This window comes from Aedes albopictus, chromosome 2 (genome assembly GCF_035046485.1).
Source record: "Aedes albopictus strain Foshan chromosome 2, AalbF5, whole genome shotgun sequence".
Classification (NCBI taxonomy): Eukaryota; Metazoa; Arthropoda; class Insecta; order Diptera; family Culicidae; genus Aedes; species Aedes albopictus.
Genome location: NC_085137.1, coordinates 93144473 through 93288651, shown reverse-complemented (window position 1 = coordinate 93288651; position 144179 = coordinate 93144473). Strand labels below are relative to the sequence as shown.

At 40.6% G+C, this 144179-nt stretch overlaps 3 protein-coding genes across 3 annotated transcripts; all 3 read left to right on the top strand.

Annotated features, from left to right (window-relative positions):
• The first annotated feature begins 35902 nt into the window (after positions 1–35902).
• Positions 35903–47799, top strand: LOC115254960 (uncharacterized). Its single transcript, XM_029852651.2, has 4 exons — positions 35903–41224; positions 41281–41494; positions 46173–46676; positions 46746–47799. The coding sequence occupies exons 1-4, from the start codon at positions 41114–41116 to the stop codon at positions 47711–47713; spliced, it is 1797 nt and encodes a 598-aa protein (XP_029708511.1). The 5' UTR covers positions 35903–41113; the 3' UTR covers positions 47714–47799.
• Positions 47800–61982: 14183 nt separating this feature from the next.
• Positions 61983–89728, top strand: LOC109431816 (cytochrome P450 4C1). Its single transcript, XM_062850069.1, has 8 exons — positions 61983–62503; positions 73063–73260; positions 73689–73877; positions 74119–74188; positions 74246–74372; positions 79502–79699; positions 88971–89275; positions 89376–89728. Exons 1-8 carry the CDS (start codon positions 62329–62331, stop codon positions 89647–89649), a joined length of 1536 nt encoding a protein of 511 aa, XP_062706053.1. The 5' UTR covers positions 61983–62328; the 3' UTR covers positions 89650–89728.
• An 8541-nt stretch (positions 89729–98269) lies between these two features.
• On the top strand, positions 98270–99048 carry LOC134289002 (cytochrome P450 4C1-like). Its single transcript, XM_062854984.1, has 2 exons — positions 98270–98595; positions 98696–99048. Exons 1-2 carry the CDS (start codon positions 98315–98317, stop codon positions 98967–98969), a joined length of 555 nt encoding a protein of 184 aa, XP_062710968.1. The 5' UTR covers positions 98270–98314; the 3' UTR covers positions 98970–99048.
• Positions 99049–144179: the final 45131 nt, after the last annotated feature.

Sequence of the window (144179 nt, the reverse complement as noted above, 5' to 3'; positions counted from 1 at the left end):
CAAAACCCGATATTTTGATAAATATTTTTTTATCTGCCTCCTCAAAATGCCAAATCCTGTCAAAAAAATTTGAAGGGGGGGGGAGGCAAAAAGTCAAAATTAAATTTGTATCCGCCTTATTCAAAACTGAACAATTAAAAAACAAGTGTTTTTTTTTTTCTCTACAATATTCTAATAGTTATATGTACTTGATCTATAAAGGAAATCCAAATAAATCAACGATGAAACAGTGTATTACACTTGTAGACAAGAAAGCATCCTACCTGCCTACCATACCATATACGAATGTGAAATAACCAAAGCGTTACTACAGATGATCATCAAAACAATTGGTGAGCTCATTTCATGCTATTTTAATAAGCAAATGAATTGTAATTGAAATATTCTGAAATATTTCGTATTTCGATCCACGCTCTCTCTCTCACTTCATCACACTGCTAGTTCCCCTTTTCAACCCGGAAGCTCATAATAATGGCAGTATGATTTTGTTTTCTTTCCATTTCCAAATGAAGCGACACACAAAAGCAAACATCACCCATAGCCTCCCACCGTGCCGCAGTATTGCACTGGGTACACGCAAAACAAGAAAAGCTACCAAAAATTGAGATATGCCTTTTCTACCAATTTATGTATTAAAAACGTACAGAAAATGAGATAAATCATAATCCATTCGTTGTATTAAGATGCGCTACACGGTTCCATAGCTTCCATACCACTACACACAAACACCTCCATTCAAACCCGAGAAGTTGAACCGGGTTGCGTCTAAAAATAACTTTCGCTTCGCTGCTGAGCTTCGCGTCCTATGGTCCACATGGAATTTTCCACTTGCAAACAGCAACTTGCTGGATGCGGGCTTTTCAGTGCACAATGGGTCTAGAGTCGTATTTACGAAGACAAAAATGTTTCTGCCAAGTTCTGTCATTTCTTTTTTTTTTCATTATTGTGAAATGATTACGGTCAATCAAGTGTGGCTTATCCAAAAATCTGCTGATTAATTATTCTCTATACAATATCAGAATGTTTTACAAAGTTATAGCAAATTTACAAAATTAAAACATTCGATTGATTTGATTGATTTGTGTTTATTCAAGAGACTTTCAGCCCTTGGATAAAACATTCGAATCATTAAAACTTTTCGAAAAGTATTCAATATATTGCAACTTTTTTGCCTTTGGTCATATTTTAGTCGAGTCCAACGATACATGAAGACCAATACATTAGTCACAAACTTTCAAAATTTAATTTAATTCGGTTCGCTTTGTCCTAAGGTACAGTAATGTGATAAACGGAAGTCAAAAACTAGATATAGATAGAAGGGCTCTAATTTCGTGTATAGTTGAATAATCAATCAAGCCCAAATTTGCACCAATTAAATCAAACTCGTTGAGGAGCAAGTAATCAAATTTTTTCCTGCCAGTTGCACAACTAGTAAGCTATAAACGGTACAAATTTGGGCTCGATTGGATAACTTTACATAAAATTGGAGCAACTCTAATAAAGTAGTTCATATTTGAGTGTTCTTCGTTTAATTGCTATATCTCTGGATCAAGTGAACCGAATGAAATGCGACATTGCACAATTATGACTAATACATAGCTCTTTGAAAAACCTTTGACTTGACTTAGACACGTTCAAAGAAAACAAACTTACAGCTTGTTGATTACTTCACGAAAAAATATCAATCATTTGAATGATTTTGCAAATGTGTAACTAGCACCGCCTAGTGGACCATTAACTGTAAGCCCTTGACTCACTTAACAACGTTGTCGAAGACACCAACTTTCTAAGTGGTGAGAGTCCTGAGATATATGAAATTTAGAATTTGCCGTTTATTGGTGGAATTTCTAATTAAACGATCCATCACCATCCATCATGGTATCGCAAATAAAATTATTAGAAAGCAGATTTTTGAATCAGTTTAACCAGACGAACCACCCTAACATAACAATAATAGGGAATAGGGTCAACAATTGAAAATAAACTTTCTCAAACACAATATGTGTCTAAAAACTTAAGGCTGAAGCATAAACAGTTTTGTCTTCGCAAATACGGCTCTGGACCCATTGTGCAGTGTGGCGGCTGTATCACTTCCATCACCAAGCCTCGTTTGTGTTGATCATGTTGGCTTTCAGCCTCTTGTCTATTCATGTGCAGCTATAGCCGTGCTGGTTGGAGCGCAGGATACTGTGTATCACCGTGATAGTGTCTCGGTTCGATTCCCGCCGTCGCCCGTATTTCTTTTTAAACACGTATTGGTATTTGATGCCGCCGCTGCTGCCATGATCAGTCTAAAAATAGAACAAATAATGAGAAACCAGTGCGACAGAGCACACGCACACATGCGAAATTTTCCTTTTCCAGATTCTAGGAAGCCAATACAATTTTTGGTATACTGCCACCTACCAATTTTTGTATTTGTAAGGCCCTAATACAATATTTGTATATGTTTCATACCCAATTGTATTAGAATCTGCCAATCTCAGGTTGCGTGTATCATCACAGTCATCGCCGCCATCATTGCCATACATCAGTGGTCCTCAGGCTTACTGTCTACGCGAGCCACAATTGAATTTTACAAGAAGGCTGCTGGCCGCATGGCATTTAAGGATTTATTTTGATCAAGTTTCAGGATTTAACTTCTACATACAAGTCATTCTTTATATTCTACAGAATAATGTTTCAGAACCAAAAAGAAAAAGTCAAAATTTTTTAGACATAATTATTTTGCAGATGAAAATGATTTTAAAAATAACTATACTGATTGCTTTTTGTTCATTTGTATATTTTGCTTGGGAATTAGTTCTTCACTTCTTAAAAGGGCTTTGATGAGAAATGTTTGCTTTAAGTTTTTGCAACATTTCCAATATATTTCAAAATCAGATCGCGGGCCGCAGTTTGGTGACCACTGCCATACATCGAGCCAGCCTGGCTCGTCCTAGGTTCCTCTGAGTCTGGGCCAGAGCAACAAAGGCAAAACTTTCGCTCCCGCAGCCAGCCAGCTTAACTAAATGGAATAAGTTTATCATACTTTGTACAAGCATGCTGCTGCTGCTTCTGGCGAGACGCAGCACAAACTCAGCGTGGGTCCCAAACAAGTAGCAGCAACGGTAGCACCCCATGCATGCACCCAATATCCTTGTTATATGGATGAAGTACGCTGAGCATTGAAATTGTGACACGACCTTTCGAAAACAGTGCAATTGGAATATAAACTTATTACTTGTATGTTCTTTTCTCTAATAACTTCAAAATTTAAACATTCATCTTCGCCTAAATGAGTACACATTTCAATAGTTTAACTACAAGAAAAATGCTTTTTTATACAATCTGAACTGCAGTTTTAAGAAAAGAGTCTATTCCGAAGTTACAAATGGAAAGCTTCCCTGCACAAATAGACCCACACTCTGTGTCGTATCCATTTAGCCACTACATAAGAGTAGGAGAACAAAGGGCTTTATGGACATGTGTCAAAGGAAGTTCAAAGAAGATATTGGCAAGACAATTTTCCTAAAATCTTTTTGCCTTTCTCGTACACTAAGTGTACTGGAAAGGCTATATGTTCACTCCAAAAATGACTTTTTGATAGAAGGCTCGGAGGGTCGAGTCACATATATCAATCAACTCAGCTCGACGAATTGAGGTGATATCTGTGTGTGTGTGTATGTATGTGTGTGTGTGTGTGTATGTGTGTGTGTGTGTGAGTATGTGTGTGTACAAAATAAACTCACATCACTTTTTGGCAGTAAACCTCAACCGATTTTAATGACCGACGGTTCATTCGACGCGGAATCTGGACCCATTGTTTCCTATTGAAAATGGTTCGGATCGGTTCAGCCGTTCCGGAGTTATGACCATTTAGGTGTTCCGGACCGGTACCCCAGGAAGGGGGCAGATATGAAAATGCTACAAAACCATGCATGCGACATATCAGACCGCGGCTTTTTCGATAACCTGACGAACGGTAAGCAGGTCCATATCTGAACCAGTAGTATTCCGGAATCGGTTCCGGATGTCCGCCGGAAGTGGCAAAATATAAAAGTGAGCCAAATCCATGCATGCGACACATCAAATAGCGGCTTTTTCGATAACCTGATGAACAGTGAGCAGGAAAATAGCCTTTGACCCAGCAGAGACTACCGGTAGTGTTCCGGAACCGGTTCCGGGTGCCCCGTCGGAAGTGGCCAAATATAAAATTGAACCAAACCCATGCATGCGATACATCAAATTGCGGCTCTTTAGACAACCTAATGAACGGTTAGCAATAAAATGGAATCAGACTGTATTTTGGAAAACCAGTAGTATTCTGGAACCGGTTCTGTGTGTCCCGCCGGAAGTGGTCATATGTAGATATGTAGGAAACAAACCCATGCATACGACACATTAAATAGCAACTTTTTCAATAACCTAAAGAACGGTAAGCAGGAAAATAGCCTTCAATCACAGCAGAGACTACCGGTAGTGTTTCGGAACCGGCTCCGGATGTCCCGCCGGAAGTGGTCAAATATAAAAGTGAACCAAATCCATGCATGCAACACATCAAATCGCGGCTCTTTAGATAACCTGAGGAACGGTTAACAAGAAAATGGTTTAAGACCATATTTGACACAACCAGTAGTATTCCGGAACCGGTTCCGAATGTCTTGCTGGAAGTGGTCAAATGCATATGGGAGCCAAACCCATGCATGCGACACATCAAACCACGGCTTTTTCGATAACTTGATGAACGGTTTACAAGAAAATAGTCTCAGATCACATTAGAGACTTCCGGTAGAACCCGTGTTGTATGTCCCGCCAGAATGACCAAAATGTAAAATGAATCAAATGCATGCACATCAATTTTCGGCTTTTCAGAAAACCTGTTGAACAGTTAGCAAGAAACTACTCTCAGACCATATTTGAGACAATAGGTACAGTTTTGGAACCGGTTCCGGGTATCTCACAGGAAGTGGTAAAAACAGTGAAAATAATCAATGCAAGCGATAAATATGTGTAAGAGAACAAAATCTTGACAAAACTGAAGCTCATCAAATCACACCTTCTCATATTCCTGAGGTGTAAATATACAGTAGAATGGGGGTTGCATGAGAATATTGAAATTTAATCACATCAACCTCGAGCAAAGTTTTTCAATCGCCTTTTGCGTCTACAATTGCTGCGAAAAATTTTGATCCGACTGATTGCTTCTCGCGCTCTGTGATATGGTTCTAATTTGAATTGGATTCAGTACGAAAAATTTCACTTGTTTCCATTTTTTGGTCAATTTTTTTTTTGAATCTAGTAATCAATGATAATAATTACTTAAAGCCTGAAATGTGCAAAAAACTAAAACATACTTTGTGGCTCAAAACTCGGTTATTGAGTTTATACGTTTTTCTATGTAGGTCGATATATTTTCGATTCGACTTCTCTCTACGTAACGTCCATGTAACACAAAGACTGCTACTTAGCTAAAATTTTAACGACATTTCGAATCAATGTTTGCATACATACATGTATAGAAAATATTGCAACTTTAGGTTAAGTTTATAAATAAATATTTTTTGTGAAAAATTTCCCCCTAAATCATTTTTAAAGTTTTTTTGACATATCTTTTGAAAGAGATCTAGGGTTTCGAAATCAGACGCAAATTGATAGAGATATGGGTCTAAAAAATTAAATGTTTATGATGGGGTGATCCCATACTTTTGATCGGGAGTATACTATAATAGTGCGGTGAGAGATGAACCAGCCCGTTATCCTCCATTTGGGACATTTGTGCCATCGCCATACACATGAGCCTATTTCATTATTTACCTGAGGGAGAATGAGACAAGGGATGGAATGGGATTAGGAAAGGGAAAGGTGATGAAATAGGAGGGAGTACCCTAGAAGAGGGAATGAACGCATAAGCGCAACGAGAGCTCATAGCCCATACCACAACGGGTCAGTGCCCTGAAAAGGACACTGTTAAACGCATAAGCGTAAAGAGAGCCTACCCAAGTAACATTTTAAATTTTGTTCGGCTCTACAAGAGATCTTCATGACCAATTTTATAAAACTTGCAATAAAACTGAATCATACATCAAAACCTCTTGATAACCTCTTTAAGAGCATCATCCGGCTAAGTGGACCACTCTCGGAGAGGGTTTGCAAACCGCATTAGGAGTAGCAATAAACTCGTTTTAAAACCTAGTTGAAAAATGTTCCATTCTCGTTTGTTGTTGTTTTTTTTTTCAACAAAAACTGCAAGATGCAGAGAAGCTTCTGCGATGGTACGTAAAGTTCAGGAGGATACATCATTTGTAAGTAGAAAGCGATAATTTCAAAGTAATATTTTAGTAGTTATTGTGCTGGTAGGCTTATGCGCATTCGAATTCACCGTGAATATTGGGGTTGCAGAATCATAAAATTAATGCGCTTCGAAAATAGTGAATATTATCATCTTGGAATGAAATAAATCAATTTGTGAATTTAGTAAAACTATCCCGAATCACAAGAAAACTCAGCAGAGAGAGTTTATTTATGTGAGCATGTTATGAAAATGGTTGCAAACTACCAATTCATTGCTAATTTAAGCAAAATTAATTATTTTTCATTCACGTAAGCTAATTTTTCAATATGGCGACGACCATAATCAGCGAAGATAAAACGAAAGCAAGTTCACTTTTATGATGACCGCAATAAACCTAGCAGTGTCGTAGCTTCTGCTTTTCCACCAACAGATGTCGTTACTAATCGAACGGATCGCCATCTGTTGAGAGTTTTAACAGTTTTATTGTGGTAATAATGATTACCAGAAGGTTTACATATCGGAAAGTTTTGTTTACTCTTAAAATCTGTCTTTATGAATATCTTCAAGTATACTATAAAACATTTTATCATTGGTTTTCATAAAAGCAGTCATAAAACTGTGAGTTTTAATTATTGCTGTAATAAAACCTTGATAAAAATCAAAAAAACCAATCAGCAATGGAATTGTTACTTGGGTATAGCTCATTGGAGGTAGCTTGTGACGCCATGCGACTTTCAATATGACATTGAAAAGCACGGCATCGAAAGCATCCTCAATATTCAAGAAATCACCCAAGCAAAACCTACGTTTGAGCGAGTACTTTCTTGAAAACATATACAACTTTGTGTAAAAGAGTTACTGTGGACATCCCAAATTGGGAGGCATGTGAGTTCACATGAATAGGCATGTCAGCCAGACGAACATCACAGATATGATAATCGACAATGCGTTTCAAGCATTTCAGAAAGAACGAGGTAACCAGATAAATCTGAAACTCATTCTATCTTTATACAACGCACGCACCCTTTCGGGATAAAACTGTGGAGTAATTTCACGCCTTGGAAATACCCAATAGAAAACTACAAGAGTTCAAAACATGTTTGTAATACTCAAATCCCTCTGGAGAAAAATAGGACAAAACCCCATTTCCTCCTGGAGATTTGAAGTAAGCAGAACCTTTTAGGGCCCACTAAGTCGATTATATAGCTATAATTCTCAAGCGAAAGCTAGAGATTCGTAACTATACAAAAGAATGGTTTATCCGAAGATATGAACAGATCAGAGTTTCATTCAGGAATACCTCTTGCAATCCGCACAGACCGCAGAGGACAAGCTTCTTTTAAAGCAATAGTTATGGTATACCACAATAGAGAGCGTTGTAGGTACAAAACCACAATGAAACTCTCTTGGAGTAGCAACAGAAGCGAGTTATCCACAAAATGTGGTCGCAACCAATTAGTACACGTTCCCCAGTTCGTTGAGCAGGGACCCCAAGTAACAATTTCATTGCTGATTGGTTTTCTTTGATTTTTATTAGGGTTACAGCAATAATTAAAACTCACAGTTTTATGACTGCTTTTATGAAAACCATTGATAAAATGTTTTATAGTATACTTGAAGATATCCATAAAGACAGATTTTAAGAGTGAACAAAACTTTCCGATATGTAAACCTTTTGGTAATCATTATTACCACAATAAAACTGTTAAAACTCTCAACAGATGGCGATCCGTTCGATTAGTAACGACATCTGTTGATGGAAAAGCAGAACTACGACACTGCTAGGTTTATTGCGGTCATCATAAAAGTAAACTTGCTTTCGTTTTATTTTCGCTGATTATGGTTGTCGCCATATTGAAGAATTAGCTAACGTGAATGGAAAATAGTTAATTTTGCTCAAATTAGCAATGAATTGATAGTTAGCCACCATTTCCATAACATGCTCACATAAATAAACTCTCTCTGCTGAGTTTTCTTGTGATTCGACATAGTTTTACTAAATTCACAAATTGATTTATTTCATTCCAAGATGATAATATTCACTATTTTCGAAGCGCATTAATTTTATGATTCTGCAACCCCAATATTCACGGTAAATTTGAATGCGCATAAGCCTACCAGCACAATAACTACTAAAATATTGCTTTGAAATTATCGCTTTCTACTTACGAATGATGTATCCTCCTGAACTTTACGTGCCATCGAAGAAGCTTCTCTGCATCTTGAGCTGTCATAGTTTTTGTTGAAAAAAAAAACAACAGCAATCGAGAATTTTTAACTAGGTTTTAAAACGGGTTTATTGCTACTCTTAATGCGGTTTGCAAAACCTCTCCGAGAGTGGTCCACTTAGCCGGAAGATGCTCTTAAAGAGGTTACAAGAGGTTTTGATGTATGATTCAGTTTTATTGCAAGTTTTATAAAATTGGTCATGAAGATCTCTTGTAGAGCCGAACAAAACTTAAAATGTTACTTCCCAAGTAACAATTCCATTGCTGATTGGTTTTCTTTGATTTTTATCAAGGTTTTATTACAGCAATAATTAAAACTCACAGTTTTATGACTGCTTTTATGAAAACCAATGATAAAATGTTTTATAGTATACTTGAAGATATTCATAAAGACAGATTTGAAGAGTAAACAAAACTTTCCGATATGTAAACCTTCTGGTAATCATTATTACCACAATAAAACTGTTAAAACTCTCAACAGATGGCGATCCGTTCGATTAGTAACGACATCTGTTGGTGGAAAAGCAGAAGCTACGACACTGCTAGGTTTATTGCGGTCATCATAAAAGTAAACTTGCTTTCGTTTTATTTTCGCTGATTATGGTCGTCGCCATATTGAAAAATTAGCCTACGTGAATGAAAAATAGTTAATTTTGCTTAAATTAGCAATGAATTGGTAGTTTGCAACCATTTTCATAACATGCTCACATAAATAAACTCTCTCTGCTGAGTTTTCTTGTGATTCGGGATAGTTTTACTAAATTCACAAATTGATTTATTTCATTCCAAGATGATAATATTCACTATTTTCGAAGCGCATTAATTTTATGATTCTGCAACCCCAATATTCACGGTGAATTCGAATGCGCATAAGCCTACCAGCACAATAACTACTAAAATATTGCTTTGAAATTATCGCTTTCTACTTAGAAATGATGTATCCTCCTGAACTTTACGTGCCATCGCAGAAGCTTCTCTGCATTTTGCAGTTTTTGTTGAAAAAAAAACAACAACAAACGAGAATGGAACATTTCTCAACTAGGTTTTAAAACGAGTTTATTGCTACTCCTAATCTGCCGGTGGACGCATAAATGTCCCATGTGCAAAAACAAACAATCGAGAAAATCGCGTCCAAAGTTCGAAAAAAGTAAATTGTCTCAACTATGAAGTATAAGTGCTGAATCGTGTTCTAACATCAACCAATTTATAATTTGAGCACTTTTTTTTTATTTTAGAGCGATTTTATAGTTCCATAGGGTTTCCAATGAAACGTGACGCTTATGCGTCCACTTTTAAGAATGTTACAAATCGGCCATGCATTTTTTCAACAATTTTCGGAACAAACTACCTATTTTTATTTCCCCATATGATAGTACCCCACGATACATAGTCATAGGCTGCAAAATCTCAATATTGCCAAAAATGCACATGGGACAATTATGCTTCCACCGGCAGTAATGCGGTTTGCAAACCCTCTCCGAGAGTGGTCCACTTAGCCGGATGATGCTCTTAAAGAGGTTATCAAGAGGTTTTGATGTATGATTCAGTTTTATTGCAAGTTTTATAAAATTGGTCATGAAGATCTCTTGTAGAGCCGAACAAAATTTAAAATGTTACTTGGGTTGGGACGCCTGAATACGCAAATTTTGCGAAGGAACACTCAAAGTGCAAAGAAGGTCAAATGGAGACTCCTCATCTGACACATTCCAATCAGTCAACTCATAACAAATTCTACTCATACAGAGATTGGTTAGGTGCAATTCTATGTTAAGTTATCCATAAACTGTATTATGTACCTAAGTAATCCATCAAACTGAAGCATCTCAAATTATTGTTTGAGCTACTACAGATGATGAGCAATACTGCCAAATATCAGCGAAAATATGCTGAATACAAGAGCTTGCTTGAAGGCATACATAAGAAAAGGTTGAAACATACTGTTAACGTTATTCTAAGAAATAGCATGCTCGAGGCACGACACTTCATTTATAATGAAAGAAGCAAAACTGGGTTCACAAGGTAACCTATACAGAAGTTACCCTACGAAAATGAGTTTTTTGAAGTAGAGCCACTTGGGCCACACACGCTTTTTACGCTGAAAATTGATCAGAGGTTTCCTAGCCATAGCCACTACCCAAATTAGACAGGATTACACTCTTCACAATCACAGCACAAAAAGGAAACATCAACGACAAACCAAATCGGTGTCAATTGAAAAACGCCCATGGCGAAAACGCATTAAGCGAAGCCATACAGGTAGTAATGTAAGCTAATTAACAACATTTGAATAACCCCGCCCTTATTTAGCCTCAAATTTGAGACTTAAGAAGGGCAACTGATTATCTCGGAGAAACGCAAGGTCCACTGCGCCATTGCTCCGGTTAGCGCAGTAAGGGCGTAATACTGTGGAGGACGCCCTAATTCTCCACAGGCTCCGTTTGTGGTTAGGTTTTTATTAGACCCTTCTAACCATTCATTCCTTGGCACGGTAAGCATAAAGCCGCATAACACCATGAATTAGGGGTCACCTGTTTAGTGGACTCTTACCACTGGATCAGGCGGTCCGTAGTGTTATTCTTATCCAATTTAAACAACCGCTACCGACACTACACAGCTATTTAGGCTGATTGGGAAAAGAAGTTAACATGAGTAGTGTGCGGTAGTTCGGCAGCAGCAAAGTTTCGCGCGCTCGCTTTGCTAGATTTTTGCGATTTTTTTTTTCCTCTTCCCTCTGCGGGGCTCCGACGACGGGACGCCAAGCAGTCAGTAGTGTGCGGTAGTTCGGCAGCAGCAAAGCTTCGCGCGCTCGCTTTGCTAGATTTTTGCGATTTTCTTTCCCCTTCTCTCTGCGGAGCTCCGACGACGGGACGCCAAGCAGTCAGTAGTGTGCGGTAGTTAGGCAGCAGCAAAGTTTCGCGCGCTCGCTTTGCTAGATTTTTGCGATTTTTTTTTTCCTCTTCCCTCTGCGGGGCTCCGACGACGGGACGCCAAGCAGTCAGTAGTGTGCGGTAGTTCGGCAGCAGCAAAGTTTCGCGCGCTCGCTTTGCTAGATTTTTGCGATTTTTTTTTCCTCTTCCCTCTGCGGGGCTCCGACGACGGGACGCCAAGCAGTCAGTAGTGTGCGGTAGTTCGGCAGCAGCAAAGCTTCGCGCGCTCGCTTTGCTAGATTTTTGCGATTTTCTTTCCCCTTCTCTCTGCGGGGCTCCGACGACGGGACGCCAAGCAGTCAGTAGTGTGCGGTAGTTCGGCAGCAGCAAAGTTTCGCGCGCTCGCTTTGCTAGATTTTTGCGATTTTCTTTCCCCTTCTCTCTGCGGGGCTCCGACGACGGGACGCCAAGCAGTCAGTAGTGTGCGGTAGTTCGGCAGCAGCAAAGTTTCGCGCGCTCGCTTTGCTAGATTTTTGCGATTTTTTTTTCCTCTTCCCTCTGCGGGGCTCCGACGACGGGACGCCAAGCAGTCAGTAGTGTGCGGTAGTTCGGCAGCAGCAAAGCTTCGCGCGCTCGCTTTGCTAGATTTTTGCGATTTTCTTTCCCCTTCTCTCTGCGGGGCTCCGACGACGGGACGCCAAGCAGTCAGTAGTGTGCGGTAGTTCGGCAGCAGCAAAGTTTCGCGCGCTCGCTTTGCTAGATTTTTGCGATTTTTTTTTCCTCTTCCCTCTGCGGGGCTCCGACGACGGGACGCCAAGCAGTCAGTAGTGTGCGGTAGTTTGGCAGCAGCAAAGTTTCGCGCGCTCGCTTTGCTAGATTTTTGCGATTTTTTTTTCCTCTTCCCTCTGCGGGGCTCCGACGACGGGACGCCAAGCAGTCAGTAGTATGCGGTAGTTCGGCAGCAGCAAAGTTTCGCGCGCTCGCTTTGCTAGATTTTTGCGAGAGTGAGTTTTTGGAGGCAAAGTGTACAGGCCGCGTTTTCATTCGGTCGTCGTCGTCGTCTATTTGACTGCTCATCTTCGTACGGGGTGATTTAGTGAGTTTTTGGAGGAAAAGTTTACAGGCCGCGTTTTCATTCGGTCGTCGTCGTCGTCTATTTGACTGCTCATCTTCGTACGGGGCGATTTATGATACGATAAATGCAACAAACAACATTTTTTGCGATTTTAGTCAACAGACATTGAAATGTTCGTCACGTCAAGTGTCGGCCCAAGTTCCAAAGCCACGTTGGTTCAAATCACTTTATTTTCTCTTTCGTTAATTTTCGCACTTCGAAAACTATCTGAATGGTTCGTCATCTTCGATGTCGGCATGTGTTTTGTTTTAGTCCAAATGAAAATAAGTGGTTTGATATTAATAGGGTTGCATGAATCACTCCACTTACCAAAGTGAACTCATATCATGCGCCCTTTCCCCTCCCCACTAACAAAAAGTCCTTCCCATGACAGACGTGGAGACGCAGAGGTGATCTCGGTCTTTAGTAAGCAACGCACGTCATAATAACATTCCTTTCCTTCCTCGATGACCGTAAGGACGTGGCCGGCGCCGTTATTGACCTAATAAAGTTTGGAATTCTCGAAGATGCACATTGAGGACGGTAAGCTACTCCCAAGCTCCGTCTGTTGGTTCCTTGTGCAACTTCGATTGTTCTGGTCAATCACGGAGTAGCAACTACGAATAGTACGGTCATCTATGCTCATGCTCATGCTCATGCTCATGATTGGGAAAAGAAGTTAACATTGATGGTAAACTTCCAAACGAGCCCAAACAGCCCACCAAATTGACCAAATTCGAAATCAGACGCAATTTGACGGAGATATGGGTCTAAAAAATTTAATGTTTATGAGGGGGTGACCCCATACTTTTGTTCGGGAGTATACTATAATAGTGCGGAGGAAATGACTATGTTGGTGCAGCAGAGGATGGGAACGAACCAACTCCCACGCTGAGGGAAGCTAATGATGCCATCTACCAGCTCAAAAACAACAAAGCGGCTGGTAAGGACGGTATCGCATCAGAACTCATCAAGATGGGCCCGGAAAAGTTGGCCACCTGTCTGCACCAGTTAGTAGTCAAGATCTGGGAAACCGAACAGCTATCGGAGGAGTGGAAGGAAGGGATAATCTGTCCCATCCACAAGAAAGGCGGCAAGTTAATGTGTGAGAACTTTCGAGCGATCACCATTTTGAATGCCGCCTACAAAGTGCTATCCCAGATCATCTTCCGTCGTCTTTCACCTAAAGTTAATGAGTTCGTGGGAAGTTACCAAGCCGGTTTCATCGACGGCCGGTCGACAACGAACCAGATCTTCACCGTACGGAAAATCCTCCAGAAATGCCGTGAATACCAGGTCCCAACGCACCACCTGTTCATCGACTCCAAAGCGGCATATGATAGTATCGACCGCACAGAGCTATGGAAAATTATGGACGAGAACAGCTATCCCGGGAAGCTGACTAAACTGATAAGAGCAACGATGGACGATGTGCAGAACAGCGTAAGGATTTCTGGTGAACTATCCAGTTCAACCGAATCTCGACGGGGACTACGACATGGACTTTCCTGCATGCTATTTAACATCGCCCTGGAAGGTGTTATGCGACGAGCCGAGCTCAACAGCCGGGGTACGAACTTCACGAAATCCGGCCAATTCGTCTGTTTTGCGGATGACATGGATATTATCGCTAGAACATTTGGAACGGTGGCAAAACGATACACCCGCCTGAAACTTGAAGCAGCAAATTGTTGATTCAGTATTATCATGAATTTGATGTTAATTAAATAAATGAAATGAATATAATAGTGCTAATTAAACCTTTCCATGAAATAAATCATAATTACCACTAAAATACCTAATCGACACCAGCTGCCCATAATTCCCCATACCATCCCGCCACTTTATGATTGTTATTTCAAGCGCACTAACATGTGGAAAGTTTATACTCTCACGCTGTGAAATGCGAGTGAACTGTGTAATTTTTTGAGTTTCCCACCATTCAAACCGTGCGGCGACCTTGTACTTTTTTTGTTGAGCAGCTCAGCCAGCATCCAAAGTTTAATTAGTACTTGTTTACTGGCGGCACGAATGGAATCGATATTTCCCTGTGAGAGAAATTTGCCTATTTTGTACCATAAACGAATTTTTGATGAGAAGGGAGTTTGGTGTAGGGAAGTGGAGCCATCTCGGCAGGGCTCCTATTTTGGGCACTTTCCTGCTATAACTCAGCCAATTTTGAATCAATTGACATAATTTTTAGAACGCGGTGAAATACGCATAAAGCTATGTTCATTTAGAATCCGGAATGACAAAATCACGTATATCTTAGGGATGGAATAACAAACATAAAAGGTGAAGCACAAAGGTTATTTATTGTACTTTCATGGAAAAATATCATTGAAATTATTAATTTTTATTTTTCACACATTTTCTCACTTTTTCAGTGTTGACCTCTCTAAAAATCTGCAAAACGGTGGTAAATTTTAGCAACAACCCCTTCCGCACGTTTGTTCAACAATCAGGTCATCTATGCAGTGTCCTGAGTGCCTTGACTAGTCTGACTAGGATTCCGAAGAAAAATGGCCAAACTGTTTTTTTATTGCGAAATGAGGGGCAATTCAGTGAATTGAGAAAACGCGAAATTTGAGTGTTTTTTTCGTTGATAAACACTACCCATCTGTGACGATACCACTGAACGTCTCCGGCTGTCATGGCAGCTCATCAAAATAGGTAAAACCTCTACATATCACTTGTGTACGTTTTTGAAAAGCAGCACGCGATTCTTGAGGCTGTCATCCTTGTATGAATTGGTTCTCATCATCTTGTTGCGAAAAAAACATGCCCAGAGTTCGAACTTCTTGCCAAATCTTCAAATTCAAAGCTGATTTATCAATGAACCCAAGCTTTTTTCTTCCGAGGACACTTCCTTATGCCATGCTCGACACATAATCAATGTACGCATTTATGCAATGGCAGAAAAATTAAACCTCAAACACTAGTTTACAATAAAAAACGAAAGTTATGAACTTTCGTTGACGATCAAAATTTTAATGCATAATTATGTTGATATCAAGATCGATCTTCAAAAAATTTTTGAGTAAAACAGTTTTTGAAGTTTTCCCGCAAATCAAGCTCTACAGCTCTACTAAAACTCAAATATTTTGGGTTCAACGAATTTTCATTTTTTTTTTGCATAAATAGAAAGCTCAATATACTATGTTTCGATCATCTGAACATAATTTTTGCATCAAATTAGTGGGATTCGAGATATTGATGATTATATAGGCCAATCTTCTTAAATTTGAGCAAAATTTCCAAAATATAATAAAGATTTGTATTTTATTCAGTAAGAAAAAATAATTTAAAAATTCTTTCTATACGTACATTTGAAACATTGGATGTTAACCAGTTACAGTAAAAATTTCAGCTCAATCGGAGCATTGGTTACGTAAAAAGAGATATATGAAGGAAGCAACTTTGCTTAAAAATAGAACAAAAATCGCTTTCGAATCGACAGCCTTGTATGGAAGGTCGAAAAAAATTCCGCTCTACTGTATTTTTTTTTCCTTCACGTTTTCTTACTCAGGGCATGATTCTACACTAACAATGATCAGCAGCTTACCGAGTTCAAAAATGCGTGTGCAATAAATAACTGCAGAAGTGCCAGAGTGTCTCCAGTCAGCCTATTGGTAAGGTTTTGAATCGTAAATCCGGATTGGATTCGATTTCCATTCCGATTCCGGTAAGAGCATAATTGTGCTTGCTCACAATATACAAATTCATGCAATGGCGGGCAAAGAAAGCCCTAAGGAGAAACTCAATGAACACCAAGTTGAACTGAGGCAGGTCATGTTCCAGTATGAACGTCAAGTCAAAAAGAATTGTTAGAAGGGCACTACGTTGAATAGTAAGGTTTCGAACTACTTGGGCATCTGCGTCAATTCCCAGCACCTCACAACAAAACAAATCAAAATATCACTTACCGCATATTTTCCAAAAGCACTTCCGTAGGTAATCATCTCCTGCAACATTTCCGCAACGAGATCCACAGTCAATAAACTACACGTTCACTCTGAAGCCGCACAAGTGCTCAAACAACTTATACATGCACACGGGTGCACTTCGTCAGCACAACGATGGGTGCCGAAGTGATTCCCCATCTGATTTTGCTGGAAGTTCGGCACTGGTGCCGAGAATTGGCGCTGGACTAGGTGCAGTAAACTCGTTCAAAACCAACTGTCCGGCAGAAAATCTTCACATCAATCACTGTTAACAACAAGTTCACGCAATAAGGTATCTCATTTAAATGGGCGAAGAAGTGGGCGAAAGCAATCGTTTCATTGTGAATTTAGGTATGGAACAATTTTGTTTACATGTAGTGCTGGGAATGGGGCCAAAAACTCTAATAGGCCAAGTTCTAGCGGGAAGATCGATCAAGAAAAAATGAAGAATTTATTTTGGATGACACGCGGTTTAACGCATGGCGGATTGCCGTGCCACTTTTTGGTTTGTATGAGAATAGCAGTAAAGAATCACAAAAGCGACTCTTTGTATGCAACCCTATGTCATACTGAACAACTTCGCCAAAGATACCATCTTTTTGAATTATCGGGATTCCGAGCCGCCTAGTGGCAGTACTTCGAAACAAGTGTACCATTTTATGTCATAATGATCAACTTTGCCTAATACACCATCTTTCTAAGTTAAATACCTGCAGTCGATAACCCATCCTACAGCTCAATGCGTTCAGCAATGGAAGCAAGGGGCTTGGATAAATGCATTATTGAATGGATAATATCGATGCTTAGATATCGACAGATCTCTTCCGTTCTTGGAGGTGCGCAACCATCAGTAAGATCTGTGAAGGTCTGTCCTCAAGGAGAAGTACTATCGCCCTTATTGTGGTCTTTGGAACTCCTTAAAAAACTCATCAATCAAGGCTTTGAGGTTATTGGTACGCAGATGATGTAGCTATTCTGATACGTGGAAAGTATGACGACACGATATCTAGCCGGCTACAATCTGCATTGAATGTTACCATCAAATGGTGCCGAGAGGAGGGATTAAACGTAACCCTTCAAAAACTGTTATTGTACCTTTTACTAGAAAGTTAAAAATAAATCCTACTGGACCTTCTTTAGATGGAGTTCAAATTCAGTTCTCAGAAGAAGTTAAACATCTTGGCGTAACTTTGGATAAAAGACTGAATTGGAATTCTCATTTAAACAATGTTTTAACCAAGGGTATCAATGCTGTCAGCAACAGGGGACACTTCAGGGTTCGGTCGGAATCTCGGGACGTACCTGCCGGAGAGAGGGACCAAATGTCAGCAACAGGGGACACTTCAGGGTTCGGTCGGAATCTTGGGACGTACCTGACGGAGAGAGGGACCAAATGTCAGCAACAGGGGACACTTCAGGGTTCGGTCGGAATCTCGGGACGTACCTGCCGGAGAGAGGGACCAAATGTCAGCAACAGGGGACACTTCAGGGTTCGGTCGGAATCTCGGGACGTACCTGCCGGAGAGAGGGACCAAATGTCAGCAACAGGGGACACTTCAGGGTTCGGTCGGAATCTCGGGACGTACCTGCCGGAGAGAGGGACCAAATGTCAGCAACAGGGGACACTTCAGGGTTCGGTCGGAATCTCGGGACGTACCTGCCGGAGAGAGGGACCAAATGTCAGCAACAGGGGACACTTCAGGGTTCGGTCGATTCTCGGGACGTACCTTCCGGGAGACCGTACCCGGTATCAGCAACTAGGGACTTCCTTCAGGGAGGCGGATCGTACCAGATGCCAGCGATCGGGGACTTCCTTCCGGGAGACGGACCGTACCGGATGCCAACAACCAGATTATGTCGCTGCGGTATTTCTCTTGCGGATTTCAGGGGTCAGGTTCAGTTCGGAATGCTTGACTTGGGAGGACTAATTTCGGGACTGTAGGTTTGAGTTTTTTCAGGTTTGGAGGTTTGAGTTTTTGGTTTAATTGCTTCTGCTTCGCTTGAAAGTTTTTGAAGTAATGACAGATTTGTTTTTTTTTTTTTCTTTAATGCATAGCCACCTATGACCGTTTCATGGTCGTCATCATGACCTCGTTGCTATCGGTAACATTCTCCGGGGCCGGAACAGAAGTGGCCTTGAGTAAAATAATTTTGCTAACAGGTCGAGTAAACGTTGCTCTTGTAGTTCGTACTACGACAGTTCGAATTCTTCCATCCGGTCCATGAATCACCTTCTCGATCAGGCCTTTAGGCCAACATCCACGATGCAACGACTCGTCAACAATCATCACAAAATCTCCGAGTCTATATTCATGATAATGACGGTTGTCCTGCCACCTTTGTCGCTTCAGTAACTCTGGACGGTAGGCCGAAACCCATTTTCGCCAGAAACGATCAGCAAATACTTGCGCGTGCTTGTAAGCTGCTCTACAATCTAAATTGCTCTCGTCAAAATCGTGGTCGTACTGCATATAGTTGTTTCTGCCAAGTAACAGCATGTTCGGAGTTATTGGTTCTGGTTCTTGAGGGTCATCGGAAACTTCGGTCAGCGGTCTGTTGTTCACAATATTCATGACTTCACATAACGTTGTTCGGAGAACCAGGTCGGTAGGATGTCTTTCCTTCAGCATAGCACGAAGACCGGTCTTGACTGAACGAACTAATCTTTCCCAGCAGCCACCGAAGTGAGGCGCGCCTGGTGGGATAAAATCCCACTCGATTCCTCTGACGCTGAGTGTCTCCTCTATTTGCTGCTGATCGAGTGTCCTGACAAGATTCTTGAGCTCCTGATTGGCTCCCGCAAAATTTGTTCCATTGTCGGTCAAAATTTTCTGTGGAACACCGCGTACCGCCATAAAGCACCGAATCGCCATTATACAACTGCTGGTATCCAGGGATGGAACCACTTCCAAATGTATTGCTCGACTGGTCATGCAGGTGAATAGTACGGCCCAACGTTTCTCGATTCGTCGGCCAACCTTCACCACCAAAGGGCCGAAATAATCAATTCCAGTGTGTGTAAAGGGGAATACAAAAGGGGTAGTCCGGACTGGTGGCAAGTTTCCCATCTGAGCTATATTTGGCTTTCCACGTAGTTCTCGGCATCTCAAACAAGAATCTCCAAACTTCTTGACTTGAGAACGAATTTTCAGGATGCGATGTCGTTGTTTCAAATTGTTGATGATTGTTTCTAATCCTTGATGAGCATTGGCATTGTGAAACGTCTTAATTAGCAAATTTGTGAAGCTGTGATTATCGGGCAGTATAACAGGATTATTTACGGCAAACGGCTTACTATTGTCTTGAATTCGACCTTTCATCCTGATGATTCCATCAATCAAAACTGGAGAGTAGGTGTATAATCGGCTTGATTTCTTCACAAATCCAGATGATCTCAAACTGCCGATTTCGTCACGGAAAGCGTCCATTTGAACTCTTGTGTACCACAGATTTCGTGCTTCTTCCATATCATGCACGTTGATCATAAATTTCTTTGGTTTTTCTTGTTTAGGCAGTGACAGAATTTTCCTTATCTTTAAGTAGTAAGCAGTCGATCTAATCAAACGATTGTAATCCGAAAATCGTCTAATGTCAGGCAGATCTATGATATTTTCGTGTTCGTCCCTTTGATGAAAAACTGTTTCTTCGATTGCTTCACATTCCATATGGTAGTTCACGGACTCATTTGATGACATCGTTAAACATTCTTGATTTGGCCATTCACTCTGATGGTATCTCAAGAATTCTGGACCACGCAGCCAATCAGACATGTTCATAAATTTTGATGGTTTAGTCGCAAGATCTGCAACATTTAAACTTGAAGGAATCCATCTCCACATCGCAGTGTTATGACCGTTGTCTTTGATCTTGGAAACTCGTGATCCTACGTAGGCAGCTAGTTTCTCCTTCGTGCAGAGCCAAGTCAAACATATTTTCGAATCAGTCCAGAAGTAAGTTGCGGATACTTCAACTTCCAGTTCTGTCTCTATTACCTTCATCATTTGGCTGGATAGTACGCATCCTTGCAGTTCCAGTCTTGGCACAGTTTGAGACTTTAGAGGAGCTACACGTGATTTGGCCAAGGATGGCAAAAAATCACTTCAAGCGATAAATGATACAGGATACGAATAATCCAAGATAGCCTTGTTCTTGCAGTAGCATGATGCCGACGCCTCACACCGTGCTCGTATCACAGAACAATTAAAGCATCTGATGCACGCTTTATCACGTGATGACCCGTTATCGGATCATGTTACAAGTCATGATAAATTTTATTCATCACATTGTTTGCCACTTATGCACCCGTAAGCTGCATTCATGATTCGAAATGATACGTTCATAAGCATATCTGGAAGTTAAATCACCAAGAATGTTCAAAAAGTGAATGAAATCACTCATTTATCATTTCGACTTCATGATAACGATCGCATCGCGCCCGCACATGCCGAGCGAATCATTCTTCTCGGACCGAAGTTTGTTATGATGCTTGACGACAAAATGTTATCGTTGTTGCTATGATCGCGCGATGCCGTTCGACCACGACACATTCGAAATCTGATCATGATCACTAGATTTCCATCCTTGGATTTGGCCATAACCAAAGCAACGTGTGTTTTGTCCGGACACCGATGAACCATGTAGATTACGCTTGCAAAGGCTTTGTCACTTGCATCTGAAAATGCGTGCAGTTCTACACTACGGAACGACGGAATTTCGGGGAAATAGTATCTGGGAACTCGAATCTCCTTCAACTGTGCAGTTTGTTGAAGCCATTCCAACCATTTTGGAGTCAAACCATCAGGAATTTGATCATCCCATGCAATTTGAAGACGCCATAGATCTTGAAACAGTATTTTCAAATGTATTGTAACTGGAGACAGTACGTTCAGTGGATCAAAAATACTCATCATAAACTGCAACAACTGCCGCTTAGTGGGAATATTAATTCCGGAACGCAGAGCTTCGTCAAGTTTCGGGAAATTCAAGGGAAACACAAATTCATCGGTACTGAGGTTCCATTGTAGACCAAGAATGTGGACATCCGCACTCGGTTCAGCTCTCAACGCGGGATCGAGGGAATGCAAAACAGCATCGGAGTTTGAGACGAATTTAACCAGTTTGAATCCACCGTGTTCATGTGCCGCGATAACGTTCTTGACTAAATCGATCGCTTCTTCCTCCGTATCCGTGGAATCAAAATAGTCATCGACGTAATGCTGTTTGACTATTGGGCGTACGACCCCAGGTAGACGATCTTCGAGTTCCTTAGCGTTGAAGTTCTTAATAAATTGGGCAATCGATGGAGACGATACTGCGCCGAAAATCATTGCCATCATCACGTAGACTTCGGGGGGATCTGTGCGGTTCATTCCGCGCCAAAGGAATCGCTGGGAATGCTGATCTTGCTCTCTGATACGCACCTGGTGAAACATTTCCTTGATATCGGCCATGAAAGCCACCTTCTTTTGTCTTCCTCTCATTAGAACTGCTATCAATGCACATTGGGCAAAATCAAGCCCAAAGGTGGAAAAAATTAATAACTTTCTTAATAAAAGACACTATGTGACCATCAATGGCTTATTCGAAAGCAAATTTTCTCAAGAATTGGTTGGTGGATGATTCATGTACGGGCAACTTCTCTAAAGCGAGTTATAGAGCCCGTTTTACCCCAGTTCCCCCTAAAATTTGTGAATTTCTGTTATTTTACGGCACTTGTTATGATTTTAACGATTTTTTCGCTGGGATACCATCGTCCCACTCCCATTGAGTAACATTACATACAAAAAGTTATTAAAATGTTGGAATTTTAGGGTGTTGTGGGGTCAATTAGGCAATGGTATATTTTCAAGGTAGAAATTCATTTTTTATTTTTATTTATGATTTTTTACGTGACAATAACTAAATAAATGATCGAATACACATGGTTTATTCCTAAAGAAACCATTTTTGGCGAGTTTGATTTTAAATTATTGATTATATTTAAGTTTTCCCGCATACAAATATGAGTAGTTCCCATCCTTATTCCACCGATTCCAAACATTTCCAAACGATGAGCCATTGCTTATATACTCCAAAAATATCCTAAATGTTGTTTGCGTATAGCCCCATAGACGGGAGGTGACGGCAGCATATAGTTTTAGAGCTTAGTTTACCCAAACTCCCCAATAAACTTATTTTTTATTGTTTTTAAATTAAAACAACTTTAACTTGAAACTTCTATGCATGATATGAGTTAATATTGATGAAGAGCTAACCAGTACTATCTCTGCATCCTATGAAATTTGGAAATTTAGGGTACAATGGGGTTAAATGAAAAAAAAAAAAAAAACAATCAAAAAGCTTGAATGACCATATAAGTTGACAAATAACTTGTTTGAAAGATAATATCCATACGAGTTGATTAATGACTGATTGATGCACAGGTAGAACACATATAGCCGAAGCACTAAACGCGCGAGTATTCAGCAAAACCATGCTTAGAGTGTTGGGTTCGAATTTTTGTTGGTCCGGGGTTTGGCATTATTGAAATTCCCTTGACATAATGTCAAATTAACGACAGCATTTTCTCAGAATTGATGTGTGTATCAACATATTGACTTGATTTTTCGTATGCGAATAGTACTGATCGCCAATTTTAATGTGGATTGATTCAAATTGATTGAGTTATGTCAAAAAACAACCCGTGCAAAGAAAGAATTGAGTGTATGTAATGTAGGGTGCAAGACTTTTTGGACAGGGTATCAGATTTTTCACAGTACGTACAGCCAAGTATCTAGCCGAATACAAAAAAATCAAGTCAATAACAACATCTTGAGGAATTAGATATAACCTGAAGAATTTTGTTTTTTTTTGTGCAATTGAACTTGATTATTTACTAAACTTTTCTTTTGCATTGACCATATCCACCACTGATCTTCGTTGGTGAACAAGCAGGCGAAAGACTGCATATACGACATAAGTTTGTTCGAAAACATCTGGCAAGGATATCATCCCCAGAGCAAAATTCGTCAAATATAATGGCAGTATGTCTTTATAAAAACGATGAAATTATATTACCGCCACAAACGGGAAGATTCTGCTTCAATGAACGCAACGCCAGATGAAGGTGACTTCGATTATGATCAGATGTGCAAATAGATGTGCTTAGGAAATCTAGTATCTATTACTAAAAGACATACACTATCCGTCATAAGTAGAGACTCACAAAAGGTATTGCAATAATATTGAATCACCCTAACTCACCTCGATATTTCTAAAACCAGAACACCTACAAAAATGCCGCTTTCAGAAAAGTTGTTGCTTTTGGGCTTCTGAATAACATTGATGAAGATAGCATCTTTGTAAGGTATTGGAGATATCAAGGTGATTAAATGCGATACAAAATTGTTGCAATACATTTTTTTTTTTTGAGTATATACTTATGACGGGTAGAGTGTACTCGGCTAAGTGGAATAAGACTGTCATATTATTAGCGTATAGCAAAACAAAATTAATACCTATTTGGTGTTTAAGTTGCTCTTTCGTTAACAAAAATATAACGAATGCATTTTGGAGACTTTTTTACTACAATGTGTTACTACAACCCCATAAAGGTCTATCGGCAAGCAGCAGTTTGGATATTCTCAAATTCACGCTACAGCTCTTCATCATGAAATGCTTGGAATGGTGAATAATGGAAGTGTGCGACATGGATTTTTAATATCATTTCACGTATTGATTATAAATTTCTTCATCTTCAATACCAAAATTCCTAGAAATAAGCAGCAGCATATTTTGCCCCATTATCCCCCAAACGTCATATTTATAACATCTTTCATGTATACTCATTGGAATCAGAATGTTATCATATGAATGATATATTATATTAACTGCAATGGAGCAATTTGATTATACTTTTAGGGAAATTGGAGTGAAACAGGCTTTACACCCCGCTGAAGCAATGTCGTAAGTACAAGAATCATTCGTATAGAAATGATCTGCCAAACAAGCTATTTGTCAACTTATATGGTCATTCAAGTTTATTGAATGATTTTTTTTTCATTTAACCCCACTGTACCCTAAATTTCCAAATTTTATAGGATGCAGAGATACTACTGGTTAGCTCTTCATCGATATTAACTCATATCATGCATAGAAGTTTCAAGTTAAAGTTGCTTTAATTTAGAAACAATAAAAAATAAGTTTATAGGGGAGTTTGGGTAAACTAAGCTCTAAAACTATATGCTGCCGTCACCTCCCGTCTATGGGGCTATACGCAAACAACATTTAGGATATTTTTGGAGTATATAAGCAATGGCTCATCGTTTGGAAATGTTTGGAATCGGTGGAATAAGGATGGGAACCACTCATATTCGTATGCGGGAAAACTTAAATATAATCAATAATTTAACATCAAACTCGCCAAAAATGGTTTCTTTAGGAATAAACCATGTGTATTCGATCATTTATTTAGTTGTTGTCACGTAAAAAATCATAAATAAAAATAAAAAATGAATTTCTACCTTGAAAATATACCATTGCCTAATTGACCCCACAACACCCTAAAATTCTAACATTTTAATAACTTTTTGTATGTAACGTTACTCAATGGGAGTGGGACGATGGTATCCCAGCGAAAAAATCGTTAAAATCATAACAAGTGCCGTAAAATAACAGAAATTCACAAATTTTAGGGGGAACTGGGGTAAAACGGGCTCTATAACTCGCTTTAGAGAAGTTGCCCGTACATGAATCATCCACCAACCAATTCTTGAGAAAATTTGCTTTCGAATAAGCCATTGATGGTCACATAGTGTCTTTTATTGAGAAAGTTATTAATTTTTTCCACCTTTGGGCTTGATTTTGCCCAATGTGCAATGGCGGAACGAAATCGGGTCCTTTCAGTAAAAGATCATTCAAGGAGAAACCATGAGATTTTGCTTTTGCGTCCATCACCAAACGAAATTTGTTAGCACTCACTACACTGAAATGTGGCAGATACCATGTGTTCGACGGTTCATCCAGTTCATTGGGTCTGAGCTTCCTGGCGTACCCTTTCTCCATATAAGCATTGATTTTCTCACAATATACTGCTCAGCAAAATTCGGGTCTGCATCCATCTTCTTCTCCATAATGTTTAGTCGCCGGAGTGCTTGTGGCTTACTGTCTGGGAACACAAAATTGTTATAGTGGTAAATCTGTCCAACTTCGAAACGATCATTACATCGATTCAGTGTGCGGTTCATAATGTCCAATGCTCGTTCATCTTCTTCGGACATTTTCGGACCTTGATCTCGGATACCAAAATCTTCAACTTTGTATAGCTCTTTTATCATTTCGTTCAGCTCTAGATCTTGATCGTTTGAACAGAGAAAAACATGGAATTGATCAGCAATATCCGTTGTGCCAGGTTCAATCGCACCGTGTATTGTCCATCCAAGATGACAATGCGTTAGTTGTAGGCCTCTTTCTGAATACTGGACTGTTTTCAGAGAAACAATAAGGCTAGCGTTGTTGGATCCAATCAAAATTTCGGGAGTGGCATTCTGGATCATCAACAACTTTTCCTCATCAAGAAGCGGATACAGGCGCTTGATCCTGTCGATGTCGAGGTTTACACGAGGAAGATTCATGTTCTTGATGGTTCGCATGTTGTCCAGTTCATACCACTTAGCCTGCTCGCTAGGCCCAGAAATTTGAAAAGACAGGATCTTTGACTCGGAATCGTTGTGCAAAATTCCGTTTGTCCAGCGGTAGGTCACAGGAGAAACTGGACCGCTCAGCTCCATCTGATCAGCAAGCTCCGAATCGATCATCGAGAGTGAAGATCCTTCATCGAATAGAGCGAAAACATCCTGCACTTTACCATGGCTACGAATTCGAACTTTACCAACACGCAGCAGAGTGGTCACATTTCTACCATTGACGTGGCAGACATCCTCAGCATCCTTGCTTCCGAACTTGCGAAATGGTTTTTTACTTTCTCTATCCGAGTACACTAATTCATGATGGTTGTTGTTGCATACTGCACACGTTCTATGAGATCGACAGTTGCGGCGCGAATGGTCCTGCTTCAAACAAATGTAACACACGTTACACGATCTTGCTGCAGAACGGCGTTGCTCAACGGAAAGTTTGGCAAACTTCTCACACTTGACGAGACTCAGATGATCATTGGAATTGCACAGTGGACACGTCTTTTGTGGGTCTGCAGGACGAGCGTTGACATTCAAAACAGGTGGCTTGGATCTGGTAAACGGTACATCTCTACGGTCATCTCTACGTTCTTTTTTGTTGAGGAAGATGGGATTCAAGCTTGCCAGTTGGTTTTCCATCTCATCCTCCAACCACCGCGAAAAAACTTGAAAATCAACGATCGTGTCCTGCTTCAGCAAAAACGCTTTGTGGCGTACCCACATTTGCTTACTGAATAATGGCAGTTTCTCGACCAGGTGGGAAATCAGCTCAGGGTTCATCAGGTACATCTCAGCGTTCACATTTTTCAGCGCCACCGCGGTACCGATGACAGCGTTGTAGAACGTACGGAAAGATTCGATGTTTCCTTCCTTTACGTAATCCAGATTTCGTAGTAACTCCAGTCTGTTAGCTACTACCCACTCAGTGCGGCCGAAATTCAATTTCAGCATTCGCATTATCAGGCTAACGTTCTCAGGAGCAGACAATAAACATTCCACAGCCGTTTTCGAAGATTGGCCAGTCATTGATGTTTCCAGAAAACTGCGGTAAATCCTTCACGTGTCGATTTTGAAGATCCTTGAAAGCGTGACACAGTACGTCATTCACACCCTTCTCAGGGATATCACGCTGAACAGCTTCGGTGCCCGCATGATCGACGTTGACTGCATTCTCCATTCCATCGTTTCGGTCAATCCAGTTTTGTACACGTTGCATGGAACTACAGGTCGAATCTCCAGAACCGGAACGCAGCTCACTTATCTGGATAGCACGTTCGCGTTTTCGTTTGATGAACTCTGCCTTTTTCTGCTCTCTCTTGAGTTCCAAATCTTTCTGGATCTTGAGCTCTTCCAGCCGTTGCTCAGCCAAAATCCTATCTTGCTCCAACGACGCACGTAACTTCTGTTCTTCTAACTCGTCGACAAGCTCCAGAGCTCTGATTTGGCTTTGCGTTTTGCTCACTGCTGATTGCCTACTTCTACGCGAACGATTACTAACACTACCAACGGACGCGGAATCTCTCACCGATTTTGACAGCGACTTATGACTACCAGATTCTACTTATTCATTATCAACAGCCTCATTAACAGCAGGACCTATTCGCCTTGACGGAGGCTCTCTGAGAGAATTGCGCTGTGCGTGAAAACAATTTTTTTTAACATGGGAAAGGATAGGAGCTGCATTTTCAAATGCTTCTAATTCTTTATAGAAATTTTTTTAAGCAAAACGTTCTTAATGTTATCGAATGAGATTTTGATAAGCTATATTATAGACATAACATTGTGATTTAAAAACATTTTGTCTAAAACCAGTTATAGTGTAGCTAATTGAAAGTATATTGCAAAACATTAACTCTTTTTTCAATCTGAAGTCCCTAAAATATTTTAGAAGCATTTGAAAATGCAGCTCCTATCCTTTCCCATGTTAAAAAAAAATGTTTTCACGCACAGAGCAATTCTCTCAAAGAGTTCCGTCAAGGCGAATAGGTACATTTTTCGCTACGGGGGTTCTTTGCATGGTTGCTCGTTCTAGTTTCGGGATTTCACAATAGTAATCGATAAGGTTTTTTGGGACTGTACCTGTGTTACACCGTCTGGGACGTCGCAGGTGATCTTCCATATAAACTGGAAGCTTGGCTTCGAAGGACCAAATGTCAGCAACAGGGGACACTTCAGGGTTCGGTCGGAATCTCGGGACGTACCTGCCGGAGAGAGGGACCAAATGTCAGCAACAGGGTGTGGTAACCGAAATCCTAACTATATTTTTTTCCGTAGCCTCAAATATCTTTGGCATCCATTTGCCGCAAAAGTAGTTACTCGACTGAAGCACAAACTGCTATCCAATCATTTCCTCACCGTTCCACATTTTCCATCCCACTCTAACACTCATGAATCCAAGCGCAGTTTCGCGCCCATTCATTCATCTCTTTCTATTCTTCCATCCATCGTTCATCGATTTCATTCTCGTTCTCATCAATACAATCAAACGCTTCCACTGAATGGCGTCGAGCGTGAGCTTTTATCGCACGCGCAAACGTCAAATGAAAAGCTCGCCACGAATAGACTTGGGCGGGCTCGTTGGTTACACGGAGAGAAGCGTTGAGCCCATTTTTATTACCATTTTTATTGCATTCATTATATCCACCACACAGGGGACACTTCAGGGTTCGGTCGGAATCTCGGGACGTACCTGCCGGAGAGAGGGACCAAATGTCAGCAACAGGGGACACTTCAGGGTTCGGTCGGAATCTCGGGACGTACCTGCCGGAGAGAGGGACCAAATGTCAGCAACAGGGGACACTTCAGGGTTCGGTCGGAATCTCGGGACGTACCTGCCGGAGAGGGACCAAATGTCAGCAACAGGGGACACTTCAGGGTTCGGTCGGAATCTCGGGACGTACCTGCCGGAGAGAGGGACCAAATGTCAGCAACAGGGGACACTTCAGGGTTCGGTCGGAATCTCGGGACGTACCTGCCGGAGAGAGGGACCAAATGTCAGCAACAGGGGACACTTCAGGGTTCGGTCGGAATCTCGGGACGTACCTGCCGGAGAGAGGGACCAAATGTCAGCAACAGGGGACACTTCAGGGTTCGGTCGATTCTCGGGACGTACCTGCCGGAGAGAGAGACCAAATGTCAGCAACAGGGGACACTTCAGGGTTCGGTCGATTCTCGGGACGTACCTGCCGGAGAGAGGGACCAAATGTCAGCAACAGGGGACACTTCAGGGTTCGGTCGATTCTCGGGACGTACCTGCCGGAGAGAGGGACCAAATGTCAGCAACAGGGGACACTTCAGGGTTCGGTCGATTCTCGGGACGTACCTGCCGGAGAGAGGGACCAAATGTCAGCAACAGGGGACACTTCAGGGTTCGGTCGATTCTCGGGACGTACCTGCCGGAGAGAGGGACCAAATGTCAGCAACAGGGGACACTTCAGGGTTCGGTCGATTCTCGGGACGTACCTTCCGGGAGACCGTATCCGGTATCAGCAACTAGGGACTTCCTTCAGGGAGGCGGATCGTACCAGATGCCAGCGATCGGGGACTTCCTTCCGGGAGACGGACCGTACCGGATGCCAACAACCAGATTATGTCGCTGCGGTATTTCTCTTGCGGATTTCAGGGGTCAGGTTCAGTTCGGAATTCTTGACTTGGGAGGACTAATTTCGGGACTGTAGGTTTGAGTTTTTTCAGGTTTGGAGGTTTGAGTTTTTGGTTTAATTGCTTCTGCTTCGCTTGAAAGTTTTTGAAGTAATGACAGATTTGTTTTTTTTTCTTTAATGCATAGCCACCTATGACCGTTTCATGGTCGTCATCATGACCTCGTTGCTATCGGTAACAAATGCCCTTTGGGTCTGCAGCAAAGCCTTAGGAAAAACCTGGGGTCTTAGACCTAACATGATTCACTGGATCTATGCTGCAATAGTCCGGCATAAGATTACTTATGCTTCACTTGTTTGGTGGCCCAAAACAAATGAGGTAACCTGTCAAAAGAAGCTAAGTAAGCTACAAAGACTTGCTTGTATATCTATGACAGGAGCAATGAAAAGCACTCCATCAATTGCTTTGGATGCCCTTCTAAATATACTGTCATTGCATCAATTTGTTAAACTACAAGCGGCAAAAAGTGCCCTACATGCAGTTTATACAATACAATAAAGTCCTAGACGGGGATCTTGTTGGACATTTGACAGTAGAAGATTGAATGATAACGAAGACCAACTATGATGTTCACTTCAAAGTGGTGAAACCATGTCGATATGTTTGGGATGCTGGTGGGCCAAGTCTACGTCCAGGTTTTATTGTATTTTATACTGATGGGTCCAAGATGGGAGAAAATACTGGAGCTGGTGTTTTTGGCCCCGGTATCAGAAAGGCTATACCAATGGGATGCAGTCCCACTGTATTTCAAGCGGAAGTTCAAGCCATTCTAGAGTGTGCCAACATTTGTCTGAAAAGAAAATATAGGTTTGCCAAGATCTGTATTTTTGGGATGCTAACATAAGGTTGAATTTCAAAAGGCTGAATACACAAAAGGCTGAACACAAAAGGCTGGAAGTAACATAAGGCTGAATTTCAAAAGGCTGAATGCACAAAAGGCTGAAATTGCAAAAATGGCGTAACGTCCCAACTGAGACAAAACCTGCTTTCAACTTCTATACGCATTTCAACAGTTATTAATTGAGAGCCTTCTCTGCCAATGACCACTTTCCATTTGTATATCGAGTGACAGGCAGGAAGATACTTTATGCCCGCGGTTGTCAAGGAATTTTCCATAACAAAAAGTTTCTGGTCTGAGGGAGAATCGAACCCGTCACCCTCAGCATGACTACTTGTTCGCTAACTAGATCGGCTACATATATGAGTCCTAGTCATAGAATGTGCTTAGTGAAGAGGCTAATGATGCATACCAACTAACACAAAAAATGACTGATGGTATTTCAATTTGAGATTTTTCCTTCTTTGAGCATGAGCTATTCTTTCGAGTCATGCTGTTAAGGAGATTGGAGATTGGGCCATTACAGCTGCCAATAATGTGATCAGAAATTTTTCCTTCTTTTAAATATATGCTATTCTTTGGAGAAATACTGTCATAGTTATGTAGGCGATCAATGATGCATACTTTAGCGCGGAAAAACAGTCCTAACGCTTTCCGATTTCGAACATAGTAACGGAAGCATGTTCGTCCAATGAACCATCAACCAATGAGCGGTAGTGTGCGTCAAATGTCAAACTCAAGCAAAACCAATGCAAGTGTCAGGGCTGAGTGAACGGCCAACTAGCAAATTTTCATAAAGATCATTATATCAGTGTACGATGTGAATAATTAGAGTGTAATGCCTGTTTGTCTGTGATGTTAGTGTTGCCTTTAGGCTCGCCGTTTGAAAACTAGTCGAATCATTATTTCAGCCTTATGTTATTTCAGCCTTTTGACATTTTCAGCCTTTTGTGATTCAGCCTTTCATAATTCAGCCTTTTGTTATTTCAGCCTTTCGTGTTTCAGCCTTTTGTACGTAACCCGTATTTATTCGGGCAGTCAGGCGGCTCTAAATGCACTAAAAGCTTTCACTGTCAATCAAAGCTAGTGTGGGAATGCATTACACCGTTCAACAGTGGTTCACGCTATGGGATGAAATTAAAAGTAACAGGGGTTTGGGACCCCAGAAGTGTCATAGTGAAGGAATTTTTGAAAAATAATGGACCGCGGCCCCACAGTTCAAAACCGAAATTTGTATGGGGAACTAGGGGTGTTCATTTCTGTAGGACAATCCTTAACCAGCCGGGACTTTGTGGCTTCAAATGGCTCGTTCTCCGAAACTAGGCCACCAAATTACAATCGGTTTGAAGCATCATCAAGGGGAAGAGTATATCTAAAGAATGATATGGTGGGGATCCCCCCTGACCCTCCCCCTTTTTGCTGCGGGCGGATCTAAGTGTGACATGATACATAATTTTCGCACATCATAATAATTTCGACTGGAAACAGTGTTTTTGAATCGCTGTTAGTGACAAATCATTATATAAATGTTGTTCCGGACCTGATGAGGCCATTTGGTTGGCACGGGTTATCCGGTGGCCACGGAACAGGTTCTGGGGACCACAGGGTCTCAGGCGGAAATGGCCAATTTTTTATTTCAAAAGAACACCATCATGCGACAACTCAAAATTTGCAAAATTCCGTGTGTAATCCAATAGAACCAAAAATTATAGATTTACCCAATGCTGGACACCCGGTGGCCATGGAACAGGTTCAGGGGACCCCAGGGTATCTGGCAGAAATGGTCAATTTTCGATGATAAAAGAACCCCATCATGCGACACCTCAAAATTTGCATAATTCCGTGTGTAATCCAGTAGAACCAAAAATTATAGTTTTACCCAATGCTGGGCCCCCGGTGGACACGGAACAAGTTCTGGGGACCACAGGGTCTCCGACAGAAATGGCCAATTTTTGATTCCAAAATAACCCCATCATGCGACACCTCAAAATTTGCACAATTCCGTGTGTAGTCTAGAAGAACCAAAAATTTTAGTTTTACCCAACGCTGGGCACCCGGAGGCCACGGAACAGGTTCAGGGGACCCCAGGGTATCTGGCAGAAATGGTCAATTTTCGATGATGAAAGAACCCCATCATGCGACACCTCAAAATTTGCATAATTCCGTGTGTAATCCAATAGAACCAAAAATTATAGATTTACCCAATGCTGGACACCCGGTGGCCATGGAACAGGTTCAGGGGACCCCAGGGTATCTGGCAGAAATGGTCAATTTTCGATGATAAAAGAACCCCATCATGCGACACCTCAAAATTTGCATAATTCCGTGTGTAATCCAATAGAACCAAAAATTATAGATTTACCCAATGCTGGACACCCGGTGGCCATGGAACAGGTTCAGGGGACCCCAGGGTATCTGGCAGAAATGGTAAATTTTCGATGATAAAAGAACCCCATCATGCGACACCTCAAAATTTGCATAATTCCGTGTGTAATCCAATAGAACCAAAAATTATAGTTTTACCCAATGCTGGGCACCCGGTGGACACGGAACAAGTTCTGAGGACCACAGGGTCTCCGACAGAAATGGCCAATTTTTGATTCCAAAATAACCCCATCATGCGACACCTCAAAATTTGCACAATTCCGTGTGTAGTCTAGAAGAACCAAAAATTTTAGTTTTACCCAACGCTGGGCACCCGGAGGCCACGGAACAGGTTCAGGGGACCCCAGGGTATCTGGCAGAAATGGTCAATTTTCGATGATGAAAGAACCCCATCATGCGACACCTCAAAATTTGCATAATTCCGTGTGTAATCCAATAGAACCAAAAATTATAGATTTACCCAATGCTGGACACCCGGTGGCCATGAAACAGGTTCAGGGGACCCCAGGGTATCTGGCAGAAATGGTCAATTTTTGATGATAAAAGAACCCCATCATGCGACACCTCAAAATTTGCATAATTCCGTGTGTAATCCAGTAGAACCAAAAATTATAGTTTTACCCAATGCTGGGCACCCGGTGGACACGGAACAAGTTCTGGGGACCACAGGGTCTCCGACAGAAATGGCCAATTTTTGATTCCAAAATAACCCCATCATGCGACACCTCAAAATTTGCACAATTCCGTGTGTAGTCTAGAAGAACCAAAAATTTTAGTTTTACCCAACGCTGGGCACCCGGAGGCCACGGAACAGGTTCAGGGGACCCCAGGGTATCTGGCAGAAATGGTCAATTTTCGATGATGAAAGAACCCCATCATGCGACACCTCAAAATTTGCATAATTCCGTGTGTAATCCAATAGAACCAAAAATTATAGATTTACCCAATGCTGGACACCCGGTGGCCATGAAACAGGTTCAGGGGACCCCAGGGTATCTGGCAGAAATGGTCAATTTTCGATGATAAAAGAACCCCATCATGCGACACCTCAAAATTTGCATAATTCCGTGTGTAATCCAGTAGAACCAAAAATTATAGTTTTACCCAATGCTGGGCACCCGGTGGACACGGAACAAGTTCTGGGGACCACAGGGTCTCCGACAGAAATGGCCAATTTTTGATTCCAAAATAACCCCATCATGCGACACCTCAAAATTTGCACAATTCCGTGTGTAGTCTAGTAGAACCAAAAATTTTAGTTTTACCCAACGCTGGGCACCCGGAGGCCACGGAACAGGTTCAGGGGACCCCAGGGTATCTGGCAGAAATGGTCAATTTTCGATGATGAAAGAACCCCATCATGCGACACCTCAAAATTTGCATAATTCCGTGTGTAATCCAATAGAACCAAAAATTATAGATTTACCCAATGCTGGACACCCGGTGGCCATGAAACAGGTTCAGGGGACCCCAGGGTATCTGGCAGAAATGGTCAATTTTCGATGATAAAAGAACCCCATCATGCGACACCTCAAAATTTGCATAATTCCGTGTGTAATCCAGTAGAACCAAAAATTATAGTTTTACCCAATGCTGGGTAAATGCCCCCCCCCCCCGGTGGACACGGAACAAGTTCTGGGGACCACAGGGTCTCCGACAGAAATGGCCAATTTTTGATTCCAAAATAACCCCATCATGCGACACCTCAAAATTTGCACAATTCCGTGTGTAGTCTAGTAGAACCAGAAATTATAGTTTTACCCAACGCTGGGCACCCGGAGGCCACGGAACAGGTTCAGGGGACCCCAGGGTAACTGGCAGAAATGGTCAATTTTCGATGATGAAAGAACCCCATCATGCGACACCTCAAAATTTGCACAATTCCGTGTGTAATCCAATAGAACCAAAAATTATAGATTTACCCAATGCTGGACACCCGGTGGCCACGGAACAGGTTCAGGGGACCCCAGGGTATCTGGCAGAAATGGTCAATTTTCGATGATAAAAGAACCCCGTCATGCGACACCTCAAAATTTGCATAATTCCGTGTGTAATCCAGTAGAACCAAAAATTATTGTTCTACCCAATGCTGGGCACCCGGTGGCCACGGAACAGGTTCAGGGGACCACAGGGTATCTGACAGAAATGGTCAATTTTCGATGGTGAAAGAGCCCCATCATGCGACACCTCAAAATTTGCACAATTCCGTGTGTAATCCAATAGAACCAAAAACTATAGTTTTACCCAATGCTGGGCACCCGGTGGACACGGAACAAGTTCTGGGGACCACAGGGTCTCCGACAGAAATGGCCAATTTTTGATTCCAAAAGAATCCCATCATGCGACACCTCAAAATTTGCACAATTCCGTGTGTAGTCTAGTAAAACCAGAAATTATAGTTTTACCCAACGCTGGGCACCCGGAGGCCACGGAACTCCACAGGATCTCTGGCAGAAATGTCTTGTCCCTTGTGATTAAGGGTTAAAACAAGCTTATCAACTTTCCACTTTAATTTAGTTGTCTCTCAACCGATTCTTCTTTTTTCAAGTATGCAATTTAAATAGTATCTGGGATTGTAAGTATAATGAAATTGAATTCTACCTTATATTTTTAAGATCTATTTTCAGAAAATACTGTATCTTCCTATAAATATTTTAAAATCAGTATGCCTTCAAGAAAAGCATCTCCCGGATACATCATAGTATATGAACAGTCTTCTTGAATTTATCCTCAAGGTGTATTCGCTTCTTTTAAGTTTTTAAAAAACATAAAATAAATTCACAAAATACCGTATCTTCATATATATATATATATATATATATATATATATATATATATATATATATATATATATATATATATATATATATATATATATATATATATATATATATATATATATATATATATATATATATATATATATATCTTCAAAAGTTGGAATTTATATACGAGAAGTTCATTGGAACGTCACCACAAACACCAAACACGCCAAACGGAATCCTCTCTAAAATGTATTCAAGATCTAAATATTCATTCTAAGCTTTAAAGTTTCATGTAACAAAACTCTGATTTTCTGTGAGAAAATCTACGGAAGATCAAGTGTGTAAGTGTTTGCATTGTCCACTTAGAATCCGTACGCGCTGCATATTTTCTAGTGACACGCTTAGTTTACTCATAAACTATTCCTCTTTTAATGGTGAAAATTTCACCGGTTTTCGTACAACGAATCAAAAGATATACCAGAATGAAAATAAGACGAACAAAAAAATCTAGCACAAACGCCTTGAAAATTCAACATTTTCAAGCGCGACTATAGCAAAAAGCTTAAATATCGCCAAAACTATCATTTGTTACGCGCTCAAATGTTATTGATCATGACATGAGAAGATGTCCCCTGCCGATTGGAGTTCGTGTTCATGGAGAAATTTACTACGAATATCATGGCATGGCGGGTAGTCCTCCTTTGGACACCGTTTTAGTAACAACATGATGATCAACTCAAAATTGTACAAGATCTAAAGCCTCAGAAATCACTAGCAATTTTTAAAACACCGCAAAGGACCAAAGAAGATTTGGCTTGGATTCGAAAGTTGTCACTACAGTCGAAAGATTTTCAGAGGCAACGCAAAAATTGAGTAGTGTTTTTCAAAATAACTCTTTCATAGTCTCCAATATACTACATCCATTCAAACGCCCCCATTTCCATAACTGAAAAAAATACTGGTCAAAACGATTAGGAATCTAAGAAAGACAGGAAAACCGACTCCGGACACTGCACTATAAAATATGTTTCCAAAAAAGCTTGATACTACAAATTTTACAGTTAGACAACTTTTGAAGGAAGTTTACATTAGTAAAATTAAAAAATAAAAGTAATAATTTTAATGATATTTTTTCATGAAGGCGCTCTAAAATATGCATGTTTTGAAAGGTTGACATTTTCACAAGCCAGTTTATTCCAGAGATATTCGTGATTCCGTGTGTACGGATTCTAAATGGACATGATTTATGTTAAGGAGCATCCATTTAGTACGTCATGCACAATTTAGGACTTTTAGCCACTCTCCCCCATTCGTGCGAGGTTTTCGTATATTTGATATATTTTCCGAGCCCACCCTCCCCCTTATAAGCGTGACGTACTTTATGGATCCCCCCTTTCTTCTTCTATTTCCTTCCATTACTAATATCATCACTAAATGTGCTGCGATTGTTTCCTACGACGGATGTCACACAATTATGCAGCAATAATTACCGTAAAACTGGGTAACATTGATTAGCGGTGTAACTCACCTTGATTTTTGTCGTGGAATGTTCAAGATTTGATTTTTCCTGAAGAATAGTCAAGGTGATCAAAGGTTCCCCGCTGATCAATGTTACCCCGTTTTACGGTACTTCTCCCTATCAAGAATTCGATATAGATGGTAGAGAATAATGCGATAGGGTAGGTGTTCCAATATTCGCTGCCCCCAAGCAATTCTTATGGAGGGTGGTGAATACTGGAGCAGGAGTGGCAATACTGATTTATGGAGCTAAAATTTTATGAAAACTTTTTTATTCTTAATTTTTTTGAGTAAACTTAAAGCATCCAAAGCATCCAGCGTTTTCATATCATTTGGATGTGTTTTACTTTACAAAAAAATCATTCATATCGATCTATACAGCGAAAGGCTGAATAATACAGGGTGGCGAATACTGCTACATGGCGAATTCTCGAACACCAACCCTATATGGAATCATGCGATAGTGTGTGATAATGGCTTACGAGTAGATCAACAATGCAACACCGCACTGCCTAGTGCTATTCGAATCTTTGTCTCAGTCGGACTCGTGGTCGTGATTCTTCGCGCCGATAACAAAGTTACGGTTGTTTTTATTTCACAGTGCAAAAAATACGCGAATATTTTAAAGTTTTGATCATTTTCTTTAACATTAAATTAATTCAAGCGTGTCGATATCATAAAAAGTTTATTTTTTACAGAAAAAGATACAATTATTTTTAAAAGCTTAATCTCGGTTTATTTCTACCGAGATTTAGACAGCCGAACAGTACTCCGAAAGAATGAAAATGTTACTGGACATGGCCAACTTTCATCTAAAGAAAATAATTTTTGTCTAAAACAAAATTCCGTTGTAAACTTTTAAAACTCAAATATGGTTTTGTTGCATTTGATACTTTGGGCTGTTTGGTTGATGCTCAGGAACCAATGATAAAATTTTGTTTACTTTCGATAGCCTAAAAAATGTTGCGCAGTGTTTGTTATGAATTATTTTGGCTGATTACTTCTAATATTCCATGTCGTTTTAGCTGTTCTAAGTGCGTCGCTAATATAAAAAGTATTCGAAAAGAACGCTGAAATCAAACGTTGAACACAAAACGTTACTGCGTCCGAATAAAAAAACAGATATTTTTTTAATTGATTTCTAGTTCAAAAAAATTGTGTTTTAATAGTGAATTGTACAAAACAACATAAAAACACAATGCATGCCTGGTTTGGAATCTAGGAACAGATAGAAAATACTAAAATTTCTTACAAAACAACATTTTTGCACATTTTTCCAAACCTGCTTTTCAGAAACAACTCGAGAATTAAAATTCGAATTGTTATGACTTACAGAATACCATTTAAATCCAATCAGCAACTGAAGTTCTACATTTTAAGACTGAATTATTAAACACAAAAAAGTAGATTTATCACCCCACTTACGATTTGATTTGTTTTTATTGTTAAGTAAAGTTAAGTAAACCAGTTTATATAAGAAAAAAGCTTTTATATGGATTGTATCGTAAAATAATTAGCAATGTTTATGACGTTATATCTCAACACTGAATTAAATAAGTCTTTTTATTTCGGTTCTACTAGCAAATCTTTACGATTTAGTTAAATATGAGTCCAACATTTCTTTATTTTAGAATCTTAAGTATTATTGAAGTATGGATAGATTAATGCATGTCACAAAATAAAAATCTGATCAAAATTCGGTTTCTTAAAATATTTCCTCGCAATTAAATAGTTTGTAGCGAGTAAAATTTGTAATGAAAAAAATGTGGAAAAAACATCTTGTTGGGGATTACGCACACTTTATATATTACATAACACCGGTTTTCGAAATAGATATTTTCCATACAAAAAACATCATCAACTTATTATCGGACTGTAAAAAAAGCGTAAATTTAGTTCTTTGCTATAACTACTCCTCTATTATGTACATCGAATAATAAAAAAAGGTTTTTTCGCTTTGTATAATTTTAATTGACATCAACGTGATTAGATGGAACACCATCAAACTGAATACCTGAAAAATGCGTTATTTTCAGTGATTCGAAATACTTTAAAATTCAGAGGAAATTGTCCTTGGTGATCGTGAGAATTGTACCTATGTATGTATTTGCTTAATGAGCCGGATTTTTGTTTTTTCTTATACTTGCTTCCACATTTTTTTTGCAAATTAATTTTTTTGTGCCGAATTTTTAAAACATGTGTTTAGTTTTCGAGCAAAGCTCAAGTAAAATGACTATTTCTAGAAAGTTGCAGTTCGATTTCTTTTTCAATGATTTATACTATATTTCTAAACATCAAATTACTATTTTTGGGTATTTGGCATCTCAGTCTGATTTGGTCAATCAAAAACAACTATATGTTTTCTTAGTCCGACGTTTCGGTTCTTAAGGTCCAATAAATCAGACTGAGATGCCAAAAACCCAAAAATATTATCCAACGTACAGTCGATCATCCAGTTAACCGTTCAGCTATCGCGCGATCAGCCGTCCTCTGCAGCACCGCGCTGTTGCTGTGTACAACGAACGAGCTTTTTTAAGCGAGTTTTACACAATACAACAGCGCGATCAGCGAAAGGTTAAACATCAAATTACTTGTATGTTGAACCTAATCTTTTGAAGCCGTTTTCATCATTGCTAATAACTTTTCGATACAGTCCTTATACGAATGCTTTGCTCGGCAAAATTACAGTTTCTGTTTCTGAATCAGTAGTTGTACTTGAGTTCAAGTGTGCTTAGTAATAAGAATCCAAAGTGCCTAGAACTGAAATACAAAAAAAAATGTCATCGACCGAATGTCTCCACTCACCTGACTCATTTTGCTACGTCTGTGGAGAGTTTATAAGCTCCCGTGTGAAAAAGTGTTCAATTTCTGATGGAGCTAAATTAAGACAAGCATACCAAGAATATTTTGGCCTGGAAATCAAAAACCAAGACAAATATTGGGTTCCACATTTCGTTTGTCAGAGTTGTGCTGTTGGATTGCTTAGTAGGTTTTAGATAAATTGACAATTTTATTAGTAACAATATTTCAAACGCGCGTAATTTGTTGGAGTTCTGATAAACCGAACTATTTGCCATTTTGAATAATTTCCACTGTTTTTATCCGTAAATTGCCGGAAAACAATTTCCGTATGTGTTGTGGGTACGAATTTCTTCTACAGAATGTTAGTAATATAGTTCACAATTAATTGGGATGAACAACTTTCTTATCAGTTAGGTCTAGTATGTTTGCCACCATCGATGGTTTTCATATGGTAAATAGTTCGGTTTAGCAGAACCCTGACCAATTGCTTTTGAAAACAACTCTATTTTAAAGCCGTAGGTCGTACTTTAGCCCTACTATACAATTCACTATTTGAAAAGTAGAGATGCTTTCAGCCATCTAAATAATGAATTTATTTAAAAATTCTTTCTACTAGAATTAGTATAAACCTCTTTTATATAGTGGCTATGGATTTTAGGTAGGACTGAAATACGACTTGACAGAAAAGGCCGTCTTCAAAAGCAATTATGCCCTGTTGAAATTTTGATACCGCATTTGAGCTTTCTAGCTTATTTTTCAATAGAAACAAAAAAAAATATAATATGTTTTCTCTTCAAAGAACCAGCAAAAGATAGATCAGCAAGGTTGAAATTTGACAGGCCAAGAATTTGGAGTCAGCCAACTAGCCATCAAAATGACTGTTATTTTTGTTTGGCAAAAATCTTTCGCGGGAGGAACTTAAATATTTATCCAAATATTCCTTCATCACAAGCTCCAACCCTGTATGCTGGACCAAGCGGATCTGGTCTAAGTCGCACAAATGTCTCTGCAACTGGTGATGCTCGAAGGGTTTCAACTTCAGATATGGAAGAACAACAAGTGGCAGCAGCTGAACAGATCGTCGATCATACTTCAGAAAACGTTGCATCAAGTGTTAATCAGAAATTACGGCCTGTTGACAATGGCAAACCAGAGGTAAATTACTAAATGTGCTTGAAAAGCTTTAGCTAAATTTCTGTTCACTTTTTCAGATGCTTTGGCGATCTGATGACTGCAATCATCATCCAGATGATTTTTGTTACATTTGTGGTTACTTTATTACCAGGACAACAACCAAACATACATTGCGAAAAGATACCAAGTTATATGAAGCATACAAGCAATATTTCAACATCGAAGTCGAACATCAAGATAAACAGTGGGTGCCACATTATGCCTGTCATAATTGCACAAGACGGTTGCATGGTACAGTATTTAATTTAGAATGATTTTTTTATCTATACAATACTGCCATTCTAAGCGTATCTGTACCATGTTGTTTTTCAACGAGGTTGACCCATTCGCTCTAACAAAAACAATATTTTAAAATCAATGTCAGAAAGATACATAACGTTATTGTGCTATATTAAGCTATGAAACCTGATGAAAACAAAAATCCAATTAATTTTAAATGGCTTTGTAACTGAGAAAAATGCTACTTGCATTGAATTCAACATAGTTCAGATATGCTTAAAAGGGCAGAATAGACGTTCTATAACTTATTCATATGTTTACGTTTTACTGCTTTTTCTAACAAATGGTTGTGTCAGAAATCTGTTTTTATTTCACTCGAAAAATTTCTGGTATTTGAACCAAAAACAAAACAGTAGTTGGGTCTATGATGATGAATGGACCAATTTCGTTGATTCCAACACTTAGTCATAATAGAAGCCTCTTTTATATATAAAGTAGCCAATTTTATACAGCCAAGTTGTGATTCGCTGAAAGCTTTACTCATCTAATTTTCAAAAAACGACATAGAAGCATGAAATAACTAGCACATTTATTTTATAAATTAACTTTTATGAGCAAAAGATTCTGATCTTGGTGGACCATTGCTGCTTATGGTTGGACCAAATAAATGATCATGGATGAACCAACGAAACATGAAGACATTTTTTCGACTAACCTTTTCTTATTCCTTGTGAATCGCAGCGAAAATTGGACTTCAGGTCAGCATTGTCGTTCCGAAACGAATCGGTGTTGCAAGAAGTGATAACCAATTAATGTACGAGGCTTTCGGTTGGCCAAACGATCGGTAGCGGGCCGCAGATACCGCGCACGGAATCCGGATATGATATTAAAATGATGAAACTTCGGGAGCCTCGGTGTACTGGGCGAATTTCAGGACGAGCAGCTATCCATACGGTCGGGGCGCGATGGCAAAGGCTCTGTTATTTGATATAATGTACGTAGAGATCAAATATTTGCAATTTCAAAACTCTTCCACTTCATTTTGAGACCGACGAACGTTTTGAAATTGACATCGCGCGCAAAGAAAACTGTAAACAAACTAAGCCGGACCTAGTAACCAACGGTGTAATGGTTTGGTCCAACCAAGATTACACCGTTTCGGTATTTTCATAAATAAACTGCATTCAAAAATATTTCGGGGAAACGGTCCATTCGGGGAAACGGTTCATTCGGGGAATCGTTTTTCGAGGGAAAAACTTTCGGAGAAACTTCTTTCGGGGTACTGGTTTTCGGACAAATGTCGGTCAACCGCCAAAGAAGGTTAGATATTTTTGCAATAGAATAACGAAAAAAGATCAGGAAATGAAAAAGAATTTCTATGTTCTCGATGCTACAAACTGAGCATTTTTGGTGCTCCACTAGGGCTTCTAGAAAGCCTTTCTAAAACCATTAATAATTTAAATATTTGGCGGTAATTTAATTAAAACCGATGTGATTTCAATGAAGAAAGAGTCATATTTTGTCATTAGTGAGAGTGTAGTTTGAGTTTTTAAGAAAACAATACATTATTTTGGGTTTTCAAAATTGGTCCAACCATGATCAGTTTTTGGACTGGCCCATTCATCATCATCTACCCTACTTCTAATGTATTTTCCAACAATACCACAAAGAAGTCAAGATGCATGCTCTCGGTTTTTACAAGGCAGCCATTTTTTTAATTCTCTCATATATGTCTTTATTTTTTTTTTAAGATAATTTTTAATCTTTCACAGAAATGTCTTCTTGAGTGCTACTAGAGAATTGTTGAGGAATTCTTCCTGAGATTTCTTAGAAAATTTTACATACTTAGTTTCGACTGTATACACTTTGAAGATGAATGCAATTGAATTCCTAAAGTAACTTTGATGTTCTGCACACCGCAAATTTTTAGCTGCCTTGTATTTGATTGGGCCGATTTTTTGGTTGTGATAAGTTTCAGGTAAAGCTAACTTCCATCCTAAACTCAGCAAAATTAATTGAAAGGCAACCCAGAGATTTCGGTGGGTGTAAAGTGATTGCCACTGGAGTTCCGAAGAAAACCACCAGGGTGATGTTTCAATGAAAGAGAATTATTGTATGAAAGAGGAATAAAATGAAATGTAACATGGGTCATTCCATACCAAATCGACAAATCGATTGGCACATGATATTCCAAGTAATGTTCAAAGTAATTTCAGCAGGTCGGAAATGGCTTATAATGGCCTCAGCTCGATTTGTAACACTCGGAGATTATCCGTTCAACCTACACACTATTTTTAAATTTTGATTATTTTTGAAAAAAATCCGTAAATCGCATTACGTATTTACTGATTTCTGATCAGCCAGGAATCATACCGCTTATCTTTTTATGTCTCTAAAAAGGTTTTTCTGTGTAGAATCTGATAAAAATAATCTCAATATGGTTTTCCTGACATTTCTCTCAAATTTATACGTTTTAATCCGATTTTGATAGATATCTCAAGAACACCCCTTTTATTTCTCGATTTTTCAATTTTAAAAGATTTTTCTGAGAGTTTCCCACTTTTTTCGCTTATTTGTACAGAGTAAAATAAGTATAACCTTCGTGGGATATTGTAAAAGTTGGGTTTCGAGTTATCAGAAAAATTAGCTCCTATTGAATAATATTCAGTTGTTTACTTATAATAGTCATTTATTGCGTTTAACTGTTTCAAAATCAGAATCCCTTACATATATAGATGACAGTAGTCTAAAAAACAGACCAATAAATAAAAAACAATATAAATATAAATATTTTCATCATGAAGAAATCTTCGTTATTAGAGAAAAGTTATAGGATCAGCGTACCATTAAAAATCTTACGCGCCTAAATTTATCCTAACCGTAAACAGACTGTTACGGCACCGATTAATTCAGTTCATTTTAACATCATGGGTGCTCACTCCTGAAAAAAAGTACAAAAAAGACAAAACAACAGTTGAAACTTTGCCTTCAGTAGGACTAAACTGGGAGCACCATGTTGAAAGGTAGGAACTGTACCGTGTAGGCACCAAACTCTGCGCAAAACCCACTAAGCTCAAAAGTTTTTCTTCCAATACAAATTGTTTAAGAGTTCCAAAATTAACTAAATTTTCTCCCAATTACTGTTTTTTCTAGTTGACGTTACATCTAAAAATAGTGCTGAAAAGCATGAAGTCTGATGAATATTTGTCTATAATCAACTAAAAATTGACCAAAATGTCACTTAAGCCACTATGTATCTGGGGGCCCCTCAATTGAAACAGATAGTTCACAATACTGACTTTTATTTCTACTTTATCTACGGTAGAACTATAAGCACAACATCTTATTATTGTTTATCATTGTTCTATCTATGCCAGTTCATTATAGGAGTCCGTTGGGACTGTTCAGCGATTACAGGCAGTGTAGCTCAGAGGAGAATCAATGTACAATTACGACTAGAGCGTTTGTTCGAATGGTTGGGTGGAGGATGGAAAACATTTCTTTATGGTGATTTCAAAGACTAAACATTTGTCATGTATTAGAGTGAATTTTTGATAAGATCTAGAGTCTAGACCAACAGGTGCTCCTCTCACATGTTGGTCTAGTAAGTTGAAAATTCAATCCCACAACAATATCAAACTTGTTTAGGGTAGTATATTAATTATATTGATTAAATGTTTATGTAATTTAGTTTTTTTACTATTACGAATGATATGCTCGATAGGTGATATAATATATGTAATACATGACGATAATAATATTAACCAATGAATGTCATACTGTAGGTTCACATTTCCCTAAATACTCGAAGCACTACTTTAAAATTGTCTATCGTTGTTAATACAAATATTACTCTGTACAAAGAAGCGGAAAAGATGGGAAACTGTCAAAAAAATCTTTTAAAATTAAAAAATCGACAAAAAAGAGGGGTGTTTTTGAGAAATCTTTCAAAATAGGATTAAAACACATAAATGATAGATAAATTTCAAGAAATCCGTGTTGTGATTATTTCTATCAGATTCTACGCAGAAAAAGCTTTTTAGGGACATAAAAAGATAAACAGAGTGACTTCTGGCTGACCAGATATGAGTGAATGCATATTGCGTTTTACGAGATTTTTTCAAAAATAATTAAAAATTCAAATTTTGTTGTGGATTGAACGAATGATCTCCGAGTGTTAGAAATCGAGCTGAGAGTTTTTTAAGGCAGGCTCTATTCAACTAGAATATATAAATTAGTATTTGAAAGATTAGTGGCAAAAACATATGAAAAATTTGTCGATTTGACATGGAATGACCCACATTTTATTTGGATGAATACAAAATGTATCAAGTATCGTAAAACTTTAGTATGGTAAAACATGTATTTTCAACGCAATATGGTATATCAAGATAAGCACTTCAGGTTTGAAATATTTTTGGGAGAAAAGGTATTATTTATTAGTCATTTTAGAAATTTGTAAAACTTAAATCTTCTCTGAGCAGCATTACCATTTTTAAATATTTCTATGTGTTGTATTATAGATTTACTCAGGAAAGAATGAAAACTATTTCATACTTGTCATAACAAAATCTTGTACAATTTTTATACCATCAAAAACTGTTAGCAGAATGTTTATGTTATATTTACTATTTATTGATTCCTTTTAAATTCTCAATTATTCAAATACAAATATTCAAACAAATTTCAGGTTGGTACCAAGGAGAAAACAGATTAATGGAATTTGCTGTGCCTCGGATTTGGCATTCACCTTCAAATCATCAAACCGACTGTTATTTTTGTGTTGTGAATTTGGCTAGTGGTCAAAAAAAGTCAACTTACCCTGATATCCCTTCATCACGTGCGCCAATTCCACATTCCGCTGAACGCCCCATACCTCAACGTACCTGTGAAACGGCTGTTAGTACCACTACAATATCGACAGTTAGTGGAAGTTCTGTCCCAAGTAGTGAGTCTTTACAACTTCAAGGAGGAGTGCTCAATATTCCACATTATCCGAATCAAACGGAAATAAATGATTTGATTCGTGACCTTGCACTCCCTAAAAACAAAAGCGAATTATTGTTATCTAGGCTGAAGCAATGGAGTTTGCTGGATGAATCCGTCAGAATAACATCCCAGAGAACTCGCGATGAAGAGTTTTCCTCCTATTACACCAGCGAAGATGGAATTTGCTTTTGTAGAGATATCGAGGGTGGGTATTTCTATCTATTCGGATGACAACAGCATCAAAACGAAGAAAACTGTATCTCTTTTTTTGCAGGTCTATTTTCTGAAATCGGCATTCCATTGATTGTAAGAGACTGGCGGCTCTTTATTGATGGCTCTTCAAAAAGTTTGAAGGTTGTGCTACTGCACAACCGCGTAAAAAGCGAGCAGTACCCATCTCTACCCATTGCACACTCCATTCTCCTGAAAGAAAGTTATGCCACAACAAAATTGTTATTCAACAAAATTCAGTATGAAAAATTTGGTTGGGAGGTAATAGGCGACTTTAAAATGATTGGTTTCCTAATTGGATTACAAGGAGGGTATACTAAATTCCCTTGTTTCCTGTGCCTGTGGGACAGCAGAGACACAGAGAACCACTATAAAATTAAAAATTGGGAAATCAGAGCCCAATACAAAATCGGCGAAAAAAATGTTAAAAACGATCCAGTAGTGAACATGGAAAAAATTTTAATGCCACCTCTTCATATAAAACTTGGTTTGATTAAGCAATTCGTGAAAGCATTGAATAAGGATTCGGAATCATTTAAGTTTATAACAAAACTGTTTCCGAAACTTTCCGAGGCAAAAATAACTGCCGGTGTTTTTACAGGACCACAAGTAAAAAAACTTATAAAATCGGAATCGTTTCCGAAATTATTGAATGAGAAAGAAAAGGCAGCCTGGAAAAGCTTTCGAGATATAGTTCAAGGATTTTTAGGGAATAATCGTGATCCAAGATATGAGGCCATAGTACATGAACTGATGAAAAATTTTGAAACCATGGGGTGTCGAATGTCACTAAAGGTGCACATTCTTCATTCTCATTTGGATAAATTTAAAGAAAATATGGGTGTATACTCAGAGGAACAAGGCGAACGTTTTCATCAAGATATAAAACATATGGAGCAACGATATCAGTGCCAAGCAACATCGAAAATGATGGGTGATTATGTGTGGAGTCTCATGCGAGACACAACAACGGAGTATACGCGTCAACCTATTTCGAAATTGCATTTTTAAGTATATTATAGTATGTTATTTTTCAAATAAAAATGTGTGCAAAATGTGTATATTCGAAATATATTTCCTAAAATGTCTCATTCGCATCCAAATAGCTACATTACTGGGAAGAAATCACTTAAGATATATATATATATATATATATATATATATATATATATATATATATATATATATATATATATATATATATATATATTATATATAGCCAAGGGCTGAAAATCTCGATAATAAAGAAAAAAAAATATATATATATATATATATATATATATATATATTATACAGGGGGTAGACAAAATGTTTGAGATAGGCAAATTTTATTCGTCTCAAAAAATTTTCAATGAGCTATAACTTTTTGGTTATTATGGTTCATCAAAAATTCTCAAATTTTCACTGCGATTTGTCCCAGCTAAACTATAATTTGTACAAAATTGGGCTTTGCCGGCTAACCCTACATTAAGTTAGAGCAATTTCAGCAAAATGCTTCTTTTCTGAGAGCTATTTTTAAAAGTGTTATATCTCAGGGTATAGTTAACGTAATTTAACGAAACTTTGAACATTCATTATTAATATCTTGATCTTTGAAAAACATTTGACTCAACTGAATTTTTTACACAAGAAGGAAAGTTAAAGCGATTGAAATATTTTTTTCAATATATACAACCAAAGCAAAATTTTTGACATCGTATGAAAATTTATGAAAGTGATTTTTGTTTACTTGAAAAGCCTCCAATACATCTTAATATAAATATATTTGAAACGTAAGTAACAAAACGGCCATCCATAATATAGAAAAGGTAATGCAAATATGTCAAAATCGTATAATGTTTAGAAATTCTCACTTGAAAATTAAATCCGCTTTAACTTTCTTTCTTATAAAAAAAATTCAGATAAGTCAAATGTTTTTCAAAGACCAATAAATTAGTAATGAATGTTCAAAATTTCGTTAAATTACGTTAACTGTACCTTGAGATATAACACTTTTAAAAACAGCTCTCAGAAAAGAAGCATTTTGCTGAAATTGCTCTTACTCAATGTAGGGTTAACCAACAAAACCCAAACCTGTACAAATTATAGTTTACTAGCTGGACAAATTGCAGTGAAAATTTGAGAATTTTTGATAAACTACGCAAAAAGTTACAGTTCATTGAACATTATTTGAGACAAAAAAATTTTGCCTATCCCAAACATTTTGTCTACCCCCTGTATATACACATATATATATATATATATATATATATATATATATATATATATATATATATATATATATATATATATATATATATATATATATATATATATATATATATATTTATTTGGACACCGTCTAAGATATTCCTATCAAACAGTGAATATTGCTTCTTATTCTATTCTTAAATATAGTTTTGCTAATACTAAAATCATACATATAATAATCACAATTAAATAAGGCCGGAACAAATATCATTTTCTTCTTTTGTCACTTTGCTGTTTGACTCGTCAAGGGGGGGACAATAATAAATAAATGGATTTTGTGAGAAAATACCCGAACAATTAGGCAAAATCACAAAACTCATCGGATTTGTTAAGGAATTTTGTGAGTAGCCCAGATTTCGTAAAAAAAAATTTCATTTTCGTTAAAATTTTATTTTTGCCCCCCCCTCAAAAATGTGAAATCTGGTCAAAATTTTGCGAGGGGGGGGGGGGGGTGACATTAGAAGAAATGGAAATTTGTTCCAGCCTAATCGACAACATTCTACAAACGGGTTAAAAAAGCTCCTATGGCCGTCATTTGGTAATCTTAAAAAATCATGCTCTCTCAATGTCCTGGATGGAGCATGAATGTTCAGCATTGCCAATAGAGGACTACATTCTATATTTCCTTGCAGCAAATCAAAAATAAATAATATACGTAACATTTCACTTCTTTCGCTCAAAGTTTCTAGATTGATCAGCCTACATCTGTTTGCATAAGGCGGTAAGCCAATGGAATCATTCCAGGTAGAGATCGCATCGCATATCTAATGAATCTTCTTTGGACACTTTCGAGTATAATTTGTCTAGGAGCCCAAATTTGAATGGCATATTCCAATATACTTCTAACTAGGGATATATATATATATTTATATATATATATATATATATATATATATATATATATATTTATTTATTTATTTATTTATCTAGATCTCTATAGGAATAAGGAAGTTAAAGGAGAATTGTTAAAAAAATTTTTACGAACAATCTTGGATCTTTAAAGAAACTATGATGAAATTCCTGTAAACATCAATGAAAAAACATAGAATAGAGGTATCATGAAATACTTTTTTGGTATAACCGGTAGAAGCAATGCGTGAATGGTTCTCTGGAATAATATCGAATGTTTCATCTCGGAAGAACTTTAGAATAAAATAGAGAAGTTCCATGCAAAAAATCGACAACTGTTACAGGATTCCATGAACTAAAGAAACCCTAAAGGGGGATATCTGGATGAATTTATGAAAGATATTCTGGAGTTTCTAATCAAGTAGTTTTTGAAGGGCCTTTCAATGTAATGAAGAGAAACTCTGGCGTTTAGTGTAATGTGATTGGTTTCAATTACTGTTTTCAGAAAAATGATACTGTCGCTAATCGCCTGGCGACCCAAGCCCCCGGTTTGTTTCCCGGACTTTGTGCACTTCTCGGTGATTGCAAAGGCAGCGAAGAAAGACCTTCGAATCCAGGCAGAGTTCATGGTCGAACAACCAACGAAAATATAATATTTGTGAGGTTCATTGTAAAAATACGGTATTGTGTGATAAACCTTTTTTCAGGAAACAAAAAATTTAAAACCATCTGCACACATTTCCCACATTTTCAGAATATCAGACTAATATTCATATGAACTTCCGAGCTTTATGAAGAATTAATTAAAATGCGGTAGTTTATTGGATTTGTTTACCTTAGATCAAAAATAAAGATTTTTATGATACGGTAAAGAGTGCATATGAGTTAGTTTTGAGAAACACATTTTTTACGATTGATTTGAACTTACGGAATTACGTGAATTTGTTTCATGAAAATTCGAAGTTTTGATCATAAATATAGATTATAAAAATATTTTGAATAAGCTTGTGTAGTTTGTTAATTATCATACGAATATTGCGAATTTGTTTCATAAAACAGATAGATTTTGATAATATTTTGTTTTGAGGTTGGTCTTCTTAGGAATTCCTCATAGAAAACCAGATTTTGTAAATTTGTTTGGAATTTCTGAATAGCAATTCATGAAGCTTAAGGTAACATGCTGTGCCATTGAACTTTAATACAAATCAATGATTTTTATGCTTGTTTCTAATAGTTTGCCTCGCATTTTTGAAATAGTAAAAAAAACGGTTAATTCGGCATTCACGTTGCTGAAAAAGTATCATCATACCAAGTTAGCATATAGAATGGTACTCCAACCCAATATTTGCAACAGGTTTGTAAGAACAATATGTTTTGCTTTCTTGTACTCGTAGATGAGGTTCATACGTTAGCATACCACAAAATTTAACGGGATTTTTAGCAGAGACTGAAATGTATCAGAAAGACGAGAAAACATTTTCCATGGTAATTTTTGTTCAAATTGCAAGCCAGTAACGTCTCCTACTGAATTACCTAAACCTCTTTTTACGTCCATCATTGGCTGATTGATAAAAAATCTGTCGCTAATAGAATAGGCAAACTCAAAACTTATACATTTCTTTGACACATCTACATATTCAAGAGAAGTGTTAAAACATATAAAAGTTTTGTTAAAACAAGCCATTGTTTTAATGGCAGAATTTTGTATCGTTCAGCCAATGATGAACGTATAAAAAGGTGAAAGTATACTTATTGAACTTCCCGTAAAAATAGAAAGAGAAAATCGATGAAAAGAAATCGATCATTGCAGACACGTCGTTATGAAACTTAACGCGAGATATATATTTGGAGCTTAGATTGATATTCCTAAGAATTTCTCACAGAAAACCAAATATTTAAAAATTTCTTCGAGAGATATGGAATTTTTTCTTTTCTGCTTGAGACCCTGTGGTCCCCAGAACTTGTTCCGTGTCCACCGGGTGCCCAGCATTGGGTGAAACTATAATTTTTGGTTCTATTGGATTACACACGGAATTGTGCAAATTTTGAGGTGTCGCAGGTTCTTTTATCATAGAAAATTGAGCTGTTGGAAATTGTAGACTAATTTCCTTCCGTGCCTAATGAGTTCCGAGTTCCCTTTAACCATCTAAATGTACGGAGTCAGTTGAAATTACGAGAACATGTAGTGTAAGAGTTTAATGTAACGAACTACAGTATTAGAAGGGTTAGGAGAGCCGCGTCTCGGAGAATTCAGGCATGAGAGTATAATGTAAGTAATAAGCTAAGTAAAATGTGAATTATTGAAATAAAATACCAATTCTTTGCAGTCTCGAAACCGTTAGCTGCTGTCGAGAGGTTTGATTACATTCCGAGAAAGTTGCGTCCCTAACATGACCATTTCTGCCAGATACCCTGTGGTCCCCTGAACCTGTTCCGTGGCCACCGGGTGCCCAGCATTGGGTAAAACTATAATTTTTGGTTCTATTGGATTACACACGGAATTATGCAAATTTTGAGGTGTCGCATGATGGGGTTCTTTCATCATCGAAAATTGACCATTTCTGCCAGATACCCTGGGGTCCCCTGAACCTGTTCCGTGGCCTCCGGGTGCCCAGCGTTGGGTAAAACTAAAATTTTTGGTTCTACTAGACTACACACGGAATTGTGCAAATTTTGAGGTGTCGCATGATGGGGTTATTTTGGAATCAAAAATTGGCCATTTCTGTCGGAGACCCTGTGGTCCTCAGAACTTGTTCCGTGTCCACCGGGTGCCCAGCATTGGGTAAAACTATAATTTTTGGTTCTATTGGATTACACACGGAATTATGCAAATTTTGAGGTGTCGCATGATGGGGTTCTTTTATCATCGAAAATTTACCATTTCTGCCAGATACCCTGGGGTCCCCTGAACCTGTTCCATGGCCACCGGGTGTCCAGCATTGGGTAAATCTATAATTTTTGGTTCTATTGGATTACACACGGAATTATGCAAATTTTGAGGTGTCGCATGATGGGGTTCTTTTATCATCGAAAATTGACCATTTCTGCCAGATACCCTGGGGTCCCCTGAACCTGTTCCATGGCCACCGGGTGTCCAGCATTGGGTAAATCTATAATTTTTGGTTCTATTGGATTACACACGGAATTATGCAAATTTTGAGGTGTCGCATGATGGGGTTCTTTCATCATCGAAAATTGACCATTTCTGCCAGATACCCTGGGGTCCCCTGAACCTGTTCCGTGGCCTCCGGGTGCCCAGCGTTGGGTAAAACTAAAATTTTTGGTTCTTCTAGACTACACACGGAATTGTGCAAATTTTGAGGTGTCGCATGATGGGGTTATTTTGGAATCAAAAATTGGCCATTTCTGTCGGAGACCCTGTGGTCCCCAGAACTTGTTCCGTGTCCACCGGGTGCCCAGCATTGGGTAAAACTATAATTTTTGGTTCTACTGGATTACACACGGAATTATGCAAATTTTGAGGTGTCGCATGATGGGGTTCTTTTATCATCGAAAATTGACCATTTCTGCCAGATACCCTGGGGTCCCCTGAACCTGTTCCATGGCCACCGGGTGTCCAGCATTGGGTAAATCTATAATTTTTGGTTCTATTGGATTACACACGGAATTTTGCAGATTTTGAGTTGTCGCATGATGGTGTTCTTTTGAAATAAAAAATTGGCCATTTCCGCCTGAGACCCTGTGGTCCCCAGAACCTGTTCCGTGGCCACCGGATAACCCGTGCCAACCAAATGGCCTCATCAGGTCCGGAACAACATTTATATAATGATTTGTCACTAACAGCGATTCAAAAACACTGTTTCCAGTCGAAATTATTATGATGTGCGAAAATTATGTATCATGTCACACTTAGATCCGCCCGCAGCAAAAAGGGGGAGGGTCAGCGGGGATCCCCACCATATCATTCTTTAGATATACTCTTCCCCTTGATGATGCTTCAAACCGATTGTAATTTGGTGGCCTAGTTTCGGAGAACGAGCCATTTGAAGCCACAAAGTCCCGGCTGGTTAAGGATTGTCCTACAGAAATGAACACCCCTAGTTCCCCATACAAATTTCGGTTTTGAACTGTGGGGCCGCGGTCCATTATTTTTCAAAAATTCCTTCACTATGACACTTCTGGGGTCCCAAACCCCTGTTACTTTTAATTTCATTCCATAGCGTGAACTTTTCTCATTTTTTGTCGAGCAGTGTTATTTCTCTGAAGCAATTGGCCAGTAGGAACGAGGTAACTTTATACTGGGTGCCCGGTCATTGTGGAATTCTGGGAAATGAAAACGCCGACAATTTAGCTAGACAGGGTGCGGCATCAAGCTTTGTAGGCCCTGAACCTTTCTGTGGAGTTCCTGAGTGTGCTCTTCGGATGAAACTAAAAACTTGTCCACGGTAGAATCTAATTGGAATGCCACGGATACATCCAAGCAAGCAAAAAGGTTCATAAATCCAGTGCAGAAAAAGCCAGGTCCATACTGAACCTAAACAAAAGAGATCTCAGGGTAATTACTGGTCTGATGACTGGCCACTGCCCGAGTAAATATCATCTAAGTAAGATTGGAAAAATCCTATCCTCCGAGTGTCGTTTCTGTCAAACGGAAAACGAAACCGCCGAGCATTTACTCTGCAACTGCGGAGAGCTGTACCATCACAGATTGGCGATATTTGGTAAAGGGTTTCTAGAGCCCTTGGAAATTTGGAGAAGTAATCCCAACAGGGTAATAAACTTTATAAAACGAGTTGTGCCTAGTTGCGATCAGGTGTTACATCAACCATTGGCCATCACAGCTCAATTGTGACAGGATATTTGACTAGCATCAAATTAAATATGTATGGGTAATACCACAATATTCCTAAATAATGGACGCAGTGGTTAAAAGGCTCTACAGGTGAGGAAAAAAAAAGTTAAATACCTGGATTTTAAACTTTGGGATTTTTAAAATGTGCATGCTCACTAGCGCCTGCTAGTGGCAGAATTTCAAAACATATATCTATATATATAAAAATGAGTTTGAAGTCCCTTTGAGGCAACAAAACTCACGAACGGCTGAACCGATCAGGATGACTCTTGCATGGTTCGATTCGTATTCATATTGGCTGTGTTTAAATGTACAAAAAGTATGAAAAATTGTGAAATAACTGATTTGTTTAAGATGAGAAGAAATTCAACACAATCGAAATTAAACCAATCTAGAGTACGGTGCTGCAATGACCTCAACAGTTGTCAAACCACCACAACTGGCCAAACGAGTATTCAACAATGCAGCGTCCAATATTCATCAGTACGCGGTCTGTTTTCATACCTGTGAGCCCACGGGAGAAAATTCACGCAAAAAATATTCGCGCAGGAATCTAAACAGGTGCCTCAGTTTCCGTTAAAAGTTGTAGCTGAAGCTGAGTAGGATAACAAAAGTTTCAGGAGTACTAGCGTAGGCAGTAGGCCTGTCCACCTTTTCAAAAATATTCTCTGATTCTCAAGTCCACCCCTGTATTTTGATTGGCATCCTAAAAGAAGTAACTGGTCAAAATTTCAGCCAAATCCATTGAAATTAAGAGGTGCATCAAATCATTTTTGTGTTTTTCGACAATTTCTGAATAGACCTACTAGGCAGCTATATTTCATTTTTATTTATACTTGCTCTCCTAAACCAACACGAGAAAGCGAAGGATGGTAGACGGTACACTTGCCCCCTATGTATTTCTGGGTATTTTGGAGAAGCTGTCAATTGTAATCACTCACGTATTGCTTTTTTGGAAAATAGAGTTGTAAATCAAGTTAAGTTTAGTTAAGTGAATTTAAGCGATTAATTAAAAAAAATATTTTAATATTTTTTTATAAAAATAAATATACTAATAAAATTTAAAAAAAATCCCTCATGTTTATCATTGAAAAGGGTCCATGTCCTCGGTATGGATGTAACATGCTTTAACCATCGTACCAGGATTACCCCCTAGGGTAAAAGCCCCCTTCTTCGGCCTAGTACCTATATTCATCTCATTTTGTCTCAAGGACTAGAGATGTGCGCCGTCGAGATTTATTACTTCACGCCGCCAGATGTTTTGATTTTCTAGCACGCCGCCAGCTTAAAACTCATCACGCCGCCGAACTTAGAATTTCCCCAATAATCTTCAGAAAATAATCGATTTAAGTTTAAACGCTCCCAAAATGAATGCATGTCATTCATTGCCGAATAAACAAAATATTTCGTTCAATGATCCTGTTGAGATTTTAGTTACTTTTTAGTCACTTATATATCATCATATAAAAATCCTAGCAAATATCATATTCTTCACACAAGGTGTATAAAGCATGCAATGACAGCATGCATGCTTTTCCCCGCGTGACGTCATAACGACGTTCGTTTATAATTGAGGGGGTGAGAAGCAAAGGGGTGTAAGTGACAAAAACCCACTTTCGAGTAAATGAGGTTTAAAATTTTTCGTCAATTTTTCATTACATACATACAAAATGTGAGGAATTTCAAAATCAACCCAATTTTCTCCGATGTATTATAAGTTTTTTTCAATCATCGTAAAAATAATCTTAAAAATGTTCCTGAAAGCTTGAAATCTGAAGAATTCAGGTCCTAATAATTCAATTCATGCCATAACTAAAGAATTATTTAGGCAGCATCCATTTATTACGTAACGCTAAAATCGATATTTTTTCGACCCCCCCCTCTCCCTCCGTAACGCTTTTTTGTATGGAAATCCAAAAATTTTTGTATGGGCCGTAACGCTTGGCCATACTACCCCCCTCCCCCAAGAGCGTTACGTAATTTGTGGACTGCGCCTTATGGATTTTTTTATTTATTATGGAACGTTTAATTGTCTGCCGCACTATATACGAGTGCGCAATTACAAGTTACTACACTAAAACCTCAATTTATGCACATGGCTGGGGGTGCATAAATTAAAAAAGGCATAAAATGAGGGAAATTTGTGCATAAAAAAAACTCCTCCATAACGCTTCCGTAACGCCTCTGAATCCCGCCGAAAATGCTCTGAAACTTTCTGAAATGGCACCAAAATTCCCCTTAAACCGCCTCGTACCCCATGTAACCATAGGCGCCAACTTGTGACGTAGTTGGAGGAGCGAAGCTCTCAAAAATTGGAAAAAAAATCACCTTTTTTAGCTCAATGCACTAGTTTTCACGTAAATATGCCTAAACTAGATGAACTGCGTCGAAATTTTACGAATTTGGTTGATTTTGAGAGGCCTCGCCCCCCCAACTACATCACAAGTTGGCGCGTATGCATGTAACGCACCTGCGACGCTCCGAAACCCCCGAAAACGCCTCCGTAAGGCCTCTGAATCCCGCCAAAAATGCTCTGAAACTTCCTGAAATGCCTCCAAAATCCCTCTAAAATCCCCTCGGACCCAATGTAACGCATCTGAACCCCCAAAAACGCCTGCCTAACGCCTCCGAATCCATCTAAGACCCACTTGCACCCGTTTAACGCACGTGAGATCCTCGGAAACCCCCGAAAACGTACCAGTAACGCCTCCAAACCCCGTCGAAAATCCTCTGAAACTCTCTGCAATGCTTTCGAAAACCCCCTCAGACCCCGAAAACCCCCCGGAGATCTCCTGGTACCTCGTGGAAACCCCTGGGAACCCCCTGAAACTCCCCTGTGACTTCCATTTGCTCATCCTTATAAACACCCTTTAGCCGCCGTTGCAATAGTTACCGTCATTATTAAATATTCTTATGCACAATATTGGTTCTGAGTAGCTTTCCCTTAATTTATGCAGGTCATAAAAAAGGTGCATAAATTAAAAAGTGCATAAAAATAACATGCATAAATTGAGGTTTTAGTGTATTTACATTCTCATATGCAAAGTATAGTTTGTTAAAATGTTTCGCTATATGAGATGTAAAAGAGCGAAATATTGAATTCTCATTTTTAACGCCGCCGCCGCCGACGACCAAAAATGATGTTTTAACCGCGGCGCACATCTCTGCCGAAGCACCAAAGCAAGCATCACAGCGGTGCCAGACATCAAGAAACAAGTAGTTAATTGAATGAGATTTGGTCACTACAAATACGATGTTTTTTCAATCAGAATATGGTCGTTTCTTGGTTTAACATCTTGGTAATCGAACTTCTACGCAAATCGATCAATAATTTCATTTTCCAACGCCATTTCTTTCAAAATATTTGGTTTGGTTTTCATCTAAATATGCTGCTACCGCTCAAGCTTTACGAACTATCATCCAGTTCGGCAGCACTGATTTGCCAATCAGCTGTGAATGTATGCGAGTGAAAAACATGGGGAGCGAGCATAGACGATTCGTCGCGCCGCACATTGTTGTGACTTCTCCTTTGCGAGAGAGGAAAACAATCACAATGAAACTGTCACCTGCTAGGGAAAGGGAGTGCGTTAGTGGGTGAGTGCAGAATGCTCTACGATGAGAAAATGTGAGAGTGGTTGTGGATTTGCTGTAAATACTGTTGAGATGAAAAAGGGGCCACCCGGTGGACCGCGATGAGATGAAAATTTTACGGTGTGCTGAAGATAGGTGCGAGTGGCTCGCGATTTGTGATCGCAATTAAATCAAATATTGAAGATAAATCCCACTCTAGTGCATCGTAAGATCAACAGTGGAAGTGAGCACGTGTGTTAAAGGTTTGTATCATTAAGTTTGAAGCGTATACATTGCGCTGTGAGTGATTTTTCATGTTGCACATCCTTAATGAGACCAAGATAGGCACAAATACCCTATATGCAATTGATGATTTCATATGCATCTGTACTGGTCTATTCAACACCTCCTACTGTGGCCTCCATGTTTTTGATAAGGCAATGAAACCTGTTTATTCTGTGAGTGCGGACAACCGGCATTATCTCGTCATTCACTAGCATTCCCCTACTTGTACGTATGGACTTTGGACCGGTGCCGATCTCAACGCCGCCGTCCGCCGTCCACTGGCAGATCTGCACCTTTTCGCGCATCATAGCAGCGAATGAGCCAGCAAAACAAACCCGGAGTCAAGCCTCCACGCTATACATGCCCATACCTACGCCACACCACGTTTGTGTGTCTCACGTGCATTAACCCTCTGTTAATGCTCGGTCATGCTAGATCGCGAAATGGATCGAGCTTGAATGAAGGAAGGTGTAAATACGATCGTTTTCGCATATGAGATGCTTGATTGTGCGTACAGGTATGTTCCGTTTTTATCAACACGGTCCGTGATTTTCAGTTGACAAAAACGGAATAGTGATAAAAACGGAATAATTTTCTTTGACAAAATATTTTACAACATTTTAATATGGATTGGAAGTTTTACTGTAGAACACACTCCAAAAGTAAAAATATGGTGTTTACTATGAAATTTAATTGTTAAAGACATTAATTTTAGCACATCTGCAACCAGTTCAAACAGTTCAAATTACAGTTTTCTGACTGTGACGCCGACAAGAGGTTATCACCATATTTGTGACCACATTTTTGGAAATTTATTTTCGTTGCACGCAAGAATGACACATACTACAGTTCCAGTACCCGGATCGACGTTCAAAATATGACATACTTCCAGGAATTATTATTCTCCAGGAACATAATTTCGATATCCTAACAAAAAAGGATATGTTTATTTCCTTTCGGAAGGCATTTCTCCACGAGCCGAGCAGGGATGCCATGTATACAGATTTCTGAGCATCCGTACAGTTTTCTTTTTATATGAAAAACAGATTTTTGAGCTAGAGGTGCTATTTTATTTTTGTATGAGATACAGATTTTTCATTAAAATTTTATATGGGATACAGATTTTTGGGAAAAATGATACAGATTTTTCAAAAAATCATCATCCCTGTCCACGAGTATCATCTTCACAGATTCCTATAAAAGTTTCGTCTAGGATTCTTTTAGGAAATCTCCAGGAATTTTTCCAAGCAAGCACTTGTAACTTCTCCAGAATATTTGATTCCTTAAGAAGTTCCTCCAGAATTCTTCTAGGTTACCTTGTAACATGCCGCTTGTTTATCTTTTGGATTCGATAAGAATTATTAAAGAAAGTTTTGCCCCTTATGATTTCTTCAGAAATTCCTTCTCGGATCAACCTAGATGTCTTTTTTTTTTATTTCTCCTGGAGTTTCTTTGGAGGTCCCTTCAAATATTCAACCAGGAAATGGAATTTATTAACCTTCCTTATGCATTATAATGGGAACAGCTCGCTAACGTAGTGTACAGTTTGGGTCTAGAATGGCCCTAATGCACAGATTTTACTTTTGAAATATAGGAGTATCTCCGTTTCTTCAGAATTTCCTGCGGGAATTCTTCCAAGATTACTTTTTGAAATCCCTCCAGAACATGTTTCTGATATTTCTCCAGGGGTTCATTCTGAGGTTCCTCCAAAATTTATTTCTGGGATTCCTTCAACTTTTTTTTCTAGAATTTCATCAGAAGTTCTTTTTTGGATTCTTTAAAGTGTTTCTTATGATATTTTCCCTGGAATGTCCTCCATCCAAAAATTTCTTATAAGGATTCCTACAGGACTTTGTTTTGGTATTTATGCGCAGTAGAAACACCTACACCTACTGGAACTTTTATTATGAATACTTCCAAGACAATTCTATCTTCCATCTTTGTTATTTCCTCATGATTAGTAGATGAACCAGCCTTGGGCTGACAATCTCGTTAAAAAAGATAATATAATAACACTAGTTTACAAAATAAAACGAAAGTCGTGAACTTCTGTCAACGACCATAATTTTTGAAGCACAATTTAGCGCTGATTTCAAAACCGTGCTTCAAAAAAATTGAAGTAGAACAGTTTTTGAGTTTCAGCCTTATAATCGAGTTTTACATTTTTTTTTAAATATAGAATTTACTAAAATTCAAATTTCATGCGTTTTGATCAACCAATTTTAAATCTTTTTCCATAAATTAAAAGTTGAATATAATGCTACTCGATTATCTGTATGCAAGTTTTGCTTCAGATTGATGAAATCCAAGATATTGGCGAGTCTGTGTAGAAATCTCCGGGGAGTTATTCCTGAGAATCATCCAGAATTTCTTAGTGGGAAACCTTGAGAAATTCCTTCTAGGAATCATGTATAAGTTCAGAATTGATGGGATTTCTTTAGGATTTTTTTTGGGAATCCTTAGATTCTTCTGGGAACCCTTCAGTAGTTGCTGGAGAAATCCCCAGATCGATTGTCAAGTTCCTAGACTCCTCTTTCCTAGAGAAACTTATGTCTGGAAGACTTAACTCCTAATTCACCTTAAGAAACTTCTGAATTATTTCCTAACGATATCTCAGAAGAAATCCGTTAAATAATCTGGAGGAACACAAGGTAGAATCGCTAATTAAAATTACTGAAGTAAACCAAGATTGCATTTTTAGAGCAATCGAAAGATGAAATCCCGGATAAAATTCTATAGGAATCTCCAGTTTACCTGGTAAATATAACAGTTTCGGACGGGAGAACTTAGACAGGGTATCAAGGATGACAAGAGAGACTCTGAAATTTGAGACCCGTCGAAAAGAAATAACGACCAGAAGAGAAGAATACAGCACATCGCGTAATTTCAAGAAAATCGTGTAAAAAACCGCGTGGAATTTATTGCACTTAAAAAAAGTCTTGTAAAAAAGATTATAGTGTAAAAAATCAGGCAATGACGGGCAAAACCCAGAACTGTTTATGATCTCAGGCAGGCCATGTTCCAGTTGGTACGTAGAGCTAGAGTAATTTTTCTATCGAACTGGTTTAATTTTTCTCATGTTCAAATAAGAAGTAAAATTATGCGTGAGAGAAAGGATGAATTAACATTATCTACAGCTGAATTTGAAATGTGTTCAAAGTTATTGAGGCGTATACGTCTTCTTTGTCATCATAGGTGGTTGCTTCAAATTCACTTATGAATGCATTGTATCAAGATTAATGTTACACTATAAATAACTCGTATTCGAGGGAACAAATTTGACAAAAACTTTAGTGTTGACAAAAACGGAATGAAATGTTGACGAAATCGGATAGTGACAAAAACGGGTAGTGATAATAACGGATAGTGACAAAAACGGAACATACCTGTACTTAGAATTCAAAGTACAGTTTGTTTAAATCTTACAAGGCAGTTTGCAAATTCTCAAATAAGGTTGTTGGTGACTTATTGCTGTCTAGCGGTTATTTATTTAGTGATATCGTTATCCGGCAACGACCCACCGTCGTCAACTCGTTTTCAGCCAGATTGGCAGAGATACTCTCCTAAGGTGATAAAGCTACCGGCTCGAACGCCGATTTACACAGCGCCAAGTAGGTTAAAATCCAACATCCAAAGAGCAACCGCTTCTCAGTCATTCGGCGGCTGCATTGGTGCGTGGTTACTATCTTGGCGTAGACAGTAAAACAATCCGAAACAAAAAACCAAGTCATTGTACTTATCTGGGTGAATCCGTTTCGATTAGATTGTTAGTGTGCTCATAGCAATCTGGCAGAGCAGTTCGGCCGCGTTCAATCAGTGTCCAAAGTGACTTAAAAGTGTCAAATGTAACAGTCGTAAAATGTCGGAACTAACGACGTTCATCTACGGCATTCTGATCTTCCTGGTGTTTGCTCCGTTCCTGCAATGGTGGGTCAAGCGGGCTCGGCTGGTGCAGATTATCGACAAAATACCCGGTCCCAAGGCGTACCCCTTCATCGGAACGACGTATACGTTTTTCGGAAAGAAACATTACGGTAGGTTGAGATCCAAGCGTGTAATTAGCAAATGGGCGATGTTGCGTAAACTCGGCACGAACCGGTTCGACTCGGTAGTCGTGTAAGCAGAGTGCCCACAACAAGTTTGAAGCAAAAATAACCCGTGAAGCTATTTAAGATCCGGTGAATGATTTAAAGCTAATAGCAAGTGATGCTGATGCAAAGTATTGCTCGTCGATAACAGATATGGGCAAAAGAATGCATTAATGGTTACTATTGGTCACTCAACCTTATTGACAGTATTTCAATTCGCTTTTATCAGAAACGAACTTTATTTAAATGGTCAATCAAATCAGTAACAACAAGACTGCTGATAAGTTAAATGTACATGAACCATTTTTTTTATAGAATGATTGATTGATGGTGACAGATTTCGATTACCTATAATTGAATGTCGCACCCTCGTTTTGTGGTTTGATTACTAGTAAGGTGTGCTATACGAATTGTTTGTTTTGAATAGGATGAAATAGGGGGGCACTCTGTCAAACAGTACGAATAATATTCGTACTTATTCTTTCATTGAGCTACCTTCAGACAGGGAAAGAGGTTGGCCCTTAAGGTACTACTGATTTTATACAACTCCTTTCAAGAGTACAATGCACTGATGGCTCTTTTTATAAACTGAGTGCTTTTGTTGATATTGTGCATAAATTGAAATAGTGCGGAGTGAATCAATTAATAGGGGCCATAAGGTCTGTCTACCAACCATATAAATTTCGAAACGAGGGGGGGATGAGTTTTGCCAAAATTAAGTCTACTTATTTATTGCATGTTCGAGGGTTCGACTGTTTAGGGGATAACGATTGGTAGGTATTCGGCTTTGCAGTCTACAGTTCTCTAGAACGACCGTTTAGAATTCGTCCCTACGTTTCGGCAATAATTGGTGCCTTTTTCCCCTGAAGAAGGCACCAACAAATACCGAAACGTGTTGGCGAATCCTAAACGGTCGTTCTTGAGAACTGTAAACTGCAAAGCCAAAAACCCACCAATCGTTGAGTCTACTTAGCACGGTGCTTCATTTACCGTTATTATCAAAAAAAATATACCATCAAAACCTGAAACGCCATTCTCTTTCTTCATCATTCCTACACCTCTGGACAAATTTTTAAAAAAATCGTTAGACGAAATTTTGAGTTACGCCCTTTTAAAGGGCCTAACCCCTAAAAAATCAGGGTTTCTATAGAAAAACATCATATTTCATAACAGAAGCATGTTTCTGCCATCAAAATTTGAAGCGCCATTCTCTTTCTTTATCATTTCTACACCTCTGGACAAATTTTGAAAATAATCGTTAGACGAATTTTTGAGTTACGCCCTTTTAAAGGACCTAACCCCTAAAAATGAGGGTTTCTATAGAAAAACATCATATTTCATAACAGAAGCATGCTTCTGCCAACAAAATTTGAAACGCCATTCTCTTTCTCTATCATTCCTACACCTCTAGATAAATTTTTAAAATAATCGTTGGACGAAATTTTGAGTTACGCCCTTTTAAAGGGCCTTACCCCTAAAAAAAATAGGGGTTTCTATAGAATACCATCATATTTCATAACAGAAGTATGCTTCAAAATCCAAAATAATGAACAGTATCATTAATAATGCTGTAATACTATGCACTAATATTGAATGCATTGTGTATAAAAATTAGCCATAACGCCAGTATAAGGGAAGTATTCTTTAACCTGTAGGATACGGACGTTGTTGGCTTCATTTACTATTATAGCCAGAACAATATACAATGAAAAACGACAGTTCATTTACTTTTTCATTTATATAGTTAATGCACACCCATAAACTGAATTTTAAAAATAAAGTTGGTCAAATTCTCCAGTTACGCCCATTTGAAGGTCACAAGTACTTATAGTAGAATTATTATAAAACTTAGTTTCATTTAAGGAGAAACTTCAGAGAATACTAACATGGCTGCCACAATGGCCGACTTGGTCCCCTACTCACGTTTTCAAAAGCACCAATCTTGAAAATTCATAAACAAATGCTCTCTATTTGGAAAAGATGCCTCTTTTTGCAAGTGAGCAAAGCCAGGATAAACAAGTGTGGCTTTGTTCGATGCTTCGTTCGTCAGATTTGTGCCTCTAAAGTTTGTAAGCAAAATTGCAATGGGATTTCTTGATGTTTCACCTTAATCACGTTTATTCTTCGGTAGCGTAGTTTAGCAGTTAAATATAGAACTATCATTACAATTGATCATCTCAATCCTTAGTTTTGTATGTTTATTAATTGAAAACAGCAATCACCATTAAATCTAACGAATGAGATAGGCACATGCCATCACTTGTTTTGTCTTTAAAAAAGCAATACAAAAAACTTACGTCCCACGCTATGAATGGCAATTGATACAAACATGATTGCTTCCTACATGTTTGAAAATACTTCCCTTATATTAGCGTAATGGCCAATTTGTATACAAACATCAATACAAAAAGCCAATATTAGCGCATAGTATCAAATTGTAGCATTATTAATAATACGTTTTATTATTTGGGACTTCAAGGCATGCTTTTGTTACGAAATATGATGATTTTCTATAGAAACCCTGATTTTTTAGGGGTTTGGCCCTTTAAAAGGGCGTAACTCAGAATTTCGTCTAACGATTATTTTAAAATTTGTTCAGAAGTGTAGGAAAGATAAAGAAGGAGCATGGAGTTTCAGGTTTTGATGGCAGAAGCATGCTTCTGTTATGAAATATGATGGTATTCTATAAAAACCCCTATTTTTTAGGGGTAAGGCCCTTTAAAAGGGCGTAACTCAAAATTTCGTCTAACGATTATTTTAAAAATTTATCCAGAGGTGTAGGAATGATAAAGAGAGAGAATGACATTTCAAATTTTGTTGGCAGAAGCATGCTTCTGTTATGAAATATGATGTTTTTCTATAGAAACCCTCATTTTTTAGGGGTTAGGCCCTTTAAAAGGGCGTAACACAAAAATTCGTCAAACGATTATTTTCAAAATTTGTCCAGAGGTGTAGAAATGATAAAGAAAGAGAATAGCGCTTCAAATTTTGATGGCAGAAACATGCTTCTGTTATGAAATATGATGTTTTTCTATAGAAACCCTGATTTTTTAGGGGTTAGGCCCTTTAAAAGGGCGTAACTCAAAATTTCGTCTAACGATTTTTTTAAAAATTTGTCCAGAGGTGTAGGAATGATGAAGGAAGAGAATGGCGTTTCAGGTTTTGATGGTATATTTTTTTTGATAATAACGGTAAATGAAGTACCGTGCTTAGTTTATCGGCAGCGTCTGGTCAAATTTAGAAATCTTTGGCACTTTCAAAGTATTATAATACAATTATATCACATTCTGATATACATTAGCGTGGGTCATCGGAACCGATTTCTCAGATCAAAGCTTTTTTGGTTTCATTTATGGTCCTGAGTATCTGTTCAGCACGATCGGTTGCGTCTACACTTTGCATATTGCAATTGAAATTTGTATGGGATTTTGTACGGGAAAACATATGTAGTTTTTGCAGTTTTGTCATTAATTGTAAAAGTTTGTCTGAAACTTTTTGCCCGACGATGTAGAATGATATTCTAGCATGTTCTGAAAAACATTATCGAAGATCACAAAGCGATTAAATGCATGTGAATAAAGTTATAGTCAACAAACCGCATGCATGTGTTAAAGTTTTAACAAGTAAAGGAATATCAATAGCAACAAAAACATGCTGTTTCGGCAAGCAATACCAACGCTAACTTTTTTAATAGGCATCAGATCACTTCGTAGTCTTCGACAAAGTTTTTCAGGACACCCTAGGCTAGGTTTTTACATTGTCGGATTCATGGTTTTAGAAAAAAAAGAACGAGCTTCTTATGTGAGAATAGCAAAAATAGTATGTTTTCCCATGTAAAATCACATGCAAAATTTTGCCCCGAAAAAAACTTTGATCTGATGGGATGCCATCAGATTTTCCATTTTTTCATATAACGGATGACCAACTCTAATATACATCTTGAACAATCAATCATTGTAATATAGGGGATGCCAGGCGGCATTTATTCTCGACAGTTTAGTTTTCTTCGTCATGGCCTGTTGACTAAAACCTGTTGAACCCAAAATTGTCCTCAAATAGCCCCACAGAGAAATATACGACCAAGTTTCATACAGTTTGGACGTCAAAAACCACCCCATGAAGATCAGAACTACTGAAAATAACCAAACTCACATTACTTCAGTTTTGATTGTTTGTTAATGCTATTGTTACAAAGTTGCATCAAATAATGATCCGAGGTACATGAAAGTTCGATAACACGGTCCGACAATTTTTTTTTGCCCAGCTCTAAATTTAACCTTTTCTGATTGCTCCCGACTAGAAACTCATAAATCCGAAGTTTTGACCCTCCCCCTCCTGGGAGAGGGGAAGAGCATTGATTTGAAATTTTGAAAAATCGAAAAATTTCGAGGTTTTTCGATCGCCATTTCGGCTAAATGCACGATATCAAAAAAGGAAAAGGTTGACCACGGAGCTTTAGGGGTTGTGCAACTACCAACAAAATTTCACGAAGATCCATCAAGCCATTCTCGAGAAACGGTGTTTTTACGAAATGATGTTTTAAAGATTTCTTATATTGCACGCAAAGAATCCAACAACTATATGGCACAATTGCTGATTTAACCATGTCGTTTAGCATCATGGTGTCTTCGATGAAGTTTTTCACTACAATAACGTGCTTCTTTTAACCTGTTGGTAAAAATGATCAATCCCCCTAAAAGTGAGATAGAAAATTTACTTTTTGAATTTTTCAAGATACAAGGTTGATGTCTTCACAAGAACATGCTGTTCTGAATAACTTTGTCGAAGACGCCAAATTCGTAACTCCGTTAGTTTTCAAGGTACGTTACGTTTTTATTACCGGCGGTCTCCTGAAAGTGTTTTTTCCTCAATAACTTTTTTCACTTTTGATTCCACAATTCTATTCTCACAGTCTCCAATAGGTCAATCATTTTGACTTTCTAAAGGAGACAATTACGTGTACTGTCGCATTTGTATGAGATAATTTGCTTACAATTGCCTATAAAGTAGTGCGGGGCAAAAGTTCTCACCTAACAGTCTCCACAAAATAACTATTAAGCGGAAAGACACTCATTTCGATTTTCACTGCATAACGATTCCCTATCATGTAACCTTCTAGCACTAGATTTTATCGAGATCTTTCTGTAGCTCTAGTAATAAAACTTTTAATGCAAGTACTTCAATGCGAACATTTGCCCCATACTTGGGGAAAAAGTTCGCACATGATGAAAGAGCAATCAGAAAAGGTGAAATTTCGGACCGTGTTATTATCGAAATTATGACACCGTGAGCCGCCATTTATAGGCCTATACAACTTCGCCAAAAACAGCTTACCGATCAAACAAGTCGTTTCCGTGATATATTGTTTATTTGCATGTGTTCTATTCATAGGACCTATTGAAATGTTTGTCGTGACTCGATAAAATGTTATAATGTAAAAAATTGGGTATTCGCAAATTCGAAAAATGCAAAACTAAAAAAATTTAGATATTCTTCGTGTCGTTTCAAGGAAAGCCTCAGTTAAAGAAAAGTATTAGAAAATTATAACACAATATGATGCAAACTATAATTTCATAATCAGGGAGTGTCTATATTCGGTTTCTGGTCAGCCTAGATACAGAAGAATTCCAAAATAATTTTGTGACATTCTCCTGCCATTTGCAGCATATTTTACCATACCTAATGCATGATTCCCCACACTATCGAAGTATGTCATTCTCCTCCGAGAAAAAATCGATATCCCAGGAGGTGGATCAGATGGGATCACGGGAGGAAATATTAAAAGCAATTCCACGCGAAATCGCGGAAGGAACTTCTGGAGAAACCCCTAAAAGAATGTTGACGGAATCCCGAAGTCAATTCATGAAAAAATCTTGGAGTTATCTATGAAAGCATCTCTAGAGAAAGTTTATATGAGGAAAATTTTATGTTTGGAGTGAACTTTCATTTTATCGATTGAACTGTCATTCTATCCACGGGAATTAAAACTGATAAATCCCTGATGGGATCGCTAAACAAATCTTGGAGTAATCCCTTAAACAACCACAATATCTTGGAGGAATCCCTGGAGAATCTCTGAGAGAATCCCGAATGAGTCTCTGAAGAAATCCCAAATGAAATCCCAGAATAAATCCCTTATAGAAAATTGAGAGGAAAGATCCATATGTAAGATAAAATAATTCAGAAGAAATTCCAAAGGAGGAATTATTAAAGGAAACCCGGCAGGAATCAATTAAGACAGTGCTTCCCAAGCTGTGCGCCGCGAACTTTTCCCAGGCGCGCCGCACAATTTTGGCTTTTGTGACGAAACTAAAAAAAAACAAACTCTTTATTTGTATTGCGGAACACCTTTAATTTTTTTATTAGTAAAACTAGTGTCGCTCACATTTTTTTAAATCTTTCCTGACTCTTCGATTGTTCCATAGAATTTCTTGTATTCCTTTTAAACATATTAATTAAACCACATTTTAAAATTTCAAGTTTTTGAAATTGTTTTTGGAATTCTTAAGCTTCAGCTTAGCTTTTGATTTTACTATAACTTTTCCAAAGATTCAACTTCAAGAACATTATTTACGTCCTTTTCAGAATAATTACAAGGTCTTCGGAACAGCTTAGCGGCATAACTATCTCTTCATGTGTTCCAGTTTGCCGAAATTTTCCAAAGTTAATAAAAATATTACTTTGAAATTTCCGCAAAAAGTTGAAGCGTTGGTCAAGTTTTGTGTAATCATTTTAATTCAATAAGATTTGTTTAATTACTGCAAACGCTTTAGAATTTTTGGCTGAATTGTTGAAATTCAGCAGCTTGATTTATCTGTACATCAAAGGTTTCTTCTTATTTTTAAAACTTCTATGATGAAATCAACAGGATTTTTCAAATCTTACAAATATTTGAACTTTCTTTGAGAAATTATTATGAAAAAATAGTTAGTTTTCCAAATATTGAATTCCGAAAACATGGTATTAGAGAAGTGTTTCACTTTGCTTCAGAAGTGTTTCATTTTGTCTTGCTCACTGTAAAGTGAAAGTTGCCCAAAATTAATTTTGGAAATGACAAAGGGCGCCGCGATAGAAAAAAGTTTGGGAACCTCTGAATTAAGGAATTGCAGCAGAAATTTCTGAATAGATTCTTGAAAGAATCCAGCTGAAATCTCCAAAGGATCTGCAGGAAAGCACCCTGAATTCCACGAAGAATGAATCCCAGAAAAGTGCCTTGAATGAATTTCAGGAACAATCCCTGAAAGAATCTCTGGAGGAATCTTTACAGGAAACCTGGGAGAAATCAATGCAGAAACACGGGGAGAAATCAGTCAAGAGATTCAGAGAGGGCTGGGGTCTCCAGTTAGCCTAGTGGCTAAGGCTATGGATCGCCAATCCGAAGACGGTGGGTTTGGTTCCCGTACCGGTCGGGAAAATTTTCTCGATTCCCTGGGCATAGTGTATCATCACAGACAAACAGACGTAACACTCTGATAATTTCCATCGTACACCGATTGAACGGTATTTTTCAAAATTCGATAGTTGACCAACTTCTCAACCTTGGCGCTCGCATAGTTTTTGATCGAGTTTGACGTTTGCTCACTACCGCCACCTAGGTGGTGGTCGGCCAAACATAGTTCTTTAAACATTGGGCGAATATGTTTCCGTGACTATGATTTGAATCGAAAAATGGTCGAAGTGTTACGTCTGTTTGTCTGTGGTATCATTGTACTTGCCTCACAATATACAAATTCATGCAATGGCAGGCAAAGGAAGCCCTTCAATTAATAACTGTGAAAGTGCTCAAAGAACACTAAGTTGAAGTGAGGCAGGCCGAGTCCCAGTGGGGACGTAGAGCCACAAAGAAGAAGGGAGGAATTTCTGATGAAATCACGGAATTTGTGAAGGAATCTTAGCAGCGATTCATGAAAAAATCCCAAAAGAAACTCCTGAAGCAATCCCGGAGAAGTTCCTGAAGAAAACCCGGAAAGAATGCTGTATCGAATATTTAGAAGACTCCCGGAAAAAAAAACTAGCAAGCATCCTGAAGGAAATCCTGCTGCAATTTCTAGAGTAATCAATAAAACAATCCCGGAAGAAATCTCTAAAACAATCCTAAAAGGGATTGATGAAGGAATCCCTGATGGTATAATGCCGGAAAATGTTCCTGGAAATGTCCCGGATGAATTCTTCGGAAGAATCTTAGGAAAACTCTTAAAGGAATCCCGAAATGAATCCATTAAGACTACTCCATTGGTACTATAAAAATAAATTTCTTTTTCTTGTACATATAATTAGAAAACACAATCGCGAGCTTGTTGAGAGATTGGCATCTATGCCGAAAGGGTGAAAATATTTAGGAGTGTTCATGGTGTGGGCTTTTGGATTCAGTTTGGGTTTCCATTCCGCAGAATCGTGGCTTAGTTGGTTAGGGAAGCCTGGGTAGACTTGATCCATTTTTCTTAATTTGCCTGTAACTTTAAGGAAAACACAAAATTAGAACTGATTTTCGCACGGAATGGCAGGTAAACCTCTATTGCAAGTTAAGACGGGCTTTAAGCCATTATTAAAGTTTCAAAACTGTGCAGACAAGTCTTATGATGTATTTTACAAAAATGGTTCACAATTGATCCCCTTTTGGCCACATGATTTATTTTTAAGGGAAAATAACTTCAGTGGCTTCCTTTTCATTTTCTGTTCAAGTTTTCTTGTATTTTTGATGAATATAGTGTATTTTAAATTGTAAGATTTCCTTATATTTGTAAGAATTTGCCATGAAAATGAGGAGACTTGTCTCCCCATGTCACTGTTGAGTGAACTTAGCTACATTAATTAAAATAATCTTCATAACAACCTTATAAGGATGAACATGTTTGATAGTATTTTGTTTATATTACATATGTGCTGTAAAATGTTGACACGATTTGGTTCAAAGTTATTTAGATTTTACGGAATCTCCTAAAAGATTTCTGAAGGACTGAAAACCAACCATCAGTTGTTATAAAATATTGCGATGCACAATGCGCGATGCGTGTACCGTATTTTTTAATTCATTAGGGATACCAATTTTCATACAATGTCCAAAAAATCAAAGTTGCACAAAACTAGACGTTTTCAAAAAATCATAACACTTGAACTTCATTTTGTTTTGTTTGAATGATGTTGAATATTGAGGAAAAATACGTTGAAGGGGCCAAATCGTGTTTAGGTAAAAAAAAAAATATGCAAATATATTAGTTTCTTCCCGTTTTCAAGATCTTGAGGTCAAAGAGGTACCTTGGTTTTTTTTCAGAAAATTCAGGAAATTTGGCCTAACGTATCAAAAAATGAGAGCTATTGAGACATGATTTCTTGAAAATAGAAAGCCATATATTTTAATACTAGCTACTCTAGAACTACACAAATTCATGTGGATGGCGGAGTGCTCGTGAGATATGGTTGGCAGAGGGTTCCCACAATAGTGTATGTATGGCAGGAGTAAGTGTGTTTAATACTCTGAAGATAATACGGCACAGTTCGCTTTTTTTTTCTATCTGTAATAACGAGATTTTAGCCCTAGGCTAGTTCAACTAGAGACCCACGCTTTACTTCCCTTCCGAAGGAAGAACTCACATTTTGTAAGTTTTTCGGGAGTGGGATTCGATCCCAGGTCCTCGGTGTGATAGTTAAGTGTTATAATTTACACTATTCTGTGAAACTTGGCAGGAAGGAAACGACTTTTTTTCTATTCGTTTCCATTCTAGCGATGACTATGAATGTGTGGATATACATAAGGTGCATGTTTAGTTAGGAGGGAGAAAGTGTATAGAAACTCGAGCCGGAATGTATAACTGACGCATAACTGCAGCATACCAAAGTCAGGTATCATTCCAAAACAAGGTATTGATCGATTTGAGGTATTGGTTTGGTGTTGAGGACTGCTTGAGGCATTATGCAATAATGGTAAGAATACTATTTGTATGGAAAATCGTCGATTATTATTCAGGTATGTCATTAGGCACGTGTTATGCACATAATACAAACCAGTTATTTTTTTAAGTATTTTACCTCTTATGCAGGACTTCTTGATACCTAATTTAGGTAGTAGTTATTCAGTTTTCCATACCTGAGTTTGGTATTCTTCAGTAAGTTTCATCTGCTCGAACCAAGGACCCTCTGCATGCGAATTAGAAGCGGATGCCACTAGATCACCAGGCCCAACTTTTTTGAATAGTTTTGGTTCCAGTTGTTCAAAAGGAATAAGGTTGTTGCACGATTTGGCATTGGTGGTAGATTCTTAGTCCCCTTAGAATATTTATTCAGAATTCCCTTATAGAAATTTGACAAAAAAAATTGTTGAAAAAGCACAAAAAAAACAGTAAGAAAAGAAGTCAAAAATTCCATTCAGAACTCGTAATTGATAATATTTAAAAATCATACTTAAAATTTGTGAAGATCGAGAGGTTTAAGCTATTTCTTATTTTAATACCGGTTTCACCCATCACTTACCTTTATGAAATATTTTCCACTGCGAATACATCTTCCAGAGCTGTTCTACATAATCGACGAGCGGACCCGCCGCTATCCGGACATCCACCGCGTCTGGACCGGAATGCGACCGGAGATTCGAATTAGCAAGCCGGAATATGTGGAAACGATAATCGGCGCCAGCAAACACATGGAAAAGTCCCACGGGTATGACTTCCTGATGGAGTGGCTTGGCGAGGGCCTGCTGACGTCCAAAGGTAAGATAGTGGGGGTTGGGTAATTAACGGCAGTTTGTCTTGTGTTTCGTGCACAGTTCAGGGGAACTTCCGTTTGTATAGGTGCACTAGGGTGTGGTTCATTTTAGGAAATTTCTGAAACCATTAAAATATGTGTATTTTCCAAATCAAATGTTGAACAATGGAATAGGTACCAGAGTACATTAAAATCGTAGATCTTCCCACACAACGTACTATGCAAAGATAGTCTACTCTATCTGTGTTATGGGAGTTCAACTTGCAGAAGAAGAATGAAGCAAAAACTCAGATTTAAAAAAAAATCAAATTCAATACAACAATGAACCACACTCTAATGTACACGTCAAGATTATGACTCATTTCTAATGATGGCCTTCTCGTTCCGTTTCATACTCATCTCATTTCCCGCCCAATAATAACTACAACAACAGGTGAACGGTGGTTTCAGCATCGCAAGCTCATAACACCGACGTTCCACTTCAACATTCTGGATGGCTTTTGCGACGTGTTTGCCGAGCAGGGAGCCGTTCTGGTCCAGCGATTGGAACCGTTTGCAGACACCGGAAAACCGGTCGATGTTTTCCCCTTCATCACGAAAGCTGCCCTGGACATCATTTGCGGTGAGTGAAGTGAACTACCTAGCTGTGAATAACTCTTCTCGGTACGGGGAGGAACCGGCAGTCCACAGTTCAAAGGCCGTGCTGTGAAAGTCAATAAAAGGAAAATATTTGCACTAGAGGGGGGTTTTTGGAAGGAAAATAAACTCTGGAGTTTATTTTTTGTTTCCGATTATGCTCGGTCCGCGCCACAGAGTTAATAATACATTTTTAACATTTGTTTTTTTTTTGTATCATTGTGCAGAAACTGCCATGGGGGTCAAAGTGAATGCTCAAACCGTCGGGGAAAACGAATACGTCAATGCTATTTATGCGTAAGTAATGTGATCAGGCGTTATTGTGCATTCAACAGTTATGATTTCATGTTTCAGAGTGAGCCAAATATTTGTTGATCGATCCATTAGACCGTGGCTACATCCCGAATTCATTTTCAAACGCACCGAGTATGGGCGTCAGCACAAAAAAGCACTGGGAATCATTCATGGATACACAAAGAAGGTAAGCAGGATTTAGTATACAAGGCGTTCCTTTCTCCTGAAACGGAGAGTCTGCCGTTTCCGCTTCTATTGGCAACGTTCCACGTTCTGTCGGGTTCCTTGCTGTAGCATTACCGCCCGCGCAGTGTTCTTCTCGTCCAAAACTGCTTAGCACTCCTTGTAGAACCATTTGTTTCGGCGACTTTAGTGCGGTCAGCTGCGTCGTTAATGGTTGCTTTTACTGTACATTCAAACCACATTTTTTACAGCAGAAGGAATCGAAAATCATACTTATCTTACCGGTCAGACTAAGGCCTCTGCTGTACATATGTAGTAGTAGTCTCCATTCTATTCGGTCTATGGCTGTGTGGCTCCAGTTCCGCCCTCTAACCTAACACGCAGCTTACCACGTCTTCTTTTACCGGTCGGATGACTCTCGAGAACTATTTCAGTCGTGTTGTTATCCGACACGTGAGCCGCCCACCGTACCCTCCCGATTTTCGCGATGTGTTTCTCGCAGCAGCTGATGCAGTTCGTGGTTCATTCGCCTTCTCCAATTCCCGTCTTCCATCTGCACTCCGCCGTAGATGGTACGCAACACCTTCCGTTCGAAAACCTCAAGGGCGCGTTGTTCCGCTGCAATTAGAGCCCATGCTTCGTGACCATAGAGCACTACCGGTATAATCAGCATGTTGTAGATAGTTAACTTCGTGTGACGATACACTTTGTTCGATCGTAGAGTTCTGTGGACGCGGAGACCAAAGCAAGCTTGATTCCCTGCCGCAGTTCGTCGTTGAATGTCTTTGCTGGTGTCGTTGTCGGCGATCGCCACTGAGCCCAAGTATACAAATTCTTCGACCGCCTCGATTTCAACCATCTCAAATTTCCGAGCTATAATATCATTATCATCAGCGAAACCAAGCAGCTGAACGGATTTCGTGAAAATTGTTCCACTCGTGTTTATCCTTGCTCTCCTTATTACACCCTCTAAAGCAATGTTGAACAGCTAGCATGAAAGACGATCACCTTGTCGTAGCCCTCTGCGAGATTCGAAGGGACTCGAGGGTGTCCCTGATACTCGAACTACGCACATCACTCGATCCATCGTCGCCTTGATCAATCGTATCAGTTTATCCGGGAATCCGTATTCGTGCATAATCTGCTATAGCAGGTCTCGTTCGATTGTATCATACACCGATTTGAACAAGTGATGTGTGGGCACGTTGTATTCGCTGCATTTTTGCAACACCTGGTAGATGGCGAACATCTGGTCCGTTGTAGCGCGTTCACCCATGAATCCAGCCTTATATGAACACGAACTCTCTTGCAATCGGTGATAGACGACGCCACAAAATTTGAGAGAGTATCTTGTAGACAGCGCTCAGTAGTGTAGTTCCCGCAATCCAACTGGTCTCCCTTTTTGTAGATGGGACACACGATACCTTCCATCCATTCCTCTGGTAATACTTCCTCCTCTCAAATCTTGGTAATGATCCAATGTAGAGCTCTAACCTTGTTATAAAACAATCTTGATTTAGGGTAACGCGGCCTGAAAGGCCTTATCACCAGGGCTTCTGGTCTCGGCCACGGAAGTCTTATGGGGCGGGTAACAGCCACCTTTTTTCCCAGGGCCGGCTCTTCGCTATGGGACTGATCAGGGCACAAAGAAACTAAACTCCGCACTTCACTTTTAATATAGATTTATTTTATCTTTTCTGTGTGGCTTGTATGGTGTTCAGTGTGTGTAAGCTGGCCAGCGATGACGGAATCTCGATGTGGGCTGTGGGATGCTCTGCTTCTCGGCGTGGGCTCGGGAACTCTGGCCCAAGATGGCGACTGGGTGGCTTGGGTAAATCTTCACAGGCTATCGTGCCGGTATCTCGGTAAGGCATCGCTACCCTTTCTTAGATGACCAGGGTATCTCAGCTGAACGCTAATGGGTCATATAGCAACACGAGGGATGGGGGTCTTAGGGTTGGAACACTTTCACAAGATCACTTCTAAGTTCATACCTGACTCTAATCTGCTATATGCACAGCGTAGCTTTTTAATCAAACTAAGCTTTCACTTTGGAATCACTGGTAGTTGTTAAAACTCGATCTTATTCCTCCAAGTCAAAAAGACCCGATCCAAACCCCTTATAGACCTTTCTACAATCCTCATCCTCCTCCCAAAGCCTCTCGTTGTCCACCTCTCCTGTCCCTACATGCTATTCACATTTTCGATGCCCACCTTATCCTTCTGTCATCCCGGGATTCCGATGTCATAAGTGTCATGTGTACATTTGTATGGGGTGTTTTTACAATGATTTATTCTAATTCAACTTGGCGGTTGATATTTTTGGGAGTGGCTTACCTAGCTATATACATATTATTTAAATTTAAAACTGTTATATTCACCCTATTGGGTGGTAATTCATGGGGAACAGTAGTATGGTTTTTAAAATTTCTCTTCTCTCTATCTTCTGATTGTTCGCTCTGGATTGGGTTTATAGAGTAAATGTATCCGAATGGTAACAACCTGTGCTTCTCCACCATATTTTAGTAACTCGCTTGGCAGTTGTTCTGCTCCAGTGGCTTTGTTGTTTTTAACTGGCTAACTTCCTGTTCAATCTCTTGGAGGTTAGGCGCTGGAAATCTTTCGTCCTGCGCACGTACTCCTAGATTTGCTACCGCGCCACCTTCGGTGCTTGCAACGTCGCCATTGAGGTGCTCATCGTAATGTTGTCGCCACTAGTCGATCACCTCACGCTCGCTCGTGAGAAGATTCCCGTAATTGTCTCGGTACATGTTGGCTAATGGCACAAAGCCTCTGCGCTTCCATCGCATCGCTCCGGAAGACAGAGTTCTGCCTGTTCCGCGCCTATCTGTAACGTGCCTCATTCGCTCTCGTATGCTGTTGCAGCATTCTCGCGTATGCTGCATTCTTCTCGTTTTTCAACTGTTCACATTCGCCGTCGTACCAGTCGTTTCTATGATTCGGAGTCGCGAAACCTAGTGCTGCAGCCGAGGTACTACCTATGGCGGATCGGATGTCCCTTGAGCCATCTTCAAGTGTAGCTGCACCAAGCTGCTCTTCCGTTGGTAGGGCCACTGCTAGCTGCTGCGCGTAGTCTTGAGCCACTTCTACGTTACACAGAAGTGCATCGGACTACCATACCACGGGAAGCTGTAAAATTTACGCATCGCTGGCCGTTATCATTCGATACGGCGTGTAGGCTGTTTCGCCCAATTACCAGTCTGCATATTTCCGCCCGATTCGGTCAACATTTCCGGTCCTGTACATTCTCCCTTCGTGTAGGCAGTGCACGTTTATGATGCTGTAATTGAAGAAACGGTACATGCACTTCCTTGCGTTGATCGGCTGCCACCCGATCACGCGTTGTCGCATTTTGCCCAACACTATACAAAATCCTGTTCCCAGTTCATTGGTGATGCCACAGCTTTGATAGAAGGTAGCCGCTCGATGCATGCTTTTCCACACTTTCTGTCCAGTCCAACAAAGTTCCTGCAACGCCACGATGTCGAAGTTGCGGGGATTTAGTTCGTCGTAGATTATCCTGTCACATTCTGCGAAACCAAGTGACTTACAATTCCATGTTCGAATGTTCCAATCGTAGTCTTTATTTCGTCGCGTGGATCTTTTCCGATTGTATCGAGTCGTATTTTCTCCTACATTATGGGGCTGTCCATAAACCACGTGGTCATGAGGGGGGGGGGGGGGGGTTCGGCCAATGACCATTTTGTATGGACAAATCAAATTTTTTGTATGGACTAATGACCACGCGGGGGGGGGGGGGGGTTGAAAAGTCCCAAAAAAATGACCACGTGGTTTATGGACAGCCCCTATTCGCAATGGGCGGCTTATTGGGCCTACGCCAATGCTTCTCTTTCGCCGGAGGATCATCGTACCAGTTATGTTTAACGCTTGGTTTAACGCCTCAACCAACACTGGAACGACCACCTTGGATCTAACTGGGCGTGATGCAGCATTTCTTACTCAGCCGCTGGATGCCAGAACAGGCACACCTTCTTGGTGAACAGACGCTTGGGTCGTACCTCCTCAATTTAGCTGAGTTCAGAAGTACAACAATGCCCAGGCTGCTCTACTAGCTAAGCACACAACTCTTAGTTGGCGATCTTTGTCATCGCTTGACCCGTGGAAGCATGAGGTAGGAACTTGTAAGGACCAGAGCTATGTTGGACGCTCTCCTTATCGACTCACCGTTTTTTGGTATAAAGTCACCTACAAGAATGCCAGAAGTTTATGAATTGAACGCTTATAGCGCCACATAGCGACAAGAAATCAAAAAAAGTTTTCTTATACATTTCCCCAGGCTTTCTCACGCAAACTTAAATCTCGTTGAGCCGTTGAGCGGAGGAAAAAAGATCCCACCAAAATGTCCCAGTAAGCATACTAATTCAAAATACAATGGACAATTGCATCTCCAAGCTGAGACAACAATAAATTGTACCGCGGGAATGATAATACAATGTTGTATAAGTAACATTAATTGAGTAGGAATAACCGTCAGGTTTTGAATATCAGCGACATGGATTGAAATATGGAAAAACTTATTGCCATTATTTTATTTTCCATTCAACCGCTTAGTTCTCGAAATGTAAAAAATATAAAAAATATAAAACTTCAACGATCAAATCCCAAACAATAATCGCATCTTTCACATGATTGGGCGTCTTCCGGTGCACCGTATTCATCCGTTATATTCCCTTTTTTCTCGGCGGCTTGCGTCATCGCGTGGTGGCGGCTGCCACTGGCTGCCACATCTATGTTTGTGACCACCATACGAAACAGAGGAGAACAGAGACGACACCAAAGCAATAGTTTAGCAAATCGATTTTACATCGTTCGTAAAGCACGAAATCCTGTTAACCTTCCTGCAAATCGAAATCAATTGAACCGTGTCATTACTTCTTCCCGCGCACCCACACCCCCCGCATCCTGCGCCGGAAACCCAACTCACAGACAAGTCAAATGCTCCCAGTCAGTCAGACACACAAACGAAATGTACACGTATAGTTTTCCTCTTTCATGAACATTTTCCCTCCCAGCAAGCTTAGAGTCCTACCGGTTTCTGAACTTTGATTTTTTTTCTATCCCTCTCTGGATTCCCGTCGTTGAAAAATACAGGTCATTCGCGATCGGAAGGAAGCGCTGCAGAAGAGCGGAACCCAAGGGGCGGCGGTGGATGCTGCTGCCGGAGAAGATCTGTACTTTGGAACGAAAAAGAGACTGGCATTCCTGGATCTGCTGCTGCAGGGCAACGAAAAGCACCGGCAACTTACCGATGACGACGTGCGTGAAGAGGTTGACACGTTTATGTTCGAGGTAGGTACTTTCCTGCTTGCTGCTAGTGACGACTACTGTTAGTCGTTCCTGAAAATGGTCATTATGATATTGCACTTTGCATGTTGTCTTTATTCACGCAAATGTGGCCGGGAATTGCATTTTTTTTTTCTTGTAATGGAAACACGAACAGAGTTTTTTTTTCTCCTTCAGAAATTTTCCAGAAGTTTTTGCAATAATTCCTTTGGAAATTCCACCATGAAATTCTCAAGTTGTTCTAGGGTTCATCTAAGAAATATTTTAGAGACGTCTCTAGGATGTCCTTCAGAAAAATCTCTAGCTTTTATTTTCAGAGTTCCTTAAAAAATATGCTCGACATTCCTTCAGGAATTTCAATTGGAGTTTTTTTTTAATTTCCCGTAGATTTTGTTTTGCAAATTCCATATTCTTCACGGAATCCACGGAAACCCCTCAGTATCTCACAATGGAGGAAATTCTGAAGCTAATCTTGAATGAATTTTTAAAAAGAATTTCGGCGAAAACTTATGCAAGCATTTAAGGAGGAATTTCTAGAAAAAAATACATAAAAATCCTAAAGGAAAGCGTAAAGCATAGGGTATTGGTTCCCTTTCATCCATGTGGCATGTGGCTCCCATTTTCATCCTACAAAAAACAAAGGATTGAAGCGCTTAAAGTGCTTTCTCATTTTTGATGGAACAAAAAAGAGAGGAATCAATCGGGGCCGTAACCGCTTGTTTTTGAATAGGATGAATATGGGAGCGTGAGATTACTGATGGCACACATACCTTACTACTAACCAACAACGTGATTTATTTTGATGTGAAATTGAGAAAAAAAAATTGATAAATCCACCTGAATATGTGATTCTTATTGAACTCTAAAGGTGGCATTTATTTAAAGCCTAATTTTCAAGCTTACCTGGAGATTTTTTTTTAGTGAAACAATTGGAAACTACAAGAATGACGCCATTAAGCTTCTGAATCGATATTCGTAATATTTGATGAGATATTTCATATAGCATGTTGACGCTCCCGATGATACATTGTTCTACAGCAACTACTACTTTTACTACCTTTAACTACTTTTTGTGGGATGAACCTGCCTATGGCAGAAAATCCCTGAATTAAAAAAGTAAAACAAAACTTTAACTACCGAAGGAACTTCTGAAGCACTACCTTTGCAGACATCCTGTAGAAAATCTTGATTGAATTCATGGAGGATGAAAAGAAAATCCCTGAGAAAATTTAAAAAAAAAACATTTTCCGAAAATGATTAGGAAAATCCTAGAAAAAAAATCTGAAGGAACTTCTGGTGGACATCCCATAGAATCTCAAGCAAAATTATTGAAATTCCTATAAAAGTTCGTATGTACGCTTATGACTGCCTTAGAAGATTTGCAGCATCCAAAGCAAGTCATTGTTGAAAGAACTTCACCAAAATGTCTCTTGAGAAACTCTATGAGAAGCTTTTCAAGAAACTTTTGGAAACATATGTCGAGATGCTCTTGAAGACATTCATGGACGAACTCTTTGAGAGTTCCTAGAAAAACTTAGCAGCTTTCTGGAAAAACTCTTGGAGAAGTTTCGTAGAAACTCCTTGAAGGCAAAACAGACTCAATGAACTTCTTGATGTTGTTGAAGAAATTTTTTGATTTCTTCAGTTAGTCTAACGGTAAGGCTGAGGGTCGCTAATCAGGAGACGACGGGTTCGATTCCCGTCCATTCGAGTTCCCTGGGCAGATGAAGAATCTTTATCTGACCATCGCTACATCTTTTTTGAACATTTAAATGTTACTTCGCAAACATTGCGTTTCAGGAATCCCCGATCAACAAACTGGGATCTCTTTACTGATTTGGTTGCGGCCAAATTTCATGGATACTCACCATCCATTGACACTCCAAGTGATTTAGATGATGCCGTTGATACTACAACGACCTTCGTCATGGAAGCTTTTGAAGAAGCATGCCCTCTACGGTCTGCGAAGATCACAAGAGGAACCCCTTGGTGGAACTCTGATCTGGCGAAACTCAGGAAACAATGTAGAAAGAGTTGGAACAGACGACGTTCGGCTGGTTCGGAGGCTTTCAGTTCAGGTCGGCTCGCAAGGCTTACAGGAAAGCTCTCCGGTCTGCTGAACGATCCAGCTGGAAAAACCTTTCTACAAATGTTTCCAGCTTGAGTGAAGTCAGTCGGTTAAACAAAATCCTTGCGAAATCTAAGGATTTCCGGGTGAACGAACTTCGTTTGCCAAATGGCGATCTGACTTCCTCTGATGAGGAAGTTCTGAAATGCTTATTCAGCACACACTTCCCTGGATGTGTGGATATTACATCTTCGGATGAACCTGATGTATTTTCTTGCAGCTTTGATTCTTTAGCTTCGGCTCGGAGTATTGTAACTATAGAATCGATTGAGTGGGCTCTTAATAGCTTTGCTTCTTTCAAATCTCCTGGGGCAGATGGGATTTATCCTATTTTGCTTCAGAAGGGATTTGATCATTTCAAACACGTTTTGAAAAAAAATACTTGTTTGCAGTTTTGCTGCAGGGTATATTCCCAAATCCTGGCGGAATATTACTGTCAAGTTTATTCCGAAAGTGGGTCGTGCGTCGTATGAAGAAGCAAAGAGTTTCAGACCTATCAGTTTGACCTCTTTTCTTCTGAAATGCTTAGAACGCATTGTGGATCATCACATCCGTGATGTTCATCTGGCCAACGTGCCTCTTCATGTAAACCAACATGCCTACCAATCTGGTAAGTCCACTGTGACTCTTTTACACAAGGTTGTTTACGATATCGAGAAAGCATTCGCTTAAAAGCAACCTTGTTTGGGTGTTTTCTTAGATATCGAGGGAACCTTTGACAACGTGCCTTTCGATGCCATATTGGAAGCCGCACGGGGTCATGGTATATCTCCAATGATTTCCAATTGGATTCACCAAATGCTCAAAAACCGATATCTGTTCTCGACATTGCGTCTAGCAGGGATTAGGAAATTGAGTGTTTGTAGATGCCCCCAAGGGGGAGTCTTATCACCGCTTTTGTGGAATCTCGTAGCAGATACGATATTGAGGCACTATTAAAGTTATTAAAGCACTTGCTTCGGCAAACTCTAGGTCGAGGATAGTTATCGCTTGTCGAACTCAAATCGAGGAGCTGAATTCAGCAAACGCTGTTCACCTTGTATGGGTACCTGGTCATTCTTCCATTGCTGGAAGTGAATTGGCTGATGAGTTAGCTCGCTCTGGAGCATCACATGACTTCATTGGCCCTGAGCCAGCTATTCCGATATCGAAGTGTTGGATAAAGCTTCAGATTCACACCTGGGCTGTCACTCAACACAGACAATATTGGAATAGTTTGGAGTCATGTCGTCAAACCAAATTGTATAGTGCTGAGCCATCTCTACGGGTGGCGAAGTATCTAACTAATCTGTCTAAGCAGAATTGCAGCATGCTGGTCAAAGCATTGACTGGCCACTGCCGACTCAGCCATCACATGGCGAATATTCAGCAAGCTGATTCATTTGCCTGTGATAGCTGTGAATCCGATTATGGAACTTCGTATCATCTAATATCTAACTGTCCAGTTTTCGCGCAACTGCGTTTCCGAGTATTCGGTAAACACTTATTAAGTGAAACTGACTTCAGAAACCTGAATCTTCACGATAATCTGTTGTTCTTAACCCGCTGTGGTAAAGAGCTATAGGCTCTCTTTCGCTTTATGCGTTATTACAGTGCCCTTTTCAGGGCACTGTTTGAACCCATTGTGGTACGCTTGTGCGTTAGTACCCTCTTCCAGGGTATTTTTCCTATTTCCCTACCTGTCCCTATCCCCATCCAAATCCTTTTTCCTTCCTTTTCCCTCAGGTAGATGATGAAATAGGCTGTTATTTTGGCGATGGCACAAATGTCCCAAATGGAGGATAACGTGCCTCTGGAGCCGGCCTTCTGATACCTAATACCTGATATTTGTATGATTGTACTTGCCTTACAATACACAAACTCATGCAATAACAGGCAAAAAAAGCCCTTCAATTATAACTGTGGAAATGATCAAAGAACACTTACAGGGGATGGCCAAAATGTTTGGGATAGGCAACTTTTTTTCTCCCACAAAAAAATTCAACATGCTGTAACTTTTCATAGAGTGCATCAAAAAATCTTAAATTTTGACTGTTTGTCAACCTATTATATGTGCATCATTGGTACAAATTTGTCCTCGATTGATTAATGTTTCGCGAAGTTAGAACCGTTCGGGTAAAACACTATTATTTAGACAACTAATTTTTGAACTGTCATATCTCGGAAACCAGTGAACCGAATTGAATGAATTTTTTAACGTTTATCAACAATATATTGATACTCAATACGACGTTATAAAATGTAATATTTTCTCACGGCAAATTAAGTTATCCCGGATTGTAATTTTTACCCATATAGGGGAAAATAAGTCAAATTTACAATACCACACAAAAATTACTAAATGTGTTCTTCCTTCAATCTAAATAGGCTCTAATATATTTGATTAGAGATAACTTGAGAACAGAAGTGGAAAATCTTTGGATATCAACGCTAAAATTTATTGACATTGATGGAAAAAATCACATTTTTTCGAGAAAAATCCAAAAAGTGTCAATCCATGATAACTTTTTTCAACGTTTAAAAAGTACCTATGTTATAATAGTTCGTAAAGCATTTACATAGTGTTAGTGTACGTTCAAAATTTCATTCAATTCGGTTCACTGGTTTTCGAGATATGACACCTCAAAAATGAGTTGTCTGAAAAATAGTGTTTTACGCGAACGGTTCTAACTTTGCGAAATATTAATCAATTGAGTCCAAATTTGTACCAATGATGCACACATAATAGGTTGACAAGCAGTCAAAATTTGAGATTTTTTGATGCGCTCTATGAAAAGTTATAGCATGTTGAACTTTTTTTGTGAGAGAAAAAAAAGTTGCCTATCCCAAACATTTTGGCCATCCCCTGTAGTTGAAGAGAGGCAGGCCAAGTTCCACTTAAAACGACCATCTAAGAAAAAGAAGAAGACGATATAAAAATAACTGTAAAAATCAACAACGGAATCCTTTTTGAACCTCTGAATAAACTTCTGAAGAAATAATATAAAAAACATCCAGAAAGGGCACATGAGCTCCTCAAAAACATTAAGAAAACCTAAGTGCCACGAGTCACTAGGTACTTGGTGGAAATTCTGGAAAAAAACTTAATTTGTATTCCGTAGCGTATGTATGAAAGATAGATAGCCTGGTATATCTCTAAGTGAGTACTTGAAAGTTTCTCGTTCAAATCTCAAGAGAAATTTGGATTAATCTTTGAAAGACTTTGTTGGGGAGCATGTGACAAAATTTACCAAAAAAAAAAATCGTGGAGAACTTTCGGGACTTTTTTTTTTGAAAAACTGATATTTTCAGATAGCAGGTTGTAGAAAGATTCTGTATAGATTATCCAGATTAAACCCTTGATAAAATAAGAAACGGATTCGACAAGTAAATGTTGAAAATCGATGTCCAACACCATTTTTAAATCCAAGATATTGTGTTTTTAATTATTGAAGATCTGTGGCAATCCACGTAATGTGGGTAATGGACTCAATGAATAGACTTTGAAAACCGATGTCCGGTGCACACTTACAAAACACATAAACTTCTATACTTACATCTGTGCTTGTTGCTACTCACGAGCACAACCTGATTTACTGATTGCTTACTTTTCACTCCTCAGTACAATGGAACCTCTTTTTATACACATGGCTGAAGGTACAAAAAAAATAAAAATGTGCATAAATTAAAAAAAAAATATAAAAAGTGATAAATTTGTGCATAATTTTAGTTTGGGCTTCAATGAGGGAATCTAGTTCTTGCTCCTGGGTTGTTTCAGGGGGTTTCAGCAGCCTTTTGAGGGTGTTCTGTCAGGTATAGTTGGCGTTTTAATGAAATTACGGGAAATTTAGGTGCATTTCAATCGTAGAGGGTTTCAAGGACGTTTCAAGGGGGCTTTAAGGGCAATTCAATATATCTCAGGAGCTTTAAAGTGTATTACAAGGGTTTGAGGGGCGTTTCAAGGCATTTCTGAGTCATTTCAAAGAATTTCAGAGGGCTTTCAGGAACATTTTCTAGGGCGTTCCTAGAAGTTCAAGGGGCGTTTGATAGCATTTCAGGGGCGTTTCAAGGCGTTTACAGGCGCGTCAGGGGGTTTCTGGAGCCTATTAAAGGCATCTAAAGGGGGGCTTCAGAAGTATTTTAATTTGATTTTGATATTTTCAAAAGCGTTTCAACGGGATTACGGAGATTTCAGATTCAGTGGCGTTTAGAGACATTTCAGGTCAGCGCCGTATCAGGGGGTTCCAAGAACACCCTTAAATCAAAAGGAATTTCAGGGACGTTTCAAAAGATACTGTGATGAAATGCCTCCGAAATCACCCTAAAACTCACATGAACCTCATTTACCGCACCTGAGAAACTCCGAAACCATAAAAAACGCCACCGTAATGCCTCTGAAACCTACTGAAAATGCTCTTTTACATCCTTAAATGACTCTGAATCCGCCTCGACTTCATGTAACGCTTCCAAGACCCTCTGAAACCCCCGAAAACGCCTGCGTAACGCCTTTAGTTAGCCTAGTGGTTAAGGTTATGGATCGCCAATCCGGAGACGGTGGGTTCGATTCCCGTTCTGGTCGAGAAAAATTTCTCGGTTCCCTGGGCATAGTGTATCATTGTACTTGCCTCACAGTGCAGACAAAGAAAGCCCTTCAACTAATAACTGTGGAAGTGCTCAAAGAACACTAAGTTGAGGTGAGGCAGACCAAGTCCCAGTGGGGAAGTAGAGCCATAAAGAAGAAGAAGAAGAAGAGGAAGAAGAAGAAGAAGAAGAAGAAGAAGAAGAAGAAGAAGAAGAAGAAGAAGAAGAAGAAGAAGAAGAAGAAGAAGATGAAGAACGCCTCCAAAACCCACCGAAAATCATCTGAAACTTCTTGAAATGCCAATGAAATCCCCTAAGACCCTCTCGGACCGCATATAACGTACATGATACCCTCCAAAACCCACGAAATCGCATCCGTGACTCCTCTGAATTCCGTCGAAAATGGATCCCACGTAACGCACGTTAGATCCTCGGTAACCCCCGAAAACGTACCAGTAACGTTTCCAAAATCTGTCGAAAATTCTCTTTTTTTTTATTTTTTTATTTCTTTGTATTTGTGGATTTTAACTTAATGCTAATTCTTCACACCGAAAATTCTCTGAAACTCTCTGCAATGCAATGTGAAGTTCTTACGTTATCATGAATTGTAAAAGTAAATACTCGCTGCAATGCATTCGAAAACCCTCTCAGACCCCCGAAAACTCCCCTGAGATCTCCTCCCACTAAAATCCCTTGGGACCCCCTAAAATGTCCCTGCAACCTCCCTTAACTATAAACAGCCAAAGGCCGCCGTTGCAAAAGTTACCGTCATTATTAAATTTTCTTATGCACAAGATTTGTTCTGAGCATGCAAGGGTCCCTACTGATTCACATTCCTCACTCTTCACTTTTCTACTGTTCACAATTCTACTTTTTTCTGACTCACTCCTCACCCCACATTCCTCATTGCTTAATCATCATTCGTCTTTTTAGCTTAGCTTAGTTTAGGTTGACTGTACATTTAAATGGTTGCTCCTCCATGAATGGTCGTTCTGTTAAAAATTGCACTTAGATCCAATTTAATAAGGACTGGGATACACTTATTCTCAAAGTGTAACATTCGCAGCTCAGAAATGGTTGATGAATAATGAAGTCGGCCTTACAGTCAGATGAAAAAGGAAAGTAATATTAGAATGAGATTACCCAAGTAACCAAAAGTTCCGCTTCCCATGACAAAATGCGCTTTCAAGTTCCACAAAGTTCAGATAAAGTTCCGAACGGAACTTTCTAGTTGCTTAAGAGTCTAACTTCGCAAATAAGTTCCAGCAAGGCTAGCCTCTTAAGCAGCCTGAAAATACCATTCGGAACTTTATCTGAACTTCGTGGAGCTTTAAAGCTGCTTAAGATGCTACTCGGAACTTTGTTGGAATTTTCTAGTTCCTAGAAGTTCATTTCAGTAGCTTGATGTTCTAAGGATTTATTTTTATAATTTTAGCAAAAACATCATTATAAGCAAATTGTCATAGATAACTAAAATAAATTCATCAAATCAATGAATATGAAGGCAAATGAAAAAAAAAATATGAAGCCCACCAGATTTGAACCGGTAGTCGCTGCGATAGAGCCTTACACTCTTCCCCAACACCACAATTGCGATGAAATGCAAAGCGGATGAAACCTGACTTAAATCAATCCTCTATCGACATCTAGGTTTGCACTCTTGTACAGTAGTAAAGTCAACTTATTTATATTATGTATCTGTAGAAACGCAGCGGTATGACGGCACCTTATCACGCAGGAGGTCCCGGGTTCAAATCTACATAGGAATGCCATATGCATAAGTAAATAAGTATATAAAAGAAAGTTTGTGCATGTTTCGCAATAATGCAAGCAACAATAAGTTGCGATGAATTTGAAAAGTACATTTTTGTTTTCACATTCATTTTGAGGAAGTTCCGTCAGAAGCCTTAGAAGGATAGTTTTCTAATCCGACTTCCTTATGGGAACTTTCAAGTTCTGAAATTACTTAAAAATGAAGCTGCTTTGAAGGCTAAAGAGCAACCTCCAACAAGCTACTTAGCTTATAAAGTATCCTCTTATCTGAACTTTTGGTTACTTGGATATTGCGATTTGAGTGTTGTTGGGGAATCATTGCCTATAAAGACAAACAATGTAATGCTGTTGTTCAATCAATTCTAATGACTACCACAAAATAAGGAACCAATTAGGGGGTTTTCAGCATGACTATGCCGTGGGAGACGATTGATCCAGGAGTTGGCTATGGAATAGTAAGGTGAGATGCAGGCTTTGTCCCAGTTGAGAAGAAGAAGCTAAGAATTACCACAAGAAAATTTAAACGAAAACCTTATCTTCGATTCTGCTATCTAACGGCAGCCATGCCAATTCAAGAGCCACTGGTAAACCCAAGCACTACATAAACGATAACTTGAAGTGATCTTTATCCACTACTGCTGTTGCCATAGCGTGCAACATGAATGACCATCGAACTAAACTCTTTCTCAATTGAGAATCGTTTTTCAAATCCCTTCTATCTCCCCCTCCCTTCCAGCAGTTGCGCCATAGAGCATTTGCCGTGATTGTTGATTCTTACCGTTTGGTTTTATATTTCGCCTTCCTCCCCTTCCACAGGGCCACGACACGACGACGGCCGGCATGAGCTGGGCTCTGTTCCTTCTTGGGTTGCATCCGGACGTGCAGGACCGAGTGCATCAGGAAATTGATTCGATTTTCGCTGGCTCCGACCGGCCGGCCACGATGAAGGATCTCGGCGAGATGAAACTGCTGGAACGGTGCCTGAAGGAAACGCTCCGGCTCTATCCATCCGTGTCGTTCTTCGGTCGCAAACTAAGCGAGGACGTCACCCTGGGCCAGTACTTCATCCCGGCCGGAACGCTGATGGGCATCCATGCGTATCACGTGCATCGCGACGAAAGGTGAGCTTCAGACAGATGTTTTTCACAGCTGTGTGTGCTTTCATCTGGGGAAGGAGAACGTTCTTGAACTGTGTGTATACCCAATGCTGTTGATTCACAGATTTTATCCCGACCCGGAGAAATTCGACCCGGATCGTTTCCTACCGGAGAACACGGAACATCGTCACCCATTTGCATATATCCCATTCAGTGCTGGACCACGTAACTGTATTGGACAGAAGTTTGCCATTCTGGAGGAAAAAAGCATCGTGTCGTCTATTCTTCGGAAATTCCGCGTGCGTTCGGCCAACACACGCGATGAGCAGAAGATTTGCCAGGAATTGATTACTCGCCCGAACAAAGGTATCAGGCTGTATTTGGAAAGGCGAGGCTGAAGATTTTGTTGATATGAATTGATATTACATTGCAGTTGGTTTTAGGAATAAATAAAGGTGCAACGATTGTTGACTTATATTTCTTTTGTGTTTTTTTTTTCAAAGGAATTTATAGACTAGAGTAGACTGGATTAAATAGAAAGGACACTTCAGTGAACTGGGGTAGACAGGAATAACCTGAAATAAAATGGAAAAGACCTGAAAAGACTGAAATAAACTAAATTAGACCGGTATAGTTTGGGATAGATTAAAAAATAATATGAATAGAAATAGGAACAGAATAGGAATGGAATAGGAATCGAGTAGGAATAGAATAGAAATAGAATAGGAATAGAATAGGAATAGAATGGGAATAGAATAGAAATAGAATATGAATATAATAGGAACAGATTAGAAATAGAATAGGAATATAATAGGAATAGATTAGAAATAGAATAGGAATATAATAGGAATAGAATAGGAATAGAATAGGAATAAAATAGGAATAGAATAGGGATAGAATAGCAATAGAATAGGAATAGAATAGGAATAGAATAGGAAAATAATAGGAAAAGAACAGGAATAGAATAGGAATAGAATAGGAATAGAATAGGAATAGAATAGGAATAGAATAGGAATAGAATAGGAACAGAATAGGAATAGAATAGGAATAGAATAGGAATAGAATAGAATAGAATGGGATACAATACATAGAATGGAAAAATAAAAGAGTTGGAATAGTCGGGAATAGTTCCAAAGAAATCAACAACGCCAGAAGTCAATTAGCCTTAGAACTATTCTGTCTTTTTGTCCTGTCATGTATTGCTCACTACTGAAACTAAAGGAGTTTAGACTATTTATACATCGATTAGAAATGAGTCTTCCTGTCCCATTAATATTCCATTGAAATGTCTCCCCCATTGTACGAGAACATAGATTATTGCACATCGATGTAACCTACTTTCACAAAACTTGCAACCATAGATCATTTTCCAACTAATTGAAATGTTCAGACAAGCAGAAACGGTGCGCATCGAACGGGGGCTGTAAACTTGCCTCCATTACAAGAAACTACTTTGCTCGGACATCGGATTTGTGTAACGAATCGAAAAACAAGATTGAATCCTCCCGAGATGACATCGTTATCTTGAACCCACTGGCACTGCTGCACTGACTGCTCTGCTGGTGCTGCTACTGTTGATGTCTCTTCCGGGTCCGGGTCCAACAACTGCCCGTACCCGGAGAAGATAGCGATCGCATTGTGCCCCACAAAAGCAATGGATGGTTCGACCACGTTGCGAGGCTGGGCTGCTCTGGCCCTGCCTGCCACGCACGTTTAGTCGATGGCATTTAAGTTGCAATCCAGTTGAATGCAATAAATCTGGAATGTAAATTCCTCCTGTCAGTGTACGTTCGCACCCTTCTTACTGGTTTGTTTCCCTGGCAGTTACAGGGAGGCGTTTTCGTAGGTGTGCAGGGTGGTGTTCCGAGAACAAGAATACCAGAAGATCATAAGACCTGAAGATCAAAGGATACGAAGACCCGAAGATTAGAAGACCAGAAGAACATAATACCAGAAAACTGGAAGACCAGAACACCGTAACACCAACAAACCAAAAAAACAAACGACCAAAAGACTGGAAGACCAGTAGACCCAGAAGATTCAGAAGATAAGTAATCCAGAAGACTACAAGCCCAGAAGATCATAAAATCAGATGATCAGAATACCAGACCAGAAAACCGGATAACCAGAAGATTACATGACAAGAGGATCAGAAAATCAGAAAACCAGTAGACCAGGAAACCAAAAGACCGGAAGACCACCAGAAAAATATAAGATGAGATGACCGAAGAATCAGAAAACCATAAGACTCAGAATACCAGAAGATTAGCAGACCAGAAGACCAGAAATCCAGAAGATCAGAAGACTAGAAGAACAGAAGACCGGTAGATCAGATGGCCGGAAGACCAGATGACTGGAAATCAGAAGACCAAAAGACCCAGAATACCAGAAAATCAAAATACGGAAGATAAGAGGATCGGAAGAATAGAAAATCATAAATCCAAAAGACCAGAAAACCAGAAGATCGTAAGACAAGAAGACCACAAAACGGGAGGATCAGAAGACCAGTAGACCAGAGAACCGGAAAACCAGAAGATCAGAAGACCGGAGATCCAGAAAACCAAAGACAAGGTATTTTATAACTTTTTAATATTGTAAATGTTGACGCCTATGGTTCATCACAACAAGACAAGAGGATCAGAAGACCAGAAGAGCAGATGATCAAAATCTAGGAGATTAGAATATCAGAAAACTAGAAGATTGAAAGCCCAGATGACTAGAAAACCAAAAGACCACAAGATTAGAAGAGCAGAGGATCAGAAAACAAGAAGACCAGAAGATTAGAAAAGCAGAAGAGCAGAAGACCAAAAGACCAGAAGATCAGAAGAGCAGAAGATCACAAACCAGAATACCAGAACACCCAGAAGACCAGAATACCGAAAGACAAAAATACCAGAAGATCAGAATATAATATGACCAGAAGACCAGAGGCTCAGAAGATTAGAAGAACAGAAAACTAGAAGACTAGAAGTCCAGAAAACCAGAAGACCAGTGGACAAGGCTGAAAGACCGAAAGACCAGAAGATCTGAAGATAACAAAACAAGAAGATAGGAATACCCGAGGACCAGAAGACCAGAAAACCAATAATCCCACAAAATCATAAAACTAAGGGACCAGAACACCAGAGCAGGAGAAAGACTAGCAGACCAGAAAATCAGAAAAAGAGATGACAAGAAGACCAGAGAACCTGAATATTAGAAGACCGGAAAACCAGAAGATCAGCATAAGATTAGAAGATCAAAAAACCAGAAGATCAGAAACCAAAAAACCAGAAGACCAGAATACCAAAAGACAAAAACACCTGAAGAACAAAGTATAAGACAACCAGAAGACCAGAGGACCAGAAGATTAGAAAACCAGAAAACCAGAAGACTAGAAGTCCAGAAAAATATGAGATCAGAAGATCGGAAGGTCAGAAGACCATAAAACCAGAAGACCAGAAAACTCGAAGGACAGAAGACCGGAAAACCATTAAATCAGAAAACCAGATGGCCAGAAGACTAGATGGTCCGAAGACCAGAAGACCAAAAGACCAGAAGACTAAAAGACCAGAAGACCAGAAAACTGGAAAACTGGAATATCATTACACCAGAAGACCAGAAAACCAGAAGACTAGAAAACGAGAGGACCGGAAGAGTAGAAGACCAGAAAACTATTAAACCGTTGGATTAAAAGACCAATAGTCCAGGAAACTATAAAACCGAAGGATAAAAAGATCAGAAAACGAATGAACCGGAAAACCGGAAACCAGTGGATTTTTTTTTTCTTAATTTCGTAGATTTTTACGCTAATGGTGATTCTTCAAAAGAAGACTATAAGACCGGAGGCCAAAAGAGTAGAAAACCATAAATTTAGAAGATCAGAATATCAGAAAAACAGAAAACCAGAAAAATCGAGAACCAAAGAACTAGAAGACCAGAAAACAAGAAATCCAGAAGAACCAAGACACTAGAAGAATAGAAGACTAAAAAATCAGAGAGCCAGAAAACAAGAATACCAGAATATCAGAAAACCACAAGACCAGAAAACCAGACGACCCAGAACAGCAGAAGACCTGGAGACTAGAATATCAGAAGACCAGTGGAACAGAAGACCGGAAGATCGGAAGACCTTTAGACCAGTAGACCAGAAGACCAAAAGACCAGAAGGCCTAAAAACGAGAAAACTGGAAGATCAGAAGACCGGAAAACCGGAGGATCAGAAGACCAGAAGATTAGAGAACCGGAAAACCAAAAGACCATAGAGCCAGGGAATCCAGAGACCAGATTTGTTTCATCTTTTTCATTTCGTAAATTTCACGAATGGTGGTTCTTCACAGTAAGATTGCAAGAACAGAAGACCAAAAGAGCAGAAAACCAGAAATCAAGAAGAACCAAGACACTAGAAGATCAGATGAATAAAGGACTAGAAAATCAGAGAACCAGAAGTCAAGAAGACTAGAAAACTAGAAAACCAGAAGACCCAGAACTCCAGAGCATCTGAATACTAGAAGATCAGAGGACTAGAAGATCAGAAAACCAGAAGCCCAGTGGAACAGAAGACCGGATAAGCGGTCCAGGGGACCAGACGACCGCAGGACCCGAGTTTCGGAAGACCAGAAACCCAGGAAACCAGAAGATCAGAAAATCAGAAGACCAAAAGGCCATATGACTAGAAAAGCAGAAGACTAGAAAACCAGAAAATCAGAATATCAGAAGACTAGAAGACCATAAAACCAGACAACCAGACGACCACAAGGTCAGAAGACAGGATGAATCAGAATACCAGAAGATCCAGAGTTCAGAAGACCAGAAAACCAGAAGACCAAGATATTTTACAAATTTTTCGAAGAAATAATATAAAAAACATCCAGAAAGGGCACATGAGCTCCTCAAAAACATTAAGAAAACCTAAGTGCCACGAGTCACTAGGTACTTGGTGGAAATTCTGGAAAAAAACTTAATTTGTATTCCGTAGCGTATGTATGAAAGATAGATAGCCTGGTATATCTCTAAGTGAGTACTTGAAAGTTTCTCGTTCAAATCTCAAGAGAAATTTGGATTAATCTTTGAAAGACTTTGTTGGGGAGCATGTGACAAAATTTACCAAAAAAAAAAATCGTGGAGAACTTTCGGGACTTTTTTTTTTGAAAAACTGATATTTTCAGATAGCAGGTTGTAGAAAGATTCTGTATAGATTATCCAGATTAAACCCTTGATAAAATAAGAAACGGATTCGACAAGTAAATGTTGAAAATCGATGTCCAACACCATTTTTAAATCCAAGATATTGTGTTTTTAATTATTGAAGATCTGTGGCAATCCACGTAATGTGGGTAATGGACTCAATGAATAGACTTTGAAAACCGATGTCCGGTGCACACTTACAAAACACATAAACTTCTATACTTACATCTGTGCTTGTTGCTACTCACGAGCACAACCTGATTTACTGATTGCTTACTTTTCACTCCTCAGTACAATGGAACCTCTTTTTATACACATGGCTGAAGGTACAAAAAAAATAAAAATGTGCATAAATTAAAAAAAAAAATATAAAAAGTGATAAATTTGTGCATAATTTTAGTTTGGGCTTCAATGAGGGAATCTAGTTCTTGCTCCTGGGTTGTTTCAGGGGGTTTCAGCAGCCTTTTGAGGGTGTTCTGTCAGGTATAGTTGGCGTTTTAATGAAATTACGGGAAATTTAGGTGCATTTCAATCGTAGAGGGTTTCAAGGACGTTTCAAGGGGGCTTTAAGGGCAATTCAATATATCTCAGGAGCTTTAAAGTGTATTACAAGGGTTTGAGGGGCGTTTCAAGGCATTTCTGAGTCATTTCAAAGAATTTCAGAGGGCTTTCAGGAACATTTTCTAGGGCGTTCCTAGAAGTTCAAGGGGCGTTTGATAGCATTTCAGGGGCGTTTCAAGGCGTTTACAGGCGCGTCAGGGGGTTTCTGGAGCCTATTAAAGGCATCTAAAGGGGGGCTTCAGAAGTATTTTAATTTGATTTTGATATTTTCAAAAGCGTTTCAACGGGATTACGGAGATTTCAGATTCAGTGGCGTTTAGAGACATTTCAGGTCAGCGCCGTATCAGGGGGTTCCAAGAACACCCTTAAATCAAAAGGAATTTCAGGGACGTTTCAAAAGATACTGTGATGAAATGCCTCCGAAATCACCCTAAAACTCACATGAACCTCATTTACCGCACCTGAGAAACTCCGAAACCATAAAAAACGCCACCGTAATGCCTCTGAAACCTACTGAAAATGCTCTTTTACATCCTTAAATGACTCTGAATCCGCCTCGACTTCATGTAACGCTTCCAAGACCCTCTGAAACCCCCGAAAACGCCTGCGTAACGCCTTTAGTTAGCCTAGTGGTTAAGGTTATGGATCGCCAATCCGGAGACGGTGGGTTCGATTCCCGTTCTGGTCGAGAAAAATTTCTCGGTTCCCTGGGCATAGTGTATCATTGTACTTGCCTCACAGTGCAGACAAAGAAAGCCCTTCAACTAATAACTGTGGAAGTGCTCAAAGAACACTAAGTTGAGGTGAGGCAGACCAAGTCCCAGTGGGGAAGTAGAGCCATAAAGAAGAAGAAGAAGAAGAGGAAGAAGAAGAAGAAGAAGAAGAAGAAGAAGAAGAAGAAGAAGAAGAAGAAGAAGAAGAAGAAGAAGAAGAAGAAGAAGAAGAAGAAGAAGAAGAAGAAGAAGAAGAAGATGAAGAACGCCTCCAAAACCCACCGAAAATCATCTGAAACTTCTTGAAATGCCAATGAAATCCCCTAAGACCCTCTCGGACCGCATATAACGTACATGATACCCTCCAAAACCCACGAAATCGCATCCGTGACTCCTCTGAATTCCGTCGAAAATGGATCCCACGTAACGCACGTTAGATCCTCGGTAACCCCCGAAAACGTACCAGTAACGTTTCCAAAATCTGTCGAAAATTCTCTTTTTTTTTATTTTTTTATTTCTTTGTATTTGTGGATTTTAACTTAATGCTAATTCTTCACACCGAAAATTCTCTGAAACTCTCTGCAATGCAATGTGAAGTTCTTACGTTATCATGAATTGTAAAAGTAAATACTCGCTGCAATGCATTCGAAAACCCTCTCAGACCCCCGAAAACTCCCCTGAGATCTCCTCCCACTAAAATCCCTTGGGACCCCCTAAAATGTCCCTGCAACCTCCCTTAACTATAAACAGCCAAAGGCCGCCGTTGCAAAAGTTACCGTCATTATTAAATTTTCTTATGCACAAGATTTGTTCTGAGCATGCAAGGGTCCCTACTGATTCACATTCCTCACTCTTCACTTTTCTACTGTTCACAATTCTACTTTTTTCTGACTCACTCCTCACCCCACATTCCTCATTGCTTAATCATCATTCGTCTTTTTAGCTTAGCTTAGTTTAGGTTGACTGTACATTTAAATGGTTGCTCCTCCATGAATGGTCGTTCTGTTAAAAATTGCACTTAGATCCAATTTAATAAGGACTGGGATACACTTATTCTCAAAGTGTAACATTCGCAGCTCAGAAATGGTTGATGAATAATGAAGTCGGCCTTACAGTCAGATGAAAAAGGAAAGTAATATTAGAATGAGATTACCCAAGTAACCAAAAGTTCCGCTTCCCATGACAAAATGCGCTTTCAAGTTCCACAAAGTTCAGATAAAGTTCCGAACGGAACTTTCTAGTTGCTTAAGAGTCTAACTTCGCAAATAAGTTCCAGCAAGGCTAGCCTCTTAAGCAGCCTGAAAATACCATTCGGAACTTTATCTGAACTTCGTGGAGCTTTAAAGCTGCTTAAGATGCTACTCGGAACTTTGTTGGAATTTTCTAGTTCCTAGAAGTTCATTTCAGTAGCTTGATGTTCTAAGGATTTATTTTTATAATTTTAGCAAAAACATCATTATAAGCAAATTGTCATAGATAACTAAAATAAATTCATCAAATCAATGAATATGAAGGCAAATGAAAAAAAAAATATGAAGCCCACCAGATTTGAACCGGTAGTCGCTGCGATAGAGCCTTACACTCTTCCCCAACACCACAATTGCGATGAAATGCAAAGCGGATGAAACCTGACTTAAATCAATCCTCTATCGACATCTAGGTTTGCACTCTTGTACAGTAGTAAAGTCAACTTATTTATATTATGTATCTGTAGAAACGCAGCGGTATGACGGCACCTTATCACGCAGGAGGTCCCGGGTTCAAATCTACATAGGAATGCCATATGCATAAGTAAATAAGTATATAAAAGAAAGTTTGTGCATGTTTCGCAATAATGCAAGCAACAATAAGTTGCGATGAATTTGAAAAGTACATTTTTGTTTTCACATTCATTTTGAGGAAGTTCCGTCAGAAGCCTTAGAAGGATAGTTTTCTAATCCGACTTCCTTATGGGAACTTTCAAGTTCTGAAATTACTTAAAAATGAAGCTGCTTTGAAGGCTAAAGAGCAACCTCCAACAAGCTACTTAGCTTATAAAGTATCCTCTTATCTGAACTTTTGGTTACTTGGATATTGCGATTTGAGTGTTGTTGGGGAATCATTGCCTATAAAGACAAACAATGTAATGCTGTTGTTCAATCAATTCTAATGACTACCACAAAATAAGGAACCAATTAGGGGGTTTTCAGCATGACTATGCCGTGGGAGACGATTGATCCAGGAGTTGGCTATGGAATAGTAAGGTGAGATGCAGGCTTTGTCCCAGTTGAGAAGAAGAAGCTAAGAATTACCACAAGAAAATTTAAACGAAAACCTTATCTTCGATTCTGCTATCTAACGGCAGCCATGCCAATTCAAGAGCCACTGGTAAACCCAAGCACTACATAAACGATAACTTGAAGTGATCTTTATCCACTACTGCTGTTGCCATAGCGTGCAACATGAATGACCATCGAACTAAACTCTTTCTCAATTGAGAATCGTTTTTCAAATCCCTTCTATCTCCCCCTCCCTTCCAGCAGTTGCGCCATAGAGCATTTGCCGTGATTGTTGATTCTTACCGTTTGGTTTTATATTTCGCCTTCCTCCCCTTCCACAGGGCCACGACACGACGACGGCCGGCATGAGCTGGGCTCTGTTCCTTCTTGGGTTGCATCCGGACGTGCAGGACCGAGTGCATCAGGAAATTGATTCGATTTTCGCTGGCTCCGACCGGCCGGCCACGATGAAGGATCTCGGCGAGATGAAACTGCTGGAACGGTGCCTGAAGGAAACGCTCCGGCTCTATCCATCCGTGTCGTTCTTCGGTCGCAAACTAAGCGAGGACGTCACCCTGGGCCAGTACTTCATCCCGGCCGGAACGCTGATGGGCATCCATGCGTATCACGTGCATCGCGACGAAAGGTGAGCTTCAGACAGATGTTTTTCACAGCTGTGTGTGCTTTCATCTGGGGAAGGAGAACGTTCTTGAACTGTGTGTATACCCAATGCTGTTGATTCACAGATTTTATCCCGACCCGGAGAAATTCGACCCGGATCGTTTCCTACCGGAGAACACGGAACATCGTCACCCATTTGCATATATCCCATTCAGTGCTGGACCACGTAACTGTATTGGACAGAAGTTTGCCATTCTGGAGGAAAAAAGCATCGTGTCGTCTATTCTTCGGAAATTCCGCGTGCGTTCGGCCAACACACGCGATGAGCAGAAGATTTGCCAGGAATTGATTACTCGCCCGAACAAAGGTATCAGGCTGTATTTGGAAAGGCGAGGCTGAAGATTTTGTTGATATGAATTGATATTACATTGCAGTTGGTTTTAGGAATAAATAAAGGTGCAACGATTGTTGACTTATATTTCTTTTGTGTTTTTTTTTTCAAAGGAATTTATAGACTAGAGTAGACTGGATTAAATAGAAAGGACACTTCAGTGAACTGGGGTAGACAGGAATAACCTGAAATAAAATGGAAAAGACCTGAAAAGACTGAAATAAACTAAATTAGACCGGTATAGTTTGGGATAGATTAAAAAATAATATGAATAGAAATAGGAACAGAATAGGAATGGAATAGGAATCGAGTAGGAATAGAATAGAAATAGAATAGGAATAGAATAGGAATAGAATGGGAATAGAATAGAAATAGAATATGAATATAATAGGAACAGATTAGAAATAGAATAGGAATATAATAGGAATAGATTAGAAATAGAATAGGAATATAATAGGAATAGAATAGGAATAGAATAGGAATAAAATAGGAATAGAATAGGGATAGAATAGCAATAGAATAGGAATAGAATAGGAATAGAATAGGAAAATAATAGGAAAAGAACAGGAATAGAATAGGAATAGAATAGGAATAGAATAGGAATAGAATAGGAATAGAATAGGAATAGAATAGGAACAGAATAGGAATAGAATAGGAATAGAATAGGAATAGAATAGAATAGAATGGGATACAATACATAGAATGGAAAAATAAAAGAGTTGGAATAGTCGGGAATAGTTCCAAAGAAATCAACAACGCCAGAAGTCAATTAGCCTTAGAACTATTCTGTCTTTTTGTCCTGTCATGTATTGCTCACTACTGAAACTAAAGGAGTTTAGACTATTTATACATCGATTAGAAATGAGTCTTCCTGTCCCATTAATATTCCATTGAAATGTCTCCCCCATTGTACGAGAACATAGATTATTGCACATCGATGTAACCTACTTTCACAAAACTTGCAATCATAGATCATTTTCCAACTAATTGAAATGTTCAGACAAGCAGAAACGGTGCGCATCGAACGGGGGCTGTAAACTTGCCTCCATTACAAGAAACTACTTTGCTCGGACATCGGATTTGTGTAACGAATCGAAAAACAAGATTGAATCCTCCCGAGATGACATCGTTATCTTGAACCCACTGGCACTGCTGCACTGACTGCTCTGCTGGTGCTGCTACTGTTGATGTCTCTTCCGGGTCCGGGTCCAACAACTGCCCGTACCCGGAGAAGATAGCGATCGCATTGTGCCCCACAAAAGCAATGGATGGTTCGACCACGTTGCGAGGCTGGGCTGCTCTGGCCCTGCCTGCCACGCACGTTTAGTCGATGGCATTTAAGTTGCAATCCAGTTGAATGCAATAAATCTGGAATGTAAATTCCTCCTGTCAGTGTACGTTCGCACCCTTCTTACTGGTTTGTTTCCCTGGCAGTTACAGGGAGGCGTTTTCGTAGGTGTGCAGGGTGGTGTTCCGAGAACAAGAATACCAGAAGATCATAAGACCTGAAGATCAAAGGATACGAAGACCCGAAGATTAGAAGACCAGAAGAACATAATACCAGAAAACTGGAAGACCAGAACACCGTAACACCAACAAACCAAAAAAACAAACGACCAAAAGACTGGAAGACCAGTAGACCCAGAAGATTCAGAAGATAAGTAATCCAGAAGACTACAAGCCCAGAAGATCATAAAATCAGATGATCAGAATACCAGACCAGAAAACCGGATAACCAGAAGATTACATGACAAGAGGATCAGAAAATCAGAAAACCAGTAGACCAGGAAACCAAAAGACCGGAAGACCACCAGAAAAATATAAGATGAGATGACCGAAGAATCAGAAAACCATAAGACTCAGAATACCAGAAGATTAGCAGACCAGAAGACCAGAAATCCAGAAGATCAGAAGACTAGAAGAACAGAAGACCGGTAGATCAGATGGCCGGAAGACCAGATGACTGGAAATCAGAAGACCAAAAGACCCAGAATACCAGAAAATCAAAATACGGAAGATAAGAGGATCGGAAGAATAGAAAATCATAAATCCAAAAGACCAGAAAACCAGAAGATCGTAAGACAAGAAGACCACAAAACGGGAGGATCAGAAGACCAGTAGACCAGAGAACCGGAAAACCAGAAGATCAGAAGACCGGAGATCCAGAAAACCAAAGACAAGGTATTTTATAACTTTTTAATATTGTAAATGTTGACGCCTATGGTTCATCACAACAAGACAAGAGGATCAGAAGACCAGAAGAGCAGATGATCAAAATCTAGGAGATTAGAATATCAGAAAACTAGAAGATTGAAAGCCCAGATGACTAGAAAACCAAAAGACCACAAGATTAGAAGAGCAGAGGATCAGAAAACAAGAAGACCAGAAGATTAGAAAAGCAGAAGAGCAGAAGACCAAAAGACCAGAAGATCAGAAGAGCAGAAGATCACAAACCAGAATACCAGAACACCCAGAAGACCAGAATACCGAAAGACAAAAATACCAGAAGATCAGAATATAATATGACCAGAAGACCAGAGGCTCAGAAGATTAGAAGAACAGAAAACTAGAAGACTAGAAGTCCAGAAAACCAGAAGACCAGTGGACAAGGCTGAAAGACCGAAAGACCAGAAGATCTGAAGATAACAAAACAAGAAGATAGGAATACCCGAGGACCGGAAGACCAGAAAACCAATAATCCCACAAAATCATAAAACTAAGGGACCAGAACACCAGAGCAGGAGAAAGACTAGCAGACCAGAAAATCAGAAAAAGAGATGACAAGAAGACCAGAGAACCTGAATATTAGAAGACCGGAAAACCAGAAGATCAGCATAAGATTAGAAGATCAAAAAACCAGAAGATCAGAAACCAAAAAACCAGAAGACCAGAATACCAAAAGACAAAAACACCTGAAGAACAAAGTATAAGACAACCAGAAGACCAGAGGACCAGAAGATTAGAAAACCAGAAAACCAGAAGACTAGAAGTCCAGAAAAATATGAGATCAGAAGATCGGAAGGTCAGAAGACCATAAAACCAGAAGACCAGAAAACTCGAAGGACAGAAGACCGGAAAACCATTAAATCAGAAAACCAGATGGCCAGAAGACTAGATGGTCCGAAGACCAGAAGACCAAAAGACCAGAAGACTAAAAGACCAGAAGACCAGAAAACTGGAAAACTGGAATATCATTACACCAGAAGACCAGAAAACCAGAAGACTAGAAAACGAGAGGACCGGAAGAGTAGAAGACCAGAAAACTATTAAACCGTTGGATTAAAAGACCAATAGTCCAGGAAACTATAAAACCGAAGGATAAAAAGATCAGAAAACGAATGAACCGGAAAACCGGAAACCAGTGGATTTTTTTTTTCTTAATTTCGTAGATTTTTACGCTAATGGTGATTCTTCAAAAGAAGACTATAAGACCGGAGGCCAAAAGAGTAGAAAACCATAAATTTAGAAGATCAGAATATCAGAAAAACAGAAAACCAGAAAAATCGAGAACCAAAGAACTAGAAGACCAGAAAACAAGAAATCCAGAAGAACCAAGACACTAGAAGAATAGAAGACTAAAAAATCAGAGAGCCAGAAAACAAGAATACCAGAATATCAGAAAACCACAAGACCAGAAAACCAGACGACCCAGAACAGCAGAAGACCTGGAGACTAGAATATCAGAAGACCAGTGGAACAGAAGACCGGAAGATCGGAAGACCTTTAGACCAGTAGACCAGAAGACCAAAAGACCAGAAGGCCTAAAAACGAGAAAACTGGAAGATCAGAAGACCGGAAAACCGGAGGATCAGAAGACCAGAAGATTAGAGAACCGGAAAACCAAAAGACCATAGAGCCAGGGAATCCAGAGACCAGATTTGTTTCATCTTTTTCATTTCGTAAATTTCACGAATGGTGGTTCTTCACAGTAAGATTGCAAGAACAGAAGACCAAAAGAGCAGAAAACCAGAAATCAAGAAGAACCAAGACACTAGAAGATCAGATGAATAAAGGACTAGAAAATCAGAGAACCAGAAGTCAAGAAGACTAGAAAACTAGAAAACCAGAAGACCCAGAACTCCAGAGCATCTGAATACTAGAAGATCAGAGGACTAGAAGATCAGAAAACCAGAAGCCCAGTGGAACAGAAAACCGGATAAGCGGTCCAGGGGACCAGACGACCGCAGGACCCGAGTTTCGGAAGACCAGAAACCCAGGAAACCAGAAGATCAGAAAATCAGAAGACCAAAAGGCCATATGACTAGAAAAGCAGAAGACTAGAAAACCAGAAAATCAGAATATCAGAAGACTAGAAGACCATAAAACCAGACAACCAGACGACCACAAGGTCAGAAGACAGGATGAATCAGAATACCAGAAGATCCAGAGTTCAGAAGACCAGAAAACCAGAAGACCAAGATATTTTACAAATTTTTCGTTTCGTAAATTTTGACGTCATGAGTGGTTCTTTACAAGAACAAGAAAATATTAGAAAACCAAAAGAAGACCAGAGAGCTAGAGAACTAGAGGATTAGGATTTTTTCTATCTTTTTCGTTTAGTAAGTTTTGATGTCACCAGAAGACCAGAATACCTTCGTGTCATTGGGCCAAAGCGGGTGACATTGGGCCACTATTCCGCACGTTTAGAATACGACGGGAATGCATATTATGTGCTTCACTACTAGAATACATAATTCTAAGATGCATTGCATCCACCGTTGGATTCTCTGACTTATATTGAATTCGTGGGATCGATGGACCAATGTTACCCTCTAGGCCCAATGTCACTCTGAACGACGGTACCAGAAAACCAAAAAAAATAGAAGACCACAAGGATAGAAGACCACAAAACCAGAAGACCAGAAGGCCAGTAGACCAGTAGACCGGAAGATCAGAAGACCAGTAGACCAGAAGACCACAAGACTAGAAGACCAGAGGAACGGAAGACTTGAGGGCCGGAAGACCACACATCAAGAAGAGCAGAGGACCGGAAGATCATAAGACCAGAAAACCAACAGACCAGAAAGCCAGAAGGTCTCAAAACTAGAAGACTAAACACCGAAAGTTCATTAGACTAGAAGACCCGAAGAATACATAAGACAATAAAAACACAAAACACTCGACAGAGAAAAAGGAATGAGAAGACAGAACAAAACGACAGTAGACAGAAGATTGAAAACGGACCACAGAAGAGAGAAGATAAAAGACAAAAGATAGTAAACATAACACAGAAAACAAAAGGCACAAGGGAAGATTCAAATATTACGTCCATCGTTTTTCAGGATTTCTAGACCCCCCCTCCCCCCTCTGTCACGCAATTTTTCTATACCCAATACACGTACTGTCACACTTTTCTAGACCCCCCCCCCCCCCTCTCCCCCAAATGTTGGACGTAATTTTTGAACGTTCCCCAAGGCAAAATACAGAGGGCAGAAGTCAGAGTCAAATGTCAGAAGGAAGAGCATATAAAGTAGAAGACATAATAAGGAGGATAGATGTCAAAAGTCTTACATCTGAAGTAAGAAGACAAAAGACAGAGGGCTGAAGACAGAAGACATAAGACATACGATGGAAAACAAAATACAGGAAACATAAGGCAGAAGATAAAATGCAGATACAGCAGACAGAAAATTTGAGACATAAGACAGAAGATAGAAGATAGAAAAACATGACAGAAGATTGAAAATTTAAGATTAAAGCAGTAGACAGAAGAAAGAAGGTAGAAAACGAAATACAGACGACAAATGACAAAAAGGTGAAAAGGAAAGGCAAACTTTAAAACATAGAAACAAGAAGACGAAAAACACACCCTGTACAGATATGAAAGCTTGCCTCTGTCTCGTGCCATGACTACCCCACGTAGTAGGGGGCACTGCTCTCCGACTGGACTTGCCGTTTAAATTCAAAACTCGCAATTTTCACTTGCATGAATTCGCACACAGCACTGACACACGGCACACCCACCAGTAGTAGCCGCCGCAGCACAATGGATCGGAACATATTGGAACCCAGGGAAATGCACAATGCTCAACCGAGCGGGACGACACATTTCATGATGTTTGCACTCTCCTTCGTAACCGAGGACGACACCGCGCCACCGACCGTCCGGGTTTGCCCGAGTGCTCTCTTTCTCACGCTTGTTTGGCCAACGATACGGTCCACTCTTCTGCCATTGCATTGCATTGCGTTCTCTTATGGTAGCTCCCCGGGTCCGGGTGGGGATGAAAGTGTGCAACCATGGTGATGCACGCTGGAAATGTGTGTTCCTACCTTATAGCAGTTGAAAGAGACAATGGAGCGAAGAAATTGCTGTTACACCAAAATGAAGTGCGAGAAGTGGAAATTTATTTGATTCGAACTTTTACCTTTCACACTCCGGACGAGGACGATGCACCGACGACGATGAAAGCTCCGGCTGGGGGGGAAATGGGTAAGGAAGGTCTGCACCGCACAGTGAACGAACAGTTGAAAAACGTCAGCTGGAGATTTTTCAAACAATGAAAATTAATTGAGTTTATACTTATTTTTATATTAAGGGACCGTACACAAATTACGTCACGCTCTTAGGGGGGAGGGGGCTTTTGCAGAACGTGACGACCCTTACAAAAAATATTGAGGTCCTATACAAAAAGTGTGACATAGGGGGGAGGGGGGGGGGTTGAAAAAGGTCATTTTTGGAGTGACATAATTTGTGTATCACCCCTAAGGTGAATATATAGCGAAGCCACACCTCGAATTTTCAAGAGCACAAAACTGAGGAATTAAAAGACGGATTGTGCTGAAAACTTGATCGATTGGTGACCCGCTGGTGGTGACCAATCGATCAACTTTTCAGCGCAAACCAACCTTCGGTTCCTCAGATTTGTGCTTTTGAAAATTCTAAGTGTGGCTTCGTTATATATTCACCTCAGGAATACACAAAAAAATCATTCCGCTGTGAGTTTAAGATGTTCCTATTCAAAACTTCTGAATAAGTAAATGGGAATTTAGTATTTTGAATTCGACCTGCATTTTGACGTTGTAGACGTCATTTTAGCCTGAAAGTCCTAAAAATACATAAAAAAACCAACACACCAAACCAACAAAGATGCCTGTTACACCCAAGGAGTCATTTTATAGTACCTTTTTTAAGTATAGCTAATCTGGTGTTACTGGAGTAGCTATTTTTCATATTTTTATTCTAATTAACATTCCAAGACGCGCGCCATCAAGCAGCTGAAACTGCACCACGCTGTATACTACGAGTGAGGTTGTTTGGTAGTGCTGTACTTTTCAAAACGGCGCGCGTCTTGAAGGGCTAAGGGAATACTTACAAACGACGTTTTTCGGAAAACCCATAGAAGGTTAAAAGTGATGTTTTTAATACCACATTTTTTGCATGACGTCTCTCACTTGATGATCGAATGCAGATTAGTAATTTCAATTTTCTAGAATATCATATCCCACTGTGTTCCATATCGTACGAATTAGACCACGTGCTACCCCAGAAGATCCCAACAGATCTATGTACTCGATACAGGAAAGAAAAATATATCCTGCTGAAATAAATTCTCACTTTTCCAGCGTGTGTGTACAGAACACTTACCTTATCTACCGCACCGACGACGACAACGACGGAGGGAGACATTTCAAAGTGGTACCCGTACCGATGTGTGGTGCGCAAATGTGTTACCGTGCAGAATTTAAAACGAATAAAATAGAAACTCCATAGAGTACCACCGGTAACCGATTGCAGTGCACCCGAGATGCACCGTAAATATCAATCTTGGCATAAATACACACAAGTAATAAATCGCAACATATCGATCTGAGATGCGATAGATGCGGGTAGTGTTCTTGCACCCATACAGTCAGTTTGATACAATGGGAAACTACAGCACTTCACTCAAAAGGAATGAGATGTTGATACACTGACTAAGGATTGCGGCCTTACGCTTAGATAAATGTTAACGTGGTAAAAAGAAATCGTTGCTGTTCCACACCACCGCTTATTCGATTTATAACCAGAATCTATGTTTTCTCCCATAATTCTCGGTTTTTCATTCAACCGATCGTGACATTTTCCCAAGTGTCTAAGAAGCCTAATTGTACACTGATGCTCATAGGCACTTTATTACCTAATACTTCATCGAGGATCGCATTCAAATCGGACGGCTTTTAATTTATTGCCGACAATGCAATGGCCTTCAAACGGTGAGTTGGTTAATGGTACATTTCCCTTCATCCAAGTAAAACCAGTTAACCAGAACAATGGCGGCAATATGGACGACGGGTAAATACCCCGTTCAGGAGTTGATGTCTACTACCTATGAGGGCTTCGTGGTCGCCAAAGTAAACGGGGTTCTTCTGTAGCTGTTATGCGCTTCCGCGGTGGCCGATCGAGCAGTTCACGCAAATGCTGGACCGCATAACGACCGTGCTAACAGGGCGAAGGCCGGTGGTAATAGCGGGTGACTTTATTGCCTGGCCCGTGGAATGGGGAAGCCGTTTCACGAACCAACGGGGTCAGATCTTGCTAGAAACACTGACCATCTTAGATGTCGACTTGGCTAATGTCGGTACCAAGAGTACCTATAGTCGAAACGGAGCGGAGTCAATTATTGACGTGACCTTTTGTAGTCCTGGCTTAACAAGTAGTTCGAGCTGGAGACACAGAGAGCAGACATCCAGGCTAGAACAAATTTCATTCAGAAAGTTGTGTAAGGATTTGAATCTTCACTTGAGTAAGGTTGCAAACCAATACACGATGAAAACACTAACGTCGCCAAACACCATATTGCCACCATAATTCCTCACACAGTTTCGGAACTGGACTTGGATGTCTGTTCTCTGTGCTAGAGAGTAGATGATAGCTACACTCACAGCGACCACTTGGCGGTTTGCTACAGTATCGACTACAACAACAGCAGGCAGCGAGTAGAAGAAGAGGCGGCTAGGCCAAGGCCTAGCCCTCGCAGGTGAAAGACATCATACTTCGACGAAGGGGTATTTAGGGAGGCCCTCCGCCGTGAACAAAATTTACTTGGTTTAGACGGCGAAGAGCTGGTTGCGGTGCTCTCACGTGCGTGTGATGCGACCATCCCAAGTAACAATCAGCATGCCTTGAAGATTTATTCATGTTTTATCCTGGTTTTATACGAGCATGTGAAAAAGCTAGTTGTTCTATGTTAGTTTTATGTGGTAGTTTTTTACTTTACACCTTTGGCATTCCATAAAACTATCATATAACTTCTTAATTAAATTAATTAATTATCGATTTTTGCGGCTTAACCAGCCGAATGGAAGTTTTACTTTATTCCAAAAGCTAGACTTTACATATACTGGCGTGAGTGAGAAATGGACAAATTGAGGTGAAATTTGCGAAAAAGTTACTCGTCCTCTCGGTGAGACTCGAACTCACGACTCCTACTCACTAGACAGGCGCGTTGCCGCTACGCCACGAGAAGACTCGAAGACGTAGCTGCTAACCTGAATTCAAGTTCAACACAAAATTCCGAGGTTATCTTTTCCACAGATTGCACCCCTTTCGGATGGAATGAGATGTACATCCACACTACGCATATATTGTATATGTAAAGCCTAGGCGAGAGCGCATTGTTTTTGTGTGTTGGAAGTCCACACACCTCTCATCGACGACTGTGTCGAAGAGATCGCGCGGTGAGCGGAAAGCTTCCAATGGGTCGCGACGTTCTCAAACGACCGGTTACGGAACATGAGTCCGTTGCTCGATGACATAATTAAATTAATTAATTATCGATTTTTGCGGCTTAACCAGCCGAATGGAAGTTTTACTTTATTCCAAAAGCTAGACTTTACATATACTGGCGTGAGTGAGAAATGGACAAATTGAGGTGAAATTTGCGAAAAAGTTACTCGTCCTCTCGGTGAGACTCGAACTCACGACTCCTACTCACTAGACAGGCGCGTTGCCGCTACGCCACGAGAAGACTCGAAGACGTAGCTGCTAACCTGAATTCAAGTTCAACACAAAATTCCGAGGTTATCTTTTCCACAGATTGCACCCCTTTCGGATGGAATGAGATGTACATCCACACTACGCATATATTGTATATGTAAAGCCTAGGCGAGAGCGCATTGTTTTTGTGTGTTATAAAAAACTTCAGTTAAAGACTTGCAAGTAATCATGAATTGGTTTTACCACTTATTATATACCATTTCAATAAAACTTGTATTTGCGGTTGTTGTCGGAGTGATTTTTATTGTAAACAAATACACAAAACTGTGAGGCAATGCTTAAAACCATCAAAAGATTTCGTGGCCGTAACATAGACCAATAAATGCTGTGATAAAACCGTTAGTTCTATCATGACCTCAGTTATGGCCACCTTAGGAGGGTCAGCCCTGTTGGAGAAATCAGCAGGAACAGAGAGTTTTATCAGAAAAACATGTCGCCTAGCCGGGATAATTTATGTAAATACAAAAAATCATCACTCAATTTTATGATTTCACTTACAGCTTAAGATCAAACTTAACGATTCAACACGTTTCCGTCATATTATTTTCCGAAAAATTACATAATGTTTTTGAAACTCCGCTATGTTGAAAAAACCTTTTTCACGCCCAATTCTACCGAGTAAATTAAATGCATTTAACTTTCAATTAATGCACAGTTTATGTGGCGCATTTATTTTTTGTCATTATCACAGTCACATTCACCACAAATTTCCCGTGGCATGTCTCCTAACACGTATTAAATAGGAAATCAAATCTCAATTCCAGATCGGCATCTTTCCAATTCATGGCTGGATAAACAACCAAACATAATTTATGCTGACGATCGAACATATTGATAGTGAAAAAATCAAAACAAATATTTGACAAGTCAGAATATGCACACTTATTTTTGAATTGCCTGTTCAGTACTTTTTTGACGAGATAAGAACAGCAGTACGATCTCGGTAATTTCGGTAATCGATTTTACTGAGGTTTAGTAAAACAACTGTCAAAATCATATGGAAAAGGTAAACAATGCATTTTTGCTGAACGAGCTCGGTGCTCAGCAGTTCTAATCTCGTCAAAAAATTACCGAACTCGGTAATCAAAATTAAGTGTGTGGTTTTATTTAGAAGGTTGTATTGGGGATACGATAAAACTATTATACAACCCGACCTCCTAAGTCGGTTTGCATAAGAAGTCCTGTAGATCATAATAAGACTGGGCCAACTAGCCAGATTGTGAACTTATGGAGGCATGAAAGAGCTCGAGAGTACTTTAAAGTCAGCATCAATGGTTTTATGGTTAGGGGTTTTGAATCGCTAAAAATCAAAATTGTTACTCGGGATGAATAGGCTAGTCCACCCTAGAAATGGGAGGCCACCGGCTTACTGGTGGACCGACGCGATTGCGGACCTGTGCCGCGCCTACAGGATCGTTATGGCCAAGACGAGAGGTGTAATGGCTCCTAGTGAGCAATCTCCAGAGACGTTGGAGGGGATCATCGAGGGGCTTTTTCCGCATCATGATCCTAGTCCTTGGCCTCCTTTCATAGGACAGCCGGGGACTGGGGCTGGCGATGAGGAGAGGGTCACCGATGTGGATCTTGCGGGAATATCAAAGTCCCTTAGCGTAGGTAAGGCCCCAGGTCCGGACAGTAGCTATTGCAGAGGCTCCCGAGATGTTCAGGTCTGCTATGCAGAAATGCCTGGACGAGGGAGTTTTCCCAGAAGCTTGGAAGAGGCAGAGCCTGGTACTATTGCCAAAGGCGGGGAAACCATCCGGAGACCCGTCGGCATATAGAGCAATATGCTTGATTGACACGGCGGGGAAGGTGCTCGAAAAGATCATCCTCAATAGAATGTTGAGGTTCACCGAGGGCAAAAATGGTCTTTCGAGCAACCAGTACGGCTTCCGGAAGGGGAGACGCTATCTTGTCGGTTGCAAAAACCGCCGAGAAAGCACTCGAGCCTAAGAGGAGGGGAATTCGCTTTTGCGCGGTAGTGACTCCGGATGTAAAGAATGCGTTTAAGGTGAAACATCAAGAAATCCCATTGCAGTTATGCATACAAACTTTAGAGGCACAAATCTGACGAACGAAGCTTCGAACCAAGCCGCACTTGTTTATCCTGGCTTTGCTCACTTGAAAAAAGAGGCAGCTTTTCCAAATCGAGCGCATTTGTTTACGAAATTTTAAGATTGGTGCTCTTGAAGAAGTGAGTAGGGGTCCAAGTCGGCCATTGAGGCAGCCATATTTGTATTCTCTGAAGTTTCTCCTTAATAGCGCCAGCTGGTCTGCTATTGCCGATGTGCTTCTGCGTCTGGGCCTTTTACTTTCAGAATCGTGTACTAGTCTACGACACGGAGGTGGGTCGGAAGTGCTTTCACATAACCTCAGGAGTCCCGAAGGTTTAATCCTGGGTCCGGTGTTATGGAATGTCATGTACGACGAGGTGTTGAGGTTAGAGTACCCAGTGGGAGTGGAGATTGTCGGATTTGCCGACGACATTACGCTCGAAGTCTACGGTGAAACGATCGAGGAGGTGAAGTTGACTACCGACCACTCGATCAAGGTTGTGGAGGCGTGGATGCGGTCCAGGAAACTGGAGCTGGTTCACCACAAGACTAAGGTGACGGTTGTTAACAACCGGAAGTCGGAGCTGCAGGCGGAGATCAGTATAGGTGAGTGCACTATCTTGTCAAAGCGCTCCGTCAAACACTTGGGCGTGATGATCGACAATAAGTTTACCTTCGGTAGCCACGTCAATTATGCCTGTAAAAGAGCCTCCACAGCTATAGCGGCACTGTCCCGGATGATGTCCAATAGCAAGCGCAAGCTTCTGGTTAGTGTTGCTACGTCCATACTTAGGTATGGCGGCCCGGCGTGGGGCACTGCGCTAAGTACTAAATGCTACCGACGGAAGCTAGAAAGTACTTACAGGCTTATGTGCCTGAGGGTTGCGAGCGCGGCACAAGAGGCATACTGCCAGAATGGCCTCTATGGTCAAATGGCAGCGCGCGTGGGACAGTTTCACCAAAGGAAGGTGGACCCATAGGTTGATACCGAGGGTAGATAGTTGGATTAATAGGCGCCATGGGGAAGTTACATTCCACCTGAAACAGGTCCTTTCAGGTCATGGTTGCTTCCGACAGTATCTACACCGTTTCGGGCATGCGGATTCTCCCGATCCCCTGATAGGGCCTGAAGGGTAGTGATACCCTTCATTTACGGGCAGGTCAGATCGGGTTGCACGTGGGCATCAGTTCTTGATGTCTGCTGAGCAGTTGGGTGGGCGCGGATGGGATTGACCCTGCCCGCCTTCCGAGGACAAAGGGGTGGTGAGGAGCACTCCGGAAAGTGGCTAAGCGCCAGCATGCTACCGTGATGGACTCTCCAAAGCGAGTCATCGATGTTCGTTGCTGCAGGCTACGCAGCTTAACTTGAGGGTGCGATGTGCACTAGCCCCTCTCTGAAGCAATGCCTTCTTGGTAGTTCCGGAGAGACGAAGAGTTTGGCGACCATAGAAATGTGTTTTAGTGGGTCGAGGAGAGAGTATTCCTGGCTTTCACTATTGTTGTAGAAGACGGCCTTAACCCCACACTACCCTAACCTTCCTGTTAGGGTGTGTGTTGAGCAGATTTTCCCCCCTATGGTTTAGAAGGAAAAAAAAGTAAAACCTTGACAGGCCTTTGAATATGCTAATCATTTGTCCACGAAGCAAGCTCGAAAGCGACTACGTTCAATGGAAGGTGTGATCAGGACGGAAGGAAACTCAGTAGAATGGAGACTCCAATTAATGATGAAATAGTTGAAAAGAACACAGACGCGTTTCGAACAAGTGAAATGATCCAGTGATCACCAGCTGCCACGCTGGAAACCACTGCGATTTCGGGCAGTAGCACGCTACGTAACCGGCCCCAAAGAAGCCGGCGGAAGCTAGTGTTCATGAATTAGCGAGTGTTTACATCGAACTTAAGCAGCAGCTCTCATGAGTCGAGCTTAGTGTAAGTGAGGCGGCAGGTGAACGAGCTCTAGGGTAAAAGGGTATAATGCGCCCCACCGGGGCAAAACGCCCCTCTTCATTTTCTAGCGATTCAAGCACTTTTCGCATGCGTGATCGATTAGAAATCTCAAATATTGAATAATTATTGCCATCAAGCTGGTCCGTTAGTGGATTGGTACAAAAAAGCAATAAAAATATCAAAAAGTCTGAAATCGAGGCTTTTGGCGTAATATTTTACCTCTTGTGAGCTGACTTCATTGTAAACGAAGCTAGTTCTATTCGCTTGTGTTACCTTGCAACTTTTATGCAGTTAAACACTTGTTGAAAGACCCTCCTAGGATAAGCATGTGGTGGAATTATCCCCTGGGGCAGTTTTATCACGGGGCTGGACGTTTTTCTTTTGATGGGGCGTATTGCCCCGTTTGTTTTGAAAAGGCAAATTTTGGAACGTTTTCGAAAAACGTTTCAAAGCTTCCATAGCCACCTCTGCAAAGGCAAAGTTCGCATGCAACACTTCACTAACTTTAGTAACAACGATTTGCAGTGAACAATAGATGGAATAAGGCACCAGTTTCAGATATATTGCCATTTCTGCTTAGGGGGGGCATATTATACCTGTTTACCCTACGAGTTTACACAAGAACAAAATACAACGTGCACCTGAAGATCAAGCAACTGGTGCAACGAGCATCACGTCTGCCGTTTCAGTTGCAGAACGTGATCAGACGGCGCATGTTCAAGTTGAGAGCTGAATAGCCGAGAAGCCTCTAGCGGAAGACACGGAACGAGCTACGGCTAAACATTTGGAGACGGCGAACTTACTTACTTCAAACCCTTAACACGGTGGAGTAGAAGGAGAAATTGAAAGATCTACATCCTGGGTGATTGCCCGTCATCGTCTTGACCTGTAGCCAGGCCAAATTTCGGTTGACTTCCTTTATTTATTTGTAGAGGCTGCGCCGCCAAGAGCCTCAGGGCCTGCCTCTGCTGCTATGTCCTACTGGGTTCCAATCTAACGCTTGCTCGCAGGTTTCGTTTCCGCCCCTGCCTAGAGTGTGGCCTACCCACCTCCAGTTTCGCTTCCGAATTTCTTTCGCTATCGACTTTTGATGACATCGACGAAAGAGTTTCACGTAAGGCCAATTCAATTGTGAGACCACCATGCACCGCAGACATCTATTGATGAAGACCTGTAGTCGTTGAATGTTCACCACTGATACACATCAGGTTTCACTGGTGTACCTACCGCAACATAGATTTCACGTGTGATTTGAAAATTCGGATTTTGTACGTTGACTAATATGACTGTTTCCATACATTTCCTTATCTCGCAAAAGCAGCCCTCGCTTTCTTGACCCGTGTACCTATGTTGATCTTGGTGCCACCATGGGCCACCATTTGGCTGTAAAGATATTGGACGCTTTCAACATTCTCCGCCATTTGCCCATTTACCATAAAGCTGGTAGGGTTGACCGTGTTTACATCCAACGATTTGATCTCATTGACGTTGATGGTAAGACCTGCCGAAGAGGAGCGTTCTCCACATATCATAGCGCCGTTGAACTAAGAGAGCATCGTCATCAGCGAGTTCGAAGTCATTTGGATGCTCCATGGTAATGAGCTGCCACAGCAACCCACGATGGTTCACGATCAATCGCACCTACCAGGATCTCGTCGATTACGATGCGGAACAGTAGCGGCGATAGTATACATCCTTGCCTCAATCCAGCAACAACCCGGGTGGGATCAGACAAAATAAACAGTGAGCAGTACATTGCTCGAAAATGCCCTGTACTGTGCTTCAATGAGGCCGATGATTTTCTCAGGGAGACTCTTGCACTTGCCTGAGAACTTCCCACATGCTTCCGTGATTGAGACGGTCGAAAGCTTTTTCGTAATCAATAAACACCAGGTAGAGGGACTCTTGGAATTCATTGATTTGCTGCAGGATGATACGGAGCGTGACAATATAGTCCACACAGGATCGTCCGGCACGGAATCTTGCTTACTGCCGTCGGAGAATTGCGTCAATCTTCTCCTGTATCCGGTTAAGGATCACTCTGCAGAGGACTTTGAGAACGATACACAGTAACATGATGCCCGCCAATTATCGCATGCAGTCAGGTCACCCTTTTTGGGTACCTTTACTAAGACGCCTTGCATCTAGTCGGCCGGAACTGTCGCGGTTTCCCATATGTTGCGAAATAAGTGATGCAGTAGTTGTGCGGATACTACGGGGTTAGCTTTGAACACCTCAGCTGATATGCGATCGACCCCTGGGGCTCTGTTCGATTTCATGCTACGGATGGCTGTTTCTATCTCCTGCCCTGATGGAGTTTCGGTGTTGACACGGGTAATGCGTCGAACCCTTGGCGGATCATGATGAGGTGTTGATGACGTGACCGACACTTGGAAAAGGTTTCAAAAGTGCTCAAACTAGCGTTTCAACTGGTCAGCCGGGTCGGTCAGTAACTGTCCAGTGTCCAGACGTGGCTTTCACGGGCATCGTAGCATTCATCTAAGTCCCATTAATGCCGTTTTTCTTTTTGATCCAGTTCCAACCTGGGTTGGAAGTGGATAAGATCACAGTTTCAACCCGAACCCGACTTCGGTTTCGCTTGTACTAAAGTTTGTTTGACGTTGTTTGTTTACACATTTTCCGCCAATCCAGTTCCAACCCAGGTTAAAAAAGAAAAACGGCATAAGGCGACGTGAAACATTGTAGAGGAGACGGATGTCACTGGTTTTTGCGGCTTTCTCGCCTTCGTTGGCTAGGGAATCCGCCCACGCTCTTTTGTCCCGTCCACATAAGCGTTTCACTTCGTTCTCGAGAGCCGAAAAGCGCTGACGGGCTACAGCTTTGGCTCCTAGTGTTTTCGCTCGTGCTATCGCGGCTTCGGCGTTCCTTCGTTCCTCTACCTTCTTCCAGGTATCATCTGTGATCCACTGCTTTCTCCGGGTGCGTAACTCACCCAAGTTATTCAAACCGGTGCTGGAATATCTGCAGCACGGTTCTCTAGCTCCTCGACCAGGAACCTTTTCACCGCAGCGTCTTCCAGTTGGCGTGTGTTGAGCCGGCGCACGATTTTCTTCTCCTGACGATGAATCCTAGCAATGCGCAGTCGCATCTCGCCGATTAGGAGATGATGGTCGGACGCAATGTCGGCGCTACGTTTGTTCCGCACTTCAAGAAGGCTCCGGCTCCATTCTCGGCTGATGCGGATGTGGTCGATTTGATTTTCCGTGACGCCATCACGGGAAACCCATGTCACTTTGTGCACTGGTCGATGAGGAAAGAGCGATCCCCCAATCACCTTGTCGTTGTTGCCCCAAAACTCTGCAAACAGCTCTCCGTTTTCGCTCATTTCTCCGAGACCATGGCGTTCCATGACGTGCTCATAGTCCGAGTTGCCGGAATCAAACTTCGCGTTGAAGTCGCCCAGAGGATCCTGATAACACCTTTCGGAATCTTGTCCACGACAGCATTCAGTTGACTATAAAAGTTGACTTTGTCTTGCAATTCCGCAGCATCGGTTGACGCGTAACATTGGATCATGGTAAGGTTCCGAACCCGTGTTCTGAATCTGGCTACAATTATCCTCTCATTAATAGGTTCTCACTACATTAGCGCTGCGCTAAGCAGGAAACCAACTGAACGATGGCGAGGAGCGTGTTTACCTCGTAGGCCAGAGTATAGCAGAATTTGACCCGACGCCAATCTGTGTTCTTCAAAGTTCGGTCAACGAACTTCGCTCAGTCCTAGGATCTCAAGCTTCATACGGCATGCCTCAATGGCTAGAGGTTCCAGTTTACCCTGCTGGGCTAGGGTTAATACATTCCAAATTCTAATTCTTGTGCGTTGTTTCGCACTAAAAGTTGTTGCCGTCGAATCAATTCGTAATCTTTCATTTTCGGTTTCTGTAACAGTATTTTGGTTTCGGAAACAGTAGGTTGTTGCCCTATCCACCGCAGTGGGGCTGCCACCTTAGGTATAGCTTCCGGTTAAGGAACATTTCATACTCAGCCGCTGGATGCCAGAACAGACGCTGTTTGAGCCGCACCTCCTTGATGAACAGACGCGCGAGACGTACCTCCTCAATCTAGCTGAAGTCAGAAATACAATAGTGCCCAGGCTGCACTACCAGCTAAGCACACAACTCTTAGCTGGTGGTCCTTGTCATCGCTTGACCCGTGGAAGCATGAGGTTGGAACTTGGTATTGCGAAATGTTGGTTGGAAATGGTATTGCGAAGAACTGATCTCTCAAGTCCACCATAACCCATTCTATAATTGAGATTTGTTTGTTTCGATTGGTTTTTCTTTGTGGTAAACCTCGATTTTAACGTTTCGACCTACTTTTTTTCGGTCATCTTCAGAAAAAATCCGCCGCCCAAGACGCACCAATCAAAACCAACAAAAAAAAGCAAACGGTGATCAAAACCAAATAATGTGTATAATATAGAATTTACATATTTCAAAGAATCCCTTTCAAAAAACTTTCCAAGTACTTGCCTTACGCCCCAGTGAAAGCAGGCATTCCTTTCGTCTGCGTGATGACTTGATGCGTCCCACCGGAGGGGGCAATGATTTCCTTTCAATTCATCACCTGCTTGAGCACGAGAAAGGAATGGGAAATATTTTGCAAACAACGTTACAACTTCGACAGAATTGCTGCATCGTCGTCGTCGTCATCGTCGTTTCGAAGCATTGACTATGCAGAACATTCCCCCTCAGGGTGAAAACTCCCTGATTGTAATCATATCTCTGCCGGTTTTTTTTTCCCTGCTCAGGAAAACTTGGGACTGAAGTTGGCAAAGCACTATACCTTCAACTACCTACATAGAGATATGCAGTTAGAGTTGGATGCTTTTTCCGTCAACCAGCAGTCAAAACTTTCGAAAACATTCAAATGAAATCGTTATGATATTTCCGCCTCCATTCGATGCGTTCAACTTATTTGCTTAAGGCGAGGCAGAGGCCAGAAGATTGAGGGCGGCTTCGAACCAAAAAAAAAAAAAAAGAAACGGAAACAAGTTTTGTGGCTTTTTGTGTCCCACGATTGTTTACTTGACAGTTGGCAGCGTTTGTCGAAAACCGCATGCCATCGTAACGATTTTTATGATGTCAACACGTTTTCCACCCGCTCGCCCCGTGGAATGGATGCACATTATGCTGCTCTGCTCAGCATTATTCATGCCAAGTAATAAACGGATGACACTAAAAAGACGTTGCCAAGTGGAACGTGATTAATAAAATGGCGGGCGGGTTGTTCAACTTATGAGAAATGAAATGCGACTTATCGTTCTCGAAATTGTTGTGCTTCTCACGAATTGTGCATTGCGTTTGCGTTCGTGCGAAATGGGGGGAATATGGCTTTGTGCGAGTTGGTAAACGACACAGGATACTCAAGTTTTTTTTTATTGCTTTGAGATGGAGCAAAAGCTCCGTGCAGTTAATCTTTTTGAAAATCGTTTCCAATGAATTCTAAAAAATAACGTTAAAAACAAACTTAGTGGAAATTTCTCCTTCTAAATATAAGAAACCATTTACACATTTTTTGTGGCCTCATATATGTAGAAATAGTAAGTTACTTCTACGAATTTTCCTATTTTTTTTGAGCCATCACACCTGCAAAAAAACTCTGTTACATTGGGACTTCTTCCAGGGATGTCTTAAGAAATCTCTGCAAATAAAAGAAACATTTCAGGGAGTCTTTCAGAAGTCCAGAAATTTATTCACGTTCCTTCTGAAATTCCACTGCGGGCTCTTTTAAAATCTATCAAAGCTTAATCCGGATTTTTTTAGTTTCTCACATTTTTATAAATTCCTCAAATAATCTTCCAGGGAATTATCTATAAGTACCTTCGTAGATTTCTCGAAGAAACCCTCCAGGAATTCTTCGGATAATTTTTTAGACAATTCTAAGTTTCCTTAGAAGGTTCGCCAAATTTTTTTTTATAGATTACCTCAGAAATAAATTTGTGTTTTTGTATATGAAACATTTACTGGATTCCTTCCAATGGAACTTTTTTTTAAAATGTTCCAGGAATTCCTTTCGGAAATATTTCACGGATTTCTTTTGGAAGTTCTTCAGAACATCTCCAATGCATTACTTAAGAATGTCCTCTAGAATTTCCAACGGATTTTTAGGTGACAAAAAATTTTCCACGGGTTTTCTTAAAAAAAACTCCTTAGATTTTCTCATGAATCCGTAGCAGAATTCATTCAGGAAATCATCCACGGATTCCTTTAGAAATAAATGTATTCAGGGATTCTTGAATAAAATCTTAAGTTCCTCCAGAAACTTTTCCAAGGATTTCTTGGGAAAATCTGCAACAGATTCAGAAATTCTTAGAAAGATTACTTCAGACATTCTTGAAGAAAATAAATTTTCTTGAGAGTTCTTCCAAAATTCTTTATGAAATTGCTCCTTAAATTTGACCAATGATTTCAAGTCCAAAGAAAAAATATATGGGTTTCTTCTAAAATGAGTCCATGGATTCCTTCAGAGCTTACTCCATAAATTCAATTTTATAATCCACCAATTTTTCTTTTTTTAAGTTTTTATTTCTGTGTTACCAATTTTTCTTGCAGAAACTCCTCCGGCTTTGTTCAGAAATTCTTCCAGGAATTCTTTAAGAAAATTCTTCAGGGCTTCCTTCAGATATACCATTTCCAAGAATCATTTCTGAGGATTCGCTTTCAAAGTTCTCTTGTGGGATTGCCTTACAAATTATTTCAAGGATTCTATAATATTTTTTCCCATTGAGCCTTCCATATACTCAGACAGGACTTCTTCAGAAATTCATTCAAGGATTACCCCACACATTTCTTCTAAAATTCCACTACGGGCTCTTTGAAAAATTTATCAAAATAACATTTTGAAATTTGCTGCAGAGAATTTTTTTAGTTTCTCATATTTTCAGATATTCCTCCAGCGATTCTTCGGTAAATCTTCCAAGGAATTATCTAAAAATTCTACCATAAATGACTTCGGGGATTTCTCCAAGAAATCCTTCAGGAATTCTTTCATTAATTTCTTCTAAAAATTCTTAGATTCCTTAAACATATTCCAAAGGTAACCTCAGGAATTTATATTGATTTTTTTTTATAAAACCTTCCCTAGATTCCTTCCGGATATAGAACTCTCTAGAGTTCTTTAGAACATGTCCCGTGCTTCACTTCAGAATTTCCTCTAAAATTTCCACCGGATTTTTCCTTGAAGGATCCTCCAGAAATTTCTACAAAAAGTCTTCTCAAAAGCTTCGATGGGTTTTCTTTTAAAAAAAATCCTTCATAGGTTTTCTCATCAATCAACGATTCTTTATGAAAATCAAAGGTTCCTCCAGAAACTTCTTCAAAGATTTCTTTAGAAAATTTGTTACAGATTTAGAGATTCTCATAACAATAACATCATAAATTCTTCCAGAGATTCGTTTCCTTCAAAAATTCCTTATGGGATAAGATTCCTCGATAAATTAGACCATGGATTTCAAATAAAGAGAAAAATTCTATAGATTTCTTGCAAAATTAGTGAGTGTAGAATTAGCATCTAAGTTAAAATACACAAAAATAATAATTAAAAAAAAATGCAAAATTAGTCCATGGTTACAATGATACATATTGCCCATTTTACTGGCATTTTACCAGGTTAGCTGGTATGTCTGAAACATACTGGAAAAACTTGTAATTAGAAGGCACGAAATGTTGCTAATTGGCAAATTGAGAGATGAAATTTGTGAAAAAAATCGCGTTCTGGTGGGATTCGAACCCACGACTCCGTATTCGCTAGACCGGCGCTTTAACCAACTAAGCCACAGAACAGGTAATGGTTCTGCGGAATAGAAAGCCAAACTGACTCCGAAGCCGCACCGTGAACACTCCTATTTCACAAACTCATCTCTCTTTTCGGCTTAGATGCCAATCCACAACACACTCCTGTTTGTGCCCACTACCTACAAGTGCGAGCGAGTTATTTATATGAAGCCGAGACTTACTCTCGCACTCCGCATACCTAGCCACCAGGCAGTTTGTTTTGCTGGTGTCTAATTAGTATGCGTCGAGAGCTCGGCACGGTCGGACGCTCGGACGAACGAACTGCGCCAAGTGACGCAAGCATTCCGCAGAACCATTACCTGTTCTGTGGCTTAGTTGGTTAAAGCGCCGGTCTAGCGAATACGGAGTCGTGGGTTCGAATCCCACCAGAACGCGATTTTTTTCACAAATTTCATCTCTCAATTTGCCAATTAGCAACATTTCGTGCCTTCTAATTACAAGTTTTTCCAGTATAGTCCATGGTTATCTTCCGGACACCAGAAATTCGATTTTAAGGTTCTTGCAGAAACTCCTCTGGATATTTTTTGCCTTTCTCATACACTAAGTGTACAGGAAAGGCTATATGTTCACTCCAAAAATGACTTTTTGACAGAAGGCCCGGAGGGTCGAGTCACATATACCAATCAACTCAGCTCGACGAATTGAGTTGATGTCTGTGTGTACGTATATGTGTGTGTATGTGTACAAAAAACTCACATCACGTTTTGGCAGTAAACCTTAACCAATTTTAATGACCGATGGTTCATTCGACGCGGAATCTGGTCCCATTATTTCCTATTGAAAATGGTTCGGACCGGTCCAGCCGTTCCGAAGTTATGACCATTTAGGTGTTCCGGACCAGTACCCTTGGAAGGGACCATACATAAAAATGTAACAAACACATACATGCGACACATCAAACTACGGCATTTTCGATTACCTGATAAAAAGTTAGCAAAAAACAGTCTCAGACCATATCTGAACCGGTAGTGTTCCGTAACCGGTTCCGGATGTCCCGCTGGAACTGGTCAAATATAAAAGTGATTCAAGTCCATGCATGCGACACATCGAACAACGGCATTTTCGAGAACTTGATGAACAGTTAGCAAGAAAACAGTCTCAGACAATATCTGAACCGGTAGTGTTCCAGAACCGGTTTCGGGTGTCCCGCCGGAAGTGGCCAAATATAAAAGTGAACCAAATCTATGTATGCAACATATGTATCAAAGCATGGCTTTTTTGATAACCTAATGAAGGCTGGCAAGAAAATAGTCTCAGACCATATCTGAACCGGTAGTGTTCCGGAACCGGTTCCTGGTGTCCCGCCGGAAGTGGCGAAATATAAAAGTGATTCAAAACTATGCATGCGACGCATTAAATCGCGGCAATTTCGATAACCTGATGAACAGTTAGCAAGAAAACAGTCTCAGACCATATCTGAACCGGTAGTGTTCCGGAACCGGTTCCTGGTGTCCCGCCGGAAGTGGCGAAATATAAAAGTGAACCAAATCCATGCATGCGACATATCAAAGCACGGCTTTTTTTGATAATGAAAGGTTGGCAGACTCAGGCCATATTTGAACCGGTAGTGTTTCGGAACCGGTTCCGGGTGTCCCGCCAAGAGTTACCTTATATAAAAGTGAACAAAACTTATGCATGCGGCACATCAAATCACGACTTTTCCGACAACTTCATGACCACTTATCAAGGAAGTAAACTAAGACCACATTGGGAACTGCCAGTAGTGCCGAAACCAATTCCGAGTTTCCCTCCAAAAGCTGCTAAATATAAAATTGAACCAAACCCATGCATGCGACACAGCAAAGCGTGACTTTTTTGATAACCTAATAAGTGTTAGCAAGCAAATAGGCTCAGACTATTTCAGAGACTACCGGTAGAGTTCCGCAACCGGTTCCGGGCCGGAAGTGAAACCAAACCCATGCATTGAGGTATCGTGACTTTTTAGGTAACATGATGAACAGTTGCAAGAAAATAGACGCAAGCCATATCAGTGTAATATGTAACCGATTCCGGGTGTCCCGTCAGAAATGGTCAATTATAAATGAGAACCAATACATGCGACATATCAATGACTTATTCAGTAACATGATAAACGGTTAGCCAGTAAATAATCTCAGACCATATTTGGGAGAACCGGTAGTGTTCCAGAGCTGGTGATGAGACGAGTAACCCGCCGGAAGTGGTAAAACCAAACTATAGCGGCGTTATTGATAATCTGATGAACGGTCAACAAGAAAATAGTCTCAGGCCACATCAAGAACTAGTAATAGTATTTTGGAATCGTTTGCGGGTGTTCCAACGGAAGTGATTAAATAGAAGTGAACCAAAATCGTGCATGCGACACATAAAATCGCGGCTTTTTCAAAAATTTGCCGTACGGTTAGCAAGAAAACAGCCTCAGATTACATTATTCGCTCTTCTCATTGCGATTGAAGTTATAATGGAAAATTTCCATTTTCTGTATTTTTCTAGTAAGGAGGTCAAATTTCACATGAATCGTGTTATCAATGATACTAAAATATAGCCCAAAGTGTGCTAAAAAACTTTGTCGAAGATCACAAAGTGATCTGTGATTGTGGATAAAGTTAACCTTCTTTATGCATTAGCTGACGCTAACCCCGCTGTCGTAGTGAATGGAATGGGGTCATAATGATCCCAATGCACGACTAGGGTTAAGGTGGTCAAGCAACTGAGAGGTCTGATATTTTTAGCTCTGTTTTTCTGTTGAACATAACTTCGGAATATGTACCATCAATAAGTTTCCCAAATCAATGAAAGCCAAAATTGTTGCTTTTTGAAAGTTAAAATTGTGCTTTTCCTATAAAGTGATTCAGGAACATTTTGGCTAACGTCGACAGAAAGATCATGAGTACATATTCGACGAGAAAGGCACTGTCATCACTAGGTGGATTAATCTTGGTTTTTTATTTTAAAAGTTTCATCCGTCATTGTCTAGGCTGCAATATCACGAAAAGGTTCTGCCGTCCACATAAACACAATACTTCAAAAAACCAATACCATTGAAGAATGCCAGAGGTTCAAATATTGAAAAAAATAATGAACAATTACAGAAGTTGAAAAAATATTACAAAAAAAGGATTTTGATTTTTTTAATATTATTGAAAAAGGGTCGTTTTTCAATAATCGCCCTGGCAGAACCTTTACATCATTTTTTGTTAGAAAATCAAAATGTTCTACAAATACAAATCTTTCATTTTAGGGTTGAATACCTTAACTTTCCGAACATCGATTTGTTCTTGGACAGTCCTAGACGACCTAAGCAACCCCCTGCAAGTTATCATAGACACATTTCTTGAAAAAAATCATGCAAAATGCTAAGGAATAGATTTTGTAGTAATTTCTGCAGGAATTGTTGAGAGAATCTGTGGAAGAAAAATCTGCGAGAATCTTTGAGGGAGAGTCTGAATAAATACAAAGCAATACCTGAAGAAACCCTTGGAGGAACTTTCAAATAATCTATTGAGAATTTGCTAGAGGAAATGCCCGAAAAAAAATACTGAATAAAGGAGAAAGGCCTGAAGCCAACTGGGATGCAATTCAGGTAATAATTTCTGAACAAGTTTCTTGAATAGAAGTCTAAATTTATGAAAACCCAAGATGAATTTCTAAAAGTATCTCCGAAGTGATGTGAAAAAAATATCCAGAACTACATTTTTTTAAGAAACGTTTTGAGAAATTCCTGAAGAAATCCCTGGAGAAATTTCTAGAAGAACTCTTGGAAATAATTCTGTAGATATTTATGGAGGAATTCCTCCAGAAATTTGAAGAAATACATGAAAAAACACAAGCATGAACTTATGCGGCAATCCTAGAATTATTTTCTAAAGAATCCCTCAACAAACCCCAGGAGGAATTTCAGATACAATTTCTGAAGAAACTTGTGTACCAGTTTCAAAAATATCATTTGATTTTCTTTTTAGAACTTCTGAAGTGGAAAGTCTTGAAAGAATATCGAAAGAAATCCTGAAAAAATATATAAAGAAATCTTAAGAAATTTTTGAAAAAAAAAAACATGAACGAGAATGCATTTTGAATACTAATCCTTAAGGAATCCCCGGAGAAATTTATGGCAGTGTCCCTGAAAGTAAGCCTCTGCCCTTGCAAATATTACTTAAATATAATTAGGAAATTACAAGATAACAAATGTCGTTTCTGTAAATTTGAGAGCGAAAGCTCTGAGCAGTTATTGTGTGAGTGTGCTGCACTTTACCAAAAGCGCCGCGGTTACCTTGATAAGGGCTTGATGGAGCCTTGGGAAATCTGGGCCTCTCATCCCAAGCAGGTATTGGATTTCATACGAAATGCGGTACCTGATTGGGAAACACGCCAATAGCTGTGAAGATGATCATTTCTCCATAGTGATGAGTCTTTTCAGTACGGCAAAAATAAAGAGGATGACACCACAATAGATCAAATTAATGGTCGCAGTGGTACTATGTCCCCAATAGGAGAAAAAAAAAGCCTCTAGAATTGTCTTTTAAGAAGAATTCTTGCGAAACTAATAAGAGGAATTCCAGCAAGAATGTCTCTTTCGCGAGAAAAAAAATCGTGAAATATTAATCCATGGCATAATTCTTAACTATGCGCAATAGAGAAGTCAGTATACCAGCATACGGAGCAATGAAATTTGGGAACTACACTGATGTTAGCATGTAAGCACTGAGCCTTTTTCAAGCGATCATAACGGCATCATAAATACCCGGAATTATAAAACCATCCCATCAAATTGTTTGATTACAACCTTTCCAGTCAGTTAGTTACCCGGCCAGCAGAGCCATTACAAATTAATACGCATACATAGTTCAAATGCCTCCGGCTCACCCTACCGGAAGGCTCATCCTAACTTTCGGTAACCGAAAAATTGTAAACGATCGTTTTACGAGTCCTTGGCTTCGTCCGGTTCGGTGCTGTTGTGCATAGGCTCTGGCTGAGGATGCTCGCTCACTTTGAACGAGTATAAATTTTGCACCCACAACAATCAACCGCAGCCACCACATTGCTACGTATTGTGGCCCATTACAGTAGTTTATTTAATAATGCATTCAAAACTTGTCCACCTTTTATCTTCTATCATTTATCTTCTAACGTAATTTATCCTTTATTTTTTCTTTCTTCTATCTTCTATTTTAATTCATCTTTTAACTTTTTTTTTCTTAAATTCTTTATCTATAACCTGCCGTCTTCTATTTTTTATCCTTCTTTCTTCTGTCTTCATATTTCTCTCTTCATTTTTCTTATAACTTCTGTATCTTCTACAGTTCTTGTGTATCTTGAATGTGTTTACTAACCATTATTCTTAAGATTTTGTTTTGTTTCATTTATTTTAGTTGATTGATCATATCTTATCAGAATAATACATCTAATTATAATGAACTGAAACATGGAATATATAACTATATGGGGTTGGGAGGGTGCTTCATTATATACATTATATACATATACATATATATATAATACATGATATACATTATATTTCATTATTATTTACTTATTGAATAACATTGCATCATTATATTTCATCATATTGAATTATACTACATAATTATACTACTATAAAAATATATAACTATATGACTGTATAACTATATAACTATATAACTATATGATTTTATAACTGTATAACTATATAACTATGTAACTATATGACTATATGGGGTCGGGAGGGAGCATCAGGGCATCATTGAAGTTGTAACTGTACGACGGAGTGGATTGCCAGCCGAAGTGAGGTGAGAAGATACTATAACATCCTTGTAGATGGGTTCTTCTATCCCAACAGTTGCAATGGATTTGACGCGCCCTTCTTGTGACAAACCATCCCGTAGAAAGCTTGACAAGTGATGTGAATCTCATTATTCACCCTGTTGGAACATACTGTTGGAAGGAGATTCTTAGAAACCCGCGGATTTCGCGTAAGTGTCTCTACTTACGGGTCCGCCACACCCCCTTTTGGCCCTTCATACAGCGGTATGTAGAATTCAGAGCGGTAATGAAATTTATTCTTCACTGTTAAGTGGAACTGCATGCAGAGCAAGACTCAAGCTAGGATGGTGGCTACCTACATACATACATACATTATTCTTAAGATTTTGTTTTGCAGTTTCATCAGGACATATAATTGGAAGCACTACTTTACATACACATCGTCATGCTATATCAATGTGCGGTGAATGCTCCCAGTTATGAGGAAAACCCGGAGGTAATGCTCTTTTGATAGCAGCCAAAATTAATTAAATTTCCAATGAACATTATCGCACTTGGAAAGTTTTACACTCATTCCTTCATTTTCTCCCAACTGTGGTGTTTTTCGTTCTATTTATAGTGGATTGTGGCTCCACGGCAGCACTCCGCTGCTGGGAGATGCTCATTCGATTTTGATTTCATGAAGCAGAGTACCGATACATGTGTGTAGTGACAGATAACTATATCGCATGTTCCATCGAGCCAGACGAACTCATTAATGATGTACTCTTTTCCGAGATACCTAGATAAGTAGCAATGTGTGCTTCGTTCCCCCACTCCCCTCAAGCCCCATTCGGAAGTTCGATGTACATAGCCAACTGTCAAGTGCTGTGTCTCATCACAGCAGATCGTCACTGTTTGCACCGTGCGCGTGTTGTGATTTATTACCATTAGGCAGGTAGGCATCATCACTGCCATTATCGTCACTCGCCGCTGCTGTCGTCATCGCCGATGGTAACGCATCCCGTCATTTGCTAACATCCGCCGGAAGGAACTTTGGCTGCTAATGAGGAGATGGAACGTTTGCTGTTGTGTCTTTGGCGTGTGGGACGACGGACGGCGATAGAGCAACAACTATGTACACGTGCCAGGAGACGAAAGTTCACAAGCATGCTCCGGAGTGCAGTTTAATATTCACGGGGGTTTAATGGAATTTCGTAAAGTTTGTTTCAAATATCAGGAGTTCAACTACCTAGCACCTGCCGGATGCTGTGATCAGTGTAGAGTTGAATGAGTTCGTGGTTCATGTTTCACTTCCACACGTTGCTAGTTTATCATACATCAAAGATGATACTGAGTTTCTGACATTCGAATATTGATGATGTTTTAGTCTTTTAGATCACTGTTTATAATGTTTCGAATTTCACTTTATTTCAAACAATCACCAACACAACAAAAATTCAAATTAAATTTTAATACTTCGTTCGGTACGAACCAAATCCGGAATTCGTCCCGAAATTCCTTCAAGGATTCTTCCAAGAATTCCTTAGTGATTTTTTCCAGGAATTACATCGCAGATTCCTCCAGGAGTTTCTTTGGAGATTCCTCCACGAATTTCTTCGGAAATTCCTTCAGGAACTCCTTCGGAAAGTAATCCAGGGATTCACTAGGATATTCTTCCAGGAATTCCCTAGGATATTCTTCCAGGAATTCTTTCGGAAATTCCTCCAGGAATTCCTCCGGGGATTCCTCCACGAATTCCTTCGGGGATTCCTCTAGGAGTTCCTCCGGGGATTTCTCCAGGAATTCCTTTGGGGATTCCTCCAGGAATCTTTTCGGAGATTCCCACAGAAATTCCTTAGGAGATTCCTCCAAAAATGCATTCAAGGATTTCTCCAGAAATTCCTTCGGGGATTCCTCCTGGAATTCCTTCGGGGATTCCTCCAGGAATTCCTTCGGAAATTCCTCCAGGAATTCCTTCGCAAATTTTTACAGGAATTCCTTCGGGTATTCGTCCAGGAATAACTTCGGAAATTGATCCAGGAATTCCCTAGGATATTCTTCTAGGAATTCCCTAGGATATTCTTCCTGGGATTCTTTCGGAAATTCCTGCAGGAATTCCTTCTGGAATTCCTCCAGGAATTCCTTCGGGGATTCCTCCAGGAATTCCTTCGGGGATTCCTCCAGGAGTTCCACCGGGGATTTCTCCTGGAATTCCTTTGGGGATTCCTCCAGCAATTTCTTTGGGAATTCCTCCAGGTATTCGTCCTGAAATTCCTTCGAGGTTTCCTTCGGGGATTCCTCCAGGAGTTCCTTCGGGGATTCCTCCAGGAGTTCCTTCGGGGATTCCTCCAGGAGTTCCTTCGGGGATTCCTCCAGGAGTTCCTTCGGGGATTCCTCCAGGAGTTCCTTCGGGGATTCCTCCAGGAGTTCCTTCGGGGATTCCTCCAGGAGTTCCTTCGGGAATTCCTCCAGGAGTTCCTTCGGGGATTCCTCCAGGAGTTCCTTCGGGGATTCCTCCAGGAGTTCCTTCGGGGATTCCTCCAGGAGTTCCTTCGGGGATTCCTCCAGGAGTTCCTTCGGGGATTCCTCCAGGAGTTCCTTCGGGGATTCCTCCAGGAGTTCCTTCGGGGATTCCTCCAGGAGTTCCTTCGGGGATTCCTCCAGGAGTTCCTTCGGGGATTCCTCCAGGAGTTCCTTCGGGGATTCCTCCAGGAGTTCCTTCGGGGATTCCTCCAGGAGTTCCTTCGGGGATTCCTCCAGGAGTTCCTTCGGGGATTCCTCCAGGAGTTCCTTCGGGGATTCCTCCAGGAGTTCCTTCGGGGATTCCTCCAGGAGTTCTTTCGGGGATTCCTCCAGGAGTTCCTTCGGGGATTCCTCCAGGAGTTCCTTCGGGGATTCCTCCAGGAGTTCCTTCGGGGATTCCTCCAGGAGTTCCTTCGGGGATTCCTCCAGGAGTTCCTTCGGGGATTCCTCCAGGAGTTCCTTCGGGGATTCCTCCAGGAGTTCCTTCGGGGATTCCTCCAGGAGTTCCTTCGGGGATTCCTCCAGGAGTTCCTTCGGGGATTCCTCCAGGAGTTCCTTCGGGGATTCCTCCAGGAGTTCCTTCGGGGATTCCTCCAGGAGTTCCTTCGGGGATTCCTCCAGGAGTTCCTTCGGGGATTCCTCCAGGAGTTCCTTCGGGGATTCCTCCAGGAGTTCCTTCGGGGATTCCTCCAGGAGTTCCTTCGGGGATTCCTCCAGGAGTTCCTTCGGGGATTCCTCCAGGAGTTCCTTCGGGGATTCCTCCAGGAGTTCCTTCGGGGATTCCTCCAGGAGTTCCTTCGGGGATTCCTCCAGGAGTTCCTTCGGGGATTCCTCCAGGAGTTCCTTCGGGGATTCCTCCAGGAGTTCCTTCGGGGATTCCTCCAGGAGTTCCTTCGGGGATTCCTCCAGGAGTTCCTTCGGGGATTCCTCCAGGAGTTCCTTCGGGGATTCCTCCAGGAGTTCCTTCGGGGATTCCTCCAGGAGTTCCTTCGGGGATTCCTCCAGGAGTTCCTTCGGGGATTCCTCCAGGAGTTCCTTTGGGGATTCCTCCAGGAGTTCCTTCGGGGATTCCTCCAGATGCTCCTTCGGGGATTCCTCCAGGAGTTCCTTCGGGGATTCCTCCAGGAGTTCCTTTGGGGATTCCTCCAGGAGTTCCTTCGGGGATTCCTCCAGGAGTTCCTTCGGGGATTCCTCCAGGAGTTCCTTCGGGAATTCCTCCAGGAGTTCCTTCGGGAATTCCTCCAGGAGTTCCTTCGGGAATTCCTCCAGGAGTTCCTTCGGGGATTCCTCCAGGAGTTCCTTCGGGGATTCCTCCAGGAGTTCCTTCGGGGATTCCTCCAGGAGTTCCTTCGGGGATTCCTCCAGGAGTTCCTTCGGGGATTCCTCCAGGAGTTCCTTCGGGGATTCCTCCAGGAGTTCCTTCGGGGATTCCTCCAGGAGTTCCTTCGGGGATTCCTCCAGGAGTTCCTTCGGGGATTCCTCCAGGAGTTCCTTCGGGGATTCCTCCAGGAGTTCCTTCGGGGATTCCTCCAGGAGTTCCTTCGGGGATTCCTCCAGGAGTTCCTTCGGGGATTCCTCCAGGAGTTCCTTCGGGGATTCCTCCAGGAGTTCCTTCGGGGATTCCTCCAGGAGTTCCTTCGGGGATTCCTCCAGATGTTCCTTCGGGGATTCCTCCAGGAGTTCCTTCGGGGATTCCTCCAGCAGTTCCTTCGGGGATTCCTCCAGGAGTTCCTTCGGGGATTCCTCCAGGAGTTCCTTCGGGGATTCCTCCAGGAGTTCCTTCGGGGATTCCTCCAGGAGTTCCTTCGGGGATTCCTCCAGGAGTTCCTTCGGGGATTCCTCCAGGAGTTCCTTTGGGGATTCCTCCAGGAGTTCCTTCGGGGATTCCTCCAGATGCTCCTTCGGGGATTCCTCCAGGAGTTCCTTCGGGGATTCCTCCAGGAGTTCCTTTGGGGATTCCTCCAGGAGTTCCTTCGGGGATTCCTCCAGGAGTTCCTTCGGGGATTCCTCCAGGAGTTCCTTCGGGAATTCCTCCAGGAGTTCCTTCGGGAATTCCTCCAGGAGTTCCTTCGGGGATTCCTCCAGGAGTTCCTTCGGGGATTCCTCCAGGAGTTCCTTCGGGAATTCCTCCAGGAGTTCCTTCGGGGATTCCTCCAGGAGTTCCTTCGGGGATTCCTCCAGGAGTTCCTTCGGGGATTCCTCCAGGAGTTCCTTCGGGGATTCCTCCAGGAGTTCCTTCGGGGATTCCTCCAGGAGTTCCTTCGGGGATTCCTCCAGGAGTTCCTTCGGGGATTCCTCCAGGAGTTCCTTCGGGGATTCCTCCAGGAGTTCCTTCGGGGATTCCTCCAGGAGTTCCTTCGGGGATTCCTCCAGGAGTTCCTTCGGGGATTCCTCCAGGAGTTCCTTCGGGGATTCCTCCAGGAGTTCCTTCGGGGATTCCTCCAGGAGTTCCTTCGGGGATTCCTCCAGGAGTTCCTTCGGGGATTCCTCCAGGAGTTCCTTCGGGGATTCCTCCAGGAGTTCCTTCGGGGATTCCTCCAGGAGTTCCTTCGGGGATTCCTCCAGGAGTTCCTTCGGGGATTCCTCCAGGAGTTCCTTCGGGGATTCCTCCAGGAGTTCCTTCGGGGATTCCTCCAGGAGTTCCTTCGGGGATTCCTCCAGGAGTTCCTTCGGGGATTCCTCCAGGAGTTCCTTCGGGGATTCCTCCAGGAGTTCCTTCGGGGATTCCTCCAGGAGTTCCTTCGGGGATTCCTCCAGGAGTTCCTTCGGGGATTCCTCCAGGAGTTCCTTCGGGGATTCCTCCAGGAGTTCCTTCGGGGATTCCTCCAGGAGTTCCTTCGGGGATTCCTCCAGGAGTTCCTTCGGGGATTCCTCCAGGAGTTCCTTCGGGGATTCCTCCAGGAGTTCCTTCGGGGATTCCTCCAGGAGTTCCTTCGGGGATTCCTCCAGGAGTTCCTTCGGGGATTCCTCCAGGAGTTCCTTCGGGGATTCCTCCAGGAGTTCCTTCGGGGATTCCTCCAGGAGTTCCTTCGGGGATTCCTCCAGGAGTTCCTTCGGGGATTCCTCCAGGAGTTCCTTCGGGGATTCCTCCAGGAGTTCCTTCGGGGATTCCTCCAGGAGTTCCTTCGGGGATTCCTCCAGGAGTTCCTTCGGGGATTCCTCCAGGAGTTCCTTCGGGGATTCCTCCAGGAGTTCCTTCGGGGATTCCTCCAGGAGTTCCTTCGGGGATTCCTCCAGGAGTTCCTTTGGGGATTCCTCCAGGAGTTCCTTCGGGGATTCCTCCAGATGCTCCTTCGGGGATTCCTCCAGGAGTTCCTTCGGGGATTCCTCCAGGAGTTCCTTTGGGGATTCCTCCAGGAGTTCCTTCGGGGATTCCTCCAGGAGTTCCTTCGGGGATTCCTCCAGGAGTTCCTTCGGGAATTCCTCCAGGAGTTCCTTCGGGAATTCCTCCAGGAGTTCCTTCGGGAATTCCTCCAGGAGTTCCTTCGGGGATTCCTCCAGGAGTTCCTTCGGGGATTCCTCCAGGAGTTCCTTCGGGGATTCCTCCAGGAGTTCCTTCGGGGATTCCTCCAGGAGTTCCTTCGGGGATTCCTCCAGGAGTTCCTTCGGGGATTCCTCCAGGAGTTCCTTCGGGGATTCCTCCAGATGTTCCTTCGGGGATTCCTCCAGGAGTTCCTTCGGGGATTCCTCCAGCAGTTCCTTCGGGGATTCCTCCAGGAGTTCCTTCGGGGATTCCTCCAGGAGTTCCTTCGGGGATTCCTCCAGGAGTTCCTTCGGGGATTCCTCCAGGAGTTCCTTCGGGGATTCCTCCAGGAGTTCCTTCGGGGATTCCTCCAGGAGTTCCTTCGGGGATTCCTCCAGGAGGATTCGTTCAGGAATTCCTTCGGGGATTCCTCCAGGAATTCCTTCGGGGATTCCTCCAGGAATTCTTTCGGGCAATCCTCTAAGAATTCCTTCGGGGAATCCTCCAGGAGTTCCTTCGCAAATTCCTCCAGGAATTCCTTCGGGTATTCGTCCAGGAATTTCTTCGAGGTTTCCTTCGGTGATTCCTCCAGGAATCCCTTCGGGTATCCCAGAAATAGTTCTTGTAGGAATCCCCACGAGAATTCCCGATGAACTTCCCAAAAGAAATCCAGGTGGAATCCTTGAAAGAATTTCTGGAGGTACCACTGGAAAAACTCCTGGTGGAATCTTCGAAAGAATTCTGAAAATAAAAATCAGAAGAATTGCTGAAGAAATTCCAGGAGGAGTTCATGGACGAATCTCCGGAGCAGATCCTGGAAGGAGCCCCTCAATATACCCAGTAGAATTGCCGGTCGAATCCTTGAAGAAATTTCTAGAAAATTCTCCGGAAAATTTTCAGAACAATCCTCAAAAGAAACTTCGGAAAGAATTCTGGAGCGATTGCCGGAAGAATTTCAGGAGAAATTCCTGGAGTAATCCCCGTTAGAATTCCTGGAGAAATTCCCGGAAGAATCCCGGTAACAATTCCGGGAGGAATCTTTGAATATATTCCTGGAGAAATCTCCGAAGGAATTCCTGCAGGAACCTCCGAAAAGTTCCAGAAGAAGTCCTGGAATGAATTCCTTGAAAGAATTCCTGGGAAAAATCCTGAAGACATCTCCGGAGAAACTCCTGGAGGAATCTCCGGAAAAATGTCCAGACGAATTGCTGAAAAAAATCACGAAAGAGTACCTGAAGTTTTTGCTGGAGTTATGCTTGAAAGAATCCCCGAAGAAATTTCTGGAGAAATTTCCTTAATGTACACTATTGTCATTTCTGAAGGAATCCCTGGAGAATTTTTTTTTTTTGAGAATTTCCCGGAGGAATATCTAAAGTAATCTCAGGAGGATTTTTTGAGGAATCCATGAAACAATTTCAGGAGGAATCCCCATAAGAGTTCCGGTTGGAATCCCCGAAAGAATCTCTGAAGGAATTTCTGGAGCGATCCCCGGAGGATTTTCTGGAGGAATTTTTATAGAAATTCCCGAGGAATTTTTAAAAGAATGTTTGCCGAAATCCCCAAGAAGTCCTTGGAGAAATTTCAAAAATAATTCCTGAAAGAATTCCTGGAGAAATCTCCAAATGAAATCGTGAAGGAAATTCCGGAGAAATTCCTGGAGAAAACCCCGAAGGAATTCCTGGAAGAATACATGAAAGAATCCTCGGAGGAACTTCTGGAGGAATGCCCGAATGAATTACTGGAGAAACTTTTGAAAGAATTCCTAAAATCTGCGAAGGAATTCTAGGTAGTATTCTGTAAAGAATCCTCGGAAGAATTTCCGAAAAAGAAACCCGAACAAAAACAACAAGAATCTCTACAAATGCTACGGCCCTATGTTGGGCGCCATGTTACAAAACTTAATATTATGACATACAACCCTACACAGATTGAAAAAAGAGTGTAAAATTCTGTGACATATGATGCACATAATTGGCGCGTGGGATATCATAGAAATTTACATGGCGCATCATGTAAATGTCATGTAATTTCATGTTCCTTCAATTATATGTCATGTAATTCAGCATGATTCAGAATGATTACATGACATATAACACAAATTTGCATGATAAATCATGTAAACCATCATAACACGAAATTAGCATGACTAAAATGAAGTTTACATGACGAGAAAACCTCATTATTTTTATCTGTGTACAAAATCGAACTCTTCTTGGGGTCTCCAGTTAGCCTAGTGGCTAAGGCTATGGATCGCCAATCCGAAGAAGGCGGGTTCGATTCCCGTTCCAGTAGGAAATAATTTCTCGACTCCCTGGGCATAGTGTATAATGGTGCTTGCCTCACAATATACACAAATTCATGCAATGCCAGGCAAAGAAAGCCCTTCAATTAATAACTCTGGAAGTGCTCAAAAAACACTAAGTTGAAGCGAGGCAGGCCAAATCCCATTGGGGACGTCGAGCCATGAAGAAAAAAAAGAACCCTACAAAATGTACATAACAATTAACAACATACAACACAAAGCATAAATTTGCCCTGTTATCCTATTGGGTAACATACTCAGATACCGGTTGAATTTTTTGAGGTTTCCCCGTAGGAATTCCAGAAAGAATCCTAATTGAAATTCCCACAGAAATGTCTGGAGGAATTCCCAAAGAAATTGCTGAAGAAATGCCCCATGAAATTTCTGGAGAAACCTTTAAATCAGGAATTTTCCTTAGAACTGCTCAAGAAATTCTATTAACAGTTTTCCTAGGAAGAAGGATATATTTCTTCAAAGGGTGTAAATTTTATGCTGATATTAGGAGATTCTTTTAGAGATTCCTCTAGAGTTGACCTTAAGTTTTTTTTTCAGAAACTCATCATGTTGGGTTTTCTCCTTGTCGATTCCTTCATGTATATAACACCATATATTTAAGAATTATTTGAATTTTTTAAGAACTTCATTGCGCTTTCTTGAGTTTGAGCATATTATTGAGATATTCATTACGAACTTTCACTTGAAAACTTTCAAGGGATTCTTGTGGAAGTTCCATCAGAAAACCGTCCAGGTCCAGGGATTGCTTAGGATTTTTCAAACCACTCAGCTGAGATTCTTTCAGAAAATTTACCGGTGAAGCTTCAGGAATTTCTTTGAAAATCCCCTGCACAAATAATAACAGAGTTTGTTCCTTGGCATTTTAGAAGAACTTTTGAAGAAATTCGTCTTCCAAAAATTTAGTCAATGATTCCTGAAAAAAAAAACATTTATGTTAGGGAATTTCTTCAGTGATACTTTAAAGATTTCCGCCAGAATTTTGTTTTATTTTCGCAGGATTTCTTTCAGAAATTTATCACTTCAGGGACTTTCGTATACTAACTACTCCATTCATAAATTGTATCAGAAATTCTTCTAATTAAATCACTAGAAGTTTTCCATTAAATCAGGAAATCCTCCAGACAAATCTCACAAATTGTTGAGGGATTTTTTTAAGAATTCCTCCAGAGTCTTCTTCTGCAACTTCTACTGGGATTACTGCAGACATTTGCCAACAGGTTTCTTCATCAATTCTTCCATGAATTTCTTCAGGAATCACTCCAAAAATTGCTCAAGCAATTTTTCCTTGGAATTACTTCCAGCATTCCTCCAGTAGTTTCTCATTATTTTTTTCTAATGAGGTATCTTAAAGGTTTTTTTCAGGAAAACCTTCAGAGATACCTTAAGAAATTTATTCAGAATTTTCAATAATATTTGAAGGAATCTTCAAAGTAATCACCAGGAGTTTTCTTTTTTCAAGGAATTTTTTTCAAACAATTCAGGCATTTCTTCAGAAAATCTTCGCAGGGCTTTTTTTTCAAAATTCTATCAGCATTTCTATATATATAAAAATGAGTTTGAAATCCCTTTGAGGCAACAAAACTCACAAACGGCTGAACTGATTAGGATGGCTCTTGCACGGTTCGATTCGTTTTCATGGTGGCTGTGTTTATATAATGTTTTTATAATTTTATATGATTCATATGAACTGTGCCTTATCTATCTATCTATCTATCTATATAAAAATGAGTTTGAAGTTCCTTTGAGGCAACAAAACTCAAGAACGGATGAACCGTTCAGCATGATTCTTGCACGGTTTGATTCGTATTCATGGTGGCTGTGTTTATATGTACAAAAAGTTACGAAAATCAACTAGAAAAGTAACAAAATTGAAAAAGAACTGATTTTCTATGAGCTGGGAAGGAAGTCAACACGACCGAAATGAAATCAATCTAGAGTGCGGTGACGTTATGGTGACAGTTGTCAAACCACCACAGCTTGGCAAGACAAAGTTTGCCGGGACAGCTAGTTTTTTATATAATTTCTGGAAGAATATTTAGTATAAGAAGCACTCTCTGGAGAAATATCTGAAGAAATTGTTATCGAAATTTCTGCTGGAATACCTGAAGAAATTTTTCAAGAAATTCTTGAAAGAATTTCCGAAGGAATCGCTGTAGGATTTTGAGCAATAATTTTAGAGGAAAGTCTGAAATATTCCATGAAATAACTTTGAAGAAATTCTTTGCTGATATTTCTGAAGGAATATCTGAAATTTCGAAGGATCTGAAATCTTTGAAGAAATTTCAGAATCCATCCTACCAGGATTTTATGAATTCTGGAATATTCTAAGAGGAATCCAAGGAGTAAAAACCGAAGAACTTCCTGGAGAAACACCTAGAAAAATTCTTTAGGAAACCCTTGAAGGGATTCTTAAAAAAGTATATTGAGGATTATTTAGTAAAATTCATAAAGAAATCCTCGAATCAAATTCTTTGGGGATTTCCTCAAAGTATTATCTGTAAGAATGCCAGGAGACGCCAGGATCAGCTTCTGTGAAGACGCATGGAAACTAGTGTAGATATATTTTTAAAGAAATTACTGTATAAATTCCTAGGAAATATACATACCTGAATAAATTCCTCAAAGAATGCATAGAGAAATTCATAGAGTTATCCATGGAGGAAATGCTGGAGAAGTTTCTGGGAAATGCATGAAGGAGTATCTGGACGAAATCCTGAGAAATAAATCTGTGTATGAATTCCTGCAGAAATCTCTGCCTTAATCACTGAAAGTAATAATACAAGAATCTCAAGAGAAATTATTACATATTTTCTCAGGAATAAAAAAAAAAAAAAGAAATGGAAAAAGATTTTAACAAAATATTCCACAGTTGAGAAATCTCGTAAAGAAACTGACAAACTATACCCGAACTCGTGAAAAATTTTCAACAAATATTATTGAGAAGGAAATTTTATAAGCTTCAATCGCTGAAATTTTTGAAATGCACTACTTTTTTTTGAGTAATGGACAATTTTGTGAAAAAAAATGTCCACATGTGCCATATAAGCCTTTCTTTGAAAAAACTCAAGGACGAATCATCGTTGAAACGAAGTTTTTTTTAAAAAAATGAAAGCAAAATTTCTCAGGAATCCAAAAAAATATGAACTTGATAAAGTTTTTACAAAATATTCCACAGTTGAGAAAATTCATAAAGAAAAGCCGGAAAAACTATGTCTGAACTCGCGGAAATTTTTTAATTATATATTTTTGAGAAAGTAATTTTATAAGCTGTTCCTGAGTTATGGCCGATTTTGTCAAAAATTACCATATAAGCCTATATTATATGGTCAAGAAACCTTGGAATTTATGGAGGAATCTCATAAGAAAATTCTGGTGGAATTTTTGGATTAATTTCTGAATAAGTACGTAAGAGATTTTCTCAAATATCGATCAACGAGCAACGATCAAATCTGACTATACATGTCAATGGTTGCTCCCATTGATTAATCTGAGCTGGTACCAATTGCACTGAGATCCAAATTAATAAGGGCTGGGACACTCCACTTATTCTCAAAGTGCAATTTAAGCAGCTCATACATTTTTGATCAATTACGGCGCCGGTCACGTCCTTATAGTCAGTTGGGAAGGGGAAGGAATGTTAGAGTGTGCTGGTTGTTGCTACTAAAGACCGAGAGCACCTCTGCATCCCCACAACCAGCACGGACTAGGGTATTTGTTAGACGGAAAGGATAGGAGATCTGGGAGTCACCGTTGGGGCATCGCCGATCCATGGATTGGGGATGTTCGTAAGGTGATAGATTGTGTGGTGATTGCTATGAAGGATATGCGGCGCGGCACAGTTCGCCTTGGTTGCATCATTTGTAGGCATTATATACACTGTGCTGTGGAATTTGGAAGAAGGGAAACGAATTTTTGCAGTTCGTTTCTGGTTGTATATGTAGAGAAGAGAGAGATAGAGAAAGTGGATAGAAAGATACAAAGTAGGATGAAAGGGACACGGGCCAAGGATTGAACCCATGACCATCTACATACGAATCAGTTGAACTGTCATATCTCGGAAACCAGTGAACCGAATTGAATGCAATTTATAACGTTTGTCAAAAATATATTTGTTGGGAATTTGCCAACATATAATAGCACGAGGGGGTGTTTCCAAATAAATAATTCCACAAACGACCGGAGGTATGGGATTTACGTTTAAAGTGGATATTATTATATTCCTGCAATTGGTTAGATGCATGTTTTCAATTAGCTTCATATCTTAATCGTAGAGCGTGTTAAATTAGTGTTTAGATAAATGTTTAATTAGTATTTTGTCCCTTGTAACTTACGTTTAGTCCCGCTGTGCAAATGTTCGTGGGTGATCAGGTTCACAAAGGTCGATTGTGTCTGTGTCTACAGTCTTGGTCGTTCTAGTTACAAGTCCTCCGTACTATATCTTATCCGTACTAAAACAATTTTGTCATGTAGTATTTCATTAGGATTTTACCATTTGTATTTTACCTTTGCATGTAGGTTTTTAGTTTTAAGATATAATCTAGGTTAGAACAAACTCCAGCTCATTGGGTTCTATGAATACTGTAGGAAAATTCACTTTTCACTTAATTTCATCGTTATTCAATCACATACAAATGTTACCTGGATGTATTCGCACTATAGTTATAGGGTTTTAAGAAAAATAGCGAAATAGTAGCCAAATTTTAGTTTTACTAGAGATTAGAATCCGTAACTTGTTGCACGTGAAATTGTTTTCTCCTATGCTTGACTTTAATTATTGTCCTACCTACAATGCCTCACCTCATGACGTTTGACCAACGTCCCCAAGAGCAAAGGTAGTGTAACATACCTGCGTGAGCTAGTGTGTATGGGTGGAGATGTTAGATAGGACGGTGCGTATCTACGCTAGAGGCGTAGTAAACACTCCCCCCGGGTACGCCGATGCTCAATTCGGCTTACAATTCGTCGCGCCGTACATCCAATACGGCCAGCTTAGCTACAGGACGCTCGAAGATCCCTGCTACAGTCTGCACGGTTGCTGACCTGATCCGGTTGTCCTTCTGGCTCACGTTGGTAGCGATGATCTTTCCTTTGGGCCAGCAGTTGCGGGGCAGCTTCGGATCAACGATGACTACTACGTCCCCTATCGTTATTGGCTTCGTGTCGGTGAACCACTTCGTTCTACGAGTGATTTCCGGCAAGTATTCGGTCAACCAACGCTTCCAGAATTGATTGGCTAGTTGTTGAGAAAGCTTCCAGGTCCGCCGTAGGGCTGCTCCACTGTCGTCTATGGTACATAGTGGTTTTGTACCATCGGATGATCCTAGGAGGAAGTGGTTTGGAGTAAGTGCGGGCGCTGCTTCATCGTCGACCGGTACATGGGTTAGGGGCCGGGAGTTGACGATGTTTTCAATTTCGGCCAGAAGGTTGCGAAGCACTTCGTCGTTAGGCCTATGTGGTGGACGGATTGCCATAAGGTTCCGCTTTACGACACCTATGAGGCGTTCCCAGCTGCCCCCCATGTGTGGCGCCGCTGGTGGATTGAACTTCCAGGTCGTTTCGGTTCCGCCAAACTGCTTCATCACCTCGTCCTGGTTGATAACAACTGCCACGTTCTGAAGTTCACGGCTCGCACCTATGAAGCAGGTCCCGCGATCGCTGTAGATCGTCTTCGGTGTACCACGGCGTGCTACAAAGTTGCGGAGTCCCATGATGCATGAGTCGGTACTTAACGTATGCACCACTTCGATGTGAATCGCGCGTGTGGTTAGGCACGTGATCAACATTCCCCATCGTTTTTCTACTCGGCGGCCCACGACGACTTCCATTGGCCCGAAGTAGTCGACGCCAATATTGGTGAAGGGTCGAGCAAAGGCATCAAGTCGCTCTGGAGGCAGTTCAGCCATCATTGGAGGTTGCGGAACGGAACGATTGTTTTTGCAGTGTTGGCAATTGTGGCGTACCTTCGCGTAGGTCGCTCGAAGCCGAGGAATGCAATACCTCTGGCGGAGTTCATTTATTGCGGTTTCATGGTTCTGCTGGTTATATTTGTTGTGGTAATGTGCGATAATGAGTTTGGTGGTGTGGTGGTCACGTGGAAGGATGATCGGATTTTTGGAGTCTTCGATGGCTTGGGCACAGGCAGAAATTCTTCCTCGCATCCGCATCAACCCATGGTCGTCCAGCCATGGGGTTAGTTTGAAGAGAGAACTAGTCTTGGGGATGGATTTCGATGGGTGCTGAAGAGTAGCTGTTTCCTCCGGGTAGGCTTCGTGTTGTGCTTGTCTGATTACGTAGCGTTCAGCAAACTGGAGTTCTTCTGTGGATGGAGGACCGCGAAGTATAGGTTTCCGTTGCTTCTTCAATCGGCAGTTTGCAGGGAAACGATGAACTAGTGTGGCTACCTTTAGCATCCGTTTCCAGCTGGATACGTTGATCGCAGGGTCCGGCAAGGTAAAGTGAGTTAGCAGACGTGGACGAAGTTCGGTATCTGTCTTGTTACCCTTCACTGATTGGCACGGCCACGCTTCTTCTGGCAGCCGCAAAAAGTCCGGGCCGATGAACCACCTCGACTCTGGAGTCATGTCTGGAAATTTCTCCCATTTCGTTGCGTCGTCTGCCACATTGAGCTTTGTCGGGACCCAGCGCCATTGGTACTGCTCTGTAGTTTCCAGGATTTCGCTGACTCGGCAGGCAACGAAAGGTGTATAGCGACAGTGGTCCGAATACAGCCAGCAGATGACGTCTCTGGAATCCGAATGGTAGAACCGCTTGCTAACGTTGAAGGTCAGGGAATCCAGAACTGTTTGGGAAAGTCTTGTGCCAATAACCGCTGCCATGAGCTCGAGCCTCGGAATCGAGTGATACCGCAGAGGAGCTACTCTTGTTTTGGCGGCTACTAGACAGCACCAGACGACTTCATTCCGAACGAATCTCAGGAAGCATGCAGCAGCCATGCCGTTTTCGCTCGCATCAACGAAGGTGTGAAGCTGAACGTCGTCGTATGCAGGATTTATGTGGGGACGGAAACATCGTTGTATTTGGACATGCTCAACTTGGGGCAGGACCTGCAGCCAATTACGCCACTTGGTGAAGGCGTTGTCGTTGATTCGATCGTCCCACTGGATGCCGCTTCGCCAGATTTCTTGCAGCAGGATCTTGAGAAACATTAGAAAGGGCGCGATGAGCCCAAGGGGGTCGAATATCGTCATAAGGACTCGGAGGACTTCCCGTTTCGTAGGTTGACGGAGACCTTCCCACAAGTCTTGGTCATAGCGGTCCCAGCCGACTTTGTAGGTGAAAACGTCGGTAGCTGTACAAGAGCGGAGAAGAGACTGTGCGCGCTGATCATCAACGGAAAGAAGCGTTTTGTTCGGTTTCATGATTCCCAAGCTATCTAGCGCGAAGTAGTCTTTGATAACCTGGTGTAAATCCTCGTCTGCCTTGTGGTGGTCCTCGCAGGATCCGATGTGGTAGACAGAGTGCACTGGACTGGTTGCAGGCTCTGAGATTTCTCCGCCACACACTGTCCAGCCTAGACGGGTTTTAATGGCGACAGGGTCATTCGGCTTACCTTCGCGGCACTTTAGAGCGAGACTAAGATGTTGGTTTTTGAGTCCAATTAGAATCCGTGGTCGAACACTGCTGTACGACTCGATTGGAAGTCTTTGCAGGTGTGGGTACAACGTTGACAGTTCGTCGATGTTCAGGGTCTGGTACGGCAAAAGAAGCTCGTTCACTGTGCGTGCACCGCTGATGGCGAAACTTCGAGCCCCACTATGTACGCCGGCTACCTCCAGTTCAACGATCTTGGACTTCACTTCCTGCCGTTCGGTGCCACCTGTCCAGTGTAGACAAAGTGATCGTACTTCTCCATCCAGCTCTAGTTCGTCGGCTAGGTCTTCATCCAACAGAGTAAGATCGGAGCCATCGTCGAGGAAGGCGTGTGTACGGATTGATCTACGTTTACCGTGTAGCACTACCGGAAGGTAGCGAAACAGTACGTCGCTTGATTTGGTTTGGTGCGTGTGGCAACCGTGTGTTGTTGAGCTAGAGCCGGCCTTTGCGGATTCGGTAGTTTCCGCTGCTGGAGACACTGCCGTTGAAGTAGATGGCGCCGCCGGAATAGCTGACGATTGCTGCTTCTGATCATTGTGAAGCAACGCATGGTGCTTGAACTGGCATCCATTCTTACCGCAGGACTTGGCTTGGCACAATCCATTGTGGCGGCAAAGACAACGGCGGCAAAGCGCGAACTCTCGTACTACACCCCAACGTGAATCTCGAGAAAATTCGAGGAAGCGCTTGCACTTGTCAACCGTCTTGCAAGTTCCCTTGCAAACGATGCATTCACTCCCTACACTGTGTTGTTTTACACTTGAGGGGTACGATGACCGAGGTGTTGCCGAAGAACTTTCAGAATGTGCGTTCACGAAAGCATTTCCTTTCTTCGCACTACGACTTTCGTTCCGAAGTTGTCTTGTATTCGTGATGTTCGGAATGGTGACAGCGCTTGCCGCTTCAGCGAGAGCATACATCCAGGTACTGAACGCAGCTAAGTTGACTCCTGGCAAGGATATCCTGTACTGTGCCCAGTTCAGCTTGATTGTTGGAGGTAACTTGCTCACAAGCTGATGTAGGAGGGTTGTATTGTACAAGTATTCATCCAGGCCGCAGGCGTCGACGGTCGCGCAAAAGTTCTCCACATTGACGGCGAAGTCCACTAGAGTTTCTAACTTGTCTTCTCTTATTGGTGGCAGGGAGTTGATTTTCTCAATGAGCGTGTGCACGATGGCTTCCGGCTGACCAAACATCATTTTCAGGGTCTTCAGCACACCGGGAACGTTTGAAGGATGTACTAGACGGCTCTTCACTGCTTCGAAGGCTCGTCCTTTAAGGCTTTTCTGCAGTCGAAAGATGTTCTCTTCGTTCGTGAAGCCGCACATTGTCGTGGTGTTGTTGAACGTCGCTATGAATAAAGGCCAATCCTCGGGGTTGCCGGAAAACTGGGGCAGATCTTTGGAAACAGCCTGCCGCGCCGCTAACTGCTTCTTGGTTAACGGACAGCAATCTTCTTCACGTTCTGTAACACGGTTGACGAATTGTGGGACTTCTCGGTGCACGCTGCGTTGTTCTTCAACAAATGACCTACATCTTAGGTTGCCCGGGGAGTCGGCGCCAAGATCAAAAGGTTCGTGTTGGGCTGACCGCTGATCTCCCAGCTGAGAGCGGTGACTCGATTGCGCTCGGGGACGCCATTCGCTTACAGCATCCAAAACGCTGTTTATATCAGATCCTCGCTCACTAACCATCTCCTCCAGCAGCCTATATTTCTCCTCCAGGTAGACTTGTTCTTGCTCCAGTTTCTTCGCGTTCAGGATCCTCTCCTCTTCGAGCTTCTGCAGCTTCAGCTTGGCAATCGA

What these genes read in the sequence shown, in the direction of transcription:
- LOC134289002 (XM_062854984.1), top strand. Translation starts at nt 98,315, where the DNA reads ATGAGCTGGGCTCTGTTCCTTCTTGGGTTGCATCCGGACGTGCAGGAC. An exon ending in CACGTGCATCGCGACGAAAG is followed by an intron (nt 98,596 to 98,695) that starts GTGAGCTTCAGA and finishes GTTGATTCACAG; the next exon opens with ATTTTATCCCGACCCGGAGA.
- LOC109431816 (XM_062850069.1), top strand. Translation starts at nt 62,329, where the DNA reads ATGTCGGAACTAACGACGTTCATCTACGGCATTCTGATCTTCCTGGTG. An exon ending in GGGCCTGCTGACGTCCAAAG is followed by an intron (nt 73,261 to 73,688) that starts GTAAGATAGTGG and finishes CTACAACAACAG; the next exon opens with GTGAACGGTGGTTTCAGCAT. An exon ending in TGCCCTGGACATCATTTGCG is followed by an intron (nt 73,878 to 74,118) that starts GTGAGTGAAGTG and finishes ATCATTGTGCAG; the next exon opens with AAACTGCCATGGGGGTCAAA.
- LOC115254960 (XM_029852651.2), top strand. Translation starts at nt 41,114, where the DNA reads ATGGAAGAACAACAAGTGGCAGCAGCTGAACAGATCGTCGATCATACT. An exon ending in TTGACAATGGCAAACCAGAG is followed by an intron (nt 41,225 to 41,280) that starts GTAAATTACTAA and finishes TCACTTTTTCAG; the next exon opens with ATGCTTTGGCGATCTGATGA. An exon ending in TTGCACAAGACGGTTGCATG is followed by an intron (nt 41,495 to 46,172) that starts GTACAGTATTTA and finishes AACAAATTTCAG; the next exon opens with GTTGGTACCAAGGAGAAAAC.